The sequence below is a fragment of the Scatophagus argus genome, chromosome 9 (assembly GCF_020382885.2).
Source record: "Scatophagus argus isolate fScaArg1 chromosome 9, fScaArg1.pri, whole genome shotgun sequence".
NCBI lineage: Eukaryota > Metazoa > Chordata > Actinopteri > Scatophagidae > Scatophagus > Scatophagus argus.
The window spans coordinates 25797688-25919583 of record NC_058501.1 but is presented as its reverse complement, the minus strand read 5'-3'; the positions used below and the strand labels follow the sequence as shown (position 1 = coordinate 25919583).

Genomic DNA, 121896 nt, shown 5'->3' with positions numbered 1-121896 from the left:
TCAGCTGGTGCTCGGTGATGTCACTTCCCCTTAATGATGCTTTGCCACTCGGTATGTAACCGCCTGCTAACACACACACAGAGTTGACTATATGGACTGACATCTCCTGTAGGCTTACCTATCTTTACCTAATCCTAACGTCAGCCTAACCTTAAAGAAACTCTTCTAATATTTAATGATTTACATTGTGTGGATGTTGTGTGTGGGTCCTCACAATGTGACTGTGGAAACAGATTTTTGTCCACACACACACAAAATGGCCGCCGTCTCACCACAGACCTTCTTCGTCCGTGTCATCCTGTCGGGTGAGACATCCTAACATGATGCTGTTGGAGGAAGTACTCAGATCCTGTATGGGTGGCCTAGAGGATGGAGAAGCAGGTCGTCGGTTCCATTAGCCAGCCGGTGTGCCCCTGAGCAAGGCACTCAATCCTCAATTTGCTCCCCGGTTGCTTGATGCAGCCCACTGCTGCTGTGTGTTTCACTGCATGTTGCATGTGTGTGTGTTTCAATCAGCGATGGGTCAAATGCAGAAGGGATTAATACAGTAAATACATTTTTTTAATTATTGCCATACCACACTGTAAAATTAGTTAAAAATCATTCAGTGAAAATCTACTTCAGTAAAATTACAATCAGGAAAGTGTACTTAAGGAATTGACAGTAAAAGTACTCAGAGTACTGCAGTACTGGTGTCCTGTCCTGTCTGACCTCAGATCAGCTGGCTGTGTCTCCTGCAGACGTTTCCTGTTGGAGCTCATTTTGACTGCAGCTGATGATTCATCTGCTGACTGTTTTCTCCATGAATCCACTGATTGTTTGCTTTGTCAAACTTATATAATAACTTATATTAACAGTGAGACATGTGGTCCCACTGAGCCAGAGGACAAAGTGACTCCTTCACAGAGTTTGTTCAGTCCAAAGCTAACATGATCACAAACACACTGAGAGGAAAAGCAGCAAAGCTTCACATCCAGCACACGTTTTTACAGGAGAAAACACTGAACACATCATCAATGCAGCTGATCAGACTGACTGTGTACATTCTGAGTCATCCAGGTCATCTTAAGTTGGGGCAATTGGACTTCAGTTTAAAAGCTAAGATGTTTCAGCTCTCGTCCAAAAGGCTTCAGTTCCTGATGACTGGACTTCAGCTGTGCTGTGAGGACCGTTTAATACATGAATGAAACACCAGATGTTATCAACTCTGTATTTCTAAGGTAACCAAAGCTGTCTGGCAGCTGATGGTCCTTCAGGATGCTCAGGAGAAGCTTCAAAGCAGGAAGTTGTTGACACTGGACAGCAGGAAGAACCGCCTCCCGACCGTGAGACAAACATCACAGTAATACTGCAGTATTACAGACGCTGTAGTACTGGCTGTAGTACAGGCTTCTCACCTGTCTGTCTTTGGACTGACAAAACCGTAGTTGCACCGCAGCACCGAATCTCAAGCTCCACAGACGAGTGGAGTCCGGACTCTGGTCAGTACTGCAGCATCAGAGCACGCAGGGTAACCAGGCACTGAGCAGGGAACAGCTTTTATTAAAACGTGTTGTTAAACGCTGCGAACAAAAGTGGAGCCTCAGTAACACAAACAAGTTCCAACACACAGAGAGGACAGTGAAGTACTCGCGGCTCCATCAGAGCAGGTCAACAGACGACAACAAAAAACAGCAAACCCCTCAGAGTGCTAAAAAAAACCTCAACTTCCTGCTTCAACACACCTGAAACTCCCCTGAGAGACAAAACTAAGGTCACAGCTTCTTTATCATCTTCATAAACCCCCCACCCCCCGACTCAGTCCCACTTCAGGTCCACCTGTCCGGCCATCGACATGTACTCGTCCAGCTGAGCGTCCAGACACCTCCTGGACATGGACATGTAGTCATCCAGTTCTTTGTCCAATCTGCTCTTGGACATGGACATGTAGTCATCCAGCTGTGCGTCCAGCTGCTTCTTGGTTGGTGCGTCAGCTCTACTCAGGCCACGCCTCCTGTAAGCTGTGGCCCCGCCCCTCTGCAGGTGCCCACTGAGCCGTGTTCGCCCTGCAGCACAAACATAAAGCAGGTGAGTCCGACAGGTGCCCGAGTCTGCTTCAGACATGCTGCCCGTCTCCTCCGGTCGCTTCTGAGTCAGCCTGTGCTGACAGACTGACCTGCAGTCACTTTCTGGACGTTTCTCCTCGCCAGGAGGAGGCGCCGGCCGAGCCGACGGCGCAGGTGACCTGGTCCTGCACAGGAAACACACACACAGAAGTACAGGTGTACTGACTCATTCTGCTCCTCACACATCTGAACATCCACCTCCTCTGAGTCCTGTTTGGTGTCACCCACATTTTAATGAAAAACTTGAACAGATATCCAATCACACTGCAGCAGCGGCTGTTTGCAGACTAGCTGGTTTACTGTGATCTACTCACGCCTGCAGGCGAACCCAGCTCTCCATCTGTACTTGTTCCTGAAGCTCCAGAAGCCTCTGGGTCTGGAGGCCGAGAGGCGGCGAGTCGCCCGCTGCCAGCCGAGTCGAGTCCAGACGCTCCTCCTCCTCCTCGGACGCCGCTTCAGCCTCACGGACGAGGACGAGTCACGAGTCTGGACCAAGTCAGAGGGTTAACCAGGTGAGTCTGGCTTCATGCTCAAACAGGGTCTCTGGGATCATCAAAGACCAGTCCAACATGCAGGCAAGATCCTCCAGAGTCCTCGACACCCTGCTGCTCTCCCAGCTCAGCGAAAACACCCAGAAACAACAAACTAATAAAAGGAGTGAGAACTTCTGTTGATTTTACTTATTTCACCCAAACATTTCCTTCCTGTTTCATTTAAATGAGACCAAAAAAAGACCAGAGTCCACCGATCAAGATACTTCAACGCTGACTCAACGCTGACAAGCTTTCACCTCGTCCGGCCTCACACAGCATCGTGCCTACAGCCTGCCCACACCTGGTGACATCCGGCTGCTTCTCATTGGCCTGCAGCTCTGTGGCTCACCTGCACGACAGGCAGCGATGGCGTCTCTCCCTTCACCAACAAGACCACCGGCGGCGAGGGGCGGCACACATTCCTCTGCTGCAGCAGGACGGGGTCAAAGGTCACCATCCTGGACCGGGTCACCTGCTCCAGCAGCACCTGAGAGAAGCTGACAGTAGGACGATACACACACACACACACACACACACACACACCAGTTAAAGGTTCGAACCAGCAGGGTGACGTCATAATGAGATTAGGACACAGTGTTGTTGTAGTCCACACATTATTCAGGGCGGTTCATGGCGAGAAAGAGAAACAGAAAAGAACAGAAAGAAAAAATACCTCATTTCATCAATTCAGGTCCACGAAACAGAAGATAAAATGTTTGATTAATACACATTAGTCCTGATGAAGCTGAGGTGTGTGGCTCACCGCTCATTGAGAGAAAGCGCTGAGGTACTTCTCAGGTAAAACGAGCCTTGTTTGGACGAATCCATCAGCTTCCGGTTGCACCGACGCCTCTCGGAAGACCCAAACCTGTGGTGGCTGGAAACACCGCTGAGCCAAGTCTCGTTCACGCACGGCCTAATTAACAGACAAGCGTTCAAGTTGTAATGACACACTCCCTAACAGCAGAACTTCCTTTCACATGCGCCAAAGCGTCACGTTGATTTCGCGCCTGTCCGCAATATCAGGCTGCAGGTTTGCATCAAAAGTTGATTTTCTTCAGGGCTGCTTCGCGGCTTCAATGGCCACCGTATCTGAGAGACTAACCCGAAGATTCGCGGGCCTTAAACTTTGGTCCATACGTGTTTTCATTTTGCCCATAAGCCATGAATCTTTACGTTTTCGCCGCCATTTTCTCTCGCTTCAGTAACAGCAATGTCAGCTTTTGAGCGAGCGTCGTTAAACGTTTTATCGACGTGATTTCAACGGTGGCCTCGTTAGTGGCGGATTTTAGCCAAATTAACAACTGCTGGCGAGGAAAATCAGTTCACGACATTAACACCGAGGGACGGAGTTCACCTGCACCGCGACGTCTCAGCTGCTGTCGGTGCTGCTAATGAGCTAACTGACGTAACTCCCGTTTGTTTTGCAAAGCCTGGTAGATTTAACATCTTCCGACCACCTGGAATTACTTGCTTTCAGGTGTTTTCAGAGCTGCATCATTACTAACTTTGACACTGACTTCGCAACAGGCACTAACAGACTCCGCAGGTGTTGTCCGTGTCTACCTCCGTCGGTTGCTCACCTGCCTCTTCTGCTAAGTCACATCGGACCGAAACTGGCGAAGTCGGGGAAAAAGAGACTAAAGAGTCTTCAGATCCACTCGGGACCACATCCTGACCAGCTGACACCAGCCGGTCCAGTTTAACTCACCGTAGCTTCACTTTGCAGCTGTCTGTCCTGCAGTGTTAACCCGGTTATTATATTATATTATATTATATTATATTATATTATATATATTATATTATATTATATTATATTATACAAGATAGGTTTATTTGTCACACACACAATCATACACGGTACAATCTGCAGTGACATAAATTCCTTATGTCCCTGCTAACAAAAAATAGGTAAGTAAAATTTAAATATTGTAAAATAGAAAGCTTATAAAAATAATAAAATTAAAATGTGAACATGTGCAGTATTTACATGTAGTGTAGGTGGGAGTGGGATTGTCCAGATTAACGCTCACTGTTGAGCAGACGGATGGCCTGGAGGAAGAAGCTTCTCCTCATCCTCTCAGTGTTGGTTCTCAGGCAGCAGAACCGACGGCCTGATGGCAGCAGGGAGAAGAGTGAGTGTCCGGGGTGATGGGGCTGCCTGAGGATCTTCTCGGCTCTCGACCTGCATCGTTTGGTGTAAATGTCCTGCAGGTCGGGTAGAGTTGTTCTGATCGTCCTCTCAGCTGAGCGGACTTCCGTCCTGAGGGCCGAGAGGTCCTGCTTTGTGCAGCTGCCCATCCATGTGGTGATGCTCCCACTCAAGATGCTCTCAGTGGTGCAGGTGTAACAGTTCCTGAGCACCTTGAGGGGGAGCCTGAAGTCTCTGAGGCGTCACACAACCTGTAGTTGTCACAGACTGTTTGGATCTCCTGCTGAAGTACAGAAATATTGTAATATTTACACAATCAACTCATGCAGGACAGTGACTGAAGTGTGTGTCTTTGTATTATAACCTGCAAATCACCCACCGACACCCACCGTGCGTCTGTACTGATAATGGACTCCACACGAAGTCCCCGAGCGGGACCACCAGGTGGCGCCACAGTCCGTCCTGTCAGTCACCTGGTTAAACGGGACAACCACACCCACGCGCGCGTGTGGAGCAGAGTAGCGATTGGCTCTCATACTCGACAGAAGTCACGCGCACAAACAAACTTTGGGGCAGGAGTCAAGAAAGCAGCGGGACGTGCACTTCCGGCCATAACCTCCAGAATAAAAGCCTAACTTCTATCGAGTTCAGAAAGCTAAATGCGAGGCTGATTGAGTAGCCGGATGTTTAGGGACATTAGCTCACATTAGCTCACGAGCTGATTCAAACGTCCAGTGTCGTGGAATCTTCTGCCCCCTGAATTTATGAAGCGACTTTTATTTTTATAAAGTGGAGTTTGTCGAGTGAGCGGTCTGACTTCCTGTTATGTCTGGTCAGCATGACACCCGCCTCCCCGCTGACGCTTAGTGAGTGTGCAGACAGACTCGGTCTGGATCAGACGGCGGACACACCGACCGACAGACGGTCTCACCGTCACAGGCAGCGGATCACAGCCGAGCCAAGAGAGCCGAGTCCCGGTGAGTGGAACGGAGCCACCCCGCCGAGGGTTCAGTCCGCGCGGCTGCTTTTCTGTCTGACAACTGTTGATGTCTGCCTGCCTGCCTGCCTGCCTGTCTGTCTGACTGTCTGTCTGTCTGCGTGATGTTTCTGGCTGACGTGTCTGACAATCAGCTGTACTGGAAATTACATCATTAATAATTAAATCAGTCAACAGAAAATGAACCAGTTTGATGACATCACTGACAGCTAAATGTGGCCGTCTGACGTCATTGTGTTGTCACTGTAATAACGTAATGAGGAGAAGCAGAGCCTGTCAGTCTGTGGAGGGTGTGAACTGAACAGGGATCAGATGAGTAAGACGTCATGCAACACAGTGAAAGTGTCAGCAGGTCTGAGAGCAGAACAGATGCAGCTCAGACATCCTGCATTACTCTGATGTACTCCAGTACTGTAGTACTGTACTGTAGTTTGTTCTCAGCTGTCTGGTAAAACAGTTCTGAGATGGAATCAAACTAAACTGAGTGATCAATCCCAGTGTCCCTGGAGTCCATGTGGATTCAGAACTGGCACAGAACCCGGTTCAGCTGCACATGTCTTGTCTTTTAGCTGATTTAAAGCGCATCAGTCAGGTTTCTGGATGGGACCTCCGGTGAGCTTCTGCAGAGCTGATGAACCAGCCGGCGGACATCAGCGGCGTCCGAGCAGAAACACACAGCAGCTTTGAGCTCACGGGCTGGTTTTCACCCCGTCAAACAGAAAGTTTGTTCCTGTTGATAAAAATGACATCAGCTGATATCTTATTAGAAAATATCAGAGATGGCCTCAGAAACTGAAACTCTCCTGCACGCAGTCAAAACAACAGCGGCCGCAGCCAGCCGTGATTTTCTTGATGAACAGATTCCTCATTTGGTCTCCAGAATGTCAGAACTTTAGAAAGACCCGTGTCAGCAGGGTGACGTCAGCGCACACTGGGCGTCTGTCGGCCCAGCACGGGATCAGCTGACTAATCTTTGAAGTCCTGCCCTCCAGGTGACCATGTCGGTGCTCGGCCCGCCCCCCAGCAGCGCCGACGCCTGCCTCAGTATCGTCCACAGCCTGATGTGCCACCGACAGGGAGCAGAGAACGAGGGCTTCGCCAAACGGGCCATCGAGAGTCTGGTGAAGAAGCTGAAGGAGAAGAAGGACGAGTTGGACTCGCTCATCACCGCAGTCACCACCAACGGCGTCCAGCCCAGCAAGTGTGTGACCATCCAGAGGACGCTGGACGGACGGCTGCAGGTAGAGACAAACTTTAAGATCTGCACGATGGAGCTGAAAATATCAGAAATTCTTCTCAGAAAAGTTGAAACGTGTGTTAAGAGTGTTTGTTGTCTACACTGTAAAAAGCGGATAAAAGCAGACTCGTGTGTCATGTCATGTGACCTAGAGCTGAAAATCAGCTGTGTGTGGAGCGATGAGGAGGGCGTAACCTTCGTCACATTCACGCACGAGGCGAACGAACCCTTTGACCTCTCACGCGCCTCGTCACGGCGAGGCCGGCCTACGTCTTATCGGAGAGTTTGTAGACCCGTCGTGTTTCAGGAAAAGTTGACTGGAACAATAAAAAACATTATTTATCGGGTATCTAAAATTTAAAAAAATAATGTTTTCATTCAAACTGAGGTTATTTATGTCCCTGTGTTTGATTACGTTCATCCCAAAATTTCATTCATTTCTGGTTTTCATTTTCGTTCCTCAAACCGTTTCTAATCCTTGTGTGGTCCACATCAGGTCTGGTATTCAGGTGTTCCTGTTGTGTTTTCTGGCTGTGCAGAGCAGAACGGAGTGTGTGTCAGAGCAGCAGACTGGGTGTGGTTACCGACTGTCACACAGTAATTATCAGACCAGAGGATGTAAACATGGATCACACTTCAGACTGCTCTTCACATGAGCCACGTTCAGCTCAGATCAAATTCAAATCAAATCAGGAACCAGCAGAAATGCCTCTAGAAACTTTTCAAGGACTGAACAAACACCTCTAAGGCCATCAGTTCCTGTTCAGCAGCCACTGCATTGTCCTCAGATACACCTAGAACCTAGAACCTTTAGAACCTCCTCAAATCCATCAAATTCCAGAAATTCCGCAGGAATATCTGACATTTTCTCAAGAACCCACAGAACCTTATGAAACCCTCTCAGCAGCCCTCTGGACCTGCTCAGGATCCTATGGAGGTTTCCCTCTTCTGGAGCGCCGAATGAACTATGAAACCTTAAAGCTCTTCAGTACCTCGCTGGATTATCTGTTATTCTGTTATCTGTTACACCCTCCTAACTGAATGAAACTTCCCAGCAACCCCCGCACACCCCAGGAACCTCCTTAGAGATTTTTGGAGTTCTTGTAAGAGTCCGAAAACCCACTTAAAAACCTTACAGCCTCTCTGAGCATCCTCGCGACCTTCTAAAGTAATCTTGGAACCTCCTCTACTGCCTCTAGAACCTGGTCAGGTTCATCTGGCACATTTTGAAGAACCCATGAATGACTGGATCTTCAGTTACCCTGTAAAACTTCTTTATAACCATTTGAAACATTCTCAGCGATCGCTGGACACCCCAAGAACCTCTTTATGTACTCGTTGGTGCTCCGTATGAATAATCTGAACCTGCCCAGAAAAGCACAAACTTATTAAGGACATTCAAAGCCCTCTAGTGAATCCTTAAAACTTAAGAATCTATGGACCCACCTCAAGAACTAATTATGTCTTTAATGAATCTATTTTACCTCCAAAAGATTCCTTGGAACCCCTTGAAAAACATCTGCAGGTTTCATATCCAACAAATGAAACTGCCTTATACCCCTCAAACCTTCCTGGGTCTCTCTGCAGCATTTTCAAGAACCTTTAAATAACTTATGTTATTTTTCTGTCTTCTATGGAAGCTCCTCAGAACATCCTGAAGACACTCTCCAAGTCTTTAAGTGGATTGAAGGAACCACTAAAAGCTTCTACTACCTTCTGAAGAACCTGAGGGATCCAAAGAGTGACACACAGAAAAAACTGATAGAACAGCAGAACAGCAGACAGGGAGCAGACTGAAGACTGTGTGTGTGTGTGTGTGTGTGTGTGTGTGTGTGTGTGTGTGTGTGGGAGGGGGGGGGGGAGGAGGAAGGGCAGGCTGGCTTGTTTTGTCTGAAACACAGGAAAGGGGCTGGGTTAAGTTAAGCCAGACTGTGTGTGTGTGTGTGTGTGTGTGTGTGTGCGCGCCCGTGCATGTGCGTATGTGTGCGTGTGTGTGCGTGTGTGTGCGTGTGTGTGTGCAGACAGACGGGAATGTGTACTTGTCTAGAGTTTGTGCTTGGATCTCATACCGCAGAGTTTCTACACTGTAAAACAAGAACACCAGTGGAGTGTGTCAATGGCTCCTGATATCTGCTGACTTTGTGAGGAGCTCAAGTGTTTTTCCTCTTCCTGACTGGTGTTAACACAGACTCTGTGTCTCCTCCAGGACTCTGAGCCACATCTGCTCTTTGTGAATCCTTCAGTCTGAACACAAAGTCCTTCCTCGGTCCTCATGAGCTCTGAACTCGTCTCAAGCTGCTGTTTACTGCTTTAAAACCTAACAAACATGCAGCTCTGTCCAATCAGGAGCAGCCGTCTGTGAAACAGGAGGTGTAGCATCACAAGCAGTTGACTGTGTATAAAGATGGCTGACACTAGAGCTCCCCCTGGTGGCTGGCTGCAGTACAGTCTGTAAACCCCTCCCACTCCATGTTAGCAGATGGGATGCAGACTCTGGTTCCAAGTGACGGCACCAGAACAAAATGGCAACACTCCTCTCAGGGATGGTTTGGTTTTGGTTTTGTACAGTGGGAGGAAGTGGAGAGAACTGATGAGTCCCACGCTGATCCAGGATCAGACAGTGAATGTCTGATCAGTGTGTGTGTGTGTGTGTGTGTGTGTATTGTGTCTGCACAGTCTTATCCCTGCCCTTCACCTGTGCACACAGAACACACTCTGCCCTGATAGGCTGTGTGTGTGTGTATGAGTGTTTGAGCGTTTGAGTGTGTGATTGTGTGAGTGTGTATGAGTGTGTGTGTGTGTGTGCTGCACTGTAAAAACTTCAGACTGCTGAAACAGGTGTGAAAGCGACCCAGTGAGATGACAGGGTTCCACCTGTGGATGATGCAGATTAACTGGTTTGTTGAACTTGAGTCCAAAGCTAAACGGGCTTCAGTCTCAGACCAGCCTGTGTGGGCTCGAACCCTGAGGCTCAGTCTCAGGCTTCAGGCTCTCAGGGATGGTTTGGTCTGAAATGTAACCAGCAGGTGTTTCATGTGTTTTGGCGGCACGAGCGTCTTTACAGGTTGCTTACGTAGGTCGCCTCGTGTTGTTTCACACGACTTGAATCTTTTTTTACAGTGTGTTGAGGTCTGGCTGTCTCTCTCACACACACACGCACACATTCGTGAGGTCAGACATGATGTCATGGTCGTGGTTTGGCATGACGGGTCTACTCCACATCACCTGGTACACACACACACTCACTCACTCACACACACACACTCAGTGTTGCTGTGGTGACCTCCTGCTCACCATGGCTCAGTGTGTTCCCACTGTTTATTTAAATTTCCATGAAGGGTCTTTCTGTCTGTCTGCTGATCTTACGCTCACCTGTCTGTCTGTCTGCCGGCAGGTGGCAGGTAGGAAAGGTTTCCCTCATGTGATCTACGCCCGCCTGTGGCGTTGGCCTGACCTCCATAAAAACGAGCTGAAACACGTGAAGTTCTGTCAGTTTGCCTTCGACCTGAAGTACGACAGCGTGTGTGTGAACCCCTACCACTACGAGAGGGTGGCGTCCCCCGCCGCCACAGGTAAACACACACCGCCGCGTGTCCATCAGTGTGAGGGTCCAGAGGATCCGCCCTTCTGTAACAACAGCGTCGCATCACCATGACGACCTCGCAGTGCTGTAATAACCTGCAGGTCAACACAACACAGGAAGCTTTTCATGTTGTTATTTATGTTAATATTTTAATGTTTTGTGTATGTTGATTTTTTAGATGATTCTGTACTACACTAATACTGTACTATAGTACACTGTGTTAAGTTAGTAAAATATTGATCGACCACAGTATGTTTTTATTATTCTGTCGTGTTATGGTCCCAGTGTGCCGCTTAGCTCGTCATACTGAGTTTGATCGTAAAGGTTTGTGTGGCGCCTCTCACAGTCCTCGTCCTGCCCCGTCTTCCTTCAGGTCCTCAGTCTCTGATAAAGGAGGAGTTCATGCAGGACTGCCTGCAGATCGACCTGCCCCCCCACACTGACCCCTACAACCAGCCCCGCCCCGTCAGCATGTATCCCAGCATGCCCCTCTCTCCTCCAGGTCAGTCAGTCCATCAGATGTATTTATGTCACATTTCGATCGGACTCTGAGTCTTAACGTCCTGCTGTGACCCGCAGGCAGCAGCTCCATGACGGCGGCAGCTCTGACGGCCGCCGCCGCCGCCGCCGTCAGCCGCGGTCGTGGCGGTGGAGGTGTCGGGTGTGTCGGAGGGGGCGGCGAGGGCACCGGCCTTCTTCAGATCGCACCACCTCAAAACCACGGGGATCACGCCTCCCCGCCCCACCCAAACCCCCCTCACACCCCCACCTCCCCAACCCAGCAAAGTCCAGAGTACAGCAGCGCCCCCAGCACAGGTACTGTACCTGTAGGGCTGCACACACCTGTACTTCAGTGAATGTGTGCTCAAATCAGGATCAAGAGTACCAGTAGTACAATTGGTACCCAAAGGAGTAGTTGCAATAGTAGTAGAAGGAGTATGGCTGTAGTAGTAATAATAGCATTTGCAGTAATAGTACAGTTAGTAGTAGTGGTAGTGGTAGTATCAGTAGTAATGTCAGAAATAATTTCAGTAGTAGTAAAAGCAGAAGTAGTAGGACTTTTGGACAAACACTGACCCGTGTCCTCTGTGTCTCCGCAGCCACCTGGACAGGTAATAGCCCTGTCCTCTACAACCCCGTGGGACCTCATCAGAGTGGGCGGAGCCACCAGCAGCCTCCGTTACATCATCACCACGCCCCCAACACTCACTTCTGTATGACATCACATGAAACAATCAAGATGAAGTACTGCTGTAGTAATACTTGACTGTAGTACTGTGCAGGTGTACATCACACTGAGTAACTGTTTGTTCCTGCAGGGTCACAGCATCACAGTAGTACTCCGTATCCACAGCCAGTGTCCAACCACCCAGGTACCAAACCTGTGCAGAAACATTATCGCTTCCTGCAAATGTCCTCACTCTTAAAAAATGTCCTCCCCTCTGTCCTTCTGTCTGTCTCTGTCCCCCTGTCCCTCAGGTCCAGAGTTCTGGTGTTCCATCTCATACTTTGAGTTGGACGTTCAGGTTGGGGAGATGTTTAAGGTCCAGTCCAACTGTCCTCTGGTGACAGTGGACGGTTATGTGGATCCTTCGGGAGGGGACCGTTTCTGTTTGGGACAGCTCAGTAACGTCCACCGCACCGCCGCCAGTCACCGTGCCAGGTACCCAGAGAGACCAGTGACAGGACCGGTGGCGGCAGGAGGAAATGTTACCTACTCTGCCTGTCTCCTCCCTTTGTCTGCTTCCTTAATTTTCCTTCTTTCTTCTTCTGCGTGTTATTTTCCGGCAGGCTCCACATTGGTAGGGGGGTCCAGCTGGAGTGCCGAGGGGAGGGAGACGTTTGGATGCGTTGCCTTAGCGACCACTCGGTGTTCGTCCAAAGTTTCTACCTGGACCGTGAGGCGGGTCGAGCGCCAGGAGACGGAGTCCACAAGATCTACCCGGGAGCTTATATCAAGGTGTGTGGATTTGCAGGGGACACTCTGATGTGCGTCTCTGTTGGACTCACAGACAGACAGCTCTGTGCCACTTGGTTTCTCTGTAACATCCTGACCGGAAATAAACCACATCAGCACTCGACTTTATCAGATGAGTTTGTTTGTGCGTTCGCCTCATCGGGACCGAACCCGAGACGCTGTGGTGATGTGGTACGTACCTTACCCATGTGGCTGTGTCTCACCTGTGTGTCTCTGTCCAGGTGTTTGACCTGAGGCAGTGCCACAGGCAGATGCAGCAGCAGGCTGCAGCAGCTCAGGCAGCAGTCGTGACTCAGGCGGCAGCGGTTGTCGGTGCGATTCCCGGGCCGAACAGCGTGGGGGGAATTGCTCCCGCTGTCAGTGAGTATCACCTGTCTCTCTCTCTGTGGGTACCTGTCTGTCTGCTCAGGGTCAAAGCGACGGTTACAATGAAGCTGGCTGCATTCAGTGAGCAGAGCGCCACCCAGTGGCCATCATTGATTTATCCCTGATAGAAAGTCGTGGAGGGGGGATGTGATTCAGTCATGTGATGGAGGAAAGCTTTTCTAATGAAAATGTTAAATAACTTAAAGATTTTTATTAAAAGGTTTTACTGCTACAGACTCAGTCACCTCTTAAATGACTACTCAAAATGTTTTGTGAATATTATTGTTCTTTTCATCTTATTTTATTTCTTTACATTTTACTTTTTAATTGTTTATTCGCCTCTTGAAATGTTTTAATTCTGCTTCAATCACGTAAAGCATTTTGTGACTTTGTTCTGAATGGGTTGTATAAATAAAGATGCTTATTATTGCTTTTCCGTGATTACAATGTGCTGTGGTTTCTGTCTTCTGCGCAGTAGTGCCCCCCAGTGGTGGCGGACAGCAAAGCACTGCTGGAAGACATGTTGGAATGTGACCCATGTGTCAGTCCGCTGACTGAAGTTGTGACTTCCTGTCTTCCTTCAGGTGTGTGTTCGGCTGCAGGTCTCGGTGTGGACGACCTGCGCAGGTTGTGTATCGTGCGTCTGAGCTTCGTTAAAGGTTGGGGGTGTGATTACCCGCGTCAGAGCATCAAGGACACCCCCTGCTGGCTGGAGGTTCACCTGCACCGAGCGCTGCAGCTGCTTGACCAGGTGCTGCACACTCTGCCGCCGAGAGAAAACACACTCTGACACAGTGCAGCGTGTGTGTGTGTGTTTGTTTTTTTCTGTAGGCTGCAGGAGGGTTTCAGGTCACAGGACAGCCAATCACAGCAGAAGATTCATTTGCAGCTGAAAACACCTTCAGAAGAGGTCAGCTGCTGCTCCGTCCACCCCCGTCCTCCTCCACACGGGTGAAAATAAACACACCGCAGCTCATTTGGTGGTTCAGAACGGCTTCAGACAATCAGCCAATCACAGCATCCCTCAGATGAGTTTCCAGCACACAGTATCACACAGCAAAGGGTCAGTTCATTAACACCTCATTTTCTCTCCTCCCTTTAATTGCGTCTGTTCTTGTAAACTCCTTTCTGTGTAACGTCTTGTATTTATTTATATCAATTTTTTTCCTTCTTCTGTGCTTTTGAACCAACATTTTTGCTAAACACACGATACAAACTGATAGATAATGTTGTATTTGCATCTATACCAAAAAGATCGGAGTCCCGTATTGTAATACACTGTATTTACTGTTGTTGAATTCAGATGTCTTTTTTGACAAAAACAAAAACATTACCAACAATGTTCCCATGTTTTGAGATTGCCCTTACTTTCCCGAACCTTTGAAAAATGTCGAGTTTCTAACTTTCTGAGCGAGCATCCACAATGTCTGGCAAATTCTTCAAGTTCTTCACGTCTGAGTTCCTCAGGAGTCGATTCTGAGTCCCATCTTATTCATCGATGTCTCTTACTTTAATGTATTCACAGAACCTGGAGAAAAACCTGCTACATACGTAGGTTTGAGATAAGATGCTTTAGTAGTTTGGGTGAACTGATCCTTTAACAACTGGACTATTTAACCTGCCAAAAATCAGCTGTTGTATTTTCCACAGAATGATCATCATTCTGTTTGGTCCACAGTGTTTGTTTTGTCCCTTTAACACAACACTGACACTGATTATTTATTTTTATTGATTATCTGCCAAAGATTTAGTTTCTGTTTCTTGAAAACGTCATATCCTGTTTACTCTGTGGTTCGGATTATTTATTCTGTCATCATTTTTTTCACATCTTTATATTTTGAAGACCTTTACACTGAAATGGTCTATAACTGCAACATCTGCTCTTTATTCAAAAGTAAAATTTTGAGATAAAATAAAACTCACCTTCTTCTGTGTCTTTATTTCCTTTAAGTTCCATCAGCACCTATTAGTGCTTTGCTGTTCAGTACATGTCAGTCATGTAATAACTGACAATATCTGAGTGATTATGAAATTAACCTGAAACCCCGACCTTCCTGTAATGATAGATAGATAGATAGATAGATAGATAGATAGATAGATATACTTTATTGATCCCAGGCTGGGAAATTGCAGTGCAGCAGCAGCAATACACACAACAAGCTAAACAAAATGTTAACAATAGCAAAATAAAAAGTGGCATATATAAAATATATATACAAGGCAATATAGAAAGTATATATACAACAGTAAACAGTGCAATGTAGTGCAAAATAAAGTAGAGGTAGAGTGTAAGGTGCCAGTAGAATGTAAACGAGGACTGACATTAAATCTTTAGACTGCAAAAGTGTGCAGTGTAGTGCAGTATTCATGATTCTTTTGTGAATGTGTAAATGATGAAATTTATGAGGGATTTTGAAAGTGGTTATAGTCCGTAGAGAATTGTACACGTTTTGTAACGTTTTGGCTGCTGTTTTAACTCCACTCCACTAGGGGGAAGCAGTGAGCGAGAAACTGTCAAACTCCACGCTCAAGGTGTTTCCTCACCTGTCTGACACGTCAGTCAGAAAGAAACTAAACACACACTCAGAGGTAATATACTACTGTACTATATACACCATAATACTAATACCATATACATATTACAACTATCACTAATACTACACATACTACTGTAGAAGTTATACTGTTACTTTATGTACTACGGCTGCTGTAGTGATTATTACTACAACTATTGCCTACAGTACTATTACTACTACATTCGGTACAATCAGTGCTTTATTGTATTTCAGACACAAAAATAAATGAATGCGATTAAAAACAAAGATAATTTCAAAACAAGACATTGTCATAGTTTCATGACAAGTGAGCAAACATCTCTCTTGTGAAGCTCGAGTGATGTGTTTGAAAAACTCTAGAAGAAGCTAGCAAGTGGAACTCGAGTTTTCATGTAGGGTTGCAGTTTAGGATTATTTTCATGGCTGAATGTGCTGGTTGTCTTCCTGATGAATGGATTAATTGTTTTGTTTTTAAAAAGTCAGAAACAATGAAAACTGACTGTAGCACACAGAAGCACCTGAACACATCCTGACATCAAATGTTAGTGATAACAGATGTTTTCAGCGTCTTTGAGTTGGTTAATTATGAAACTTTGTTTTTTATAAATTAAGTTAGAAGTAGCAACTGAAAGGAAGTACTGTTTCTGTAAAGACCAGAGTATTGAGGCAGTGAAATGTCATACGAAACATACAAACATCTCAAGTGTCTGACAGTATCAAAAAATTCAGTTCCATATCAGTTTGATTTCAAATGAAGTGTGCATGTTGCACAGTAACGATAACGTAGGCTGACTGCGTTGTTTTTGTTGCGGGGGGGTTGCCTTTATGAGTGAAAAACGAAGTAAACTTGAAGGTGCCAGTAAAACATGGCGCTAATGAGGACAAAGAGTGGGTGTATGTAAAGTTTAAATGTTTCATTCTCGGCTTGTCATTGGTTACAATGAAGCAACGCCTTTGCAATTCCAACCAATCGTCGAGATGAGTATTGCATAATAAGAAGCTGGGGATGAGAGTCAGTGAGGGGTTAATCTTTGGACCAATAGGAGACCGGTATCTATAAAGTATGAATATTCATCACCAGTGGGCGTGGTCTCTCCGTGGAGGTCGGGCGTGAGCGAACATGGAGGCTTAGTTATTGCTTGGTTCTCGCTGGTGAAGGAAGCCCACAGTGAGATCGTGTTTCACTGAGCCGTATATTATTTTCAGTTTTCCTTTGTTAGAGTTTGTTTTTGCCCCTCTGTTCGGGCCGCATCATGGAGATGAAGATGAAAATTATCCTGGAGCTGAGGAACAGAAATCCAGCAGAGGTGGGTAACGTTGACTACAACAGCGCGGACTTTAATTTATTTCCAGGAGAAATTGGTCAAGGATGTAGAGTCGGGCGAAGTGACGATGCTGAAAACATTCGACCAGAGCGGACGTCGCGTTTTCTCCGTTTAATGTGTTCAGTGTTCTCTTCCGACATTTTGACTCGGATAACAACTTCACTGCAGCTCCAACATGGAGGAAATCCGCCGCGTGCAGGCTCTCTCTCGAGCTCCGAGTCTTCGCCCGCCGTTGGGGACTCCCCGGAGCTAGCTCCTGCTAGCATACACGCTAACGAGCTAATTAGGCGAGCGCCCAGCTCTCATGCTGGACCGGTGGTCAGGATTATCTAGGTGAGGGTCGACGCTAGTACTCGGTAGATACGTTAAAGAAAAATACACCTGGCGTCGGTTACATTTGTTTATACCCCTCGCTCCGACGCGCGACCGAGTAGGCTACCATTTTAACCTTCGCTGTTAAATAGTTGGTTATCCACGATACTAGCAATCTGATGGCGCGTCGAACCGGGCTCTGTTCTTAAGTCCTCAAAATATAAGTTTATTTCGTTATAGTCGGCCCCGCTTCGATTTAAATATCTTTCACTGTTCTTCGGGTACTGCTGGTCATTTCGGCCCACACTCAGCACAACAACAGTCGTTTGTGAATTTTAAACTCTTAAAAGTTTAAGAGTGTGTCACTCTGCTGTTCCCGCCCACTCCGGTGTGTTTTGGTTGTGTATGTGACGGCGGTCAGCCCTACAGCACGCATCAGAGTCGAAACAGCGCTGTGCCCGTTTGGTGCCAGGCGCTTTTATCTGAATAAAACGTGACGCTGCTGATCAAAGCCAGATGGGTTCCTGAAGATGAGAGCAACGCTGTATCCACACATGGGAATTCACGATTCTGCGATAGCAGTTTGGTTGTCGAGACGGTACTAAACCGAACTTTTGGTTGCCCCTCTCTCCACTGCATACAACCAGTTTTAAATTATTTTATTCTGTTACTTCGTCATTAACTTTTAGAGGCTTTGGCGTCCTGAGCGACAGAAAATGGGAATATTTTCAGTGAAAACGGTAGCACCACACTAGCAGCTGTCTGTGCGTGCGTCGCCGTCACTCCTCCACTCCGACGGTTGATCAGAGAGTGTTTGTTAGGTGAGATGATTCACTCCACAACACTGCGCGTACGAGCGGCTGTCGGACAGCGACATGAATGTATGTTTTTCTCTGTCCAGAAAAGGCGAAGAATTAGCAGTAATATTGTCCAAAATATTCTCCAGTTTGCGTTTTAATCGAGTTCAGGTCTCGTGTCTTTAAAAGGGAACGACACCTCTCCTCTCATTGTACAAAAGCAGTTTTCTCAAACCTGTCTGTCTGCTGCAGGCATGTCAAACTGGTCCACAGGAGGGCCGGTGTGGCTGCAGGTTTCCAGGTCTGATGAAAGTACTTCTTGTTTTGATGTAGACCGGCTCAAGTGCAGGCCGGATGGAGGATAATCACTGCAAACTTTAAATTGTACCAATGTGATGTGTAAGACCCGTCTCATAACCTTTTAGCAGTGTGGTAATGACTATCAGTGCTACAATACTTAAATCACAGTATACTGCATTAAAGTATTTGTCCTGTTACACGTACAGGTGGTTAGAATACAAGGAACGCATCAGTATAATGTAGTTCACTAACTCTGATACCAGTAATACCCAGTAAGGTCTGAACATGGGTACCTCATACTACCTACTGACAGTTTTTCCAAATTATCGACAAGCGTGTTGTCTCTGGGGACATCTAAACATGTCTCTGACTGTGGGTGTTTGGGGTCACACGGTCTCCTGTGGGTGTGGTCAGGTGGTGGAGCTGGTGGTGGATAACTGTTGCTCCAGTGATGGCGAGGTTGAAGGTCTGACAGACGAGTACACGGAGCTGGAGATCCTCAGCATGGTGAACGCCGGCCTCACATCGCTCTCCAAGCTTCCTTCTCTGCCCAAACTCCGCAAGGTCAGCCCGCACCCTCCCTGTTCCCACAATGCAATGCTTCTCTCTCAGTTTGTCTCTCTGTCTGATGTTGGTGCATGCGTTGGTGTGTTCCAGCTGGAGGTGAGTGATAACACCATCTCGGGAGGTTTGGACACATTGGCAGAGAAATGTCCCAGCCTGACGTACCTGAACCTGAGTGGGAACAAGATCAAGGAGCTGAGCACCATCAAGGCCCTGGTGAGTTCACGTCCCCTCGTTGCTTTCAGCTCACGCTCTAAAACTCATCAGCTACACATAAGTGTTTAGACCGACTTACGGCGATCAGCCGCGACATTAGAACCTTCCGCCTAATGTTGGGTAGCTTATCAATCTCAGTAACAGATGCTGTTTTTTCTAAACTAGAATGTGACTGTGAAGACGTTTCAGTGATGTCAGTGTGTAGTTTGTGTCCGGTGGCAGCCAAGTCTGAACTTAAAACCACTGAGGGGTGACGTGGTGTTGAGATCTCTGACTCTCTCCTCTCATCTGCACTGCAGCAGAACCTGAAGAACCTGAAGAGTCTGGACCTGTACAGCTATGAAGTGTCCACACTGGAGGACTACAGAGAGAGCGTCTTCGAGCTGCTGCCTCAGCTCACGTATCTGGACGGGTACGACCAGGAGGACAACGAGGTGCCCGACTCAGAGGCAGACAATGGTGAGACGTGACCCCCTAACCAGACTTGTCCTAACGTTGTCGTGTCCCAACTTTGTTCAAGGATTCAAGGAGCTTTATTGTCATTTTCACACATGTAGACACATGAGGTGGAACGAAATTAGTTTCCCTGGTGCAGGTATAAACCCAGTGACCTAACAAAATACCTAATGGTATAAATATAAAACAACACTATATATATAAAAAAACCCAATCAGAATAGAAGATATATGTGTGTGTGTGTGTGTGTGTTGAGACGTGAATTTAGACTGAAGAGGATTGTTGGGTGCTTTTGGGCTAACAGGAAACTCTTGAAAGTGAAATGTGAGTTTTGTCCTTGTGTTTGTCCTCAACATCAGAAAATGGGAATAAAAGTGCTTCTTTTGACTGTTGGGGTTCAAACTGAAACAGTTCTGGTTAGTTGTTGAGACTAAACACACACGCTAGAATAAAAGTGTCTGAAGTCGAGCGGTTGGCTGACATTTTTTCTCAGACGACGACGATGATGATGAAGCCGGCCCACCTGGTGATGATGAGGACAATGACGATGAGGATGATGAGGAGGGCTCTGAAGGGGATGGGGATGAGGATGAGGTTGGCCTGTCGTACCTGATGAAGGAAGGAATCCAGGTGAGCGTGCAGCAGGTGACAAGCGTGAGATGCAAAGCGGCTGTCGGCAGTTTGTGTTGATGTGGTGGCTCTTGCTTTCAGGACGAAGAAGACGATGGAGACTATGTTGAAGAGGAGGAGGAAGAGGAAGAGGAGGAGGAGGAAGAGGAAGATGGAGGTTTGTCTTTAGTTTTAAACATTGTTGAGAAACGGTCACTCAGTAGACTTTTATTTTGAAAAGTGTGAGCAGAAACTGTAAAAATAAGTGTTGGAGTTTCAAGGAAACACGGGTGAAGTAAAAAGTGAGGACACTGAGACAATAAAGTCACTGTATTTTATTCATGTTCTCTGTCCCAAACTCGCTTTGAGATGATTAAAAGATTTTACGTTTACTGTTTCTACTTTGTTTTTCTCAAACAAGTTTTATTCTGAAAATCTCTGACTTGATCCTCTTGTGGGCATCGAGGAAGAGGAGTTTGATTTGAAGTGTTGTGTTTTGTCAGATGTGGACGCTGCAGGTGTTCGGGGGGAGAAGAGGAAGAGAGATGCAGAGGATGAAGGTGATGATGACGACGACGATGAATAGTCACCATCACACGCAGTAACACCTGACAGAACCCACCCCACCCCCGCCAGTGACCTCTGACCCCGCCGGCTGGCCGGACGTCACCTCAGAGCTGCAGACAGACAGGAAACGCGACGCAGATCAGGTCCAGGATCAGTTCGCCCCAACACACCCAGAAAAAAATATGCAGTCATATCATCACGGTTATGTGACTGATGATGTCATCGTAAACCTTCGAGCATGTGATCAGATCACAGACGTGAAGTGTTCTGATTGGACAGCTGGGAAAGACAGCCTGAAAACTTCATTTACACCCAAGTAACTGAGTACATTTACTCCAGTGCTGTACAGAGTACACTTGTAGGTGCTTTTACTGCAGTATTTCCATCTAATAGAACAGAAGAAAACATCCCTCAGATCAGTGTGTTTGTGTGCCGTTACCATAGCAACATGCTGTATAGTGAATGGCAGCATACTCTGTCAGGGTCACGTGATGCGTTCAGGTACAGGACTGAACGTAGGATGCCTGCGTTTTAGCACAACACACAGTGACTGCGTGTGAGGCGTTCATGTCTCTCCACACACAGCAGGAAAACGGGCTCTCTTGCTTTGCGTCCCTTCTTAGCTACATGTTATGCTACATGCTCATGTTGCCGATGCGGCGTTTGGTTTGCTGACAGCTAACGGAGCAGCTACGCTAGCGTTAGACCGAGAATATCTGCTTTGTTCACGCTGTGATGACTGCATTTATGTGGAAAACCAAATTTTTACTGAAACCTCTGTTATGTTTTTTACTGTTTGGAGTGTGTGTGTGTGTGTGTGTGTGTCCTGGGGGTCTGCGGCTCTCGGTGTCGGTCCGGCTCGCTCTGGTCTCTGGATCTGCTCTGGTCTGTGTAAATAGAAGTGAACCGGTCTCTGTAGGTTTTTGTCGTGTCGTCCTGTTTGAGTTTGGAGACGTGAAGCCGGAGTGGATTCTCTTCCTCTGACTTGATTTTATTTTTTTATTCCCGCCTTGTGATCGTGTCGCTGTAACCGGAGTGTTTTTCAATAAAACCAGCTGAATTCTCAGTGTTTGTTCTTTCGCTCAGCGTGTGGTGCTTAACGTTCAGCAGAACCTCAGGCGTCTCATTGCACATGACTGCGTGACTAACTGTCTTCTGTTGATTCTGTAGTCTGTGAAACGTCAGCACGCTACACGTTTCATTTATAATCGCAATAAATCTGATTGGGTAGGTTCGGTGAGACTTCATCGTCACAAACTGAAGATTTTAAACAACAGAAGTGAAGTGAAACTGCACACCTCAGCTGACAAATGAAGAACTCAGTTTGACTTGAGTTTTTTCCTGTGAAGAAATGCATGATTGAGAAACAGCTGTTCAGTTAAATGGTTCCTGTGTTCACCACATGGAGACGCTGCACACCCACTCATCAACACAACAGGCTTGTGTGTGTGTGTGTGAGAAACTTTTTCTTCTCCTTATATGGGTGTACAGAAACATGAGGGGTGGAGCTTAATGCATTGATTGACTGTCAATCCATCTACAGGCCTACAGATTTAAGTGGCTTGAAGCTGCAGTCTGATGTGGTTCATCAGATGTTGATGACACAACAGATAAACATGCAGGCCGCTGGGTAAACAAATTCATTAGAAACTCTGACTGTTTACATGTTTTCATTCATAGTTTTAGAACATTTTGGGGTTTTTTGTAAGCGTTTGGTCTCACAGATCCTAAACTGATTTTGCTTTTTATTTCTTAGTAGTTACAGAATTAGTTTGGTTTCAGCTGTCTTTCATGGCAATGAGCAAGTGCAGTTCTGTACCTGCTGACTCAGCTGACAGGTGAGCGCAGACAGGAAGTGTCAGGAAATCAAATCGATTAAAGAGGACTTTGGTTGAAATGAATTACAGCCACTTTGGGATGTGTGAATGTTTATAAGGTTCGGAGAGGCTAATGAAAGACAAGGTGAAGTGTAGGATCCATTGTGTTTGCACTAAAAGTGAGGATGTCCCCACCTGTCCCAGCTTGTCCTGTGTGTCTCAGCTGTGTGTTTGTGTGGAATATTTCAGTAGTTTTGCTCTGATTTGTTTGGATGAGCAGAGACTCCACCTGACAAGCAAATGAGCTGAAGAGAAACACTGACTCTCTGATTCTCTGCTGAGTCATTCAGGTGTTGAAACTCCGCCCACTCCACGTGCACACCTCAGATAGCTGACACCCTGAGGTCAAAGTTCAGGCACAGGCATTGATAACAAATCAGCTGACAGCTGTGTTTAAACATTAAACACAAATGAGACGTGCCAACAGCCTCTGAGCACCAAATGTGGATTCATCCGCTGCTGAAAATAGTCCCCAACAGAGATTCAGATGGTATTGTGCAGTGCGCCAACTGTTTTCACTATCAATTAATCTATAAAATGTAACACAATTGTGAAAAAATGTCATCAGTTTCCCAGAGCTGAAAGTGATGTCTTCATGTCTGTTTTTGTCCAACCAGCAGCCCAAAACCAAAGAGTCTCCTTTCGCTGACAGAAATGACAAGGAAAAGCAGGAAATCTTGACATCTGAAAAAGTGGAACCAACAGATGTTTGACACTTGATTTAAAAATGAATGAATTCGTTTTCTTTCAGCTGCAGTTCCGCTATTGAGAGACTGACTCTCTGAGCCCAAAGCGTGTCAGGCATGTTGAATGTGCTCAACACGGCTTCCTCGTTCTGCTCGGCGCGCAAACATCTTTGTGAAGTGTGAAGCGGTCCTGTATTACCAAGACGTTTCCCGCCTCAGACATCTGACCAATAGGCAGGCTGAATGCTGGCCTTTTATCTATGTGAAAAGACACCAGTGAGACACAAATGAAAAGGTCCAAACGCGCTGCTGGTTTCAGGCTCAGCATCAGTATGGAAGCCCATATGGGACAAAATGTCTGGCAGACTGATCCTATGACTGACACATCTACGCACAGGTGAGTTTGCAGGTGTGAACTGGGGGTGTTGTCATTTTTCTTTTCTGAGGGCAACCACTTGCCTAGCGGCACGCACATTGTCAGTGGTCTAATCAAACAGTTTGATGACACAGCAGCGCTGGTCTGAGTTCAGTTTGCAGGCTTTATTTTAGCACATGATCTGAGCAGCAGCACCAACAGCTTACGTCACTACTGGACTACACCTCCCATCATCCCCTCTGGGTTTAAGGCTACAGCAGCTGCTCTGTGACAGAAAACAGAAACAACAGGGAAGATCAAACAACAAAAACAGAAAGATGTATTCATTAGCTGAAGAAAATTAAAAGAACCCACCATTCTGGCCAAATGTCTGGTGAACTGAACTGATCTGAGACCAGATCTGGTTTTGACAAGAGAACTGGTGGAACCGTTTAGTGACGTCTTCGTCTCTTCCCCTCTGCGAGTCACCGATTCGGATGATCTCCTGTCTGTTGCTGTTTGCTAAATGTGAAGCTACAACCAGCAGCTCTTTAGCTTAGCTCAGCACGAAGACTGTCCAAACAAAACAACCTCGATGTGATTTTCACCAAACTGTTTTCTACGTTTTAATTTGCATTACACTGAAAAATAAAACATGTTAATCAGTGATATTTAGAGGATCAGGAGAACCGTTTCTCCTCTTTCCACTCTTTATGCTACGCTAAGGTACCTGCATCCAAACACTTAGCTTAGCTACTGTAGGCTCTGTACTGAACACACTAACTTAAGGCTGAACAGTCCTTCCTTATAAAATTTTAAATATTTCGAGTTCTGCATTGTGTACCATCATGTTTACTAGCTAGCAGGTGGTTTTCAAGGCCTTTATGCTGTGTGATGTATAAAATGAAAACAGCTCCATGGGGTACTTTAACTTTTAAAATATAGCAGAACCAAGAGGACATTTACTTTATTAGAGACAACACAATGAAAAGAATGTTATTTCTCTTTACAGAAATACTTATGAAACCTCCTTCAGTTTACAGACTTCATACATCATTTTCTGGCCAAAATGTTTGTATATTCCTTTGTGTGACTTTATTACAAGTTTTAAATTTAAACTTTCAGGGTGCTGTTGTTGAATCTGTGGTTAAGGTTGAGGTTTTTCGTACCTTCACCTTGTCTTTGGCGGGATATCCTTCAGGATTTTATTGCTCCATCACAATGACAACAGAAACCAGGCAGATTTAACAAAAGTACAAAAGTTTGAATCTTGTTTAAAAAAATAAACTTTTCTCAGTAAAACTCTGATTGATTGTTTTTAACTGCACATGTGGTCAAGTCTCATATTTGAGTGCAAACGCTCCATTCCTGTCGGGTTAACACCTTGTCACCTGCTGAGCAGCGTGAAGGTATTGGTTTTCCAGCCTTTTTTAGATTAAATGTATGCATGACGAAAGCTTTGAACATCTCATTCCCATGGAAATTATTTAATCAATTTACTGGAATCAGTAAATCAACTGATAATTCAGAAAGACAATGAGGTAAAACAAATGGCTGGTGGATTGTGGTTTCCATGGGAATGCGGTCTAAGTGGGCGTGGTTTCATGTAAAGCGGGTTGTAATACCTGGACGTGACACGCTCACACATTTGTGTGTTGTATTACCTGGCTCATTTCATCCAGTTTTACACAAAGTCTTACACAAACTTTGTCTCTTTTTATTTTAGATGAGTGTAAAATGCTGCATGATTGTTCCTCTCAACAGAATCAGGACCTTTTGGGAAGACAAATATGGATGAAGAAAACAGCTCCTGCTCAAACAAACTATGTGTTGGCGAGTATTCATTTTGACTTTAAAGTTAAAATTCTGAGATACCGTGTGAAAATGTAATCGCAAAAATAACGTTAGCTCAGTGCATGTTCACTGACTTTTCTTAAGAGTCAGTAGCTACTGCTTAGCAGCTATACAGCAGGGTTTACTGTAGCTGGGATGCTACATTAACATTAGCTAGCTAACATTAGGTACTTCATTAGGAAAATACTCGGCTGATAAACTGATATAAAATTAAGTGAAAATAAACATTAGCTGCAGCCATAAACAGTTAAGCATTAGCTCAGTGCATAATCTTAGCTAGCTATATGCTGCATATTGACAGCTAATTAATGTGACCTTTGGGTGCTGGGAGTGACTGAAAAAGCTTCCCAAGAGCAGCTATGCATTTGTCCATAATGAATGTGCTAAAATGAGTTTACTTTATAGTGTTAGCATAACTTTCTCTTTGTGTTGAAAACTGCACAGGCAGTCAGATTTGTTTTCTCTTCATTTTTGTTTAAGTTTTTAATACTTCTGTTAATTATAGTTCCACTTTGACCTCTTCTTCAGTTTTTACCTCAGTTTTTCCTTCTCTGTTAACTCTGTTAGCTGCTCCTGATCTGTAGAGAAGAACAAGCAAACACTCTTGAGATCTGGTGTTGCTGGGTCAACTGTGTTTCAGTTTTTTAGGCTTTTGGGGTTGGATTCTCACAGACAATCAGCCCAGTTCTTGTGAAACATTTCTACCTGAGATTTCAGCTGAGACGGGAGGCTGTTGGTTCATCGTCGCTTCTAAAAGCCTCCAGTGTTTCTCAGAAAACATTCACATTCTGAAGAAGAGCCTGAGGTGAACTGGCTGCAGACAATCTGGAGAATGGAAGCTGCTGCTGCTGGTTCACACGGCGTGCATAGTATGAGCCTGGATTACCCAGATGAGTGGTTTTAAGGTCTCAGTGCCAACATCACGAATGTCTACACAAACTAGTTTTCTCAGGCACAACCTGGCCTTAATAGCCTCCTTGTAAAAAGTGACAGAAGAACTTGTCTTGAGAATGGAAACCAGATTCTACAGCCATGATAGCACTGCGGTGCTTTGAAGGGATAACACTAGCATACTAACTTGCTAACAGTGACAATGCTAACATATAATTCTTTCTGTTACCATGTTCATCATCTTAGTTGAGCATGTTGGCATGCCAACATTAGCTAATTAGCTGACACAAAGTGCGACTGAAGCTGAGTCCAATATTTTGACTTGTGACCGAAGTATTGGACACATAAAAATGTTGACCTGATGATGGCGCTACATGAAAATTCAGAGGATCACCAGGGTTACTACAGTTCACCTTCACACAATGTTCAGCCTGCATTTGTACCTTCAACGGTCTCATGTTCATGTCCAGTGCCCAGCTGTGTAAATCTAGTTTTAGATTTCTGTAAAGATGTAACGGCTCATCTCCCACATGTTGTCACATGAATATTCATAAAGCGAAATATAAAGGATCCAAGTGATGCACATGAAATGACAGACAAGATCAAGTTCCCACTTTTTCCCACTTTTTCCCACTTTTTCCTCATCTCTGAACACTCGCCTTGGCACATTTTCATTCACTTTGATGGGATGTTTTCTTCAAAGGTACCTCATGCTTTATCCCCTAATTTTGTAGGTGAGTGCATTTGTTGCAGCTGAAAAGACACTTGAATTTTCAAAACCTGGTAAAAGAAAAAGAAAAAAAGGAGACTTCCAAGGCTGTGACTTCAGGTACATTTATGCTACACTGATTTTGGAGGAAGATATTTTGTGAAGACGCTTTGTGCACCAGCACTGAGCTGTATCAGTCAGCAGGATGGTCCTGCTTCCTCCCCACAGCTGGAAACCTAAACCTGAATTTTTCCAAATAATTTAAAAGGGGTTCATCCAGTTCTCAGCAGCCTTCTCTGGAATCCAACAAGCCGAAGCAGATGCCGCATCCACCTTTGTGACTTTGCTTGTGCTGGACCCATCTGAACCAGGGTACCAAAACGATTCAGTACCACGTGGTTCACATCGGGCTCTTGCCGTCTGCATTTAGTGTGGTGCTGTTAGAGGGGGTGAAAGGGGAGGAGTAATCCAATTGTTGGTACAATGCCCTCAGCTCCTTCACCTCCTCCAGCACCTCCCGGGCCTGATTCCAAGCCACTGCTGCCTCCTTCAGAAGCTTCTCAGCTTCAGCCCGTGTTCCTTCAGTTGACTCCTTCCCCTTGGTCTTCCCCCGCTCCCTGGCATCCCTCTCAGCCTCCCCCCTCACCTCTGTCAGCAGCTGCTCTGTCTTCTCCAGCTTCTGGCTTATCAGTTGCTGCAGCTGGCTGACAGGCGCAGCGCTGTTGGTGAGCCTGGAAGTCGGTGAATGGGGCATCGCCGTCTTGTCCTTAGCAGCTTTAGTCTCTGAGTGCGTCAGGATCTCGTCCATGGAGGCACAGCGGTTTTTCTCTGCCGGCATTAGACGTTTTCCAGGCTGGGGGGTTCGGGCAGGGCCCGTCTTCTCCCATACCACTGCCACCTCACGTGGAAGACTCTGGGATTTCCCAGAGGCCTCACTGGTCCTGGCAGAGAGAGCACTGTCAGTTTTGGACCTGGGACAGTCCGGGCTGACGTGGCTCAGGGTTTTGTCCAAGTTGACTTTGAAGGTGTCACAGCCCTCAGCTCCCTGCGGAGATGGAATGTCCTCTTCCTGGATCAGATCCAGAGTCAGCATCCCGTCTGAAGAGGAGGTGGAGGCCTGGACTCAAAAGAGGAGGCCAGTCAGTCCACTGATACAACTAACAAAAAACTCAGATGTCTGAGCAGTAAAACGGACTGATTTCTGAAACTATCTGAATGTAATTTTTGCCCCATAAATGGTCCAACTCAAGGTCTGCTTACTCGCTTGCTCTGTAGCTTTTGCCTATATCACACAAGCTTCATCATGTTCAAAGTTTCCATCATTTGGAGCAACTCTAACTTCACATCCAGGTTGGTATAAACGGACTAGTAGGACAAATCCCATCTGATGAGGATCATTCAGTCCAGAACTACCCGACAAGCAAGTAAGTGAACCTTGGGTTAAGATTATTTTCAGTTTGAGTTACTAATACTTTGAACCTGAATTCAGAATATTAACAGTTAAATGTCTCGCAGTGGCATTACAATTTATCAGTTGTAAAAGCGTGGTTGCAGACAAAAATTATTTAAATGTTAAAGCTGTTAATTTGTAAGACATCCTGCAACCTTTGTAGATCAGTTATCCTAACTGGTCATTTTGTACGTTTAAATAACTGGTAAATTGTATTTTTCTTGTATCAGCAAAATGCCTTTGCAAAGATCTCAAATTAAACTTGGACATTTTGCGAGAGGGGAGTAAAGTGGTGATGAAGGACGGTCAGACTGACCACAGCCAGCAGGTGACCTCTGGTCGGCAGCCGTCGGTTATGAGGAATCTTCGCGCGATCTCGAGTCGGGTGAGACAGCTGAGAGTCTTCTACTGTCACCTGGAAACATGAACCACAACGACAGGTAAGATCACACACACTATGCTGTATCTGCCTGCACATCCACGAAAACACTGCAAACAGGGGCTGCTAACGGCTAATTCAGCAGACTTCAAATGGTGCCGACTCCAGTCACTTCATCTTCTGTCTCTTTCCAGAAAACACTGATAATGAGATAATCTTTATTTACAAAGAGTAGAAGAGTGGGGAAGCAGCAGTGACGTAAAGACTCCCTCCTCCTCTACAAAGCCCGTCAGACGAATCTCTCTGTGTTTTGCACTCTAACAGAGTTATGAAATCTGTTGTCTGTGAATTCCCGCTGCCACACCAGTAGCCAAATGTTTTAGTTAAGGCTGGTTTTCCAGAGCAGAAGGGGAAGTGTGGTGCAGCCTGTGAGTAATTACACAAACATGTCGATGGAGTTTGTGCAATTCCTCTAACTGCCATCAGGGGGAGACAGAAGTTCTGTACAGCAGGTTTAAATATTGTGCTTCTGCCCGTTGGTCTGTAGTTACTTCAGAGATGTTTTAGTGATCTGTACACACACAAACCCACCAGCAGAGTCTCAGTCAACTTATGAATAATTCTAAAAATAAATGTAATGTTTTACCACAAACATACATTGGAGTCAGACAACATTAAATTAATAAATAAAGGTTCCTTTATTTAAATAAATAAAGGAATTCTGATAATTTCAGAATTCATATCAAGACTTTTCCAGGACTTCCTGGATGAAAAACACCACATCATCAATATGACATGAATGTGGCTCTGGTTCATGAGAGGCTGTCAGCCTGGAACACATATGGGAGAAAGAGTATTGATCAGAGTATCGATCAGAGTATTGACTGGTGGAAAAGATGAAGGTTGTTGACCGAACAGTAACCAGCTGCTTTTGTCTTCTAAAACCAGATGTCTTCATTGCCACCGAAATCCAGTGATGTGGTCTACGCGTGCAGACAGCTAGTTCAGCACACATTATTTGATCAACTGTAAACAAATACACAAAGCTCACAGCAACTCCCCAGCAAGCCTCTACCGTTTACACCCTCCAAAACCTCAGAATCATGGGAACTGTAGTCCTGAAACGTACTGCATCGTAAGCTCCAAAGCAGAAGGAAAAGCAGCATTTTCAGGTTTTCACCAAATGTAACACATCACCTTTTTTTAATTCAAGCACTGCAGGTAAGAATGAAAGCATGTCGTATTTACTGTATGTGGTTCTGTGCAGAGGCAGGTTTTATGAATGAACTGATGCTTTATCTACATTCTGCCACCAGGTAAATGTATGAAGTATAATGTAAAGAGACAGTACTGGGTTCAGTGGTATGTTTAAAGCTTCATGTGATTTTTCAAACAGAACTCACCCATTTTGACAAAGAGAAATTAAAGGTTGGATAAATGGAGTGAAATAAAAAGGCAATTAGGACACTTTAGGACTTCAAATTTAAATGTGAGAGTGCTTCATGAGTTTTAAAGGCCAGTATCAATCAAAATGACTTTAAAACATTCTAAGACTTTTTAAAAGCCTGTAAATAGCTTGAATATAAGAAGAGTTTATCTGCGAACCTCATCCAGGATTCTGTTTTTAGCTCGCGTGATGGCAGCATTCAGGACGTTGATCCAGGACTCTTTGTCCTCTGGACTGACAGCCAGGAAAACCAGGTTAGGGACCTGCAACACACAAAAACTCTCGTTCACATGTGGTGTTGGTGTCTGTCTAATTCCTGGTGTACTGTTGTGTTATGTGTTGCTACTAACAGAATGGATTTTCTTTCTGATCTTCTCTCTTATTGATCTTCTATCAGTTGAATGTGTTGTTTGATGTGAACTCAACGTTTGATTGTGTCTTTGTCATTAGCAATGTTCCAGCTTGTGGTGAGCTTGATTATTTTGTTATTATATTGTTTTTAGAAGTCAGGGTTTTTTTAGCATGTCTTCAACCGTTGGCTCGATTTGACCTGATTGACTGATTGTGTTTCAGCATTTACTTGCTTTTCTTGTTAGCTTGTTTTTTAATCTTGCCCTTGTTTTAATCTGTTATTATATTCGTTCTTTGTAGTTAGTTAGTATAACTTGTTTTTAGGTCAGTTAGCATTCTGTTGGAGTTTGACCATATAGTATATGTTATTGAAGAAATATTTGAAGTTTCATGTCTGTCAGAAGAAAAACATTTGATCATTCTCTTGTCATTGTAACAGTGCAGTTTGCCTCTTTAAGTTTGTCATCAACTTGGATTTTTCTTTGTGGTTAGCTTGTCATGTTTTGGCTAGTTTTTAGATTGAGTCTTTGCTAGCTTGTTCTAGTTTGTCAGCTATTAGTGACTTTTAACTTGGTCTTAACTGGTTTATTATTAATTCTGGTATTATTGTGGTTCCCATTAGACTGTACAGTTTTGGGGAAGCTCTGAAGGAGATTCTGATTTTGAGTCTGATTCAGGTCTTTTTCACGTCAGAAAGAAAACAGACTGAACAAAATGGAGTGAAATTGCTGACGACACATTTTAGGACATACCATAAACACACACACACACACACACACTTTGCTGTTCACTGAAGCCTCAGTGGGAGACACATCACCAGATGGCTAAGTGTGTGTGTGTGTAATACAAGCTACCACCTGTCTGCAGGACACCTGATCCCCTCCCCAAGGCATTCTGGGTATTTGTGGGGTGGCCTACAGATATGTGCTGAATGTGTGTGTGTTGCTGTCGAGGAAAGTGGTATTAAGCAGAAGCTCCACCTGTTTACAGTCAGTCAGCTGTGGGCTGAGTTTTTATTCACATTTCATAAATAAATCAGATAAACACACTGATTTAATTGCGTGTTTAGAGTGTTTCCTGTTTGAGCTGTAAAAGTGTATAAAAACAACTCAAAAACAATAAATGGCGTGCATATATCATGTGACCTGAAGCCAAAAACATTAGCTGTTTGTGGAGCAATGAGCAGGCTGTAACCTTCCTCACATTCAGACATAACACAGAAACATCTGATTTCCACTGTGTTCTTCATTGTTTGGCCTCTTCTTCTGCTGTGGTTCAATGACTGGAGAGTTAGCGCCACCTGCTGTTTGTCTCCATCAACCAGTGGACTCACATTCACACACGTGGATGAAAGGTTTTGGTTGATTTTAGTTTGATTTAAGTCGTTTGTTTTGGAAAAATAAGTTTTAAATGGTTTTATCAATTGCGATTTGAAATGTTGTAAATGTAATAGGCAGAGAGCTACCACAAGACAAATATGAGACAAGAGGGCAGTTATAACTGTCCATTCAGAAATATGCTCAGGTGTACAGACAGACAGGTGTACCGTGTTCCCCGGCGTGCTGCAGCGCTGCAGTCTGAACTTGCTGTGGTTCTTTTTGCTGCGACTCTTATTCTTCCTGATCTCCTCACAGCGCTCATAGTCTGAAAGGTCCAACACTTCATCAGCTCGTCCCAGCTCCTTCACCTGCAGGGCACACAGGTCTCACAGATAACTCAGGTAACACAGGTAAGACAGGTCAAATCCATCCATCCATTTTCTATACCGCTTATCCGTCAGGGTCACGGGGGAGCTGGAGCCTATCCCAGCTGACTACGGGCGAGAGGCGGGGTTCACCCTGGACTGGTCGCCAGTCAATCACAGGGCCAACACACAAAGACAGACAACCACACACTCTCACACTCACACCTAGGGGGCAGTGTAGAGCAGCCACCTGATGTGCATGTTTTTGGTATTGTGGGAGGAAGCCGGAGAACCCGGAGAAAACCCACGCAGGCACAGGGAGAACATGCAAACTCCACATAGAAGGGCCCAGACCGGGATTCAAACCTGGAACCCTCTTGCTATGAGGCGACAGTGCTAACCACTGCACCACCGTGCCGTAAGACAGGTCCAATACCACAGGTTAAAGGGTCTGAGCTCTTTCTAGTTGTTTATCAAAATTAAAAGGGATACAGCCAACCAGAGGTGCTTGTTGTGTCTTTTGAGCACTGAACTTTGGACAGAGCCAGCCTATGTTAAGCTAAGCTAACACCTCCTAACTCCAGCTCCAAAAAAGAGTCTTCAACTGCTTTAACATGAAGTCCCTCTCTCCTGCTGCAGGCTTTCTTTTTAACTACCAAAACAAAATGCAAATGCAGTCAAATCCAGCAGAAAAAGACTCGTTTACAGGCATGGAAACTTTCTTCAACAGAATTAAACAAAACACAACCTTAAGCAAGATACAACAAGACACAGTCAGCTTTACCACACGGTGCTTTGAGACATTAAAATATATTAGTAGTACAACATGAAAAAGTCATTATTGATGGATTTTGTCACATCTTACTTTTATTGGATGGAACTGCAGTTCCCATTATGTTTTTGGGGATATAAACAGGAAGCAATGTTAAATTTTAACCCTGTTTCTCTATTTGCTTACATTGAGTCAAACAGTCTCCTTCAAAGTGTGCTGAATTAACTGCTAGCAGCTCCTGCTAGCAGCTCCTGCTAGCAGCTGCTGTTATGCTGCATTTGATTTGTACTTATAAGCCATTTTCCGAGTTGTTTGCAACTTCCGAAGCTGGAAGTGACAAATCGAACGGCATTCCAACTCGGTTGAGTTCACAAACCAACATGGCCGCCAGAGCGTCGACTGTGAATAAAAGCTGTGGTTTTGCGTGTCTTTAGTGTGTTTTTGTGTGCGGTTCAGTAAGTCTTAAACACAACACTGTCTCACTGCTGCCTGCGGACACACAGCTGTGCTACCACGTCAGCTGCTGCTGCTCCATGTTGCTATAGCAACGATGGCCGAGTGACGGTACAAACCAACTGTCTTGTGTTGCGGCAAATAAAACGCATCCAACTCGGCTTTTAACGGATGTGATGTCACTGCGAGTCCGGAGTCACGACTCACGAGTACAAATCGAATGCAGGGTTAGCAGCTAATGTTAGGATTTTAAGATGACCATCACTGTGATACTGAAAAACTGAGAAATGTGATGATTCTCAGGCAGGTTCTGGTGTACACAATGACAGAGTAAACAGGTAGAAAATGAAATACTACTGAGTACTCTGACAAAGTAAAATGATCTGAGTCTTGTTTTGAGTGAAAAAAGAATGCTAAGTGACCAAGACACTGATATTAATATGTTGTAGTTCAGAGTTTATGTCAAAAACATCTCTAAACACAGAAATGAGACCGAAGCAAAGCCGGTTGTTCCTCGTCCTGAAGTCAGTAATCCAAATGCTTCATCCATCGATGACCACCAAGTCCAGGCTGAAGGTCAGCCGTGTCAGCTGCGATCCTAACAGCTAACAAGTCCTCGTTCGGGCTCAGCAATTAAAAGAAGGGTAAGAAACTGAAGTCCTGACTCTTCAACTGAGTGACCGAGTACATAAAAACACTCTGCTATGATTAATATTTTGCATTTACATCCCTCTGAAAGACAGAGGAACGTGGACGGATTCAGCTCCGGCTGGCAGCTGGCTCACTGGACATCGCAGGGTTCAAAGGTTACACAGCAACTGGCTTTCAGATGTGTGACGGACGCTGGGCAGACACGAGTCAGTCTCGTCCAGGTCAGGCATTTCAACTTTAATTTCAGCCTTTCGTACCTGATGTCAGCATTTTAACAGTAACGCAGAGTGAAAAAGACTGAGAGTTCAACAGCCAATGACAGCTTCGTTGTAATATTCAATTCATGACCTTTATTCAGCTCTAGATTCACTGTGAAATGTCTGCTCAGATTCATCAAGTGCCGTCACAAAACCCGAAATCATCCTCCTTTCTCCACTTTCAGGCGGAGCTGGTGTTAAACTGCACGTTTTGGTTTCATGAGGTTTGTAGTTTGTGTTGTGTCAGGTGTGTAACCTGCACACGGTCTCACACCTTGTGCCTCATTTATTCTCTCCTGATTGGATATTACTGTTGCATTACGACTGCTTTTAAGAAACCAGAGCTTTCTGTGTGGTGAATGCAAACACATTCAACTCAAACAGGAAGGAGTTGCTGTTACACACACACACACACACACACACACACACACGCGGCAGGTGTTAGCATGGCTCTGTGGTATCTGCAGGTTAACTTCAGTTCATTAATATCCAGGGAAACGCCATCCATTATTAACCAACTTTAAACTGATACTTCCTGGGAGAGAGGCCACACCCTGTGTGTGTGTGTGTGTGTGTGTGTGTGTGTGTGTGTGTGTGTGTGTGTTACAGAACAAGCTAAAACCTTATGTGTTCCAGGTTGTTGGTAGCTGGTTGCTAATGCATGTATCACCTCTTGGTCTTTTCTCACTGTGTGTGTTGCTACCTGTTTAGCTAACTGGTGAGTGTGTAGCAGATGACTGCTAGCAGGAGTTCGCTACACAGACATACAGCTGCTGCTGTCACCCATTGGTTTGTGAATTTGTGAATTGTCATTTTGAAGTCTTGAGTTTGGCATTTTGGCTGTCGCCTTTTTTTTTTAGAGTCAGAAGTGACCATATTTGGACAACAGGATGCAGCTGGAGAGGAGATAGCAGGAGATGTCAGCTAAAGCTAGCACTAGCCAGCTTTGTTAGCAGAGTGCATCTGTAATCCAATTTAAATGTTATATTAACTGGGATGCTAAGTTTGGCATGTAAAAAAAAATCATGCTTAAAACAAAATGTAGTCGGCAGAATGAAAATGAACAGCCGTTTATGTCATGAAGGACTCATGTCCACTTCCTCCCACTGTACACAAGTGAAGCCAAATGTCTTGGTGATGTCATTTGGAGCCAAAGTCTGTGCCGTAGTGATTGGGAGGTGGAGCCGCTGTACCGAGTTATTGTTGATAAGAGGCACAGAGAGCAGCTTCAGTGTCTTCAGAAAACCAAAGAGGTTCCCTTTACTGTGACATGAAACAGGAAATGGGCACATAGAAGAAGCTCAATGCAACAAATATTTTGAATTTTGTTTGAAAATGACTGAAACAGGTGTGATTTAAAATATGAAGCTGCTGTTTGGTTGGGTTTCTCTCTGTGTAAACTGGTCAGACGTCAGTGACTGCAATTCATTATGTAAGCAGCTCACCGGATATTGATTATTGATCATCTGACTGATGATGCAGGCAGAGTGACATCAGCTTGAAGACATAATACAGCCTGAAGGGAGGCCTGACCTCACACACACACACACACACACACACACACACACAGCATTCAGACATTGGTTTTAACCCTCAGTATGTCTCAAACCCTGACGTGTTTCTACAGAATCACAAATGTCAGCTTATGTATAGTTTGATTCTGTTCAGTTTTTAAGTCAAAGTCAAATGTACTGGTTGACTCACAATACACACACACACACACACACACATATATATATATCTATATATATATCTATATATATATACGTATAGAGAGAGAGAGATACTGTTTTATAGCCAGTTAGTCCAAGGCAGTTCATGTATTAAAGAAAAACAGCTTCTTATTCATGAATATTTTCTGTTTGTCTGTTTCACATCACAGTAAACTTTAGGATCGCAGGCGTCACCTCAGACTCTCACTGTTTTCACTTTCTATAAGCTGAATGGAATGGAATCATAAAGTAGATGATCAATAATCAATAATTACATGAAAACAAACTATGGGCCCTCAGAGGAAGTTTTATTGTGTTAAATCTAAAGCAGATGTGTGTGTGTGTGTGTGTGTGTGGTTTCTCTGGTGTCACACAGGGTTTCTATTCCTGGTTGGACAGGAAATCGAGCTGCTGACAGGAGGAGCTTCACATGAGGCAAAGTTCCACCACAGAAGCAGAACAGAGTCTGAACCTCAGCCCACACAGATGACACGGGAGGAAGAAGACAACCTAATTTGGTCGTGAGACACTTTTCACGGAGCTTCAGTGAATCATGTGACAGCTGACGCCTGATTGGTGAGACGACACTCAGAGAGAGGAACTGAGAAACGTCCATAAAAAGCTCTGAACTCTTTGTTTTCCTGCAGATCAGATGATGCGGATGCAGATAACTCATATGTCCTCGTTACAGAGTGGAACATGAATGCACCACAAAGACTCAAACAGCCTGCTGACTGATGACGTGAACCCACTTCTGCAAATACGAGTCAAAAATTATCACAGTCAAAAACAGAAAGTACTAAGAGGAAAAACAAGTTCATCAAAAAAGAAATGAAATGGACATGAAAACAACTAAATATTAATTCAATCGACCTGACAGAGAAAAGAAGAATTTTAAGAAAATTCAATTCTAAATAAGAAAACTCAGTTCCTAATAAGAAGAATCTCCACAGGAACGATAAATCAGGTGAACACTTGGCAAATCAAATGAAACCAAGTGAAGAAAACACAACATTCTGTCTCAAACTCACACGTTCAGCCGATGAATAAGTAAAACCGGTGATCCCAGCATGAAGTTCAAGCCGCATGATTGACAGGACCCTTAACAGGATATCATTTCTGAACATCATGTTCTGTGTGTGGTGAAGAAAGTTAAGGTTCTATGAGGACGTTCTGCCCTGCGTGTGGTGCAGCAGTGAAACCGGAGCTGAGCGAGAACCAGAGGTCCGCAGCTCACACTGAAACTCGACTCCAGCAGAAAGTTGAGGAGGAACTTTCTGTTTCCATCCAGAATGCAGACAACAACTGGACACTGACAACACAAGCATTACTGCACAGAGTACTCACAAATACTTTGAGGTACTGATGCCGCTACTAACACTTATTCTTGTTATTGATTGATTGTTTCTTAAATGAATTGACTCCTTCAGTCCAACGCAGACATCTGGTTTAGAATGAGAGGAAAACATCTGAAGAAACTCAAACCAGAACCACATGACCAACTGACTAACCGTCATCAGTTCAGGTGTTCCCCGCCGTGTCAGATTAGTGTGAAAAAGCACCGGCCCTTTAAATTTGTGATGACATCACAGAAACGCACCTGCCGACAGGTGCTGTTAAAGTCAGGCATCCTTCTGTGCTGCTGATCGGTGATGAATCTCCGATCAGTCAGTCGGCAGAGTGGCAGGTGTCAGTCACCTGTAGGCCCCACCCCCTCTGACTCACCTCTTTCTCACAGATGAACAGCTGATCTCCCCTCAGAACCACGAACCGGTTCTTCCAGATCTCTCTGAAGATTCCTTTCCCACAGAACTTCCGGATCCAGCCGACCTTATCGGGCTGAACGTGCTGCGGCACCGAGTCCTGCAGGCCCTGAGCACAGACAGGAAACAGGAAGCTGTCAGAGGAGCAGCGTCTCATTTCAGACTGTTGAGCTTCTTCTTCTGACACTTTAGTTTTCACTTTTCTCCTAAAAAGCTGCTGATCTTCTCCCATCTTGCGTTCAGTGAAAACACGTAAAATCGTATTTGCATACACGAAGGTTTCAGAGTTTCCCTCCTTTAATTTATAGATTTGACGCAGATTCTGAAAGCTCTGGACAGAATCCAGATTGTGATGAATGGAATCGTTCTCATCTTTCAGATTGTGATACTGGACCAAAATCCTTCCATTTTCAGACATGTTTCTGTGTGATCTAACATGTGCCACATGCGATTCATTTACACATAAGCGCTAAGAATCAGCAGACCTGGTTCAGGTGGGCCGAGTCTGATCGGACACCACGTTCACGTCGACGCTCCTGCTGTGAGAGCCACGAGGACGAGGAATGAAAGGCCGTGGCTCCTCATTCACACTGGGACGACGCAGGCTTTTGTCATTCAGATTCGGTCACATTCCTGCAGCCTCGGCGGCTCCCAAACACGCGTTCATGCAGCCGCTCCTCATACATACAAATACTGCACAGATACTGCCCGGCCGTACATCGCCAGGACGCTGCAGATCAGGTTATGAACTGACTGATTCATGAGTGATGTGTTTAAACTCAAAGCCAGTTTGATTCACTTAAACACGTGAGCACAGCTGGATGCAGGAAGGCCTGAGATGAACTGAGCCAAACACCACTGAGCTGCACACTGCACTCCGTGATCAGCAGTATTGTGAGGAGTAGCAGTAGCAGTAGTAGTAGTAGCAGCAGTAGTAGTAGTAGTAGTAGTAGCAGCAGTAGTAGTAGTAGTAGTAGCAGTAGTAGTAGTAGTAGTAGTAGTAGTAGTAGTAGTAGTAGTAGTAGTAGTAGCAGCAGTAGTAGTAGTAGTAGTAGTAGCAGTAGTGTGTCAGACTGTGACCTCAGGACTTGATTCATTTAGTTTTTATTTGTTAAATATGAAATACTGAATGGTTTATTCTTACGGTTTGCATTTTCTGCCAGTTGCTGGGATCTTTAAAGTGTACCCCAAAAATATTATTACTGCTATATTTAGCATTCGTGTACACAGGCTAATACTGCTGTGAATACTTCAATATGATATTCATTAATTAATTATAAGTTTTATTAAATTCAGTTTTTTAGATGTTAGTTTCATCTTTGTGTCGTAAATGTAATGATGTAATTTTCTTTATTTTAAATTTCACATTTATCTCAAGACCGGCGACCAGTCCAGGGTGAACCCCGCCTCTCGCCGTAGTCAGCTGGGACAGGCTGCAGCTCCCCGCGACCCTGACGGAAGAGCGGTGTAGAAGATGGATGGATGGATGGACGTTTGTCTCAAATAAAGCACATTTAAAGCTCTGTGACTGCACAGAGAAAACACCAGAGAAACCGACGAATCCTCACCTCCAAATATTAATACGGAACCCGCACAAATAGCCGGTGTGTGGTCTCCTGTTAAGAGTCAAACCGGAAGTGATGGACTTATTAACCGTTCCTCGAAGTTATTGATCTGTCGTCTTTTTGATTTCATCTTTTCCATCTACAAAACTGTTTTTACATTTACAACAATCACGCCCTTATTCTGAAAACCGGAAGTCGAATGTTAAGCCAGCTAGCGGCTGTTATTTCCTTCAAAATAAAGGCTTAAAACTAATCCTGGAGGCTTTTGTTCTCGGGCTCTTGTTTAACGGCACAAACCGGGCCTTGACGAGCCGCCAGCCGCCGCTGTCGGTTCCGTTAACACTCACGCGTTTCCCGGAGTTGTTCTTCTTCATGCTGGTGGCTGTCAGGCTGCCGGCGGCGGACGAATACCGGGACTCCCCCTCTTGCACGGTAACTCCGTTATTTGTCCACAGTGAGCGGCAGACCGGCGGGAGAGGAAGACCGAGGCGAGTTAAAACCAGTTAAAGTCCGGTCAGGGGGGAGCGGAGCCTCCGCCTCAGCTCCGCCGCTCCTCAGCTGTTAGTCCGCGGTGTGACTCTGCTCGTCGCCCCGCTGCTCTGTGCTGCTGGCGCCGGGCTCCGCTGCGCTCTGACTGGACAGCAGCCGCGCTGTGAGTCGGTGTCCAGTTTCCCCTCCTCCTCCTCCTCGGGACTCCCCGCTGGCTCAGCGGCTCCTCGGCAGCCCCACAGCGCCCCCCACAGACTCAGAGCGGCCTGACTGACATGCTGGTGTCTCATGTCGTTTCTTCTGTTGGGCGGCAGCACTCACTCTGTCAAAGTGCTTTTAAGTAAAAACACAAAAGTATTAGCATTAAAAATTCTCAGCACCAGCAGTAAAAGTATTTTTACTGTAGAGTCTTTAAGTATATGTTACTGATAATACTTTCAGTTGCGTACTGTTTGAATTCAGGGCTTTGACTTGTAGTTTCACAGTGTGGCATTAGTACTTTTACTGAAGTACTTCTTGACTATCCTTACTCAAGTTTGAGTATCAGACCGTAACTGAGCACACACTGTGTGTGTGTGTGTGTGTGTGTGTGTGTGTGTGTGTGTGTGTGTGTGTGTGTGTGTGTGGACGCATATCCCTGTAGTTTGTGCGGACAAAAATCTGTTTCCACCGTCACATGACTTTTTAGTCGTGTGGACCAAAGTCCACACAACGTAAGTCATTCGGGTGAAGAGCTGCTTTAAGGTTAGGTTAAGGTTAGGATTAGGTTCAGGTGAGTAATGTTTATTGTTATGGTGATGTGGTGGTTAAACCTCCAGGAAATGAATGGAAGTCTATGTAATGTCCCCAGAAGTGATGGAAACACCAGTGTGTGTGTGTGTGTGTGTGTGATGGGGGGGTTGGGTCTGTGGCTCACAACTCATATCAGTGTAATCCAGTTCACAGTGATCTGGATGTTGGCAGATGTTTACAGGCTAACCTGATCTGGAGTCAGTTTCACTCAGAGCAGAGATCACTAAACTGGGTCAGGCTGAGAGATGGAGGCTGATCTGCAGATGTTTCCTAAAGGCACAACACACCCAAAAACACACAACAACACCGACCGCTGCAGGAGCAGAGGAACCCGTTCACATTTAAATCTGATCCTGGTTCGTTTCAAACACGCAACACAAAATGTCCACGTTGTCCACATTAAGTTTACGTCATAAACATTCATTCACTGCATCCTTCTGACTTTTCTGATATATTTTTTTTATTTCTTCACATTTTCACAGCAGTAGTTGCTCAAGTACAGTATTTAAGTACAGTTTTATGGTACTTTTACATTACTTTGCTTGTTTTGCTCTCAGTCAGAATAATGTACCCAACAGTTATTATTAGAGTCATTAAAATGAACTCTGTCTTTACCAGCTGCAGTGCATCAGTACAGTAATATTATATACTGTATATGATTCTAAAAAGGGTTATTCTGCATAAAAATTCTGCTTTTACCTTCACTACTTTGAATTTGGAGGATTTAGTGACATCTAGTGGTGAAGTTGCAGGTTGCAACCAACTGAACACTCCTCGTGAACGACGTGTTGTGTTTGTTCTGTCTGTTCTAGGCCACTGCAGAAACATGGTGGCACAACATGGCGGACCCGCCAGGCGACCTGCTCCTTCTATACAAAAGGCTCATTCTAAGGTAATGATGACAGTCCTTAGCTTCAGGTGATTATACACTAAAAAACATCATGACGGCACCTTTAAGTACAGTATATGTTGATGCTTATACCTCTGGAGCTTTACATTTTCAAAAGTATGACTCTCACTTTTTCTAGCTGCTGGTATTAATATTTTTACTGAAGCTAAAAATCTGAGTACTGCAGTATGTGAAGACAGAAACTAGCAGTAATACCGGTAATAACCGGTGGATCGCTGGTTCGATTCCCCGTCCCGGTGTCCATGGCTGAGGTACCCTTGAGCAAGGTACCTAACCCCCACTGCTCCCCGGGCGCTGCACGCGGTCGCCCACTGCCCCGGGTTTGCTGTGTGTGTGTACACGTCACTTGGGTGGGTTAAATGCAGAGAACAAATTTCGTTGGAGTGAGTTCCCTCCAATGACAAAATATGTCACTTTCATCTTTCATCATCACTTTCAGTGTGAATGAGGGTAGTGAAGAGTTAGTGCTAATAAACATAACAGTAAATGTGTGCAGTAACAATCGGGTCGTTAAAGTGAAGGACGGTCGTCATGGTGACAGACAGGTTTTGGCAGATGCAGTAGTGAAACTTCACTGATGTGTCCTGCGTAGTGTACCATTTAATCTTCAAATCACAAACGTCACTTGTCTTTTTGACCCAAATAAGCTAAAATAAGCAACATGGTGAATATCATCATTATGGGTGTCAGTCTTCATTTAACAGCACCTGAGAGGTGGACTCCGTACTGAGGACGTGCTAAGAAAAAACTTCTTCAACATCTTTAGTTGACGTTGGTGTGCCTCTGCTGCCACCTGCTGATCCATCAGCTCAAGTGAAACAAGGAACACATCTGTATCAACATGAGTCCCCATGAGCATCTGGACCTGGAACAGTTTCCAAACCTTCTCACAGTGCAGATTAAAACTATTCCAGTCTAAGAAAACTGCAGCTTGAAGAACTCTGTGATCCTCTTACAGTTTTAAACTCTCAGACACAAGGAGGGTTAGACCAGACTCCTGTTTGACAAGAAGACTTGACCAATAAGTGATATATGAATATGATGGATCAAAACACGTAACATGCAACAGTCATAGTAAGGTGTTCCTGTTAACCTGTCTCATGCAGTCCTCTCCTCTGCCTTCCTTGACTGAAGTAACATTTTCAGTGCAGGACTCTTGTACTTTTACGGTGTGGTATTACTTCTTTCACTGAAGTAAATATCCTCCAGCAGCTCACACAGACGTCATTAAAGTGACTCTGGTTCTGATTCCAACACATGACAGTCAGTTGCACAAAAAACTTGATGGTCTGATTTCTCCTCAGCAGAAGGACTTAAGGATGTTCCACAGAGTGGATTAATGTGGACATTTAATGTGAAGTTAAATCCACCAAAATGAGGAGAAAATCTTACATATGTGAACATTCAAGAAGTAGACTTAAGGATGTTTGGTGAAACAACTTTTATTTTAACTTTTTTAACTTTAAAGGTAAATCTAAATTAAGGTGTTGTTGTGCAACTGACACTGGAACAGTTCCAGAATGAAAGTTGGTGTAATGTCCCTTTAAGTGACAAAAACAACAAACAGCTGCAGAAGAACAGCAGACAAACACACACACACACACCTGCTTATCTTCTCATATTTGCCCTGTTGTTATCATGAAGACAGAACCTTCCTGTGTTCCCACATTTAGAAAATCAAAAATTAAGGAGAACATCATAGACCAAATGATGTACCTGTCACTGACAGTCAGGAAACAAGACACTTCATGTGAAACATCAGATCTTTTATTCAGAAAAGTACAATCATGTCACAAACTGCTGTCTCTAAAACATCTAAAACATTTTGAATTTTGAAAGACGCTTGACATGGGTCAAACGTGTTTTAAAAGCTACTAAATCTCCTGCGGAAACAAAACATCCAACTTTATTTTAACTTTTGTCTGTCATTAATAAAACAACACAAACAGGGTTCTTCATATTCATAAAGCTGAAGACCAACATAAAGTAACACGTTACCGAAAAATCAAGGAGGCTTCAATGAGATATTTAAAGAACAACATTAAAGGTACCCGATGCTGTATGAAGGGAACGTTATGGAAACATTACGACAACTTACAGGGAACAACAAGGGAGCATGCTGATGTTGGAACGCTGCTTTAGATGAAACTGTCGTCAAACTAAAAAGACAGTCTGTCCAGCCTTTATTTAACCTGAGACATCACTGCAGGTCAAAGGTCAAAAGTCAAATTCTGTCCAATCAGGCACCTGGTTGATACGAGTGTGTCTCTCTAGGCTCTATTTTTCACAAGTTTCTATTTTAATTGAACTTTAAATTAATAATAATAAAACAATCAATTTACCTCCACAGAAAAGTTTTGGTTCCCTGTTTTAATGCAAAATAAATTAAATGAGAAATACAAATTCTCTAAAATATGCTCAAATTTCCACAATTTATGTCATGAGAATGACTTAATTATGACCTACAAAGTGACGATAAAACACCAACCAACACAAAAAGAGTGAGTTTCTCACTGATGCTGATGTCATTCTTTTCATTTTCTGACCTGATGGGGCCACTACAGCCACGATAATTCACTTCCTGTTTCCCTGCTGTGCATGGACATCAGGGCTGTGGTCACAGGTCAGCACGTTTCCTTTAATCCGACCAATCGGGCGCTCTCCTCCCACAGCCTCCTCGCCGCCATGTCATCCTGCCCCTCGGGAGCTGCTTCCTTCTCTGCGCAGTCACTAAAACACACCAATAAACTGGCTTTTGTGACTTATGAGGACATCTCGCCGATTCACATGAACTCTCTGGAGACTCAAACTAACCCCAAACAAAAACCCCCACACTTTCCAAACTGTTCCAAACAACAACATGTTTTAGCAAACTCTGTCGACTTCAGTGGAATCGCAGTGATGTCACTGGATTGAGAAAGAAGTGAATCCGTAATCATCCAACGTCATCTAAAGTGTAGGAATCAGTTCATTAAAGTGCCTGTCAGTCTGCAAACTGCCCCATAACAGATTTTACACACACTTAAGAGACATACAGCAAATTGAGCTTTAAATAAACTCTGGTAACTTATTTTCAGTAAGACTTTGTAATTGAAAAGGTTTTTCTGTTGGGGACCTGCTGTGTGAATTTCCCTTCAGGGGTAAATAAAGGAATTTCTGATTCTGATTCTGATTCTGAATCTGAATCTGAAATCCCCCTAACGTGGCAATACATGAAAAACACAGAGTAGAATTAAAAGTAGTAGAGGCAAAAAGAATTTAAATGTAAAGGATGCGAGTTAATAAGAACAGAAACAGAACAAACAGAAGACTCACTAAAGCAGGAAGTTAGGAAAGTCCGAGTGCTGATGTCATCACATGATAAACTTTTAGAAAAGCATAAAACGTAAACCGTAGCCCCAGAAAATCTGTGTCAAATATGAAAAGCTGAGCTATTGGCACAAAATACACAGAAGGGGGAGATTAGCATGGACCTGAGTGAAGTCTCTAATTCAGATGTGAGGACATGAAGAACCCCCACCTGAAGTATCGACCGGATCGTCCCTCCAGGCCCGGCGTCACGGCACAGTACACGGTGGTCTGGCTGCCCTGAGTGGGAGTCTTCATCAGCAGCAGGGACGGGAGGCTCAGCAGTATCCCCAGCAGGGGGACCCAGCTCTGAACGTGACGACCCAGTTCGGTCCGGATCACACCGGGGTGGAGACAGAACGACGACACCCCAGAGCCTGAGGGGGACACTGAGTTCAGTATCAGGAGGCCTTCACAGCAACCTCAGCCATCTGAACAGCCAATCACATGCAAACTCTGGTGTTTCTGGTGTGGTTCTGGTGTTGAGTGCTGCAGGGACCTTTGAGGCGTCGAGCGAGTTCTCTGGAGAACAGGACGTTGGCTAGTTTGCTCTGCCTGTAGCTCTCCAGCGGACTGTACGGCCTCCTGCTGAAGAACAGGTCGTCAAAGTCGATACGACCTGAAGAAGGACAGAAACACAAAAACTGAAACACCAACGACGTCACACACATCACCGAGACACGTCAGAGATCGTACCCCCCCGGTGGGCGATGGACGACACAGTGACCACGCGGCTGGGGGTGGAGCTCCTCAGCTTTGGCAGCAACAGATTGGTTAGCAGGAAGTGACCTAGATGATTGACAGCCAGCTGAGTCTCAAAACCGTCCTCTGTCAGCCATCTGGGACACATCATGACTCCTGCAGTCAGACAGGTGGAGCAAGAAAGACAGGTAAAGTCAGACAGACAGACAGGGGCACTGACAGACGGGTGAGTACACAGACAAGTAAAGTCAGACAGACAGACAGGTGAACTCACCTGCATTGTTGATAAGGATGTCCAGTCTGTCCTCGCTTTCCAGGAAGTCTTTAGCGAATTGTCTGACAGAATAAAGGGAGGCCAGGTCCAGGTGTCTGATCACTACGTTACCGTTTCCTGTCGACCGGCGGATCTCCTCTGCCGCCTGCTCCGCCCGGGTCAGGTCCCTGCACGCCATCACCACTCGGGCCCCTGAAATGAGTTGATCGTGGGGACCTTTTGGTGAGTATTAATCCTTGTAATCGGCTCAGATGGTCTCAGCCTCTGAGAGCCTTACCGACCGTTACTGTGACCTCTGACCTCTGATGATGTCGTCATGCTGTCGGAGTGTGTGGCGTGTGTGCGTGTATTGCTATCTTTGTGTGGACAAATGTGTGCTTTAAACCAGTGTTGTGAGGACATTTCTGCTCTGTGCAGACAAACTTCGAACACAATGTTTTAGTTTGAAATATTCTCTGTGAGGGACTCCTGTATAATAATGTACTGCACACAAACTGCCAATATGCAGTCACAGTATGCAGTACAAGATGGCGGCGCGCAGCAGCGCAGCGGCTTCTCACGCTCCCGGGTTTAAGCCCCTTTTTTTGCTCACACACGACTGCTCAGCGCAACATCCGAGCTGCCTGATCGTGAAGTTTGTGGATGATGCAGCTGTGGTTGGACGCTGCCAACAGCAACATTTGCACAGAACTCTGCACTACTCATCTCATGTGCACAATACTGCAGTACTGCTGTAAATATTGTCGCTCCCTGTTCACTGCTTATATATCTTTTATTCTGGTTGTTTTTATATTTATGGCATTATTATTTTGTAGGTTTTTGGGCTTATACCGGAACCAGGGAAAGTAACGAGCTGTTTGTACCGCTTCCATCATAAAGGCAGTACAGGAACATTAAAACCAGCACCAACAGACTCAGGGACAGCTTCTTCCCCAGAGCTGTTAAAGCAGTAACCCCCTACAGTGAAACGCTCACGTCCCACCCCCATACAGGACGTCACACATACACCCTCCCCCGTCTATCTGCATACACACACACAGCATACCATAGACTGGCACTAAGTGCACTTTATTTACCTTGTATTTTATATTTTTCTTAAGTGTGCTTTTAAGCCGAGAATCTGCACAAAATGTGGTTATGCTTGCATAATGACAATAAAGACTCTTGATTCTTGATTCATAATATACAGGGGTTGCCCTCTGAAAAGCCAAACAAGTATGGACACCTCATCAGTCAGTGCTCTTTGTTCAGGGTGATTACATCCAGATTTAGTGGATTTAATGAGTCAAAGTTTTTATTTTGGCTCATGTCCCATCTGCTATCTCTTATTCTGGTTGTTTTTATATTTATATAGTTTTGTTTTTATATTTATAGCATTAGTATTGTAGGTTTTGGGCTTATACTGGGACCAGGGAAATTAATTTCATTCCACCTCATGTTTCTACATGTGTGAAATGACAATAAAGCTCCTTGAATCCTAACATGGAGGGTGGGGGTTTATCAGCCATACTACAGCCAGCCGCCAGGGGGGCACTCTCATGTCAGCCATCTTTATTTCCAGTCATCATCAGTTTAGATTCAGTGTGTCTGAAACGCCCATGAATCCACTTGAGAGAGACGGAGAGACGGAGAGACGGAGACAGACAGAACCTGCCTGATAATCGTTCTGTTTTGAAGTTCCCTTCAGTATCACAGTAATCCAGTGAGGGTTCACAGCTGCACTGCTAGAAGGAGCTGCTGACGGGAGCTAACGGCTAACAGCCATTACTGAAGAATCACTTTATTGACAGTATATTTATTTTTACACACACACACTGAATTCATCTTCTGCATTTGACCCATCCTTAGCTGAACACATAACATATTGGGGGGTTAAGTGCCTTGCTCAAGGGCACATCAGCCGGCTAATGGAGGGGGGGAGCATTTTATCGCATTAATCACTCCACCACACCCAAATTTTTCCTGCCCGTCCGGTGGGGGACGGGCACAGGTTCTCCAGCCTCTAGGCCACAGCTGCCCCTAAACTGAAACACACAACCCGAGTCTCTCTCTCTCACACACACACACACTCACACACACAGTCTGACCTCTGCATGCCAGCTCTCTGCTGGTCTCTTTGCCGATGCCTGTGTTCGCTCCAGTGATCAGGACTGTCTTTCCATCCAGACGAACAGCACAGCGACACACTCCACCTGCAATCCACCTCCTCAACACCGCCACACCTGCACACACACACACACACACACACACACACACGCACACTGCAGGATTAAAAAGAATCCAAGCAGGAGTGCCTGTGGTTCTCCTGCAGGAGGAAAGTACAGCCATACGTCCAATTTTTTTTAATGTCGTTACCTTGAGATCTCAAATTCATCTCAAGAGAACAAACATTGGAATTAATAAGCTAAGCTGATTATTTTGTTATCTCGAGGTGTCAGCATGAAAGACATAATTGACCCCTGGTTGTTCTCGGCTTCCAAAGACGGAAATCATTTTAAAGAAGTTTTATAAAAACCCTTCAGCATGTGTGGGTGTCAGACGATGACACCCGACTGCTTCAGTTTGTTCTGTTTTTCTAATTCTGACAAAAGACTTTAACATGAACACTGCAGATATCTGAATATTATCATGAATCTATACATATATATATATATATATATAACAAATGTAATCATCTGGGTGGGAAAAGAGTTCAGTGAGTGAAAGTGAGATCAGGCTGTAAAGAGTCGAGTCAGCAGGAAACAGGAATGTTTAGTCAATCCTCTGATAATCAGCTGATTTAACACACAGTGTGTATGTGTGTGAGTTTTTACATTCCTGACAGGCTGAAACGCTTTCTTCTGATTTTATCTGTGCTCATTTCCTTCAGTCCCTGGTGGTGCTGCTGTCCTGGACTTCATTATGACAGACGTGAGACGTGTTTCCCGTGTCGGCAGCTCAGCAGCACAATCATTACTGTCAGTATTACTGTAAAGGTGCACTTTGTAGCAGGGCTGTTGGATTGGATGGCATCTGATTTTATGGGTGTGCTTAATAAAGTGAGTGTGTCATGAACACACACACACACACACACACATGCAGATACGCGTGTGCTCACTGGGTTTTATCCACTCATGAATTTAATTGTAAAGGCTGCAAATTATCTTCCACAAATGAATCAAAGAAAGTTTTGCACGAGTTTTCAAGAACTTTGTTCACTACAGACAAGAAGTTAAATCTCACAGAACAGCGCGACTCCCAGCAGAGCTCCACACCTCAGCAGGCCCCCGCGGCTCTCCTCTCCGGGCCCCGGCTCCATCTCTGGGTCCGAGCCACCCCCTCCGCCGGGCCACGGTAGCACCAGGAATCCTCCCGGAGCTGCAGCCCTCATCCCTGCAGGTCAGAGCAGACTGAGGGGAGACGGAGCCTGGCGCAGGGGGAGGGGACAGATTAACTCAGATTAGAGCAGATTATCCACCTCACAGAGCTGCTCCAGGATCAGTTAGAGAACACATGGACAGGAAGGATCACTGTCCAACAAGGACAACAGGTCTTCATTCTGTCATCTTCACGGGATCCAAGAAAAACACGTTTACATTCAGAATAGAGTCGATTATCATTAGCATCAGTATAAGTATTATTTTTACATATGGATGCAATATTTATATGTCAGGGTGTAATAATGGATTGTAACAGTTAATTTAAGATGTAGAAAATGGGATTCAGCTGTATGTTGTTTCAGATCTGATTAGCTGGAACTGAGTGACACTCAACATGTTCTCCAGCTCTTTATTCTGTGTTCGCGTGTTGCAGACAGGACTGGCTTTGTTGGCTCTCGGGGAAGAGAAGGAACTCAATTCAGATGAAAAATTGATTGTTATTTTACCTAAAATGGGAGTATCATGTCTGTGCCTGCAAGTGAGTTTAGTAGTCACAGTAAACTGATATTCCAGGCCTGTGGAAATAAGGCACCTTGTGATGTGCTGTTCAGGTGATGTATGTTACTCCTCATCGCTGCTGTGTGCCACCGTTTTCTCATTTCTGAGTTTAATTATTCTATTGAGCTTTACAGTAGTTAAATCATTAGCATTTAATGAAAAATAACACAGAAAAATATAAATAACTAGTGTCTTTTGTCCTGTAATTATGTTGAGTTTTTGGACCTCTGCTCCTGACGTCCCTATCTAGCCCCGCCCCTCTGTAAAACAACAAAAGCAAAATGGCGTCCGTCCCGGTCAGTGTGGTGTTATTTTGGCGTCCCTCGCCCCTCTTGTTGATTTGTTGCTGTGTTTGTGAATTTGGCTGCTATTGTTGTCGCCGTCCGCCCGGTTTACCAGAGCTGTTTAACCCCCCCCACCAGCCTGAAAACCCGCAGCGCTCTCGCAGCTGGAGGGACTTGAGTTCCTGCAGAAACATTCACACCGGCCAATGAGAGAGCGCGCTGTCTGAGAGGGAAATGACGTACGACCGCTGTGGGCCAATCTGTGGCTCTCACACCTACAGTAGGAGGAAGACCCGCCTCCCGCGCGCCTGAAGAAGAACCGTACGAACCCGTCCGTGCCCTGCTGTCTCACTCCGCTGCTCCAGAAGCAGGTAAGTCTAGTACGACTCGGTCCGGTCCGGTTCGCGTTAACGTGCAGAGCCGTTCCGCTGGTCTGCCAAGCACGTTTAGGAAGCGCTTGGTCTAACTGCTGCCGGCGGGGCGGTGCAGACAGGCAGTTATCCAAACGCACCGCGGCGTACGGTGCGTGCGGCTGGGGGCTGAAGTGGGTTTTCAGCCCTGTTCCGTGTTCACAGTGGCTCGGGTTCAGCGTTGACTGGTTAAACTGGAGCCTGTAATGTTTATTTACCTGCTCGGACTGAAAGTTTCCTCCTCCGGGAAAAGAAACATAAAAGCTCAGAGAGGCAGTGCTGGGGACGGAGCGCCCCCTGTGGCCGCGGCGTGACATTACACGCCGGACTTTATGCTGCCACTCACTGGTGCGTTTCTTTAAACAAGTTTATTTAAAACGACAACCAATAACAGGTCCGACTGAGAAGAGAGACAACATAAAGGTTCGTCCAATTCTGTCAGATAGTAATAATACATTACAGCAGTTATGACTTTTATGATGTCAGCAGCTCACAATAATGACATAGCCTTTTAAACCGTATCACATTGTGAAGACTTTTGGTTGGCTGAAGTAGATTTTAGAACAGAAATGTTTGTTAAAGCTCTGAGTGTTTCAGTGTTTTCTCGATTCTTTCTTCACTTCCTGTTTGTGACTGCTGTGTGACTTTGATATTTGTTGTGTTTGATAAAACAAACCGTGGAAATGAGCACCTTTAAAGCGACCAGCACTGAGCAAAGGAAACCTGCAGCTCAGGTTTCCAAGTTTAAGAATACATTCTCAAAAGCTTACACATTTTTAGACTTTTTTATGATGATGGAGGTCAGAGGTCACCCACATTGTTGCGACACTGACAGTTCTTATGGTTTCCATAGCAACATGGATACAGAGTTGTTTATGGAGTGTGAGGAGGAGGAACTGGAGCCATGGCAACAGGTGGATGATAGCGTGGAGGAAGATGAGATGGACTTCATCGACAGCTACTGTGAACCAGGTTAGGACCACACACACACACACACACACACACACACACACAGAGCATCCTGTGGAATAATCTGTCTTTCTGTCTAGTGGAGGATTCTTTGTCACCTCTTCCAGCCTCTGAGACTCCACCCCCCCAGACTGTCCCATCCAACACACCTGCTGGAACAGGTATGTGTGTGTGTGTTGTTTTTCTGTATTTGAAGGTCACAGAGCTCAGTTACAATCAGGAGAGCTGAGGGACCTTCATCATGTCACTTTGACTGTTTAATTTTAAACACCAGAATCAAAATGCTTCATCTGATTGCAGTCTTTGTTCTCCTTTTCTCTCAGCTTCTTCTCCTTTACAGATTGTCTCCTCCTCCGAGATTCCTCGTCCTCCTCCGCCCACCACCTCCTCCTCTGTCTCCTGCCTCCCTGCCCCCTCCACACCTGCTGCTGCAGCCCCGCCCCTGATGACTCGGGCACCGCCCCTCATCCTGACACAGACAGCAGGTGGAACGTTCCTCCTCCCAGCAGCCCCCGGGGCAGGCAGCACCCCGCCCATCCTCCTTACCACACAGGTATAGAAAACAAACACACCATCAGCTGTTTGTTTGCTCTGCTCACATCTGTCAACAGTGTCAAGCAGTTTTTTCCTCCAATGTGTTTGTAGTTCTTTGACATATTCGAGCAGCGCAGAAAACAAACTTTGATCAAAACCTGCTGATTGGTCGGCTCCGCTCACAGCCATCAGACTGTATGTGTAAATGGGGGTTTTGTACTGGCGCTGTCAGCCGGCCAGACAGACAGGCGGCTGGATGGACACACTCAGACAGACGGAATAACGCAGTGATCAGTGCAGGCTGTCACTTGTGCCGCAGAGCTGAGATGTGACGCTGCTGATGGTGGAGTTAGCGTGGCGGTAGGGCTGCTAACTTCGATGTCACTGTGAGGTCGTGTGTGTGCTCTGCAGGGTTTCCCGGTGCAGACAGTGATGAACCACGGCACTCCTCTACTGCTGAACCTGCAGCCCGGTCAGACGGTCCAGCCCCTCACTCTCATCCAGTGTAGGACACCTGAACTCTGTCAGACATTGATCAGTAAGAAAAACCTTCTGATTGTTGATCGGAGCTCATCACTGCTCTGTTCTGTCCCCACAGCCCCGTCACTGGGTCAGTTGGTACGACCGAGTGTGGGTGTATCACCTGTCCTCCCTCAGGGCCAGGCGGTCCAGACCAGACCAGTCTCTGCCCCCACAAGAGGCCCCGCCCAGCCCGGCTCCACCTTCACCGCCATGCAGCTGCCTGCCACGCTGACTATCCGCACTAGCACACCAGGACCTGGTGAGTCACGCCGAACACGGAATCAGAATTGGATTGATAAATACATACATATATCAATATGTATATTGACTGATTGATCTGCTTTATTTTGTTTTTCTCCAGGTAACTTTCAGATGACCCAGATGGGCGGGGCCAACTCCCTGAAGCTGGCAGGTTCGCCCGCCCTTCCTTCTGGCTCAGCCAATGGAGTTACCAGAATCACTTCGTTCAGCAGCATCAGAGTCGATACTGGTTCCAGTGCTGATTCTGGTTCCTAACATCACCTCTTTTCTTAAAATGTTTTACTTGATTTGTTTTTACATATGTGGTCACTGACCTAGTACAGAGTGGGACATTAACTCTTACAGTGTGACCACATTGTGTTACCATGGTTACCAACCTCACAGTTTCTGTGTGTGTCACATGGTCTGGCAGCTCCTGGCCCCACCTCCTCTGTTGGCCTGACCCCAAACGTGACCTCAGTGCCAACGCCCGACCCCCCCAGGGTGGTGATGAGTGTGGAGGAGTTCTACTACGGGACGTTCGAAGGCGACCTGAGTCTGAGGAAACCGCAGCCTCTGGGAATCAAAACCTCCACCTTCACCTGCCAAATCTGCACGCACCTTGCCGAAAACAATCTGAGGTGGGATCAGCACACACCTGAGCACCTGAACACACCTCACCTGTCCAGTTGTGCATGCAGTGGTCTGTATGTTTGTGTGTGTGCAGGTTGATGCAGCACATGCTCCAGCACTCGGAGCTGATGGGTGGAGGCGGAGGAGGTGATGAGAGGAAGTGCTGCAAGTTCTGTTACCGCCAGTTCTCGTCTCCAGCTCAGCTGCAGAGCCACCAGGAGCAGGTGCATGGCCCCGTCCTCTCCTCCTGTAAGACCTGGTTACACACCTGGACAAATTCCAAAAAAAAATGGATGCCCCTGGGCTTCATGTAGCACTTACCAGTATTTGAACATGAAACTGAAGGACTTACCTGTCTCTCTCAGGTATGTGTCGTATATGTGAGTGGGCTTTTGAGAACGAGCCGGCGTTCTTGAACCACATGAAGTCCAACCACAAACCAGGAGAGATGCCTTACGTCTGCCAGGTGAGTCGGACCTCTGACCACTGACCTCTCTCCGTGTTGGTCCTCGGGCTTCGTTAACTCAGCTGTGATCTACAGGTGTGTTCATATCGCTCGTCTTTCTACTCGGATGTCCTCCAGCACTTTGCCAGCTTCCACAGAGACTCTCGCTTCCTGCTGTGTGTCTTCTGCCTGAAGGTGACCAGAAACCCTGCGAGCTACCAGCAGCACCTTCTGCGACACCAGGTGACCACAAACGCCTCTCTTACCTGTGTACGGGTGACAGTTGAGTCCAAGGGACTGAACTTAAGTAGTTGTTTATTCTTGTAATCTCTGAAACCTGCCATTTCTCCGTCCTGTCTGTCTGTTTGTCTCAGATCAACCAGGCCTTCCACTGTAACAGGTGTCGTCTTCAGTTTGTCTTCCTCAAAGACAAGATGCAGCATAAACTGGAGAACCATCGCAGCTTCCGCCGGCCTGCTCAGCTCGAAGGCCTGCCGCCAGGGTCAAAGGTCAGCTCACTTCCCGCCCTTCAGCTCGGGCCTTCACAGGGATCGCTCTGACTCAACGTTTTCATCTGAGCATGGGCAGCTCGGTTATTATTGATCCTCGTGTCTCCAGGTGACTATCAGGACCTATGGGAAGGTGAGGCCACAGGTGACCTCAGCAGGGACTCGGTTGCTCCAGAACCCCTCCTCCCTCATCCAGCCCATCAACATCAAGACTGAGCCGCAGAAGCCTCCGAACCAGAGGAGCCCCGTGCTCTCCAAATCACCTCGATCGCCAACGAAGAGACCGGTCAGCCGCAGGGTGCATGTCCACAGGTTAGACTGGTGACTCAGCTGTTAGCTCGTGCTAACATGCTAACATGCTAAACTGAGATAGTGAACCTGGCAAACATTCGACGTGACTGCAGTCTGTCAGACTGACGCCATCAGTCGCTCTCGACTTGTTGTGTCCGAGTTGACATCCTGACGCCTGAATCTTCCTTGACATCAAGTATTTGTTGTGCTTTTTTCCTGCAGGAGTTCCTCGTGCGACGGAGAGCGGTTGGTGTGTTTGGAGTGTGGAACCGACGCCTCCGACTTCTCGGCTCACTACCCGACTCACGTCCACTGTCTGCTGTGTCCCTACAGCAGCTGCTGCTCCAGAGCCTACGCTGCACATATGATCCAGTAAGAACTCAACAGATACTCACTGAGGCTGTGGTTGTTTGTTTATTGTTGTTTGTTGATTATTGTTTGTGGGTTGTTGTTTTCAGCCACCACGTGCTGCGGCCCAAAGACAAAGTGGTTCCTCTGCACAGGCTGCCTCCTCCATGGTGAGACTTTGGTTTGTCTTCTCGCTCTCTGTGACTAAAGAAGAATGATGAAATACATTTACTCTGTTTGTGCTTGAGGAATTTGAGGTACTTGTACTTCAGTCTTCATGATACTTTCTGCTCCACCTCAGAGGGAAGTATTTTTCCTTTGCTCCAGATGAAGATCTTTACACAGAAACACATGCAGGCTTTATAAAATCTGACCTTTTTTTTCTAAATTAAACAGTTTATACAGCACAGCTGAAGCCATCTATACATTAATTGAATGCTGATCAAGTATATTGATTATGTTTTCTCCTGTGAAGATTTGCTGCTTTTCTTCTAAGTGATTTGAATCCTCACCTCATTCATGCATTCCTGCATTATTGTCCATCACGGTCATGAACAGATGTTAGATGGAGATAAAGTGCGTGTGCTGCAGTGACAGTGTGTGACCAGTAGGTGTCGCTCTTTGTCACTTAAACTCCTCACCCTGAGATCTGAATGTTTCTCTTAGAGCTCTGCTGGCTCTGCTGTGTTCGCCCTCTCCGTCGAGCTGCTCATTGTGAATCGATGAGCAGACTGTTTCCATACAGCAACACTTTCAAAGCTCTAATTGTGTTGTTTATTGTTGTATATCCTTTTTATTAACGGGCCATGTTTCGGCCCTCAGCGTCTTCCTGCTGCAGTGCTCCCACTGCGACTTCAGCTCTCAGGCTGCAGATCAGATTGCTGATCACCTGCTGATGAACCCAGAGCACCACAGCGCCACCTGTCGCACCAGGAGTAAGGCTTCACACACACACAGAGTCACGTTATTATTTTTATACACACGGGGGGAAAAATACAGGTGATGTTTAAATGATTAAGTGGTCCTCTTCACTTCCATTTCAGAACACAACAAGATGAAGATAGCACAAATAAATGTCTATCTAGTTACTTCATTCTTTCCTGGAAAAATTTAAGACATTCATATCACGAATTTACAGACATATGAAGTACAGTGTTCACCTTTAATCAGGTGTAATTGTTAGCTGTGCTGGGTTTGTTCCTCCATGAACTCACTCTCATTTGGCTTTATTTGAGATGGGTCCATATTTTAAATTTGGCAAGAAACATGCCGTCCGTTTCCTGCACATGCACATGAATCAGGTGTGTGCAAACAGGCTACTAACAGCAAACTAACTTTGACCCAACGTGATAGAAGAAGAAGAAGAAGAAGAAGAAGAATCAACTTTATTGGCAGTATATATATTTTTACATACACACACTGAATTCGTCTTCTGCATTTGACCCATCCTTAGTTGAACACACACATGCAACACCCGGCAAATTACATGCAGTGAAACACACACAGGAGCAGTGGGCAGCATCAGGCGCCCGGGGAGCATATTGGGGGGGTTAAGTGCCTTGCTCAAGGGCACATCAGCCGGCTAATAGAGGGGGGGAGTATTTTTCGCATTAATCACTCCACCACACCCAAATTTTTCCTGCCCGTCCAGTGGGGGAATCGAACCGGTGACCCTCCGATCACAAGCCGCTTCTCCAACCTCTAGGCCACGGCTGCCCCCCATTTAGCATTTAGCTATGTTGCTCATAACTCTGGGATACACGACTGGTTATTATGAGGGTCCTGGGCTAAATAGATGTTCAATTCTGGATTTTTATCATCAGATTTCCAAAGTTCATAATTCAACTAGTCGCTAAGACAGGTCAAGCTTAAAATTTGACCAGTCTTAGCGACTCAGTTTAACTTTAACTGATGCCCCTCTCCTGTGACAGGATGTGATCTTGGTTTCAGAACAGTCACCCAGATAAAAGACCGGTATAAAAGAAAAACAGCCGAGAAACAAGCTGTAAAACCAGATAAGATGTCAGTGAACCAGCACTGAACCTTGTTCAGTTTCCTGAAGTTCAGTCACGTCTCACTTCTCGGTTCCAGCTGTTCTTTCTGCTCAGCAGTTGAATTAAAACCCAGCTGCACTGTGTGGGTCTGGAGGTTTTTACAGATCTGGCAGAGTCCAGTTTCTGGCAGCATCCGCAGCCAAAGTAAATAAAACTGACCTGAATGAAGGGTCAGAGTCTCCACTCTTTCCTGATGGCATGAAGCCCAAGAAATAAAGCAGATAAAGTGCAGAATGTGTTTGCATGTCAGGATGTCTTCCAACATGCCAATGGAAAAAGTACGCCATGTAAAGTTCATTATCCTCTAAAATTACAGCCTGATTTACTTCATCGGTGACTTGAAGGAGAAATATGACGAACTTGCCTCCGTAGTCTTCTAAGATGGCTCTGAACAGTCTGTAACTGGTTAAACCGGTTACAGAAACCAGTAGCACTAACTTGGCCCAGCTATAACATGTTTACTTCATTAAAACAGGTTGCAGTTCACACACTTCCAATGTGGAGATCAGTGGCTGCTAAATAATTTAATCACCAGGTTTAATGGTTGTGTAGCTGATAACCAGCTGAACAGCTGCGAGTTAACGGTGAAAGTCTCAGCCCCCCCACCTTTGTGGCGATATCGTTGCCTGTTATTGATTCAGACTGAGCAGGTTATGAGAATTATGGGTCAGCAGGTAACACTTGTCAACATTGTGAAGGGTTATGATAGAATTTTTGTTGATGCTGCTGAGATGCAGTAACAAGTAACTGAAAAAAAAAAAAAAGGGTGCCTCGGCCACCGGTCAGGGGGTGGAGGCAGCTCCACCACCAGCTCCACACAGCTGTGGGTATGCACTCAGTGTTCCGGATCTGGCTCTTTTCATATGTTAAGATTTTTTAAGAACACTGGTTGATTATGTTCAATATTGATGTTTTTACAATTAATAGCAGTATATCACTTAAATTAACTTGTCCCTTCTTTTCAGCCTACGTTGAACCCGATATCCCGTTCTGCCACTGCTCAGATGAGAAGGAACTAGTCCAGAACAAGGACTTGCCTGATCCGTCCTGGAGGTCAGCACACTGTTGGAAACCTCCGGCAGAGAGCAGCAGCCCCAAGTCCACCATCATTCCATTCATGCAGAGCAGTGGGCCTCGTCACCACCTTTCCAAGAACAGTGACGCCATCGACTTCTTCAACCTGCTCTTTCCCGCAGCGCTCACTGAACTGATCACCAGCGAGACCAACGCCCACGCCAAGACCTGCCAGTTCCTGGGCTCTGGTTACCCAGACTGGGTCCCCGTCACCACCCATGAGATCAAAGGTTTTATTGGCCTGGTCATTCTGATGGGGATCCAGAACCTTCCCGACCTGTCGCACTATTGGTCCTGGAGTCATTATGACAACAGTTACACCTTCTATCGTGCTATGAGCTTCAAACGCTTTAAGCAGATTGCTGACAACATCCGCATGGGCAGCTTCACGACAGACGAGTATCGTGGCACCAGCAAATCCAGTGACTCGCTGCACATCTTCAGGCGGATGCTGGACATCCTGAGCAAGGCGATGTGGAACACCTACCAACCAAACTGCAGCCTGGCCATCGACAGGGCGCTGCTGCCTTGTCTAGAGGAGGAGAGCTGCCACACCAAGGGGAACCCAAAAACACAGCCTCAGGTGTGGCTGCTTTGTGACTCCAAGTCTGGCTACTGCCACCGCTTATTCATCCAGGTGGGGGAGAAGGTGGGCCAGGAACAAGGCTTCACTGTAGTGCCAGAGCTGGTGAAGGGTCTGGAGGACAAACACCACCATCTTTACCTGGCTAATGCACTTACATCTGTTCCACTCATGCAGAAGCTTCTGGACCAGGGCATCTATGCCTCTAGCTCCTTTCCTCCACCCAGCCCTATCCTTCCCAAAGGACTGTGGGAGGAGGGCCAGCTGGAGAAACCCGGGGACTTCCTGCAGAGGCAGTTTGGCCCTCTGCTAGCCACCCGTTGGAGGGACACTAAGGAGATGGGCTGCCTTTCAACTAATGCAGCTCCAGGTGAACAGGACACCGTTTGGAGGAGGTCTCAGACCAAAGTTGGTGAACTGGACCCAATTGACCGCCCCATGGCCTTCCACCTGCTGCAGGAGAACATGCGAGGAGTCGACATTTGCAAGCAACTACTGGCCTGCAACCCACTGGGAGGAATACCCCAGGACCGGCACTGGCGCAACCTCTTTTGGTTTCTGGTTAACCTGAGCATAGTCAACGCCTTCATTGTGCTGCGGGAGAGCCGCAAAGAGAGCCCACCGGCCTGGGTGCAAGACGGCCTTTTTACTCAGGTTAACTTCCGCAAGCGTTTAGGCAACCAGCTCGCCAAGTGCGCTCAGAAATACTTTGAGACCATGGAGATTGCCAGCTCCCGCGGGATGAGGACGGCGACGGTGGAAGAACCAATTAAACAGAGACACAGGATGGCAAAGATCAGCTGCATCTCCAAGAGGTGTAAAAACTGTAACCTGAAAAACATGCGCCATGAGAGTGTATACGGCTGCACCATCTGTCAGGTCAACCTTTGTAAAGAGCCGAGTTGCTTCTGGGAATATCACGGCCTTTCAGCTCAAAACAAAGGTCAGTATTTTAAAACTCAATTTAAAAAGGTTGTGATCAATTCTGACACCAAGAATTTTGATTTATTATTTTTACAATTTGAAGCTGAATGGGCACCACAGTGTTGCCGATTTGATTCCAGCTGGTGGCTTTTGTTGCATGTCGTACCCCTCTTCCTCCTCCATTTGTCTGTCTGCCTCAGATAATAAAGGTTAATTAAGAAAACTCTTTCATTTAAAAAAATAACCTGCACAATTCAAATGCATGTTTGATGTTTTAACAGGATCGGCCAAAGTTGGATTTCTGAAGGACAGAATAAGGTAAACATTTCATTGTTTATATATTTCTCTAATAAAGTAGATTTACTGTTATTTTGGAACCATGTATACCTGTTTTTAGGTTTAAGTATTAAAGGTTTGTCTTTAATGTCTTCTGAACCAAACGAGATGAGTTGAGCAGTTGAATGAAGTCTGTTGTGTGTTTTGTCTTCATGTGACAAATGTAATTTAGTTTGTCTTTTATTAGAAGCTTTTGCTGTGGATTTGATCCCTCTTATCGATGACATTGCCAAACATACATTTCCTTCTCTGCACTGCAGTGGAGCCGTGGAAGTTAAGGAGGAGAAGGACAACATGGATGGGGCGATGGCCCCTCTGGAGGAGATGGACTTTTCTGATGACGAGCGGCTGGAGGACCTGGAGTACAATGATGAAGAGGCTGAAGATGTTAAGGAAGAATTTCTCAAAGAAGAAGAAAAATCTCCAGTGTCTCACCTGCCGTCAAACACGAACGGCCACACCCAGCCAGCAGCCGTGTCATCTGCCTCTAAAGAGCGTGATGATTTCCTGACGGCTCGTCAGCTAAGGATTGCCCTCTTTGCTCTGTGTGACGGACTCCAACAAGCCTCAAGGGTCTTTTCAACCAGGGTGCAACTCATCAGATCCTGGCTAAAGGAGGCCAGGAAGCTTTTGAAGCAAACTGAACAGGAACAGAAGGTCCAATGTGATGGCAAGGACCGTATGGTGGCCTGGGTGCTGTCCATGCGTGAGCAGCAGCTTCCAATTACCGAGAGCAACCTTTTCCACAAAGCCTCCACACTGAAGAAGAAGGGTGCTTTCAGCGACTCCTTCCGCATCTCCTACGACTGGGCAGTGAGCTTCATGATGCAGAATCGGCTGGGCATAAGGAACATTGGCAGGGAAGCCACGCTGGCTCGCAGCCTTCCACTTTCTCTGGAGGCCAAGATCAAGTCCTTCAGGGAATTTACCCAGAAGATCATCCAGGTCAACAAGCTCTCTGAGAGCTCTGTGGCTGCAATGGATGAGCTGTGTCTTTTTGTGGATTTGAGGTTAGTTCAGGACAGGTCTCGCTGCTCAGAGGCCCTGGAACTGACTGGATCTTTACCTCTGGTCACTGTGTACCTGACGGTGCTTGCTGAGGGTGTCATGCTGCCATCCCTGGTGCTCACAAACAGGCAGCTGGCTGCGAAAGCCCTGCCAGAGTTCATCCTTCTGGAGGCTGGGCCGGAGAGTCTGTCAGTAGAAGAAGCCTTGGATCTTTGGACTAACAAGGTTTGGCTACGGCACGGTCCATTGCAGCATAATAAATCACTGTTGGTCTTGGACCGACACCGGGAACACTTGGGAGAGTCATTCCTGTCTTCCATCAGTGGAACAAGTACTCTCCCAGCGGTTATTCCTGGAGGCTGCTCCTTCCATCTTCAGCCCCTGGAGGTTTGCCTGAAGCCAGTTCTGCAGCGCTTCCTGCTTTCACGCTGGGCAAAATTCACTGCTGGAAACCCAAAGGAGTTGGAGGAGACGTCACCCCACCGGCTTCAAGCAAATGTTGCTCAGCTGCTGGTTGATTGGGTGGTCGAGGCCCTTTCACACATGAACAAACTCCCACACCTTTGGAAGAAGTCATTCGGCCTGACAGGCCTTTTGCTGGGTCACAAAGAGGAAGACAAGATGACAAGTCAGGAACCAGGCGAGATCCAGCTGGGCCTCATCAAGACCCTGACAGAGACCCTGCTGGGGGCTGAAGCTTTGGAGGCCAGTTCTCCTGAACTGCTTGAGCTGGAAGATGAAGATGACACATTGGAAGGACAAGAAGAAGAAAAGGGGATTAACAAGGACCATGAAGAGACAAAGAAAGAGACAAGGGAGGGCAGGAAGGAGATGGAAGACATAGAAGAGAAAGGAAAGGACACAATCAAAAGTGTGGAAGACAGGGAGAAGACAGAACGGGACAGCAAGGAGATAGAGGAGGACAAGAAAGAAGAAATTAAGAAGTTAGAGGAGGACAGTGAGGAGGAAGGAAAGGAGACAGAGGAGGATAGGAAGGAGGGGAACAAGGAGAGACGAGAGACCAGGATAGTGATAGGAGAGGAAGTTGGCGATGAGTGGAAGATAACAGTAAAGAGCAAGACTGAAGATGTGGAGGCTGACAGAGATGAGGACGACAGAATGGGCAAAAGCTGAGCTGACGAAGAGGCGGTTAAAGGCCTGCAGACCGTAAACACCTGTCTGAGGTGTCCCCGACAGGTGTCTGAAGGCACTGGCTTACTGGAACGGTCAGACGGTGTCGTCCCTGAAACTCTCTGGCAGTACAGACAGTGAAGTCTGAAGCTGTAAGCAACTAGCATAGCCGAGTGTGAAAGGCTGCAGCGCGATGACCAGTCCTGCTTCAACCATAAACATCTGCACCTTCCCCAGTGTGGACTTTAAGCTCCAGAGTCTGTGCAGTTTGTGTTGGAATACAGATCCAAATAAACATTAACATGATCTGTCCCAGACTGACAGAAGGAGCTCAGTGATCTGCTGCTGTGAGAAAACTGAACTGCTTTTGCATTTTGCAGTGAGAAGTTGGAGGATTTTCCATTGCGTTCGGTGGATACTGCAGCACCTAGTGGACCACAGAGGAACTGCAGTTCATCACACTGAAAATGTGTTGGTTGCTGCTTGTTTGGGACTTGATCAAAAAACCAGCTGGGCTGAGTTGTGCTTGATACAACCATGAACTCACCACGTTGTAGAGACTGAGTATGTGACTGAGCTCTGGAGATGGTGCAGTCAACAAGTTAACTTGTTTTTAGATTAAAGTGTGTACCAAAGGTCAGACTTTGGCGTAATTGTGTTTCTGTCAGCAGTGTTTGATTGTTGCAGATGAAATCTGGACACAGTCTGACTCAAAAACCCTGTCTGACGTCATCATGTTATTTTGTTGAACACATTCAGTTTGCTGCAAGAAAAAACAAAATCTGGCTCTGGAAAACCATGTAATTGAAATTTTTTTTAGTGATTAATTTTTGTGATTAACAGCGATTAATAAATTTGGCCGACAATGTTTCAGCTCTGTGTTGAATCTGAGGCAGCTTCCTGTCTGTATGATGACTGAGACGAGCTCTGGGAGGGGATTGGCTGGTCCGGAGCACGTGGAAATAATTTTTTTACTAAAATGAGTTAAAACTGTTTTGAGGACTCGGACGCGGAGGCGGTGATGTGACCAGAAGCCGGATGCCGAAGAGATTTCCTGTGTTCATGTGAGCTGCACAGATGAATAGTTGTTTTTTATTTGTAGCCATCAGATTAAAGATGTTGGATTTCAACATGTCTGATCACGTCTCCCACAGAACATGTTGTCTTGGTGCTGATGTACAGAAGACTTTGGATGCTGTAAATAAAACACAAAACATTTTCACGACTGGATTCTTTAGTTTGTGGTTTTATTACGTTTATTATTTGTCAGGATTGTCATACGGCGAGAAGAGACGTCAGCTGCTGTCAGAAACAAATACAAGCTTTAAATGCCAGAGACACTAAACTGATCATAGACTTCCAGGTGGGTGCTTCTCAGGGGCCAGGACCCAGAGGGGCCAGGACCCAGAGGGGCCAGGACCCAGAGGGGCCAGGACCCAGAGGGGCCAGGGGCAATCCAACATTAAACACAGAAGCAAACATTAAAAGAAAGAGTTCTGCAGAGAAGATTAAACAGTAAAAGTTTAATGGAAAACGTGAGGCTGAAATGAGAGCAGCTTGTATCAGAGTCAAACAATCATTAACAAAAAACAGGACTTAGTGCCATGTCACAGCTCAACTCAACACACACACACACCGACAGCAAAGAGCTTAAAGTGTAGTGAAACACTTGTGGTCAAAACAAGTAACTGCTAAAAATATTCAGAATCACACTAAGAATCTGTATGATTCTTTACAATATTATGATCCTTTTGTGTGCACAATAAAGCAGCGTCTGGGCTTTAAAGGGTTAAAATGTGGCTCGTTGAACTGGTGTGTAAGCCCCAACCCCCGATTGGCTGTGCCCTGATGTGAAGTTCCACCCTCCCAGTCTGGTTCATGCTGGACTTGTCTCAGAGGTGTCACAGAGTCCAGAGTCTCTGACGGCAGGACCTGCAGAACTTGCTCAGACATGGGTGAGCTCGTCTCTTTCCTCACTTTATTCTTCCCTCCACACCTGTCACACCTGTCACTCACTCACTCTGCACATTCTGCTTGTCTCAGGAGCTTAAATTCCATGTTTTTCTCATGAAGTCTGGTGGGAGCAGCAGGTCTGTGTTGATGACCTTTGCTCTGTTTCCTGAAAAGATCTTTTCTGCTGCTGGTGCTGCACTTCAGCTCAGGAGGGAAAACCAAAGGTGCAGTCTGTGAACTTTAACAGGCAGAATTTAAACTCTGATGCATCTGCTAGTTTGTCACATCCTGCTTGAACTTTCCTTTTCTGCTGTGGAAACTTCTGCTTTCCAGGTCAGTAAGGTTCGAAGGTGGAGTATTAGCGAGTATTTCATGCCACCTATAAGGAAAAAAAATCAGAATTTCCATGTAAGAAAAGCTCCAGGTTTTACCAGGAGTGCATGTTGATGGTTCAGTCATTGATTATTGGGATTGTTCATATTGTCTCCAGGTGCTTGTTGGCTGTGGGCACATTAACAGCAGGATCAGACGTGTTGGGACACGTCAGGCTCTAATCTACAGCTGTCTTAAATGTCATTATAATCAGACTTCAGGTTGTTTTCAGGAAACATGTTGGAATGTGACAACCTTGTTTCAGAGCTTTCAGAGTGACTTTGATCTTTGATTTGATTTGAATGTTGACATTTAACTGAAGTCGACTCGGCTCGTGAATTTCCTGGACTCATCTGTCTGTCTGTCTGTCGACTTACGTTTCAGTTCAGGTCAGGTCCCTTATCGATTCTACATCAGAAACTTTATTCACATTCTTTATTCACTTTTCAAAGCAAAGTTTGAAGCTGCTTTACAAAATAAAATAAATATTAAAACCAGGAGAAGAAAAAGCACAATAAGATAAAACATTGAAAAGGACTCATGAAAATGAAAAGATTCGGAGCTGTGATGTCAGCGTTGTCAGATTTTCCCTGGTTTGGTTCTGTGCTTGGTGGTGCAGTGCTGCAGTGGTTCGCTCTGTCACCTCACAGCCAGAGGGTTCCAGGGTCGAGTCCTGGTCTGAATCCTTCTCTGTGGAGTCTGCATGTTCTCCTGCGTGGGTTTTCTCCGGGTTCTCCGGCTTCCTCCCACATCAGGTTAACTGGCTGCTCTGCTTTGCCCTGAGAGGTGTGTGTGTGTGTGTGTGTTGTTGTTGTTGTTGTTGTTGTGTCTTTCTGTACTTTAATTCCAGCATGCAGTAACATCAGACTCGGTCCCAGTCGGGGGGCCCGGGGTCCCACCAGGACTGTCCTTTCAGCAAAGTATTTTGTTTTTAAAACAAGTCAGACTATAAGAGAACATTTGTAGAGACAAAGAGAAGTTTAAGAGGCGGCTACAGCTCATTTTTCACTATTCACACTTTTCATAATCTCATATGTCCAACTTTGGAGGGTTCTTAAATGCAGCTTCAAATGGTTTTCAAAATAAAAGTTGATTGCAGCTCTGTTCAAAAAAATGTAAATTGTTTCTGACTTGTTTTATTTTCAGTCTGCAAACAGATGAAGTAAAGACAGGAATGTGACGTGTTGAAAACGGGTCTGTCTCTTTAAATGGCAGTCATTCAGAATGTGTGTGTGTGTGTGTTATATAACACTGCTCAGTCAGTTACATCAGTCTCACAGCCTCAGTCAGGACTCTTCCAGTCCTGCTTCAGGACTAAGTCAGCATTGCTAACTTAGCATTTAGCTCAGAGCTGCTCACGTCTGCAGATTTCTTTTAATTTTGGATATTAGAAATGCTTCACGCTTCATGTTGTGCTGTTGCTGCGGAGAGTTTTGTTTTCATGACGCTGCGTCAGCAGTTTAATTGAGTGTACTGAGAGACCTCTATACTCAGGTGATCTCATCTGATGATCGAAATCACTTATCAAACTCTCCTGCTGGGTATAAAACCAACACTCCCGTGGCGCTCTGAAGACCTGTTTCCCAGAATGCATCAGTCTGACCTTTGTGACCTTTCCTGTAGTAACAGCAGTGTTGCGGTGGTAACATGACGTGTCACATGTTGTATTTTCAGGATGTGGACTCGGATACCACAAACCACAGAACATCGTGAAGGGTTTGTCTACCTGTGTGTGTATATGTAGAATGTGTGTGTGTGTGTTCTTGGTCGGGAGGGAAGCGCCCAGAAGCTCCTCACCCTGACTCTAAGGCTGAGGCCAGAGACGCTCCAGGGGAAACTCGTATCAGCTGCTTCAATCCCCCATCTCATTCTGCTGGTCTCCACCCACAGCTCTCGACCACAGGAGAGGGTGGAAGCATAAATCGACTGGCAAATCGAGAGCTTTGCCTTCTGGCTCGGCTCTTCGCCACAACAGTGTGGTATAACAGTTTTCCCCCTCTGGGCCCTTGAAGCCAACTGAAAGTCCTTCATTGCCTCCCAAACTCCTCCCTTACGAAGGTTTCACCTCCCGTGACCTCTGAAGCCACAGCCCTTTTGGTCCACTAGTTTGCCGAGTCTCACTTTTCATGTAGCAGCATCATCAGGTCTGTTTTCTGAGCAAATAACCTGCAGAACTGATGACATGCATGTTAGCCTGCTGGTATTAGCATTTAGCTCAGAGCATCGCTGTGCTGCTCACGTCTGCAGATTTCTTTTAGTTTGGGATATTAGAAATGCTTCACGCTTCATGTTGTGCTGTTTTCATGACGCTGTGTCAGCAGTTTAATTACAGGTGTGTGTACTGAGAGATCCCTCTGTACTCAGGTGATCTCATCTGATGGTCAAAATCACTTATCAAACTCTCCTGCTGGGTATAAAACCAACACTCCTGTGGCGCTCTGAAGACCTGTTTGCCATTGGACTGACAAATAAAAGGTGAACTGTGGACAGAGAGGGAGAGCTGCTGTCCCAGTTCGTATGATTTTCAGATTTGTTGTGGGTGTTTTATATTATTAAAACCAAGAAAAGTCTTGGTGGAACATCGAGAGTTTGGGGAACACCTGTAACGCTGCATGATTAAACGCTGTGATCCGTGATCGCAGTGTTGGACTCATCTTTCTTGTGTTGTGTTTCCTCAGCCAACTGTTCAGGATGTGGACCAGGCTACCGCAGCCCACTGGATGCCATGAAGGGTGAGGCCGGCCTCATTTCCATGTTTTGTTACAAACGGATCAGTTTTCCACAGCTTTGGTTGTTAAAGAACAGAAGAACAGTTTAACATTCAGAGAGACAGACAAGAAAACATGAGTACAGTTACCATAGAGCTGCAGCCGGCAGGTGCTTAGCTTAGCTTAGCTTAGCATAAGGACTAGAAACAAGGGGAAACGACTAGCCTGGTTCTGTCCAAAGCCAACAACACGAGCAGCTCGAAAGCTCACTGATTAGAAAGCTGAACGGTCTGCTCTTCACCTGTTGTTCTTGTTGAAGGTCCTCGGGAGGAGATCGTTTACCTGCCCTGCATCTACCGCAACACCGGCACCCTCAAACCTGACTACCTCGCCACTGTCGACGTCAACCCGAAATCCTCCACCTACTGCCAGGTGCACCGAGTCATCCGATGCCCTCTAGACATCCTCCTGCTCCACACTCCTGTCTTTGCAGCTTTAGTCGAGCCTGGTGATGTAGCACCAGTGCACTTCTTCCCTTTGTCCCCTCACCAGCTCCTGCTGGATCAGTTTCACACTCAGATGTCTTGATGTCATCTTCTCTTCTTCCTCGTTCAGGTTTTGTTTTTTCTGTCGCTAACCTGTAGGATGTGTTTTAGTGTCGTCTGTAACCCGTTGTGACCTTTGGCCTCTGCTCTTGTAGGTCATCCATCGTCTGCCGATGCCGAACCTCCGTGATGAGTTGCATCACTCCGGCTGGAACGCCTGCAGCAGCTGCTTTGGCGACGCCTCCAAGAAAAGGAACCGTCTGATTCTACCAGCACTCATCTCCTCCAGAATCTACGTGGTCGATGTCGGGACAAATCCCAGAGCGCCACAGCTCCATAAGGTCTGAACAGCACATCATCACTTACTAATGATCTGCCATGGAGGCCAGACGCAGCTCAGCCAATCAGGAATAGAGTTTTAAAGGCTGTGAACATGATGATGGATGTCTGCCTAACATCTTACAGGCTTATTGAACTGATGTGAACCAGCCCCTGAATTCTGAGAAATAATTCCTTCAGGTGTTTTGTTAGAGACAGCAGCTCAGCTGAAGCTGAACTATGAGTGAGAAAGTGAAAGCAAAGCAGGGCCTGCAGTGACGAGGGGGAGGACAGTTCGTCCTGAGGTCAGACCGGATGAGAAACATTTTCACAGCTGTTCTTTAAAGAACTTAAAATGCCTGAAAGACAGTGGTTTTGTTAGTGATGTGGGAAATGAAGAATGCTGCTATGTTGGTTCAGTAAGTCCAACAAATCCTCAGAGTGCAAACATGCATGACAATCTGCTGAGTCACTGGTAATCAATAAACAGTCGGGTCTCTTCAGGGAATCTGGAAAACCACTGAGGAGGAGAGGCAGGTCTGGGGGGTTTCTGGTTGTGTCCTGTTGTGCAAATTGTGATCAGCTGAGTGTGAAGTACAGGAAGTGAGTCATTGCCTCCCACTTTGATGTCCTGGTCTTCTGCAGAATTGGGAGAAGTGGGATCAACAGGCAGGTCTGTACCATGTCAGCAGTAACTTGGATGCTGTTTTGGAATATCATCGCACAGAGAAAGCTGATACTGGAGAGCTGAAGGTGAAGCTCTAGTCCTCAGCTGAGATCTCTGGGTAGTGGCCAAATCAGTGAGAAGATGGATCCAACCAGCTGAAATGAGTTCCCTGTGCTGGGTGTCTGAGCTCAGCCTAAGAGACAGGGTGAGAAGCTCAGATATCCATCCTTCTGGACAACTCCTTGTGGACATATTCTGGACAGGAAATGTGGGTTTCAGTCATTAATAAACTGGAGCAATAATAGATCCCGTCAGGCCTGGCAACACATCTGGGTCCTCCAGGAAGAGGAGAAGGACACCTGGGCTACTTACTCTGCTTCCACTTTGACTCAGCTGTCCTTCAGTGCTTCCAGTAAGAGTCCAGTCAGCACAGCAGTTAAGACCTGGAGACTTACTGGGATCAGGACCTAAGGGCTTAGATCTAAGACCTAAGATCTTACTGGAATATGATCCTACAACACTAAAATACTTAGTAGAGTCTTACTGGCGCTGATCCCATTGAGACTCCAGGAAAGGGTTCTAGGCCTTGACCTCAGTAGAACTCGATTCAGTAATGCAATGACTAAGGTGCCAGTCCCACTAAAACTCCAGACTCAAGCTAAGACTCAAGCTTTTGTTATGAAAAGTGTAATCAAACAAGTCTTTGTGTCTTCAGATAGTTGAGCCCATCGATCTGTACTGGAAGTGTGGCCTGGCGAACCCTCACACCTCCCACTGCCTGGGCAATGGACAGATCATGATCAGCTGTCTGGGAGACCCGTCTGGCAATGGCAAAGGTAAGACAGCCAGCAGACTGGATTATAAATCCTCTGACACACCTGCTCACATAGATGGAAAACTCCGCACCCCGCACCCCGCACACCCCAAAGCAAAGGAATGTCAGAGGAACAGTCTGATGTAAAGTCCTCTTATCATCCAGCATGCCCACTTTCAATGAAAATCGTCAGTTTCAGCCTTAAACCTGCTGTCATCACCTCAGGTGGTTTTGTCCTGCTGGACGGACAGACGTTCGAGGTGGTCGGTAACTGGGAGCACCCAGGTGAAGCGGCGCCCTTTGGATACGACTTCTGGTACCAACCTCGACACAATGTGATGATCAGCACTGAATGGGGTGCACCCAAAGCTCTGGCTGATGGTTTTAATCCAGTCCATGTCAAAGAAGGTGAGTCAGGAGGAAACATTTCAGTCTCTTTTGTTAGTCTCTGTATTGTTGTAGCAGACCCTCTCTGTCTCAGATTCTGATCCCAGTAAGACCTAAGTCAGCCCCACAGAACTCTTGATCCCAGTAGAGCTCTGGCATGGGGTACTAGTTTATGATTCCACTAAGATTTTAGTCAGTATTGCAGGTTCTTACTTCTTACTACTTCAATACTTCTTAGTTTGTATTTCACTAAGACTCAGTGGTACTGCAGGGTTTTACAACTCAGTAAGTGTCTGGTCAGTAACCTCAGTAACTCTTGTTGGCCCTTGCTGTCCTGATAAGACTTAAGTTGATACCACAGCAAGTTCCATTTCCATGATAATTCTCTTTTTCTGTGCCAAGACAAGGCAAGACAACTTTATTTATATAGCCAATTTTTACAAGCAGTTTGTCTCAAAGGGCTTTACATAACATCACAGCAACATCCTCAGCCCTTCGACCCTCACATCGACTGAGGAAAAACTCCCAGAAGAACCTTTAACAGGAAAACACTGGGAGAAAGCTCAGGGTGAGCAGCAGAGGAGGGATCCCTCACCCAGGACGGGCAGGAAAGCAGTTAACAACATGGAATGTTCAGTCAGGGGAGAGCTGATGGAGGCTGATGGAGGCAGCTCCTGGTGGGCAGGCTGGGTCGTGAACAGGGAAAGCAGGAGCAGCAGGTTGGTTGATGAGCAGGGACGGCAGGCAGGGTAGAAGCACAGGGAAGGAGGTGGTGCAGGTGAAGGTTGGTGCTGGTGGATGGAGCTCTGGAATAACCTGTGAAGACACAGAGAGAGTGTGAGACAGCAAGGCCAGACTACACACTATAACAGATAAAGAGAGGAGGGGAGAGGAGGTGGCTCCTTGTATCCTGATGAGTCCCCCAGCAGTCTAAGCCTATGGCAGCATAGCTATAAAATGGTTCAGTTTCCTGAGCAGCCCTAACTATCAGCTCTATCATAGAGGAATGTTTTTAGCCTGGACTTAAAAGTGGAGAGAGTGTTTGCCTCTCTGACCCATGGAGAGACTTGGTTCCACAGTATTGGAGCCCGGTAGCTGAAAGCTCTACCTCCCAGTCTGTTTTTAGAGGTACTGGATGCAGAAGTGATGAATGCATGGACCAACTTCTCAGCATCACTCTGAGAAAGGATGTTCCTTATTTTAACTATGCTACGATGGTGAAAGAAGGCAGTCCTAGTGATATGTTTTATATGGGAATTGAAGGACAGGTCCTGGTCTAAAATGATTCCAAGGTTCCTCACCGCTGTAATAGAGTTAAAGGTGATGCCATCCAGGGTGGCGGCCCGGCTAGAGAAAGAGTCCCTGAGAGGTTTAGGTCCAAAATCAATAACTTCTGTTTTTTCTGAATTCAGTAATAACAAGTTGGAGGACATAGATAGATTAGTCCAAACCAATCCAAATTGGTAAGGTGGCTTCTGTCATCTGGTTTTATAGATAAGTATAGCTGAGTATCGTCAGCGTAACAATGAAAATTGATGGAGTGCTTTTGGATAATATTCCCTAATGGAACCCTGAGGTACACCATAAGTAACTTTACTATACTTGGAGCAATTATGATTAATGTTAACAAACTAATACCTGTCAGATATGACTTGAACCATCGAAGGGCGAATCCTTTAATCCCAATTTCATGGTCCAGTCTCTGGAGAAGAATGTTGTGATCAGTGGTATCGAATGCAGCACTGAGATCCAGAAGTACAAGTATGGAGACAAGACCTCTATTGGATCTTAGGAGAGGGTCATTACAAACTTTAATCAGTGCTGTTTCAGTACTATGGTGTTCTCTAAATCTGGATTGGAAAGCTTCAAAAAGGTCATTGGAGTGGAGATGTTGATGTAGCTGCTCTTGGACCACCTTCTCCAGGATCTTGGAGATGTATGGAACTGCCACAGAGTCCTGGGCTCTGCTGCCAGTGAGATTTTGCCTTATAGAATATCTAGTCTAAATGTGATACAGGAAAGTAAAAGTCATGCGACAGGTAGTTCTACACATGCCATAAAGCTGCCTGTTGCATCTCTGGACAAAAATCATCAGCTAATATGAGTTTGTTGTTGTCTGTGAGCCAGGTCACTATGGGAGCTCCCTTCATGTTTGGGACTGGACCACCCACAGGAAGCTGCAGACCATTGATTTGGGTGAGGAGGGTGCTATTCCTCTGGAGGTCCGATTCCTCCATGACCCCAGCGCCACTGAAGGCTACGTGGGATGTGCTCTGGGAGGAACGATCTTCAGATTCTACAAAACACCCGTCAGTATCACAGGGCTCAGGATCCCAGTTAGTTACCCCTCCAGAGAGCAATAAATCTAAATTATCCCTGACTGGTTTCAGTCGGGGGGGTTCACTACAGGTGCAACACAGAGAAGACCGTCGACCTTGAGACAAGGAGCAGATTACGATCATACCTTTGTGTGTGTTTTCAGAAAGGCGACTGGGCTGCAGAGAAGGTGATCAATGTTCCCAATAAGAAGGTGGAGGGATGGGCTCTGCCGGAGATGCCTGGTGAGTCTGTCTTGTTGTGGAAGTTACTTGTCTGCCTGTAGTGAGTCAAAAAACCAAACAAGACTGGAAGGGTAGCACGCACCAAAATGTTTGATCTCTTCAGAGAGGAGGCAGCACGCAGAACCACACGGCAGTCAGCAGTTCAGGCTTGTGCCCCGCTGACCGAAGCCTTCACCCCATTTTATTCTTTGTGATATGTCTCTGGTCCTTTGTTTGGAGCTTCACAAACATTCCTCTATAGATGAAAGAACAGTCGGACTACAATAAAAGGCAGGTAGTGACCCATTTCAGGAATTTAGGCCTCGGTGTGATCTGCTGTGGTGACCAAGATATCATCCTGCCATCTTCTTTATACCCAGGAAGTTATTTACAGTGAGACTATAACAGTAGGGTTCACCAGCTGATCATCACTGTAACAGTAAAGTATAACGTTATCTCATCGTTACTACAAAGCATGCAGAAATTCCATCACAATCTGTATGTTCTCTGGTCTGTCTGACTCGTTCTCATCTCTCTGTGCAGGTCTGATCACAGACATCCTGATCTCATTGGATGATCGTTTTCTTTACTTCAGTAACTGGCTGCACGGTGACATCAGACAGTATGACATCACAGACAGGAGGAAGCCACGATTGGTTGGTCAGGTATGAGTGTTGAGACACCTGTTGAGTGCTGAACAGGTGAAAGCTCAGCATGAGGCAGCTAACCTGTCTGACTGTTCCAGGTGTTTCTGGGAGGAAGTATCATCAGTGACGGTCCAGTCAAAGTTCTGGAAGACCCTGAGAACCAGCCGCAGCCCCACCCACGCATCATCCAGGTGCACAGACAGGAAGCAGTGAGACAGGAGAGGACAGACCTGTCTGTTGATAATCCTGTCTTCTGTTCTCTGCAGGACTTACTGATGGATCTTTCTGATTGATTGTTAATCTGTCTCACAGGGGAAGCGTCTCCCTGCGAGTCCTCAGATGTTACAACTGAGTTTGGACGGTCGGAGACTTTATGTGTCGACGTCTCTGTACAGCGCCTGGGACAAACAGTTCTACCCCGACGTGGTCAGGTCTGTACGGCTGAACTACTGCTGTTGCCTCTTTCAGCTTGTGCATTCATTGGAAATATCTGAGAAATGTATTACTGAAGGACAAAAAGTAAACCGTTTCCACATGTCTTAATGTCTGGAGTTCTTCTAAATGACTTCAGAGGCTGGAAGAACACTGTTGTCTGAAACACGTTTGCATTCTGCAAGACCCAGAAATAAAAGGTCACAGGACTGCGCGAGAGTAATCCAGTCCACTGAATATTCTGTGTCTGTGCAGAGAGGGCTCGGTCATGATGCAGATCGATGTGGACTCTGTTAACGGAGGTCTCTCGCTCAACGAAAACTTCCTGGTGGATTTCGGGAAAGAACCCGACGGTCCGGTTCTCGCCCATGAGATCAGATACCCCGGGGGAGACTGTACGTCTGACATCTGGCTGTAAAACATCCAGACTCACAGGCTTTCGCTCCAGAACTTCATCTTTTCATGTAGTGATTTCATGCTTAGACTTTCAGCAACGTAACACAACATTAATATCAGATCAGTGATCACACCTTTCAGTGCGAAGTACTTTACAGAGTTCATAATGTGTCACAAATGGAAAAACAAGAAAATATGTGAACAAAACATGTAGACAAGTTGATTTGAGCTGTCAGATTTGATTTGTGAACTGAGGCTTCACTGAAGGATACTTTGGTTTAAAAAGTTAAAAGGGTTAAAAGTCCCGCATCCAAAATGTTTCATGAGGAAAGGTAGAAAAGTATCACATCAGAATATATTTAAAGTACCAAAAGTAAAAGTTCTGATTATGCAAAGCGCTGCATTTCATTGGATGATCATTTTTGATGCGTTAATTTGTTCAGGACTTTAATGTAACCCTTAACCACGGCTGTAATGCAGTAAAAAGTACTAGCTTTGCTTCCAAGTGTAGTGGAGTACAAGGTGAAGTAGCATAACATCTAAATACTCAAGTAAAGTACCAGAAGGTTGTACCTCAGTGCAGTACTTGAGTAAATGTTCACGCTTTAGTCTTCAGGTAACAACCAACCAATCAGCTGTCAGCCTGGCAAGCAGGTGCTCCCTGTTCTCTGCCTTTTCAAACCCATCTGTCTGCCCGTCTCCTGCAGCGCCACCTGCTGGCCGTACTATAAACGCTTGAAATAAAGTTCCATTTGATCAGTCGTTTGTCTCTTACTTTCACCTGCAGATTCTAATTGATAATATTTCATGTGAAGTTCATGTTCATGCCAAGTTCAGTTATTTGCTTTAAATGGGGTTTAAATAAAAACATAAACTTTATTTTTTGTAAACCTCAAATTATTTGTTCCCTTCTCAACATCAGCTACAGTTTTTAATTTGAAGAAGAACAGAAATATCATATATATTTATAAATATGGGTTTTTATTGATCATTAACTTGTAGTCAGAATTTTAAAGTCAGAGTGAAGCTAAATGTACTTAAATAGATGTCCCATCTGTCACAGTAAGTTTTATTCACCGATCACATGGGCTGTAAAGACAGAACAGAATAAAACTTGGAACTTGGCAATTATTAGTGATGTGTTAAAAAAGACTCACACGTGTTTTTAGTCCTCAGTCAGAAAAGCCAGAAGATCTCAGTCTTCTCACACTGATCCTCAGAGGCCCCCGACACACGAAACAGACAAAAAACTGTTAAAAATGTTAAAGAAGTGACGCTAAAAATCCATACATAACATTCATTACAATTTCCACCATAGAAGTGCATGAGAGAAAAAAAAACAGTATTTCCTCATAAATATGCATTACATTACACTTCATTTAGCAGACACTTTTATCCAAAGCGACTTGCAGAATGAATAATAACAAGTTTCAGCAAAATAGAATTAGACTAAAGCAATAAGAGCTAAAACATAATGAGAAGCGCTTACGTAGGAGAGCAGGAGAACATGAGAGAGTGAAGGCTGTTGGAGGGTCAGGGATGTTAGGAGAGAAGGTACAGGTGAGTTTTCAGGTGCTTTTTAAAGGAAGAGGGGGGCGCCGCTGCTCGCACTGTGGCTGGTAGGCTGTTCCACCAGCGTGGAACGTTGTGGGAGAAAAGTCTGGCTTGGGAGCACCTTGTGTGAAGGGAGTAGAGTATACATATGCACGTATGTATAACGGAACAAACACACTCTAGTATATACTATATGCTATAAATACATTAAACAGAGGTGAGGAGATACAGAAATATAATAAAACAATATATTCAATTCAAAACTCTATTTGTCCTCAGGGGGCAATTTGAAGGCACACAGAGGAGTTACAAATCAAGAAAATAAAAACGTATGAATATATTGAATATATATTCAAAAAGTGAATATATGAGTAATATAGTGTTAATACATGATTAAATACATAATATTATCAAATGTAAACGATACTGTACTGTAAACTCCGGATAAAGACAAGTACACACTGTCCCTGACAGTAAATTTGACTATAATCCAGCAGGTGGCGAAACTGTACCGGAAACAACAAGAAAACAGTAGAAGAAGAAAGAGAATGCGCCCTCTGCTGGTTATTAGCTGTTGTTGACATGGAGATTAGAGAGTATGTATCAATGGAGGAGACAAACTGGAAATAAAACATCATTTCACACCCACTAAACGCTGACCAGGTAAGACTAATTCACCTGTAAACAAACTGACACGCCACTCCACCTGAAGAACATATGAGCTGACTGTGATGAGCTAACGTTAGCTTAGAGCACCGCTTTGAAAACAGCTGAGCTGAGTTAGCAACAGTTGGCCTGATATCTGCCCGGCTAACACTAATGCTAGCACCAGTCGAGCCGGGATGTTTCTGCTAAATGCTGAAACAACCCGGCTAACAGTGTGGAGCGAGCGGTGGTTTCTGTTGGCTCGTAAGTACTTCGCCTCCGAGTGCTCAGTTTAGTCGGTAAGCTAACCAGTTACAGGACGATTAGCTGGTTAACAGTAACTAAACTGAACAAGTTCGTCCACAGTCCGCTTACAGTCTGTTTATAACGGAACTTTGAACTGTGAGTGTGAGCCAACACTACGGCTGCTTCTTATTAGCTTCATAATTTAGCTCGAAGTAAACAGCTAATGAAATGTGTGTGCTCGTGGAAGGTTTATCTTCCATGTCTCCCCCCTCCAGTCGGAGTTAGCTCTCTGCTAAGTTAAGCTAACATCAGCTGACTCTTGGAACATCAGCTAACAGGAAGATTTAGCAAACTGCAGGAACGTTTTCTTTGAATGTGTTTGAACTGAGGTTTGAGCGTTAGCTTACAGCTTTAATATAACACAGAATGTTTATATTTCGATGAAAGTTTAATCCTACAGCTCTGCAGTAAATCCCGAAGGTTCTCACGTTCACTAAGTTGCTCAAAGTGACTCAACATGAAGCTGAAACTGAGTATGATGCTGCAGTGGGTTTGTCCAGGGGGACAAACAAACCGCCCATAACCATCAGTCAGATGGTTGTTTACTAAAGGACAGATCCACATTTTATTAAGTCTAAAGGTAACTGACTCAGTGATCAGTTTCAGCTTAATGTTGAGTCATTTTGAACACCTTCAGAAACGCTCTGATCAGATTCTCTCCATTTTCTCCGTCACAGAAAACTGAATGTCTATGGGTTTTCTGCTGGTTCAGCTGTCACACACAACGTTTTTCACATTCACAGAAATTATTGCCCGTTTCACTGATAAAGCAATAGTTCAGTGCGTTTCTGAATCAGTGTGTCAGAAGAGTGAACTTCATCTGCGTTGAATTTGTGTTTGATATCAGAGGATCACAGGCAGTGTGTGAATCACTTTCCTCCCCTGAGAGTCGTCTGTAATCTGCTCAGTGGGATTACAGCCTGTCTGACTGGACTGGGATCAGCGTGACACACACACACACACACACACACACACACACACACACACACACACACACACACACAGAGCTGCTGTGTGTGCGCAGGGTTTGCGCCCGTTCGTTTGGCTCACAGACATGACGTTCGTCTCTCTCGGTCCTGTTTGTCCTGCTCCGTGCTGTACGTAACCGTTGTTTTCATTACTGATTAATGTCTCCGTGTGCTGATTGATCACTTTGTCTGATATAATTTCCCACAGTCCAAAGTGATGTCCTCACGTGCTTTGATCTGTCCAACCAGCCGTTTACTTCGCACCTGAGCGGCTGCATCAGATGTTTTCCTTTTTCACTGATTCTCCAAAAAGCTGCTGATTAATCAGCTAATCAAAGAATCATTGTGCTCAGATGTTCACTCCTTGTCTCCTCCTACCTCTGCTGTGACCTTTGATCTTTCTCTGTTTTTAGTGGAGGAGGGCGGAGCCTCCCAGCAGCCAAGATGGAGGACACAGAGGCAGAGCTTTCCCCCACCCCCTCTGATAAGAACAGCCGCTCCCCCTCGCTCTCCATCTCCTCCTCCCCCTCCCTCTCCCTCCCCTCCACCCCCTCGTCCTCCTGTGGCCCCCCCCTGGCTGTCACCCCTCCTCTGGGTATCATCAGTGAGGGTCTGGGGGAGCTCAGCCTGGTGATCGACGCCGAGGTGGCTCACCGGGCGTGTCAGGAAGTGTTGCAGAAGGTGAAGCTGAAGCAGGAGCCTGATGTCACCAGCCTGCAGAACGGGGAGGGGCCAGACCCAGACCCCCCCGCTCCCACCGCCGCTTTGAACCCCTCTGTAAAACCTTTGAAGATCCGTGAGGAGGACAACGTGGAGAGCCCAGGCCCCAGCTCGGTAAAGAGTGCGCGGTGGCGGCAGAGACACAATCCTTCCAAACAGTCATGGCTGCTCCGTCTGTTTGAGTCCAAGCTGTTTGATGTTTCCATGGCGATCTCCTACCTGCACAAGTCGAAGGAGCCCGGCGTCCAGGCGTACATCGGAAACCGGCTCTTCAGCTTCCTCCACGAGGAGGTGGACTTCTACCTGCCACAGCTGCTCAACATGTACATCCACATGGACGAGGATGTCGGGGATGCCATCAAGCCATACGTGGTGGGTGTGATCTTGAAGGGGCGGGGCTTAACAACACGTTATCAAACCTTTGTTCAGTTTTGAATCTGAATTTTGTCAGATGACTCAGCTTTGTTCTCAGTGGATCTTGATCTGGGTGATTAGGTGTATAAAGTAAAGGTAACCATGGCAACAGCGGACGGCGCGTCGTACCGTAAGGTGCACCCTGTCGCGCTGTGCAGTCAGTCGACTCGCGTGTTCTAGTGATGTTGTAGTGAAGTCGGCCCTTTTGCAGCAACTGACCAATCACGACTGACCTCATTTATTTGATTTTTAGTGGCTGCTCCTGGGTTTCAAGGTTCAGCTTCATTATCATGAACCAACACAGTCACGGCCTCCACAGCACTCACACAGCTCACAGACATAAACCTCTCACATAGAACGGAACAAAGTGCAGAAAGACTGAAAAATGAAAATTCTATTTACGGTTAAACTTTTCTGCTTGTTAAGCCTGTGGCAAACTGAAGCATCCTGGAAGTTTGATGACAGCTGTGACCAAGTTAAAAGGAGGAGTCGTTACTTTAAAGTGTGAATCTCAGCGCTGGGCTCAGCGTGTCTCTAATCCCTGTGTGTTGTCTGGCAGGTTCACCGCTGCAGACAGAGCATCTCCTTCAGCCTGCAGTGTGCGTGGCTGCTGGGAGCTTACTCCTCTGACATGCACATCTCCACCCAGCGCCACTCTCGAGGAACCAAACTGAGGAAACTCATCCTGTCTGACGAACTCAAACCTGCCGGGCCTCGAGCTCGCAGGGACCCTCTGACTCTGACGCCTTTCTGTGCCGTGACGTCTCCCGCCGCCGGGCCCGGGCCCCTGGGGGGAGAGCACGGCCTCTCGCCCTCCAAACGCACACATCAGCGCTCCAAATCCGACGCCACCGTCAGCATCAGCCTGAGCAGCAACCTGAAGAGAACAGCCAGCAACCCAAAGGTGGAGAGCAGCCAGGACGAGGTAACACTGAATGGTTTGGCCTGTAAAGTCTGCAGTTTACTGCAGATGACTTGCAGGAGCCTCCTCGGTTATTTTTCATAATGCAGAGTGTCCAAAGCTATTTGAACTGCTGGTCCATCAGAGGGACAAACTACTGTACGTGTCCTTAACAGTCTGATAAAACAGCTCAAGGACGATAAAGTTTTGACCACCATATCTAAGATAATTTTACGGATCAATCAGAGTCTTTTAACCTAACAAGCGAAAGAGGCTGATTGTGACCCCTTGTCCTCTAAACGGTCTGACCTCTGACCTCCTCAGGACAGCAGCTCCAGTGTGGAGAGTCTGGAGTCTGAGACTGGTCCCGTAAGTTCACCAGCGTCGTGTTGGGGTTCTCCTGCAGGGTGCATTGTGGGAAATGAAGTCTGTGATGGGCGACTGTGGGTTCTGGCTCTGGTTCTGTGAGGTGAAGTCTGAGACGTTCAGCTCCGACGGAAATGAAGGAGCTGAACGTCTTTGGACTTGACCGTCTATTCCAGTAATTCCCTTTCAGCTGTTGTGGTGTTGTGGGTGAACCAATCAGGACACAATCTGGTCTCCGTGCTGTGATGATCCCGTCGTCGTGTTTCCTCCCACTGACTGACTGACTCGGTATCAGTGTGGTCGCTGATCTCTGGCGGCTGACCGCTGTGCATTAGCATGTTGGTCATGTGACCTGAAGAGCATCAGGGTCATAAAACCCAGCAAACGTTTCCGCACGACTGCAGGAAGCAAAAACCCTTCAAAAAGTTGAAATAGAAAAGATGACACTCAGATTCAGACGTCCATAACCTTTGAAATGTTTGCGGCGTATTGAAATGCTGTCTGTGTTTAATGACCCTGATCAGACGTGTCTCTTCCTGTTGTTCTTTGCACCTCCTTCAGGAAGGAGGGGACGTTCTGTCCTCTGCTCCTCCATCATTACGTGTTATCACAGGAGCAGGTGATGTTTGATTTACATTTGAGGAGAAACTGGATTTCTTGATTGAATCAGGTGATTAAAAGTGCAGCCGATCAGAGGAGCTCGCTAGCTGAGTAGGAGTGCAGGTAAACACCTTCATCTGTTGTCTCCGGCTGGTCCACAGGCTGGTCCACAGGCTGGTCCACAGGCTGATGCTCAGCCTGTCCACAGGCTGGTCCACAGGCTGATGCTCAGCCTGTCCACAGGCTGGTGCTCAGCAGTGACAGGAAGTGTTTTCACTTTGACTACACGTGGAGGTGAACCCTTCACGTGTCTCTGAGGCTTCAACCACAGACACTCTGATAACTGTCTTTCTGTCTGTCTGTCTTTCTGTCTGTCTGTCTGTCTGTCTGTCTGTCTGACTGACTGTCTGTCTTTCTGTCTTGCAGCCGGTGCGTCTGGCTCCTCAGAGGGAGTTCATAAAATCCCTGATGGGGATTGGGAAGCGTTTGGCCACGCTGCCCACCAAAGAGCAGAAGACCCAGCGGCTGATCTCAGAACTGTCACTGCTCAACCACAAACTGCCGGCTCGAGTGTGGCTGCCGACCGCCGCCTTCGACCACCACGTGGTCCGAGTGCCACATACGCAGGCCGTGGTGTTAAACTCCAAAGACAAGGTGAACATTGCGTGTCACACACATGACAGCAGGTTTATACTGAACAAACGCCTTGTGTGCAGATGTGTTCTGTAGCCCACATCATTCTGTCACGAGGTCTGTCTCCCAAGAAGAAACCCCAGGTTTCAACAAGTTCCACCCGGTTGGTTAGTGAGAGCAGAATGGGGCTCGAAAGGGCACGTGGTCTCGCAGTGCATTGTGGGCCGCGGTCACCATTTTTACGGACAAAAGTTTTTTGTTTACATCCCTTTGCGTTAGATACGGTGCTGCGAGAGAGAGAGAGAGACACACCATGAAAAAATGGACCGTACAAAAGAGCAGTGTTTGTCGTTATATGAGCAGGTAGCAGGTGAGGAGGTTTTCCTGTGCCTGACATATCAATGACATGTTAACGATAAACAGAAATAAGCAGAGGAAGATTAGCAGCCGTTCATTTTATGTTCAAAAAACACCACCAACACCAGTGTGAAATGCCGTGAACACACCAACATGTGTCCGATGATTGTGCTGAAAGTGAAGTGTGGTCGTCTCACGGCTGCTCTCCAGGCCGTTCGGCGTCTCCTCGTTAGCTCACAGATTTGACGTCCTTGGGTTTGCGTGCACGTAGGAAATGAGAAAAATCTCAGCCCATCGTTTGTTTTTACAGAAGCGATCACGTGAACGACGCGGCACGTTTGCACCACGTTTTAACTTGTTTAAATAAAACAACAGGACACAAGAGCAGCGTCACGCATGCGGCCGCTGTAAACACGCTTTTCAGTTGCCCGTAAAGCCCACAATGCGTTGCGGTTTCCCACTTTCGAGCCCTATAAGGTGGGCTTCAGGTGTTCTTCTTACCTGATGATCACATGTTGGAGCTTGACGCTGACGACGGCCTCATTTGGACCCTCTTTACGTGATGCAGGATGTGACGGGTCTTTTCTTGTGTTGTTGGCTTCTTCATCGTGAATCCACACACAGTTGTGACATGATGACCTCAGTCGGTCACGTGACCTCTGTTGACCTGTGTGACCCTTCAGGCGCCATACCTGATCTACGTGGAGGTTCTGGAGTGTGAGAACTTTGAGACATCCAGCGTTCCGATCCGGATCCCAGAGAACCGGATCAGGAGCACTCGTTCTGTGGAGAACCTGCCCGACTGTGGCATGACAGCAGAGCAGAGAGCCGGCAGCTTCTCCACGGTCCCCAACTACGACAACGACGACGAGGCCTGGTCTGTGGACGACATCGGAGAGCTGCAGGTGGAGGTAAGACGCTGCTCGTACAGGAAGTGATGTCGGCATGCTCACAGGAGGTTCGTGAATTCAGACAGCAAAGAGGCAGGTTATGACGGAGAAGCTGATTTAACTTTATTATTTCTAAAATAATCCTAATAATGTGATTGATACACACAGCAGCTTTCGGTAACAAACGTTGTGATTTACACTCACTGGCCACTTTATTAGGTACACCTTGCTAGTACTGGGTTGGACCCCCTTTTGCCTTCAGAACTGCCTTAATCCTTCGTGGCATAGATTCAACAAGGTACTGGAAACATTCCTCAGAGAGTTTGCTCCATATTGACATGATAGCATCACACAGTTGCTGCAGATTTGTCGGCTGTACATCCGTGATGCGAATCTCCGGTTCCACCACATCCCAAAGGTGCTCTATTGGATTGAGATCTGGTGACTGTGGAGGCCATTTGAGTACAGTGAACTCATCGTCATGTTCAAGAAAGCAGTCTGAGATGATTCTAGCTTTATGACATGGTGTGTTATCCTGCTGGAAGTAGCCTTCAGAAGATGGGTACACCGTGGTCATAAAGGGAGGGACATGGTCAGAAACAATACTCAGGTAGGCTGTGGCGTTGCATCGTTGGTACTAAGGGGCCCAAAGAGTGCCAAGAAAATATCCCCCGCCCCATTACACCACCACACCAGCCTGAACCGTTGATACAAGGCAGGATGGATCCGTGCTTTCATGTTGTTGACGCCAAATTGTGACCCTACCATCCGAATGTCACAGCAGAAATCGAGACTCATCAGACCAGGCAACGTTTTTCCAGTCTTCTATTGTCCAATTTTGGTGAGTCTGTGCGAATTGTAGCCTCAGTTTCCTGTTCTTAGCTGACAGGAGTGGCACCTGGTGTGGTCTTCTGCTGCTGTAGCCCATCTACCTCAAGGTTCGACGTGTTGTGCGTTCAGAGATGCTCCTCTACATACCTTGGTTGTAACGAGAGGTTATTTGAGTTACTGTTGCCTTCCTATCAGCTCGAACCAGTCTGGCCATTCTCCTCTGACCTCTGGCATCAACAAGGCATTTTCGCCCACAGAACTGCCGCTCACTGGATATTTTCTCTTTTTCGGACCATTCTCTGAAAACCCTAGAGATGGCTGTGCGTGAAAATCCCAGTAGATCAGCAGTTTCTGAAATACAGCCCGTCTGGCACCAACAACCGTGCCACGTTCAAAGTCACTTAAATCACCTTTCCTCCCCATTCTGATGCTCGGTTTGAACTGCAGCAGATCGTCTTGACCATGTCTACATGCCTAAATGCATTGAGTTGCTGCCATGTGATTGGCTGATTAGAAATTTGCGTTAACGAGCAGTTGGACAGGTGTGCCTAATAAAGTGGCCAGTGAGTGTACATTTAACAAATGTTTCATGAAAAAGTGAACTGCACCTTTAAGTTCTGCCAGAAGCCTCCCAGCAAAAATCCAACAGGATGGCCTGAGGACATGGAGGACGTGGAGGGTGAGGAGGGCAGACTGACGGAGACAAAGAGCTAACAGTCTGTCTGTCTGTCTGTGTGTCCTGCAGCTCCCAGAGATCCACACCAACAGCTGTGATAACATCAGCCAGTTCTCAGTGGACAGCATCACCAGTCTGGAGAGCAAAGAGCCAGTGTTCATCGCTGCAGGAGACATCAGGTGTGTGTTCATGCAGCACAGGATCCACATACAGAGGTTCTGACAGTCTTCCACAGACACACTTCCTGTTGCTATGTGACCACCAGAGTACCTGAGCTCAGGCACATCTCTGACTGATCCTGGATCAGATTACCAAACACACCAGGAGACACCATGCAGCAGGTTAGCTGACAGTAATGTGTGTCCTCTGCGTGTCTCAGGCGGCGGCTGTCAGAGCAGCTGGCTCAGGCTCCCACCACATTCAAACGGGACCCTGAGGACCCGTCGGCTGTGGCCCTGAAGGAGCCCTGGGAGGAGAAGGTCCGGTATGTGACGCTCACGTTAGCTTTGACTCAGTTATGTTTGTGGCTGGAGTTTGTGTTTCTGGCTGTGACGTTTGGGCCTCGTCTGATTCGCTGCAGGAGGATCAGAGAAGGTTCGCCTTACGGTCACCTCCCAAACTGGAGGCTGCTGTCTGTTATTGTGAAATGTGGAGACGACCTGAGACAGGAGCTGCTCGCCTTCCAGGTGCTGCAGCAGCTGAAGGTAACGCCGTGAGGTCACATGATCAGAACTCACCGCCTTCTGTCTCTCCTGTCAGCTCTTCTTCTTCTTTCTTCTTTCTTTTCTTCCTCTCTTCTACTTCTTCTTCTTCTTCTTCTTCTTTCCTTTTTTCTCAGTCGACTGAATTCAAAATGAAACTGGATTTTAATGTTAAGTCAGTAGGGAACAGTACCGATGCCATCAAAGACATGCAGGATAAGTTGTAACTTTGACCGCTTCGTCCTGGTGCTGGGCCTGCAGTCGATCTGGGAGCAGGAGCGGGTCCCTCTCTGGATAAAGCCCTACAAGATCCTGGTGCTGTCGTCGGACAGCGGGATGATTGAGCCCGTGGTGAACGCCGTATCCCTCCACCAGGTGAAGAAACAGAGCCAGCTGTCTCTGCTCGACTACTTCCTGCAGGAACACGGCGCTCCGACCACCGAGGGCTTCCTGTCCGCTCAGAGGAACTTCGTCCAGAGCTGCGCCGGATACAGTCTCATCTGTTACCTGCTGCAGGTCAAAGACAGGTGAGTTGATGACATCGCATCTGTCATCGCACCCGGTCCCTCACAGCTGTTTTTCTGACCTCAGCCTCTGCTGTCCCCTCAGGCACAACGGGAACATCCTGTTGGACTCTGAAGGTCACATCATCCACATCGACTTCGGCTTCATCCTGTCCAGCTCTCCCAAGAACCTCGGCTTCGAAACGTCCGCCTTCAAACTCACCGCAGAATTTGTGGACGTGAGTTCATCAGGCTGAAGGCTTTCGTGTTTGACTTGTAGCAGGTTTTCATCAGATTCCTTTACGAGGTTCTGTCAGTCACTGAGGAAGTTCTGCTGGCACGCAGGGGAGACTCAGGAGGTCCTACTCCTGTAGGGCGTCTAAGGGAGACAGAAGGTTCAGGGAATCTTTGAGGTTTAACATGAGCACCCTGAACATTAAATCATCTAAATAAGGTTCCAGTGTTCTTCAGGAGGTTCTGGGGACCACTGAGGAGGTTCTTGCCCTCAGTGATTACTGATAGTCCGTCTGTCACTCCGTTTGTCTGTCTGTCTGTCTGTCAGGTGATGGGCGGTCCGGACGGCGACATGTTTAACTACTACAAGATGTTGATGCTTCAGGGTCTGATAGCAGCCAGGAAACACATGGACAGAGTCCTGCAGATCGTGGAGATCATGCAGCAAGGTAACCGCACACACACACACACACACACACACACGCACGCACACAGGATGTCCCACTCTGTACTGACCGCCCCCCCTCCCTGCCAGGCTCCCAGCTGCCGTGCTTCCACGGCTCGAGCACCATGCGGGGCCTGAAGGAGCGTTTCCACATGAGCCTGACGGAGGAGCAGCTGCAGCTGCTCGTGGATCAGCTGGTGGATGGATCAATGAGGTCACTGACCACCAAACTGTATGACGGCTTCCAGTACCTCACCAACGGCATCATGTGACGTGTGTGTGTGTGTGTGTGTGTGTGAGCAGCAGTGAACAAATGCACAGACTGAAGAGGGTGATGATCCTCCTGCTTTTAGAAGTGGACTGCAGAGACGAGCCGCTCTGCTCCTCCTCCTCCTCATTCCTCTTTCTTCTTTTTATCGTCTTGTCTTTCACCTGAATCTTTATGTGTTTTATCGTTTGTCTCGTCTGATTTCAGCTCTGTTTCCTCTCTTGTCCTCTTTTTCTTTTTCCATATTTGGGCACATGTCCCTGATTGACTGCTGGACTCTTAGCCAATCAGAGAGCAGCCCAGGTTTAGTTTGAAATGTGAACACCGAACAGGTGGAGTGTTTTTACAGGTAGGAGGAGGAAACAGGCAGACTGAAGCGGACTCCTTAAAGGACCATGCTGATGTTTTTTCATGTTTTAACTGACTGTAAAGCAGTTTGTCCTGCGACCCATTAAAACAAACGTGTTGACCTGCAGAGCCTCGTCACCGCTTCGCGTCTGCTGGATCAGACGATTGTTTTGTTGGTTCACAGCTTTGAAAGGCGTTGATATTTGGGGTTTAAACACTTTTTAGAGAAGCCATCAGCTCATAGTATGTTTGTGAAGTGAAGCTGAACAGTAAAGGAAAGAAAAATGTTTCGATTCGCCCTGAGATCAGACGTCGCGCCGGGATTCTCCACCCGACGGAGGTCAAAGGATGACTGAACAGTAAATTAAGAATGAAAGTTTCCTGGAATACAAAAGACAGAAAGCCTTTCATTCAACACAAATCGTTTTTCAACACGTCTTCTGCGACCAGCGTGGAGACGCTTCATGTCGGGAAGTAACTTTTACAGACAAGCTAAAGCGCTAGAAGATCTGCTTGAGGCCGTGCGAACGAGATAAAACCTCCTCGTGGGTTTTATTCCTGACAGTTTGGAAGAAGTTGGGAAACATTCAGATCTCAATGTGAGTTTGACTTGTTCTCAACAGCAAAGTCTCTCATTTTCATTTTCTGGCTGCAAAGGAAACAAAGTGTGTTGATCAAATGAGCCTGCAGGAAGAAGAGCTGAGTCGATCAGACGTCGCCAATCAGGTGTCGTTTTACACCTGAAGATGATAGAAAGTTTCTGCTCTGAAGAGAAACTTAATAATCAACCAAAGTCCTTCGGCAGCCGAGTTAACGAGAGACTGACTTCAGAAGGTCACAGGAAGCAGGCGTGTCACACTCCAACTCCCATCATGCACTCTGAGGTCCTCAGCAGGGAAGTGTTCAGCACCAACACGATCAGCATGAGGAACAAGAACAATGAAGTCCAAAACAACAAAATGTTCCACTAAAACTCAACATGTTCTCAATCTCAAGCCAATAAATAAAATGTTCTGAAAATCTGATTATGTTTTCAGTTTGGCAAAACCAGTCAGAGCAGAAATCGATCGGTTGTTATTAATGAAGTTCTTGTTTGTCAGACGTGTTCAGAACAGAAATGTTGAAGTGTCATGAAACAGACTGCAATCTGTGCAGCAGCAGTTTTACAGACTTTTTAATACCTTCAATAATGTTTGATGTCAAACATAAATTCAGTAAAAATAAAAGACAGTGAACGCCTGAATTAAATATCTTTTACAAGCAACAAGTAAAATACAAATGATGAAAGTCTTTCAGTGTAAATCTTGTGGTTCCAACACAATAAAAACTGCTGACAGACAACAAAATTCCAGCTGGTCTGTCAGGACCACATTACCCAGAGTTCCACAGGAGTAGGAGGAGGCGGGGCTTCACCTGCCCACACCTGCACAGAGTTGAGAAAGTGAGGAGTGAAGGAAGAAAAGCAGACAGAAAACAAAGTGAGAAGAAAATGCTCAGATCAACAGAATCTGCCTGATTCACTGAGCTGAAGCCAACTGATCAGGACTGATCTGATCCGCATTCAGGCTGAGGTCACCTGGATCCTGGATCCACCTGAGACTCACTGAAGACTTCTTAACTTTAACTGAAGCAGGAAGTGAGAGCGGGAGGAGCCGACAGACAGCAGACATGGTGAGTCCACTTGCTTTAATCACCTACAACAGCAAAAGAGCAGAACACTGAAGTCCTGGTCCTGGTCCTGGTCCTGGTCTGGGTCCTAAACAAGTCATGTGAAAAGTAACATTTACACTTTAATTGTGATATGTATTTAAAAGAGCAAAATACATTCAAAAAAATATTAATAAATTCACAAAAGTAAAACTGCAGTCATTTAAACTGAAGTTTGAGTCCAACTTTTTCCCTGCTGTTGTCATGGTAACCCCAATTCAAACTGTGACCCCCGGGGGGCCCTCAAATACATCATGAGTACAGGAAGCCAGGAGGGACAAATCTCACATTGACTTAATCCAAATGTTTATTTCTAAACTCCATTTCTTCTTCTGTTGTTATTGCTGTAGTGAACAACCTTCACAGTTCTGAACGCTGCAGACTCGTTTCCGCTTCCTGTCAGCGAGTTGATTCTCTTCCTGCTGGATGTTTGGGTTGTGAGGCGAATCAGAGAGAAGATGAGTTTATCAAACAGCTCGATTCGATCACGTTTACATTCTGTGTGTCTTCAGTGTGTCCTCCTGAAGACACACACACACACGCGTCGACATGTTGGGGCGGCGTCGCTCTTCAACATGATCCCACATGACAAAAGGAATTCTGGGCATTCAGGAGCTCAGAGCGGACGACCTGTGGAGACACAATCCGACCAATCGGCATGTCTCACATTTTACTTTACTGTTACTGCTAAAAGTACATCAGCATCGGCATCGAATGCAGTGAAAAACTGCAGCAGCAGCTGAAATCTAAATAAACGAGCGAAGTACAAGTATTCAATTTTATTTATTTAGCACCTTTCACAATCAAAATTGTCTCTAGGTGCTTCACAGTGAACCAGAGCCTGAACCCCCGAGCAAGCAGACAGTGACAAGGGAAAAACTCCCCTTTAACAGGAAGAAACCCTGAGCAGGACCCGACTCACAAGGGAGAACCATCCTGCTGATAGTCGGCCGGGTGAAGGAGGAGAAGAAGAGGTAGACAGGACAGAGAGGATGAAAGAGAGAGAGAGAGAGAGAAACATGCAGTAAACATCATACATTACAAAGGACAAACATGACAGGTTGTTGTAACTGGAATTCTGAAGACTGTGTATTGTATGTATTTGTTTTTTAGCTGATATGTTGTTTAAGTTAGTTCTAATATCACTACATAGAAGAACAACAGGCAGATGTTGACAGTAGACACTGGGTTTGTCACTGGGTTTGTCAGAGGATGCAGTTCAACATGTAGATCTGGATGGAGAGAAACCTGCAGAAAGATACAGAGAGAGAAAGAAAGGGAGGGAGAGACACAAAACTACGAGGACAACTGGACACACACTTAGTGACAGAAAATAATGAATTATATGTTGATCTGATGAGGGGAGAGGAAGAAGAGGAGAGGAGGTGGGGGAGTAGAGATGGTGGTGGTGTTGAGGAGGAGGTGGGGGAGTAGAGAGGGTGGTGGTGTTGAGGAGGAGGTGGGGGAGTAGAGATGGTGGTGGTGTTGGGGAGGTGGGGGAACTGCTCGGTGGATCATGTTTGTGTCCCCCAGCAGCATAGGCCTATAGCAGCTTAGCTATGATAGAGATTAAAGGTTAACAGTTAGTCACACCTGTTCTACCTGTGGCTGTCTGTCAAGAAGCGACTGTCACTATGGCTACCAGCCCTACACAGATACACACAATAAGAATAAGAATAATGAATAAGTACAAGTACCTCATACTCACCACAGTACCACAGACGGTCATGTCTGCTTCACACAGCATCACCCTCATCCTCCTGCAGAGCAGAAGAGCTTTCACATTTTAAAATCATTTTGCTTTGTGTGTGATTATGTGGAAACATCTGGAAAACTTCACTCCAGATGTTCAAACCATAATCAGTCCAGAGGCAGCGGTGGCTTTGGCGGGGCTGACGCGGTCCCAGTCGGTCCCAGCAGGACCGGATGTGTGAAGTGAGACAGGAGACACTTTCACTTGATGTCCCCCGAAACCAGTTAAAACTTTCTGTTGACTTCCAGATGGAATTATTGCAGACCTGTTGTTAATCACATCACTTCTCATCTAGAGGAGTAATCACAAACACACGTTTGATTCGTTCTTCCTGGGCGAAGTTATCCTCTGTAACAAAATGCTCTTATTGTGAAATAAAGGTGACGGAGCTGGTCATGTGACTGGCTAAGGTGTCACTATAGTTACAGTATTTCCATCCCTACTGACACCGTGATGAAGTGATGAGCTCAGTCCTCACCCTCTCTGTCTGTATGCCCCGCCCCTCAGGGTAGTAAGGAGCGCTACCATTGGCAGGCTCAGAATGTGAAGGTGAGCGGCGTGGACGACATGGTGCTGCTGTCCAAAATCAACGAGGACGCCATCACGGAAAACCTGAAGAAGAGATACATGGACGACTACATCTTTGTATCCTTGTGCCATGCTGGAAGAGAAGATGTCAGAGATTATACAGAGAAAAATTAGTAGTACTGACAGGGTAGAAGTACTCTGTTACAGGTAAAAGTCCTGTATTTCACAATTTTACTTCAATAAAAGCACAAAAGTCTTATGGATCAAAATATTAGCCTGTGAAAAGCAAATTATTTAATTAAGTGCAGAGTTCTTCAGGTCGAACTGAGCTCACAGCCAAAGTGATGCTGCAGTGACTTCCTGTTTCACAGACGGCTGCTCCTGATTGGACAGAGCTGCATGTTTGTTAGGTTTTAAAGCAGTAAACAGCAGCTTGAGACGAGTTCAGAGCTCATGAGGACCGAGGAAGGACTTTGTGTTCAGACTGAAGGATTCACAAAGAGCAGATGTGGCTCAGAGTCCTGGTCCCGGAGGCCCTGACTCAGGTCCTCAGGTCGTAGCTCTGATCCTTGACTCTCCCTGTTAGACCTACATCGGTCCTGTTCTGATCTCTGTGAATCCATTCAAACAGCTTCCCTATTTCACCGACAAAGAAGTGGAGCTCTACCAGGGAGCGGTGAGACAACACACACACTCACACACTCACACACACACTCACACACACTCTCACACACACTCACACACACTCTCACACACTCTCACACACTCTCACACACTTTATTCCCCTCCCCTCCAGGCTCAGTATGAGAACCCCCCCCACATCTACGCTCTGGCTGACAACATGTACAGAAACATGATGATTGACAACGAGAACCAGTGTGTCATCATCAGGTGGGTGTGGCCTGATGAGAATCACCTGAAGACGTGAACTTTTCCCTTAATGTGAGAGCGAAGCAGCAGCACTTTAGAAGGAAACTGATAGTCTTTCCTGTTTCCTGTCTGTCAGCGGTGAGAGTGGAGCTGGAAAAACTGTCGCCGCCAAATACATCATGAGCTACGTGTCCAAAGTGTCCGGCGGAGGAGACAAAGTCCAGGTCAGTACGTGGGGGACTGCTCACAGCACGGCACCGGCACAGATAACTGGCCTCTGGCCGACCCACATTAAATCGTGCTAATACGGACGCTAAAGTCCGTACATTTAGATCGGTGTGTGCGTGCTCTTAGAAATGCTGTTGCCGTGGTTACTGATGAGGCTGTGTGTGTATGTGTGTTTAGCATGTGAAAGACATCATCCTGCAGTCCAATCCCCTGCTGGAGGCCTTCGGTAACGCCAAGACCGTCCGCAACAACAACTCCAGCAGATTTGTGAGTATAAGTACATTCAGACACATTAAACGGAGTACTACATACACAGTAATAACACAGGTACACACTGTGCTTCTCCTCCTGTCAGGGTAAATACTTTGAGATCCAGTTCAGCCGAGGAGGAGCTCCTGATGGAGGAAAAATCTCCAACTTCCTGTTGGAAAAAAGTAGAGTAGTTTCACAGAATCCTGGAGAGAGAAACTTCCACATCTACTACCAGGTACAAAGATATGTTCTGTGACCGGTACTGCAATGTGTACTACCAGCAGGTTTCAGGTACTATGCCTGCAATCTCAGGACCCTCTGCTATCGTCTGACGATGATAGCCTATGTGTGCCAAACAGTCTGCCAGCTAGTTACCAGCTTCACAAAGCTAACAACCGTAACACTAGCTGATCAGGTGGGTTGCTAGCCTTGGCGTGCTAGCTTCCAGTCTGGTTGATTGAATAGTCGTCTTGTCATTTCCATTGATCAGCTTGCTACTCGTTGTTACTCGAAGCAGGCGTGTCCTTAATTATACATCATTTGAAAGATGCAAAATGGTTTTTGTCCCAAGCTGCAAACAGGTTTATTTCTGCTGTAAAGTTGGGGTCTTATGGGGAGTGACTCGACTTTGGAGCCAGCCTCGAGTGGCCATTTGGGGAACTGCAGTTTTTGACATTTCCACGTAGGCTTCATTTTTCAGCTCTGGAGGTTTCTGTTTGATTGAATAAAACAAGGAAATGTTTTTTATAATGACCTCTCTGTGAACTTTGACCTCTGTCCTCAGCTGTTGGAGGGGGCAAGTACGGAGCAGAGGGAGAACCTTGGGGTCACGACCCCCGACTATTATTTCTACCTCAACCAATCCGGAACCTACACCGTGGAAGACGTCAATGACAAGAAGGAGTTCTCTGATACTATGGTCTGTAACTGTCTGTCTGTAACTGCCTGCCAGTTAAAGTATCTGTTAAAGTGTTTGTCTGTCTCTCTGCCTGTCTGTCTCTCAGGGGGCAATGTCAGTCGTGGGTCTGTCTTTGGAGGATCAGGATTCAGTTCTTCAACTCGTTGCAGGAATTCTTCATCTGGGAAACATCAGCTTCAGAGAGGAAAATAACTATGCTGTGGTTGAAAGCCAGGACTGTAAGATACTACACAATCCAACACCATACAACGTATAAGCAGTAGTAATGAGGGGACAGGTAGTGTAATAATATATTGCCCCCTGGTGGCTGGCTGCAGTACAGCTCATAAGCTCCTCCCCCTCCATGTTAGCGGATGGGACATGAGCCAAACTAAAAGCTCAAAGTACACGTGAGATAAATTTGTCTCAAAGATGGTTTCTGTCATTTTAGGCAGTTCTGGTCACGCTGATGTTTTAAGTGTTTGTTTTTCTGAGCAGTTTGGTTTTAATTACTTGTTTGATGCTACCAAAAGGGGCTCAAACGTCATGATTGACAGCTAAGTGCTGCTCCTGATTGGCTCGGGCGGGTGTTGGTAGCACAGCTCCACCTCCAGACTCTGGCTCCAAAGGACGTCTGCCATCTTTATTTATGTCAGTGGTTCAGATTGAGATATCTGAACCACTACTGGATGGATCATAATGAAATGTGGTTCAGACATTCACGTCACCCTCATGTAAACAGTTTATGTTGTAATTATTCCTCCTCTTAACTGTGAAGTGAACTTGTTTATGGTCAAACTGTCTGTATCTGTCAGTCCTGGCTTTCCCGGCCTTCCTGTTGGGGATCTCTCAGGAGGGTCTCTGCAGTAAACTGACCAGCAGGATTATGGACAGTAAGTGGGGCGGGAAGACCGAGTCCATCTCCGTCACCCTGAACACTGAGCAGGCCTGCTTCTCCAGAGACGCCCTGTCCAAGGCTCTGTACACGCGACTCTTTGACTTCCTCGTCGACGTCAGTCTACATCAACACCCCACACGCAGCATCATTTGATTTCACAGTTTACTTTACTTTTTATTGATGCTTCGATCTGCGTGTGTGTGTCACAGTGTATTAATAAAGCCATGCAGAAGGACCAGGAGGAGCTCAACATCGGTGTCCTCGACATCTACGGCTTTGAGATCTTCCAGGTTTAAAAACCATCTGTTGTTCAATTGAATTTATGAGTTATGTACTGTTTAACAGTTTGATAATGAACCGATTGATTGATTGCCTCAACGAATCTGATTATTTGTTGAATAACTTCTGTTTCTTCTTTTTCAGAGAAACGGCTTTGAACAGTTTTGCATTAACTTTGTCAACGAGAAGCTGCAGCAAATTTTCATTGAGCTCACACTGAAGGCAGAACAGGTACTACATCATGACATCATCAGTTTGTCTTCATTTCAACCTGTGAATCCATCAGTTATCAGACATGCCGTCTGTTTCACTGCATCATCAGTTGCAAAGGAGGATTCATCAGGATGGAAATATTTCATAGTGTTGAACGGGAGCTAAATCCACCCTTCTGTCTCTGCAGGAGGAATATGTTCAGGAGGGCATCAAATGGACGCCCATCGAGTATTTCAACAACAAGGTGGTCTGTGACCTCATTGAGTCCAAACTGGTGAGTTAGCCAATCAGTGAACAAAACTGAGATTTGATTTAAAAAGACGTCAACACGCATTTATTTCACCCAACAACAATCTCTGACCAAAATGAGAAAACTCAACTTATAAATCTACATAGTGTGTGTGTGTGTGTTTGTGTGTATCATGGTAAATGAAGCATTGTATGAGCCCTAATGAATGCTTCTGGAACAAATCAGTTTCAGTTACAAATGTCAGTTTCATTGAAAACTGGCTTCAAATACAGACAGGCAGAAAGACAAGCATTGCAGCAACGTAATCATGCTGTGTTGAACACTGTCGATTGTCCATCTGAAGTGTTACTCCTCTTGCGTGTTAATATCTCAGCCAAACTGTGGGGTGTAGTAACGTACAAGTGCCACAAGATGGCAGCAGCAGCCACACCTGAAACACCATAATGGGAAACATGTACACATGTCACTGAACTTTCCATAACACCTTGACAGGAAATGAAAGGAGCCTGTCGACTGCATAATGCAGAGTCCGGACTTTGTGAATTTCCCCAGTGAAGGACTAACAGAGGCCTATCTGATCTTTTAACAGAGCAAACGGCAGCTGGTCAGAAGCTTTACACTAAAATATGACCAAATACTTTCATCAGACAGAAGGAGTTAGAAATAAAGACCTACAAAATAATAACATATAAGAAACATATAAATACAGCTCTGTTTGTCTATAAACATGACTCCATCGCCCTCTGCTGTCTCTTGTCATTTCCCAGAATCCTCCTGGGCTCATGAGCATCCTGGATGACGTGTGTGCCACAATGCATGCTAAAGGTGAAGGAGCAGATCAGACGCTGTTGCAGAAACTTCAGGGACAGATTGGATCGCACGAACACTTCAGCAGCTGGAACCGCGGATTCATCATCCACCACTACGCTGGGAAGGTACACCTGTACACCTAAGTACCTGTCAACATGCACACCTGTCTCTCCATCCACTACTAAACTCCACCTGTCTGTCTGTCCAGGTGTCATATGATGTCGGTGGTTTTTGTGAAAGGAACAGGGACGTGTTGTTTCATGACATCATTGAGCTCATGCAGAGCAGTGAGTTGTAAGTATTGTGTGTGTGTGTGTGTGTGTGTGATGACCTCACAATGACCCCACAATGACCCCTGTCTGTGGTGTGTTTGTGGTCAGCCTGTTCATCAGAGCACTGTTCCCAGAGAACCTGGAGGCTGAGAAGAGAGGGCGTCCGAGCACCGCCAGCAGTAAGATCAAGGTGAGAGAGACCTGACCTCAGAATCAGGATCGGGATCTGACACACTACAGTAAACATAACAGGATGCAATGATGTGGTCTTAAGGTTCCCGCAGGACCCAAAGATGATATGTTGTGATTTATAAGGATGTTGGATGCAGGACAATTTAATATTTGAAATCACTGAAAATGTCAAATCTTTTACTGTGTTAGCCAGAGCACCACTGACTGTCACCACTGTCACATACCACAATGTTTACGACCCGAGGAAGTCTGAAACACCCATCTGAATTCCGGCTGCTTTTGAAAGCAACTTGTCCAATAGAGTAATTTGAATGATTTACACACAGCAGTAAGGTTTAACAGGTAAAATGGCAACATGAAAAGCTGTCTGTCCCTGCCATTTAGAAACAAGCTAACAGTCTGGTCCAGACTCTGATGAAGTGCACCCCCCACTACATCCGCTGCATCAAACCCAATGAGACCAAACGTCCACGGGACTGGGAGGAGAACCGGGTCAAACACCAGGTGGAGTACCTGGGCCTCCGAGAGAACATCAGAGTCCGCCGGGCTGGATACGCCTACAGACGGGTCTTCAACAAGTTCCTGCAGAGGTCAGAGGTCAAACTAGGTAACATCATATAAAATATTGTGCTTCGAACATGCTAACAGACAGGTGCTTGCTGCAGGTATGCCATCCTGACAAGGGAAACCTGGCCTCATTGGAGGGGTGAGGAGCGCCAGGGAGTTCTGCATCTCCTCAGCTCTGTCAACATGGACCAGGATCAGTTCCAGCTGGGCAAAACCAAAGTCTTCATCAAAGCTCCAGAGTCGGTACGAAACACAGATTCAGGAAGTAGTTTGACTCACTGTAAACTTTGAAAAGTAAAGTTTCCTGATAGCAGAAACTGTTATTGTTCCTTGTCAGGAACAATGAGCTTCAGAGCTCTTTAACCATAACTCCAGGAAAGCTTCCTGATCGTTTAACCAGTCTGTCAGGTTCTCTTCTCGACTTTCGGTACAAATGTTTCAGTTCTTTTCCCTACGCTTTTGGTATGTGGCATGAGTCTAAATACCACAGAACCTCGGTGCTCATTGTCTTGGAAACAAACTGGCCTAGTGCTGTGACATCACTGCTGTGCCATTAGTCCAATGTATTCACATTTCTGATGTCATCCCTGGAGCACTGCCTCTGATACAGTGGGGTTCTGGGTATTGTTATTCCCAGAAGCCCTTAGTCCACTCAGCCAGTCAGGGTCCGTCTCCATCTTGTCTTTATGTTTTATTGTGTCGTGTTTTCCTCTCTGCAGCTCTTTTTGTTGGAGGAGATGAGAGAGAGGAAGTATAATGGTTATGCCCGGGTCATTCAGAAGGCGTGGCGTAAACACATTGCTGTCCGCAAGTATGTCAAGATGAGGGAGGAAGGTAAGGCTGCCATGAAGGAAATGCCATGTTTAGTTTGCATCTTCAACATGATGTCTTCCTCTTTACTAAGAGCTTTATGTTTCCAGCTTCTGACGTCCTGCTGAACAAGAAGGAGCGCCGTAGAAACAGCATCAACAGGAACTTTGTGGGCGACTACATCGGGACAGACAACCATCCTGAGATCAGGCAGTTTGTTGGTCGCCGAGAGAGGATCGACTTTGCTGACGTTGTGGTGAAATTTGATCGGAGGTTCAAGGTAAAGAAACTACAGTCCCACAGCAGATCTGACCGCTGATCTGACCGCTTGTCCCATTTCAGTCGCCATTATCTTCCCTCCTCCAGGATGGAGGGCTGCTAGAACCCGTCTCTAGGATATCAGGTTGATGGAGAGGAAGATCAGCACATACCTACACTGGTGGCTGCATTTCTTTTCTAGCTTCAGTAGCTTAGGAGGAACTTATTGTAGCTTTCACCCATGGTATCCCCTTGAAATAAAACAGGCTCTGCAGTATCAGGCCTCCACTGACCCCAGATCAGCTGCAGTCATAGTTTGACCAGAGAAGAAGTGGAGAGCCCAAAAGGCAGTGAAAACTGACAAATCTTGGTTGGTGGGTAGCAATGAGGCTTAGGCATGTGGTGAGTAGACCTAGGCATGAGAGTGGAAGCTTTAACGGTCTGACATCTGACAGGCAGAATCGATTGAGGTGTTGGGATGAGGCACCATCATGTCTGAAGTTACTGCTCTGCTGTCAGTTTCTGATAAGGGTTTACATGACATGTTATTTAGCACAATCCCACGTAGCTGTCGGATTGGAAGACTGCCTCAAGCCGAGAGACAATTGAAACAAGGAGAAGCTTTCTTCTGTTGTGGATCCGTCTTTACTGCTGCTCAAAGCCAAGTCTGGGGATCACTTCCTTTGAGCCCCAAATCACGTTTCACCCATTATAACTCAATGTAACTTTAACACTGAATCTGTTTCTGTTGTTATGCAGACAGTGAAGCGCGACCTCATCCTAACCCCGAAGTTCCTATACCTGATTGGTCGGGAGAAGGTGAAGCAGGGTCCAGATAAAGGTCAGATCCGAGAGGTTCTCAAGAGGAAGATTGAGCTCAACAAAGTCCAGTCTGTTTCTTTAAGGTACACCACTAAAAACCAGACCAGAACCAGCACCACAAACAGAGTCACAACTAGAATAAGGACCATAACTATAGTCAGGACCAAGTACAAGATTAGAACTACTACCAGACCTTAAACAAGGATGAAAACCAGAGTCACATCTGTAATTAGAGCTAGATCCAGGACTGGAACTAAAAGAGTCCAGAACTAGAACCATGGACAGAACTGGAACTAAAACTAGAACTAGTATCTGGATCATAACCTAGAAACAGAATGACAACCAGGGACAGAGTTGGAACTGGATCTAGAAATAGGATCAGAACCAGAAGCGAAGACAGGACAAGTACTTATATTTGGGTTAGAACTAAAATTAAATTCAAGAATTTCCCTCCACGGATTAATAAAGGAATTCTGATTCTGATTCTGATTCTGATAAAATCAGGGGCAGAACTAGAATTGGAACTATGAAGAAGTAAAACTAAAACCAGGATCAGGAGCACAGATAGAACTAGACACTGGACCAGAACTTGTCTCATTTGAACCAGAATCAGAACCAAAACTGGAATTAGAACTACAATGACCAAGGAAGATAAAGGAGTGAAAAACACGTTACGTGTTTGTTCCATCTTGTCTTTCCATATCTGTATGATCACCTCTTTGTCTGTCTGACTTTCTGTCTCTCCCTCTACCCGTCTGTCTTTCTGTCAGCACTCTGCAGGATGACCTTTTTATCATACACGAGGAGGAGTACGACAGCGTTCTTCAGAGTGTCTTTAAAACAGAGTTCCTCAGTCTGCTGGTCAAACGTTATCAGGAGAAAACTCAGAAGAAACTGCCGCTCAAATTCAACAACCTGTCCGTACCGTGATTCTGTTTTTTACTTTTAAAAAATTGTCATTGTCATTGTCAAAGTCATTCTTTACACTAGTGCCTCGACTTAATGTTTGCATGTGTATTTAACTGTTGTTGACTGAATCAGTGTAAGTACTCCGAATATTTTCGTCCACAAAAACCCATCATCGTCCATTTCTGTCTACCAGTCTGGAGTTTAAGGTGAAGAAGGGCGGCTGGGGTCCGTTCAGCTCTTCAGGGTCCAGACAGATCCAGTTCCAGGTGGGTCAGGGGGATGAGGCCACCCTGAAACCCAGTGGGAAAGTCCTACAGGTCTCCATTGGACCGGGTCTGCCCAAAAACGCCAGTAAGTTTTGACTGGACTCACTGCAAATTAATTCTATTGTAGCTTCCTGTGTGTTCCTTTTCACTTCCTGTGTGTTTGATTTGTAGGACCAACAAGGAAGGACAACCGCAAGAGTCGTTACATGGGCAACCGGGCTCCACCCACCAGCCAGTACAACTCGGGTAACAAAAGAAAAAATCCTTCAGGTGTCAGAACTTCACTGTCTGAGCGAGTTTTGGTTTGTAATTGTTCTTTTTCTTTAGCTCCTCACACCAGAGGGAACAGAGTTCCCAGAGGAGGCTCCTCCTCCTCCAGAGGCTCCCTGCTGAGGCAGCAGTCCAGCATGGACCAGCCCACTCTGCCCAGATTCCAGAGCCACCATCGCCATGACAGCCGCCCCCCCCAGAATTCTGACATGGGCTTCATGGATGTCCCTGACCAGGGTGCTGCAGGGTGAGACCACAGAGAATTTCTAATCCATCTGAGAACTCCCACTCATAACTTCAGGTTATGTAGGAGGCGCTCGTCAGGTGGTCCAAAATGAATGGGGGCTTATGGAGCTGTGGACAATTATTTTGGCCATTTAGCTCCATTCAGTCCGGTTCATTGAGGACGACCTTGCAAGTGCCCTCATGGTGAATTGCAGCCAATCTCAGGCTGTCCGTAGAAAGGCTATGGAGACCTCCAGGAACAACCCAGTACAGTAATATGACCATCACAACCAACTACAGTAATGTAATGTAAGGTCACAAGTACAACTAGTGTCACTGGTGTAACCAGCACACCTGGTAACAGTCATATATACAGTTATATGTATTACCAGTGTCTTGAGTACCAGTTTAACGTCAACGTCATGGAACTAGAACAACCAGTACCTACAACCCCGATTCCAAACTCAGAAAAGTTGGGACGCTGTGTAAATAGAGATTCAAAACAGAATGCAATCATTCAACTGAATACAATGAATAGACTGACTGGCGGTCAGTGACTTGCTACAGAGCACGTCAGCAAGAGACCCAGCTGTTCTGGAACTGGAACCAGCATCTCTGCAGTCACATCAAGGCCTAAAAAATGTTTTACTTTTGGTAACTTTTGGTTCTGCAAACTTGTTTCTGGTTCACTGCAAATGAACTAAACTGTGCTGTAATCCCTGTGGGATGCCTGCAGGCTGCAGCGGCGGCGGTCGAAGGAGGTGAAGCCTCCTCCCGGAGCAGGTCGACCCAAACCAGCTCCAAAACCGAAGCCCCGGTCTCCGCAGTGCAGAGCTCTGTATGCTTACGACGCCCAGGACACTGATGAGCTCAGCTTCAACGCGGATGATGTCATCGAGATACTCACTGAAGGTATGAGCAATGCTGCTACTGTTAATGTTACTACTGTTGATACGGCTAATGCAACCGCTTACTCTTAGTCGCAGTTCCACTTGTACTACTTCTACTACTGTTACACATAATAAAACTACTACTACTTTAATACTACTGATAAAATAAAAAATAAAATAACTCTAAAACTTCTTGCACTACTGCTTCTAATACCACTGATACTACTTCTACAATTAGTACAAATTTATTTTTATTATTACTGTTACTTCTACTGCTTCTAACATTACAGTTATTACTTCTACTACATTTAGTACTACTGTTACTCCAACTTCTTCTAGTGCTACTGCTGTTACTTTTAAAGCTAGCACAATACTTTTACTTTTAGCACTACTGTCACTGCTAGTACTAGGTAGTACTATACTGTGTGTTTTTGCTGTTGTCACTGAATTGATGGGCCAGCAGCTGCCCACCTTTTGGTTTCCTCGTTGTGATGTTACTCCATCCAAACTGAGCGGCAGCTTGTAGTTAGCTAACATGGGCCATTGCGCAGCATTACTTCGCAGACAAACACTTAGCATTTCATTAGCTAACGACTACTATAACGATTATTATAGTAGCTAGCTTAGGCTAACGTTCTCCACTCTGTCCATTATGTCAGTGTTAAGTTCTGGAACAGAATCAGCTGATATGAGATGTGCGAATCAGTCCAAACTGACCAATTACAGCTCTGGTTGTGTCCATGTAGTCCTGACATGTACTTACCGAGTCAGCCTTTGTCTCTGTGCTTTCTGCAGATCCATCTGGTTGGTGGTTCGGTCGGTTGCGTGGCAGAGAGGGAATGTTTCCTGGAAACTATGTGGAGAAGATCTAGATGTCCTACCCGAGGGGTCAGAGGTCATTGAGGACAGTGACTTCTGACCCATGCAGCAGCTGGGGTCATGGGAGCTTTCAACACATTACTGATAGCTGAATATGATGAGCTTATCCATAAACCAACACAAGTATGTTTCAGTTGGAGTGACGCCAGCTGCCAGTCCACCATAGCTGCAAAGGTCAAAGGTCAGAGTCTGGTGCTCCCACCTGCTGACTCTTGGACTGAAGGCGTCTGTGTCCCAATAACGCTGTGTAGAGTCAGGTTCAATGTCCCCGTATGTCTGACGGTTTGAAGCAGCAGCTCTGTCCATGGACACATGGTAACACTATCAGCCCTACGCATATTGGCCACAATATGAAGTGTTAACCGAAACAAACCACATAATGATGAGTCTGAAAAGTGCTGAACTGTCTGCAGCTTTAGATAAGAAATCACACGATGAACGGGAACTAAATTTCACACTGGATCTTTAAAATACACAACTAATGAATCTTTTATTCTTCTGAACATGTAAAAGGTGACTGAACATCAGTGCTGAAAAATTTACAGGTTTTAACTCAATACAATATGAATACAAATGAATTGAAAAATAAATTTATATAATAATTTTTACAATTAAATAATTTTCTGTAACTATCTGTTTTCTGCTCCTTCACAACAGATGATTTTTCCAGAGAACCAACACTGTTCATATCATATATGTGTTTTATCTTCAGGTGTCTATGAATTGAACACTAATGTTATTTTAGCTCAGAAGATCATCCAGCTCACCCTGGAACACAATAAACTGACATGTCAGTATAGATCTATCTGGGTTACCTGAGTGACCCGAACGAGGTGAGAAAAACAAAGAAAATCAGTTCTGTTTTCGTAAACTGTTAAACTGAATATTTTCAGTTTTGTTGGTTGGACAAAGCAAGTCACCAGATTTATGCTTCTTCGTCCACAGGCTCCTCCAGAAACAGACACTCGATTTTCGTAAACTTAGCAGGTTCGACAGAGACTCGGTGAATAAGGAAACGCATCAGGCTTATGTTCCGTAAAGGGGGGGAGTCGGAGACAAACTCGGGGTTTCTGGGATAAAACCTGCTCCGGACCAGGTTATGTTCACAGACTAAGTTACCGCGGTAACAGACTTTTTTACGGCGCTCACGCTGTACCCTGAAGGCATCCTGACCTTTCACCCACCACAGTACCGTCACACAGTCCGGACAGTCATGCGTTCGTTAACAGCGTGTGACTGACAGGCCGTTGCTCAGTCAGCCGGCTTTCACCGTTTACCGGATCCGTTAACCGCTTCGAGGAGCGGCAAGCTAGCTAGCGGTCAGTTAGCAGCTAATAGAAGATGGACGAGTTTCTGTCGAGCTGTCGCCGAGCCGTGCAGGCACAGGTAACACACACACACACACACACACACACACACACACACACACAGGCTGTGTTTGTTCAGCTCCCGTTAGCCCGACGGACCGTGTTAGCATGTTAGCTCAGACAATGTTACAGCGAAACGCTTATTGATTGATGTACAATTATAACTAACTGCACGACTTCCGGTTAGTTAGGCTTTCCAAAATAGAAACAAAAATAAAACAAAACAACAACATAACGAAAGCAAATTTCCGGTCAGTCAACAACGTAATAAAGTATTTCCGAGCTTAAATGAATCAAATGCGAAATGGAATACATTTATAATAAAACGATATAATTTAATGTACATGTGTACAGTGTGTGATCGTTTATTAGGTTTTTTCACTAACATTTCTGACCGCTATGACATTTTTGGACAAATCTGGAAATTCAGACAAACGCAAAACAAAGCATAATTTGCACAAGCTGAGCACAGAAATTATTATGACGTTGTCTGGCAAGTCAACAAAAAAAGCAAAGAAGATGTGTGTACTACACATCACATCTTCAACGTCTCAAATGACTATTTAATTTAATTATTATATCCTGTAAGATCCCAGAGGAACTGTTAGACGGAGAAACAGTGGAGAACTGACCTTCTGAAAACACCTTTCACAGGAAACCGTTTTGAAGAGACAGCTCGGGAACCACGAGACAAATCTTTCGACTGTGATGATTTTCTCTTTCGTGTCAGTCAACAGTACAACTCATTAATTAAACAACTAAGGGCAATTCTTCGTAAAGGTTCAAAATTACTTGATTCACACTTTATAAAAGAGATTTAGAGACAAATGCGTCTTTTGTGCTGAAGACAAAGCCTCAACTTTGTCATGTATTTGGTTTTAAGATTTGTTTTATGTCATTTAATCCGTTTAGTTTTGTGTGACCGAAACCCCGTTGAGCTTCTGTTTCTCAGTACTCGACTTCTCATGTCGCTTATGTGTTTTATCACAAATGTTCTGACAAAGAAAATGTCCTCCAGCTGAACACGGATCAGGCTGGTTCAGGCTTCCATGTTGTCCTGGGGAATGAAGCCTGTGACGTGGACTCCATGGTGTGTGCTCTGACCTATGCCTACTTCCTGTCCAAGGTGAGACTCTGACCAATCAGTGCCGGTGTCCGTCCACAGAGCTGCTGCTAAGTGAGTCTCTCTCTGTCCGTCAGACTGCACAGAGTGAGATGCTCGCGCTCCCCGTGCTGAACATCCGTCAGTCAGACTTGGTGCTGCGTTCAGACAACGTCTTCCTGCTGCGACAGATTGGTTTGTCTCCAGATCTTCTGCTGTTCAGAGACCAGATGGACCTGCGAGCGCTGCAGCGAGCTGGACGCCTGCAGCTGACGCTGGTTGACCACAACGTCCTGCCCAGGTACCCACAAACACCTGACAGGTAGCCTCGGCATGCTGCCTCGGTGGTCACAAACAAGCTGACACAAAATGCTCTTCTGGTGGCCATAATTTCCGTTCAGGTACCCAACAGACAGGTGGCTGACCCGTGAGCTAGTGAGAAGGTTCTGTTTGGGTCACTGAGCAGGTCGTTACCTCTAGTGGCCACATTGTCCTGAACACCTCCCAGACAACATGGCCACAGCCTGGCTCCTCTGCTGGGCCTCAGGCAGGTGTGAACACACCTGTCTCACTGGCATGTGTCTGTCCTGCAGTTCAGACAGCGGCCTGGAGGGGGCGGTGGTGCAAGTGATTGACCATCACCTGTTGGAGAGGGAGCCCTCGCCGTCCTGCTCTGTTACCGTGGAAATGGTGGGATCCTGTGCTACCTTGGTAACAGAACGCATCATCCAGAAAGCTCCAGAAATCCTGGACCTGCAGGTTGCTCAGCTGCTTTACGGTAAACACCTGGACACACCTGAACACATGCTCTGTGGTTTCAAGATGATCAGCGTGTCCTGTTACTTACTGTGTGTACTGCGTGTGTACTGCGTGTAGGTGCCGTGGTGCTGGACTGTGTCAACATGGCTCCCTCAGCAGGTAAAGTGACTCCTAAAGACGCTCAGTTTGCTGCAGCGTTGGAGACTCGATTCCCCGCTCTGCCACCGAGAGACGCTCTTTTCCAGAATCTGAACGACGCCAAGTTTGATGTCTCAGGTCAGTCGCAGAAAACCGTGTTTTCGAGTATGTTCTGCAGTACGTAGAAGCAGAGCCGGCCCTGCCCTTACAAAAGAAATCGAATAGCTTTGTTTTTACCATCGTCTTTCATTTAGGAGTCACCCAACATGTCACCCAATTTACATGCTTAACAAATTACAAAAGAATACAAAAAAATCTGAAATACAGTATAAATACCCTTACCACAAAATAAATAATATTATCTATCTATATATTATCAGAATCAGAATTCCTTTATTTGTCCCTGAGGGGAAATTCTTTAATTATGTAATATGTACCGTAATTATGTAATATATGTAGTTAATTATATATATACAATTAATTGTAATTAATAAAATTAATTGGACATTGCATTACATTTGAATCTATGTTAGCTTTTTCTTTTTAAGAGTAAATAGTAATAACTAGTTTTAATATAATTACGTTGAAGGTGAATTTTTTCCAGTTTTTGTGGCGCCCCCTGGAGGCCACGGCGCCCTTAGCATTTGCCTGTATGGCCTGATGGACCAGCCGGCCGGCTCTGCGTGGAAGCACTGTTGAGCCAAACAGACCGAACTCTCTGCCACAATGTGTCATTTTAGCTTCACACTGAATTAAAACATTATGAAAAACTAACGTATCCACAGTCTGGGAGGAAATGACTGAAGTATCTTCTATGTACTTCAGTATTTGCAGTATGAACTAAATCATCTTAAGGTATTAATTGCAGTGTTTTGTTCTCAGGTCTGAACACTGAGCAGATGTTGTTAAAGGACATGAAGTCTGTTTCAGGAAGTTTGAATCTCGCCATCTCAGTTCTGTACATCAACCTGGAGGTCAGTACTGCACCCTGTACTGCACCCGTACCACGTTAAGCTGTACCTCAGACTACCACACAGCACAGAACAAACGATCCACATGTCGCCTACAGCACGGCCTTCATCAGCCTCCTGACAGCTCGGTCGGCTCGGTGTTGGGTGGTGTTCACTGAGCTGCGGAGGCTTCAGCCTGTTGGTGGTCTGTAGGCTCAGAGCGACAGCAGAGACTTTAATCTGTCATGTCCCAGCAGGATTTCAACACGGCTGAATCCTGCGAACGTCACGAGGCCTGCAGCTCTCGCCGTTTTCGTTATCGATTAATCTGTCGATTACTTACAATTTATTGTTTAGTCTACAATATAAAACAACAGTTAAAACCTCTCATCTCAGTTTCCCAGAGCACAACTTGCCATCTTCAGTGCAAAACTCAGACTTCAGTTACTGTCAGAAATAATAGAGAAAAGCAGCAAATCCTGATGTTTAAGAAGCTGCAAGCAGCAGCTCTTTTACTGTTTTCTTGAGAAATGAAAAAGGCTGTGTGTGTGTGTGTGTCTATCTCAGGACTTCCTGCACAGGGCGGAGCTGGGGGCGGAGCTCTCAGGTTTCTGTCTGAAGTTTGGATTCGATCTGCTGCTGCTGATGACCATCTCCTTCACTGAGAGCAAAGAGCCAATCAGAGAGCTCGCTGTGTTCAGCCACAGCACAACCTGCAGGGAGGAGGTACACAGTGCAGATACGCAGTACTGCAAATACAATGCATATTACTTATATAGTATAATAGTACACTCACAGTACTTTTTGAGTACTTCTTCGGTCAGGTATCAATCAATATTTGTTGCGATGAAAGCTCAGATGTCCTGCCTCTCCCCCAGGTGAGCCTCTATCTGGAACAGGCCCGTAACCCCGCCCTCAACCTCTGTCCAATCAGCAGCCCCCATCCTCACATCACAGCCTATCAACAAGGTAAGCTGCACCTCCTCTCAAGTAAGTGCAGCAGCAAAGTTGTCTTTCCTGTCAGACCAACACGGTTGGTCAGGTCACTGAACGCATCGCAGAGAATGTTTCAAGACATTTAAAAGAGACAACCAGTCACATTCGTACTTACCGGCCAATGATGGGGTTGTGATGTGGTCATGTGACAGAGCTGATGTAAACATTTCTCCTCTTGAAGGAAACTCTCTGGCGTCTCGTAAGAAGCTCCTCCCCATCGTCAAGGACTTTCTGAAGGAGAGGGATGCTGATGGTTGCCTGGGAGACGGTCGCCTGGGAGATGAGGAGGAGGAGGAGTCTCGGGTTCCTCCGACGCCGATGAACAGTCTGGTGGAGGGCTGTCCTCTAGACGATGGCCTGCCAAGCATCAGCCCTCAGGACCTGGAGGACAAGTTCAACAAGATGGCCGACCGAGGAGGGAAGTGACCCCTGACCTCGGACCTGTCGGTCATCAGGACAGCTGTCTGCCAGGCAGGGAGGACGCATCACACGTGAGGATGGGAATGATGAAGGTACCACAGACACAAAGAGGGCCGTTTGTACTGACACTGACTCCAACACAGTTTTATTATCAGAAGCAACGTCTGAAAACGTCTGGCCGAGCAGCAAGCCAAGGCCAGTCTTTCAAAATAAAATGTTAAACACGGATTTCCTCTCTGACACGCCTGAACCCGTTTACCTTCCCGCTGGTGATGTCACCACGGACAGGAGAACGAGACAATCAAAAGATTCCCAGTGTTACAAGTCTGGAATAACATCAGCACAGAGGAGTGTTTAAATAAAGTTTAGAGAATGTGAAAGTACATTTGTTTGTCTCTTCACAGAAAAACGTGATTCTTTTGTTTAATTTAATCACCTTTCTTGTGTCGTCATCATCACTTCAAAATCTCAGTCAGTGAAAGAGTTGATTTCGATCAGTCACACTGCAGGGAGTCTGGTCTCCGGGTCGGTTATGATCTGAATCTGCAGTCAGGACCAACTTCACACCAAGCTCGCTTCACGTTTTCGAGCAAACCAAACGGTGACGTGTTTGCTGTCTGCAGGTTCGGACAAAAATGAGAGCAGAGGGCTGAACTACAAAGAGAGAAGAGTTTTCACGCTCCTCCTTCAACCTGTTAAATCACCAGAGTCGCTGGTGCTGCACACCTGGCCTCGTCTGGAGGAAGTCATGTTCAGACTTTCAGATTAAAATCAGATTAACTTTTTCCCTGACCATATTCTCATCTGAGGGCACCTGCTGAGCTGCTGGTTCTTACTGTCACTGGATGATGCAGCTTGTGTTGGTTTGTTGCCAAGGTAACATGCTGTCATATGACACCTGCATGTGATGTCACTTCTTGTGTCACTTCAGCCGGTCTGAGCGAGTCAGACTCGCTGCTCTGAAACTCGACACTTCCTGTTGATGTTTCACAATAAGTATTTTAAGGAAGAGAAGGTGGACCACTGAAGGGATTTTATTGTGAAACGGACGGGAAGTAATGTGTTTGCAGCAACAGGAAATAAAAGGGGAACCTATGAGTGTGCTTTCTGTGATAGCATCAGAAATTAGTTTTTATTTTTAGGGGATTTCAGCTCATCTGTCGTCTGAGGTGCTGCAGCAGCCTGCTGACCTTTGACCCCAAACACCATCATTCACTTCCTGTTTTGTTTTTTTATTAGCTTGTTGTTTTTCTTTCTAAAGGTGCATTACAACCTTTCAAGTCACATTACAGCCATCTGCTGCTGACGATTTGTTATTTTCACATTCTGAAATCTGTTTCTAGCAGCTAGCAGTTCAGAGACTCATTAAGAAAACTGTCAAAAAACAAAATACACTAAATAATACAATAATTATTACTAATGATATTTAGAAATAAATAAATGTGTTCAGTTCTTCAGGTTGAGAGCTGTTGCTTGTAGCATCGTTGTTAATGAATTCGATATCCTTTCAGTCACACTGAAGATAAAATTTTTGACTTTTTATTCAGAATTATTCTCATTATACTGAGGACCATCAGTCAAAGTCTAAAAAATGTAAAATTGAGATTTGAAAAAAATTAAAACCATTGTGACTATTTAAGTCAGAAGTATACAGACGTTTTCTTTTACTTTGATTTCTCAAGGACTTTTTTACATCCTTATTCGAAGATGCTAATTAATTTATTTGACCTTTTTCTGCAAATGAAGCACTTTCTCTAGAGAAGGACTTTCTTGTTTTTCAGAGGCCGCCGTAGAGACGAGGTGTGTTCAGTTGGTTGCAAACTGCACCCTCACCACTAGATGTCACTTTGTGTAACACACTCAGCCTTTAAGGTTTCGATTTTTGTCATTTCTAACATTTAATCTGTTTTTGTTGGTGAACTTTTAACAAAACAAAGTTTTGATGTTAAAGTTTCAGCTCGTCATGTGCAGGGGTGGGCAGTAGGACCCTGAGGACAGCCCACACTTCCTCCTGCTTTAAATAGCCTGAGCAGCTGATTGGTTAATATTAATAAAGTCAGACTAAAGCTGACCTGCCGCTTCACCTGTCTGAATACAGTAGTTGAGTGTCAGCCAATCAGACAGCGGCTCTTCTGTGAAATGTGGTTGAACCTGTTGGGCAGAGGGAGGGAGGGAGGGAGGGTGGGTGAGTCGCATTGAGTCAGAGTGGGAACACCCACAGAGAAAGAGAGGAAGACACTCGAAGACGTCCAGCAGCTCACACATGCTGGTCAGAACGCGCTGTGACATCACACTGACATCATGAGCTTCCCTGCCAGCCACACAGACAGGTACGCAGAGGACAGGTACGTTTTTTGGTTTAAACTCAAATACACACAGATCGGCTTCACAACGTGTGTGTGTGTGTTACTGTGTGTGTGTGTGCTGGTTTCCTGTTCCAGCAGAAAGAGGAAGTTTAGTTAAAGTTGGTGGCTTTAGTGCTGGTGTTCGTTCTTCCAGACTGTCTGTGAAGGGGTCGCTGTGGCACGTTCGCTGTTTCCAGTCAGCAGGAAGTGATGTCTGCTGACTTCCTGTCTCCTATGACTCCTCAGGTGTCTCCTGGTTTGGTTCAGTTCAGTCCAGGATCAGAACCACGCCTGTAAACTGGTCCAGTTTTTTCTCATCAGAAGATTGTATTTTCTGTTTTCTCAGAAGAAACTTTTCTGTTTGAACTGAACCTGAGTTCAGGTTCTCTGATGGGGAGCTGCTGGCTGTTACCATGACAACACAACAGACGGTGTGTTCAGATTTATTTATCGTGATAATGGTACTTTGTGTTCGACCCGAGGTAAAACTATGAAATCCATGTAACCACCTCATGAATCCTGGAGTCCCTGATGGACCCACCTGGATTATCCTTAAACTCCCCAGGAAATGCCTCAAGCTCTCTAGAACAGCCCGCAGCACTCTTTTGGCCTTCTCATCCACTCCTAGAATGTCCTGGAGAACCTTGGAACCAAGCAACCATGAAGCCTATTCAAGGACCAGTGAAACCTCCGCGAGAACCTCTCATATGACATTTCTGGGAGTTCTGCAAGCACTTATCAGACCGCTTAAGAACCCTGGAATCTCCATGGTCACTTGTAGGACATCGTCACACCGCCTCTCCAACCCCTTCTGAAAACTTGTCAGAACCTGCAAACAAAGTTTTAAGCTCTTAAAGCAACCCAAGAACCTCAGAACCCACTCCTAGAGCCTTTAAAGTACTGTGGAATCATCTCAAGAAGTTTGGAACAGCTTCAAGCCCCTCTGGACCCTCCTCACGAAGCCTGGAATCCAGACAGACGCTGAAGAGGTTAGGTAGGGACACCTGCTGGAGTGCAGAGAGAACACAGAACCCTGCTGAGACTTCTTGCTTTTCCCAGAGGACCACAAAGGCAGCACAGTGGAACACCCCCCCCCCCCCCCCCGAGGACGTCCCACTTTCTGTTCCATACTTGATCTCCTTTACCTGTGACCTGAGCACACAGGTACTCAGGTGTGGTTACCTGGGTGGGTATGTCAGATAAACCGTCTCGGCTTTCTACAGTAACAACAAACAGAGGAACAATAGAGCTCTGCCCCTCCTCACCTGCGCAGGTGCGTTTCTGTTAACGTTTAGAGTCAGAGCAGTCAGGCAGGTTCTTTCAGTCCACTCAGATTCAGAAGAGCTGCTTGCTGGATCATCTGCATGCTGAACTGAAGAGTGTTACCTGGCAACAGGTGATAGGTGAGAGTTTCTTGGATGTTTTTTGTTGAACAGGAAAAGCAGGAAGAAACTTAAAATGGCAGAAAAATGAACGGAGCCTGGTTCCAGAGAGAGAGCTCTTGATGCAGTGCAGGAATGTGTGTGTGTGTGGTATCCATGGTGTTGTGGGGACACTCACCAGTTTCTCCAGTCTCGAAAGGACCCAGCGGACCTCACAGGTTTATGAACACACTGAAGTCCAACTGAACCTGCAGCCAGTGTCCTCACAGGTGTAGTAATGCCTGTGTGTTGCTGGCTGAGTTCAGGTGTTGATTCAGCAGTTGTTCCTGTTTCTGCCTGCTGACTGAGTATCTGATTCCCTTTCGGTTTAACGTCGTGGCGGACAGAAACCAAGAACATTCACTCCAAATAACTTCACCTTTTGTCCTTCTTCGTTGATGTTGTTCTTTGACTGTGAGTCAGGCTGTGTTGGCTGCCAGTCAGAGATCAAACTCCTGATCCTGAACTGTGCCGGAGGTCAGGATGAAGATCAGATATCGGTGGCTTTACTTTGACACACCTGTTTGTTCGGCTTGTCTTGCTCTGAAGAATCCGAGCAGCCTGTTTGTCTGATGTCTTTGATTTGTTTATTTCAGGCTGAAAGCTGCCATTAAACATGACGTGATGTTTATGTTAATGTGCTGCAGCTGCTGTTAAAGTGTTGATTTTTGTTTGGTTTGTTTTGTCGCTGCAGGGCTGCTGTTGGGGCCCCGGGGCCCCCCAACATCCAGGACATGGAGCTGAGGGAGGAGTGGCAGGACGACGGCTTCCCCAGGTCTCGCTCCACCTGTTTGTTGTTCTTATCTCACGTTCTGTAGCTGAAGGTTAAAACACTTTGCTCTCTGAGTTTCTCCTCAGACTTCTGCTGGTTCAGATCTCAGTGTTCCTCAGCTGATCTCCCATCACATTTTTCCAGAGCCCAAAGTGATGCCTTCAGGTTGCATCTTTTGTGTGTCTCTGGGACTTTATTTCTTTGGACGAACCAGCAAATCTGTGGAATAACTTTCGAAAACAAACCTGCTGTCTCTTATATTTTGTGTTTGGTTAAGGCCTCTCCCAGAGGATTGTGGGAATCCAGAAGAGGCGGAGAGCCCGTCAGACGGCGAGCGGCGACCAGGTGACCCTGAAAACTTCCAGTTTTTTTGTTCCAAATTAATTTGCTTCCTGTAAAGCAAAAAAATAATAATATAATAATACATTATAAAAGGTTTTAATGTTTGTGAATGAAGAGCTTCAGAGTCTTTTCAGTTCTTAACTGATGCATTCTGGGATTTTTCTGTAGTGCCAAAACTAAGAAAATGATTAGCTCTCAAATAAAAGGAAGGGATGAGGAAGCCTCTCAGTGACCTTTGACCCTAACTCTGTCCTCTGCCTGTCTTGCCCCACCCCTTGTCCCGTCAGCCCCGCCCACCAGCCTAGCCCTATCAGGAACTGTTGGTGGGGGGGCTAAGAAGCGTCTCGTAGCCCCGTCTCTCAGTCTCACTCTGAGCCGCAGAGACTCTCAAGACCCGAGTAACGACGGCTTGGCCGCGCTGTCGGCGACGCCGGACGAGACGCCGTCACTCGACATCAACTTGGAGGCCCTGGAGACGCCATCAGGCAGCGAGACAGGAACTCTGCCAGACAGCATGCATGAGCTGGAGTGGGAGGGTGAGACGGGCTGACGGAGAGAGAGACAGTCTTTGTGTTGGTTTTGTGGTCAACAGGCTGTACAGCGCTAACATGACCTCTGACCTTTGACCTCTCTCTGACAGATGACCTCCCCCGAACGGCGAGGGGAGCGTCTGGAGTTACAGCCAGGAGTCCAATGGAGCAGTTAGAGGGTCTGATTGAGCTGGACCAGGTGGACAGCAGGGGGCGCCGCTGGAGGAAGTTCCGTATCTCTGGGCATGAATATCACGTCAACATGAGCGTCCTGGAGCCGTACCTGCAGGTCCTGTCGCATGGAGGTCAGACATCACATATGAATTCTCAGAACTGACATGTCTGTGACACGTGTGTGACACGTCTGTGACACGTGTGTGACACGAGGTGGGGCCCCGTTCATTCTTGTGGCAGCTGCTCAGTGGATCTTGAAGCTGAAGAAGTTCCCAGGTTTGAAATGATCCATGATGCTGGCCCATTGGGTGTGAGGAAGCTTCAGCTTTTGGTTTAGCCCTGTGCCGACTTGAAAGAGGACTTTCCAAAGGTCGTCGGACTGAAGGGATCTCGTTCTGATGCTGCAACGAGTCTTTTCATGGCTTGTGTGACACTGAAAAAAGTGTATCTACCGTTACACAGCAGCGTCCTTCACACTGTAAGCTTATGGGAAAGTCACATGTGTGTCACATGGTGTAATCACACCATTTGTCCACTAACCGTAACCATGGTAACCCGTGCAGACGATGAACTGATTTATATTTAATATATCACGCCTAAGGAATGAAATCTGATAGTAACACACACTGAAGGACTTCTGAGGTTACACCGGACGTTACACTGGTCGGCGTCCATGTCTGTCGTGTTGTTTCTGTTGTTGATGTTTACGTCAGCTTGCTGTCCAGTACCTGCAGACAGTAATATTTCCCCAGAAATAGCTCACATTCAGCAGACTGCTGGCTTCATAGTTCATAGTTCCACAGATGTTCTAATGTTGGAATGAGGAATTTCAGACGCACCCTGTAACTTTCCTGATTGGTCGTCAGGTTACTATGGAGATGAGATGAATGCCATCATCCTGTTCAGCTCCTGCTACCTGCCAGAGAACACGGTGGAGGACTACGAGTACGTCATGGACAATTTGTTCAGGTGAGCTCAGTTTAATGTGATTTCAGTGACGTCAGTGAACATTTCACTGAAAGTAAAATAAACTAAATTATCCACATATCTCAGCGCTGGAAGGAGTTGAAAGTATCAGAACAGTATGGACAGTTCTCCTGCCTTCTTATTCTGCCTGATGGTTAAACAGTGTGTGTGTGCGTGCAGGTACATTGTTGGAACGTTGGACCTGATGGTCTCAGAGAATTACCTGCTGGTCTACCTGTGTGCCATGGCTCCCAGAAACAAACTGCCGGCCATCAAATGGCTCCACCAGTGCTACACCTCCATCGACAGGAGGTGTGATGGCTTCGCCCACAGAGTTTGCTTCCTGAATCTGACGTTCTGCTAGTTTCTTTGAATATTCTGTAAATGTCAGACGAAAGTAAACTTGACACACGTGTGCGTTTTCTGTCTGTCCAGGCTGAAGAAGGACCTGAAGGGGCTGCTGGTTGTCCATCCTGCCTGGTACATCAAAGCTCTCATCACTGTGGTCAAACCCTTCATCAGGTCTGCAAAACACACACCCACACATATCTGTTTAGCTGCGTAACCATAGCAACAGTCCTGATGCTCCAGGTTGCTGTGGGTAGCCATAGCAACCGCTCAGCTTTAACCACCACTGCTGAAACCTGCAACAACCTGCTAACCACCTAAATAGTGAATAAAAAATGAACATCTGTGCAGCTGCTCACCGTGTCCATGTGTTAACATATTAGCAACAAGCTACCTGTATGTTAGCTACCTTGAAAAGGGGGAGCTACTGTGTTAGCGACCAGCTAACAACAACAGATTGGTGGAACACACAGAAACATGTCTTCCTAAAGATTGTGTGGTACGACTCTGTTGTCCACAGTGAGAAGTTCAGCAGGAAGATTCGGTTCGTCCACAGTCTACAGGAGCTTTCTCAGTTCATCCCCACAGACAGGCTGCAGATCCCAGATGCCATACGCCAGTAAGATCCCTGATTCTGCGGGTTCTAGTCTCACTCTGCTGTAGTTCTGCTGTCTGATGTCTTCTGTAAACTGCCAATGTTAAGCGAGTGCCTGACCCTGTTAAACCTGTCTCTTGCGTTCCTGCAGCTTTGATGACAACTTGAACCGATGACCATGACGGACTCAGCAGACTGGATGGATCCTAAAGGTCAAAGGCCCTCAGGAGCTGGAGGAACCTGATGACCTTTGACCTTCATGTACAGAGAATAGTTTATTTATACTGTATTTGAATCGGGGAGGGTAAGTTAAACGTTTAGTTTTAGTTTTCCTGCGACTTCAGACTCATCTCACTTGGATTTTAGTTTTATTACTGTGAGAACTTCCAGAACAAAACTCCTGTTGCTTTTGGGGCTCCTGTCCCTGCTGGGACACGTGTTTGACTATGCCAAACCAACCCTGATCAGCTGTAAACCCCTCAAAACATCTCCCTTCTTCCTCATGTCACATTCAGCTGTTTTATGTGCTAAATTTGGTTGAATTGTTGCTGCTAATTCCAGCACTGCCGCAAACATATGCCTGGTCTATTTGTTGTCGGTGGAGACTCCATCCGTCACCAGGGCAGGTAGATGAAGCTGTGAGTGTGTGACAGGTGGGAGGAAACCCCACATTTTGTGAAAGTGATCTGAGGTCTGAAGCTGCTGTAGGAAACCATCACATGCCTATAAATGAATGTGCTAATGTTCAGGACTTCAGGCGGCGATCCTGAACACTGGACAAACTGCAGGTCTGTTGAAAATGACTCTTGTAAATAAGGTCACTTGGTGGTATTTTCCTTTAAAATTCTGACATTTGGGTTTATTGTTCGCCATCATCTCAGATGTCTTGAGCTTGTATTTTCAAACAGAATTTGAGGGTTTTCTCATTCAATTCAATGGTCAACAGCAAGTGAACACAAGGACACGAACAGCACACTGAACAAGTGTTTTACCTTTTTCACTAACTGAACCTGTAATAAAACAGTCAAACCTTCTTAACAACATTCCACCTGTTTGTTCTTCACACCTTCAGTATTTGCCTAAACAACCTGATCCTGAACGTGAAATGACCGAACGTTTGTTTGAAAACCACTAAAATCACAGAGTAGCTCTAACGTTACGTATTCGTTATTGTGATATTTCATATCACGATTATTGAGCCTGAAACATGACATATTTCATTGTACACACAAGATAAAAATATCTTTCAGGACTTTGGAGAGTTCATGTGAATTTAAGGCATGGCTAAACAGTGTTGATGTCCACCTTTAGAAAACATAACTATGTTCAACTTCAGACTGTAGGAAATCCAGCAGCCAATCAGGTGTAACAGCAGATGTTTCCAGGTAAGTTTCTCTTCTAGAAAGTGAAGTGTCTGTGTGTAAAACCAGGCAGAATGAGGCCAGTCACTGCAGATAAAATGAAATTGAAATTGAATCCAGATTAAAACTGTTGACTGAACTGAGCTCATCTGTCCAGCAGGGGGCAGTCTGTTCCCACCAACACTTTGCTCACTTTCATTCAGGTGCTTAAACTTTAAATATAAATGTTAAAAATTATCTTACTTTTTTATTCTGTTCTCATGTCTGAGGGTATCGTGTGTATTTTGAACATTTAGCCTGACAGATCTGGGATCTTTGGACACTTTAAGATCTTGAGAATTTCTCTAGATTTAAACAAAATTAAGTGATTAATATCTATACTAACAGATAATGTGATTTTGTTCACATTGAGTTGTCTTGATGTAGAAAATAACTGCATGTTATTTTTGATATCCCATTTAATTCATTGTTTTATTCCTGCTTGCATTCTGTCCATTTGAGGCTCAGTGTTCTCATTGTAATCTGTGTTTGACTGTCGCTAGCAGTTTTTATCTGCTGTTGCTAGTTAGCTAATTCAGCTGTATAGACTCATAATCAGCTCATAATCAGCTTGATGGCTAAAGCTAGCTGGTCCCTGGCCATGACATCATGCTGACAGACACTTGTTAGTCTCTATGGTTATTTACTAGGCCCTTAGTTGTAGGCAGTTAGCTAGTTAGCAGGACGTCAAGTCAAGAGGTTTTTATTGTCATTGTTTACAGTGACAGTGAAATGAGACAGCGTTCCTTCTGGGACCAGGTGCTACAAATTAAATACACATGTAATACAAAGCAACGCAAGACTACACATAATGCACAAGACTATACACAGTGCACAAGGACTGTGCAGACTGTACACACAGCACAGAGACTATACACTGCACAGAGGCTACACATACAAACAACAAGGAGCAGCGCAGACCAGGACTCGGTCCTGCTATGGAGTGTTTGAGACGGCCATGAAGTGCTGGTAGGGACAGTATTGTACACAGGGTGAACAGTATGAAGTGCAGGTAGAAGAGCTGCTGGAAGCATTACAAGGTAAGGATGAGAGACCCAGGTGATCTTTTCGGCTGTTCTCACTACCGGCTGCAGGTCCTCATGATCTTCTGTTGTGCAGTTACCATGGCAGGTAGTGATGCAGCTGCGCAGGAAGCTCTCAGTGGTCCCCCTGTAGAATGTGGTGAGCTTTGAAGATGAGCTTTCCTCCGCTTCCTCGGGCTTTCTTAATAGTGGAGCTGGTGTCGAGGGACCAGATGAAGTTGTCCTCCAGGTGGACACCAAGGAACTTGGTGCTCTTGACGATCTCCATGGTGGAGCCTGTTCAGCAAAGAGCGGTCCCTCTGTGCTCTTCTGAAGTCCACAACCATATCTTTGGTTTTGTCGACGTTCAGGGACAAGTTGTTGACTTTGCACCGGTCCCTTAGAGGTTGCGCCTCGTCCCCGTAGGCTGACTTGTTGTTCTTGCTGATGAGACCCACCACGGTCGTGTCTTTGGCGAACTTGATGATGTGATTTGTGCTGTGCATTGCCTCACAGTCCCGAGTCAGCAGTGCGAGCAGCAGAGGGCTGAGCACACATCCTTGTGGGGCTCCTGCGCTCAGTGTGGCGGGGCTGGAGATGTTGCCGCTGATCCGGACTTTCTGAGGTCTCTCAGTTAGAAAGTCCAGGATCCAGTTGCGGAGGGGGGTGTTCAGGCCGAGCAGGCTCAGCTTTTCAACCGGGTGCTGAGGTGTGATGGTGTTGAATGCTGAACTGAAGTCTGTTCGCATTAGCATTAGCAGCTTACATTCATGCAGGTAAACACGCTGCTTAATGAGTTCTTTACACGATCACTATTTTCTGAATTTGGAAATGAATCATCTCTTCCTGTAACAGAACTGAACTGTATCGTGTGAACCAGCTGTACTCGGCATGTAAACCCGCTGTGAGCTTATAATGCAATAATGCAAGCAGTGGTGAAGTATGGTAAATAGCTTGTGTTTTTTATATTTCCCCTTACTTTTGTATATTTTTTAGTTTTTATTTACCTGTATCTTTATTTGGCCTCCCTTGGTGTTGCTGTGACAATGCAAATTTCTCCACTAAAGGATTATGTTATCTCACATGCAGGAAATTAGACAGGAAAGGACCAGGACTTTAAAATACACTGTTACTGACATATTTGTCATGTAAAATGTACTTGAACAGTAACAAATTGCAGTTTAACGCTGTAGACTCCAGTGCACATCAGTGCAAAGTGCTGGTAGATGTCTTCATTTGCTGCACATTATTAATATCAGCCCAGCAGTCGTTCCTGCAGCGTATTGTTGTTGTTGGAGCTGCAGCTGTACAGTAAATCTGTTTCTATTCTCACTCTGATGACTCTACTGTTTACTCAGTCTGGAGCTACAGGCCCCGCCCCCCCTCGCGACACGAGCTGCCCACGCGTCCTCTCTGCGCTCTGATTGGCTCCGTCCTCCAGGGGCTCCTGTGTCCACACTGAGCGCACATGCAGACCGGTGAGAGGTAACGGGACACCGGGACACCCCGTCCGAACCCCGGCGGTATAAAACTGACCGCAAACTGTTTACTGACACCGAAACACCGACTCGTTTGTGTACCGGATGAAACGTTTTGTTTCATGTAAACTTATTGTGTGAGATTTTTCTTTATTTTTGTTGGGTGTTTGTTCTGATTTTTGAAATTTAATTCGTATTTTATTTCATGATATATTTTCTCCATCATCACTGCTCACTGCAGCCTAATTCATCCGCACCAGAACCGGCACCAGCCGCATCATGGTTCTGTCCGTGGTGAACAAACTCAAAGTCTTCCAGCTGGTCTTCTCGGATCCTGGCAAGACCTTCTACAGCAGTGGGGACAAAGTGTCCGCCTTCGTGCAGCTGGAGGCGGCTCAGCCGTGCACGGTGACCGCCCTCAGGGTCTCCGCCGCCGGCTGCGCACACGTGGACCACCGCAGCGGGAAGAACCGCAAGAACCGCAGCCAGGAGGTGGAGTACCTGAAGTATGAGGAGGAGCTGAGACTGGACGAGGTGCTCACTAAAGGTGACAGCAGAGACGCTTCTGATAAGGTCTCAGAGGCTGCGGCCTGTGCAACAATCCACATACATGATTACATATGTGTGCATGTTGTTAACATCTCCCTCACGTGGTTTTGCCCGTCATTCAGTTCCACAAGTCTGCTTGTCCGAGTCAAGAGTCTGACTGACATTTAGTTTGAGAAAAGCTTCAAACGTGCTGATATTCAGTGGGAAGCTGTTGGACTCAGCTTGGTGGAAGGTCGGCAGCGCTGACAGTTAACATATGTTATCTGTGATGTTTCCTGTCACGCACACGCACACACACACACACACACACGTCACACTTCCTGGCCAAACGTCAGGTTTTTGTATCGACACATAAACGTGATGTAGCGACCTTATCGTGTGGCTGTTGATCAGAGGAGGCTGATGGGTCGACTCGGGAGCTGAACCTCGCACCTGCTGTCGCTGCCTTGCTCATGAACGCTCTCTGCCCTCAGACTCAGACGACTGCTTCCTGCTGCAGCCTGGTAAAACCTACGGTTTCCGGTTCGGCTTCGAGCTGCCTGCAGCAGGGTGAGCCCATCTGACCACGACCGACTGTAGGCCACCTCGCAGCAGCTGGTGCTGACGTGTGTTCCCGTCTGCTTTCAGGCGTCTGGTGTCGTCCTACAGAGGAAAGTTCGGTTACGTCCGTTACTACGTGCGGGCGGTGCTGGACAGGCCTTCCCAGCATGCTTTGCAGTGTGAGACGGAGTTTGAGGTGGAGGAGCCGCTGGATGTCAACCAACCTGACCTGCTGGTATGAAAACACATGAACACGTCAACATTTTAACTTTCAGGATCCTGCTGACCTTTTTTGGTTTTACATCATCGGTTTTCAGATTTGAGTCATCGGGTTCACTTCGGTAATTTGACAGAATAACCCGAGGGGGTAATTACACAAGAGTTTAGTTAAATCAAAGAAAACTCAAACTAAACACTCGACACGGCTGTCTGTCACGATGTGGGCAGCTGGAGAGATCAAACCTCACTGATCACCTCCGCTCGGCTCCGTCGGCTCCGTCGGCCAACAGGAGGAACCAAATCTGACAGCCGAGTTTGTGTAAATACCTTCAAACCGACACGTGTTAATGTTTTACATGATAATGTGGATTTTCTCTAGTTTGAAATGTCTGTAAGATGATTATTCGAGACGATGAGGTAAGAAGTGCAAACTGTGACAGATTCTGTCCTCCGTCAGGCTCCGGCTGCCGCCACCAGACAGAAGAAGGTCACCTGTATGTTCATCCCTGACGGTCAGGTGTCCATCAGTGCTCAGATCGACAGGAAGGGATTCTGTGAGGGAGAAGAAATCAACATCAACGCCAAGTTTGAGAACACGTGCTCACGTATCGTAGTGCCGAAGGCCGCCATCATCGCCAAACACTCGTACATGGCAGATGGCCACACCAAGGTGACACGCTCGCGAGGATCATCGGGTTTCTGTCCGTTAATGGGACCGGATGTCTTTGTGGTACCAACAGACCTCTGTGTTTCGTTGTGTTCAGGTACTGCGTCAGAAACTGTCAGCGGTCCGAGGAAACCACATCATCTCCGGGATGTGCGACATGTGGCAGGGAAAGACCATCAGAGTCCCCAAACTGAAGCCGTCCCTGCTCGGCTGTGACATCATCAAGGTGGACTACGCCCTCATGGTGAGTCCTGGTTGATAACATCAGCGTAGATCAGTGCCAGAGGGCCTCAAATTACTTTAAAGGGGACCTGGAGACAGTCTGACCTGATCTGAGGTGGACCAAAGGGCATCCACTCAGATCCACTCAGACCTGCAGAAATACACCAGCAGACCTGGTCTGACTCAGGTCTCAGCTCAGGTCGAGCTGCTGCGGTGCAGGTGTGCTGGTCACAGTAAGGCCTGAAACACACACACCCCAAGCTATGTAAGCTCGCGTTAACCTGTCTGTCAGTCTGCGCGTTGCAGCTAGAGGGCGCTACATAGTGAAACGAGAGAAAACGGAGCCCTTCTGTTCGGGTTCACTGCAGCTCAGAACAACGCACAGCTAGGAAGTCAGACAGGCTCCGTCTGAACACGCCAGCATCATGGATGCATTCAGGAGGACGGCGTGTTCGGGCTCACGTGTGAACCTTTGTCACCTCGTCATGGAATCGCTCTGATTGGCTCTAAAATGGCGTTTGTTACCTGCAGCAGCTCATGACAGCACACGTACGTTCACCAGACGTAACACAGGTTCAAAAATATAAAGAGAAAAAGAGGCTAAACGAGCGATTAAAGAGCCGTGTTGAGACAAGAGTGGACGACATGATGTCTCTGGTTTGTAAGAGATGAGACATGAAGCTTCATCTCCTTCCTCCAGATCTACCTGCACATCCCCGGCAGCGAGAAGCTGACCCTGGAGCTGCCTCTGATCATCGGCACGATCCCCTTCAGCGGCGTGGGCAGCAGGACCAGCAGCATGAGCAGTCAGGCCGGGTCCCTGAGCAGCTGGTCCTCCTTCCCGTCAGCCCCGCCCAGCTACAGTAACATTCACAGAAACCTGAGAGTGGACGGCCCCCGCACGCCGCTGCTCCACGACTATGATGGCGTGGAGAACGAGGACGAAGAGGGCGGGCTCTTCATGAGAGCACCTGAACTGTACTACCCCCCTCCCCCTGCGTACAGCGAGGTGAGACCATTGGGCCAGAGCTTCTGTCCACATTTAGGACAAGGTCCTGAAGGTCCTGAAGGATGTGACAGTTTTGTCATTTAATCTTCTTCTTCTGTTGTCTTAAGGTGGATCAGGGCGCCATGAACCCTCCTCAGGTTGTTCA

At 46.1% G+C, this 121896-nt stretch overlaps 11 protein-coding genes and 3 long non-coding RNA genes across 31 annotated transcripts in view; 10 read left to right on the top strand and 4 right to left on the bottom strand.

Annotated features, from left to right (window-relative positions):
• Positions 1 to 1522: 1522 nt before the first annotated feature.
• LOC124065341 lies at positions 1523 to 4370 on the bottom strand. The gene is made up of 6 exons (XM_046400633.1): positions 4350 to 4370; positions 3402 to 3554; positions 2988 to 3135; positions 2420 to 2591; positions 2156 to 2230; positions 1523 to 2045 (listed from the first exon to the last, which is right to left on the bottom strand). Exons 2-6 carry the CDS (start codon positions 3464 to 3466, stop codon positions 1798 to 1800), a joined length of 708 nt encoding a protein of 235 aa, XP_046256589.1. The 5' UTR covers positions 3467 to 3554; positions 4350 to 4370; the 3' UTR covers positions 1523 to 1797.
• Positions 4371 to 5627: 1257 nt separating this feature from the next.
• LOC124065340 (acidic leucine-rich nuclear phosphoprotein 32 family member E-like) lies at positions 5628 to 21718 on the top strand. 2 transcript variants are annotated; one of them, XM_046400632.1, is made up of 17 exons: positions 5628 to 5767; positions 6780 to 7028; positions 10419 to 10596; positions 10981 to 11109; positions 11187 to 11423; positions 11708 to 11821; positions 11927 to 11980; positions 12087 to 12270; positions 12399 to 12567; positions 12807 to 12945; positions 13536 to 13702; positions 18655 to 18804; positions 18898 to 19020; positions 19320 to 19479; positions 19970 to 20106; positions 20188 to 20263; positions 20589 to 21718. In XM_046400632.1, the coding sequence occupies exons 2-17, from the start codon at positions 6786 to 6788 to the stop codon at positions 20669 to 20671; spliced, it is 2343 nt and encodes a 780-aa protein (XP_046256588.1). In that variant the 5' UTR covers positions 5628 to 5767; positions 6780 to 6785; the 3' UTR covers positions 20672 to 21718. The 2 variants fall into 2 exon arrangements, with proteins under 2 accessions (XP_046256588.1, XP_046256587.1); XM_046400631.1 differs by lacking the exons at positions 5628 to 5767; positions 6780 to 7028; positions 10419 to 10596; ... (6 more) ...; positions 12807 to 12945; positions 13536 to 13702 and adding an exon at positions 16587 to 16813.
• Positions 21719 to 24521: 2803 nt separating this feature from the next.
• Positions 24522 to 40186, bottom strand: plekho1b (pleckstrin homology domain containing, family O member 1b). Of its 2 annotated transcripts, XM_046400628.1 has the most exons (6): positions 39856 to 40186; positions 37906 to 38052; positions 32198 to 32338; positions 30459 to 30563; positions 28791 to 28889; positions 24522 to 28141 (listed from the first exon to the last, which is right to left on the bottom strand). In XM_046400628.1, the coding sequence occupies exons 1-6, from the start codon at positions 39880 to 39882 to the stop codon at positions 27425 to 27427; spliced, it is 1236 nt and encodes a 411-aa protein (XP_046256584.1). In that variant the 5' UTR covers positions 39883 to 40186; the 3' UTR covers positions 24522 to 27424. The 2 variants fall into 2 exon arrangements, with proteins under 2 accessions (XP_046256584.1, XP_046256585.1); XM_046400629.1 differs by lacking the exon at positions 32198 to 32338.
• Positions 28136 to 30128, top strand: LOC124065343. Its single transcript, XR_006844390.1, has 3 exons — positions 28136 to 28448; positions 28705 to 28914; positions 29802 to 30128. It is a non-coding gene; the product is annotated as an uncharacterized LOC124065343 (long non-coding RNA).
• On the top strand, positions 32246 to 39380 carry LOC124065342. Of its 3 annotated transcripts, none has more exons than XR_006844388.1 (4): positions 32246 to 32380; positions 34045 to 34204; positions 36557 to 37539; positions 39322 to 39380. It is a non-coding gene; the product is annotated as an uncharacterized LOC124065342 (long non-coding RNA). The 3 variants fall into 3 exon arrangements; XR_006844389.1 differs by lacking the exon at positions 39322 to 39380 and adding an exon at positions 38670 to 38680 and having other exon boundaries at positions 36557 to 37441; XR_006844387.1 differs by lacking the exon at positions 39322 to 39380 and having other exon boundaries at positions 36557 to 37909.
• A 3258-nt stretch (positions 40187 to 43444) lies between the features above and the next one.
• On the bottom strand, positions 43445 to 50997 carry si:dkey-23o4.6 (retinol dehydrogenase 13). Of its 6 annotated transcripts, XR_006844248.1 has the most exons (9): positions 50853 to 50997; positions 49246 to 49429; positions 48111 to 48245; positions 46024 to 46215; positions 45744 to 45905; positions 45547 to 45666; positions 45220 to 45424; positions 44246 to 44429; positions 43445 to 44064 (listed from the first exon to the last, which is right to left on the bottom strand). XR_006844248.1 is itself a non-coding variant. In XM_046398652.1 (8 exons), exons 2-8 carry the CDS (start codon positions 49391 to 49393, stop codon positions 44324 to 44326), a joined length of 1068 nt encoding a protein of 355 aa, XP_046254608.1. In that variant the 5' UTR covers positions 49394 to 49429; positions 50853 to 50997; the 3' UTR covers positions 43445 to 44323. The 6 variants fall into 6 exon arrangements, 5 of the variants coding, with proteins under 5 accessions (XP_046254608.1, XP_046254609.1, XP_046254611.1 ...); XM_046398652.1 differs by having other exon boundaries at positions 43445 to 44429; XM_046398653.1 differs by lacking the exon at positions 50853 to 50997 and adding an exon at positions 50500 to 50841 and having other exon boundaries at positions 43445 to 44429.
• Positions 50461 to 63465, top strand: pogzb (pogo transposable element derived with ZNF domain b). 3 transcript variants are annotated; one of them, XM_046398651.1, is made up of 19 exons: positions 50461 to 50595; positions 51488 to 51606; positions 51684 to 51764; positions 51927 to 52156; positions 52549 to 52642; positions 52736 to 52918; positions 53021 to 53071; positions 53333 to 53540; positions 53627 to 53781; positions 53898 to 53998; positions 54074 to 54220; positions 54352 to 54486; positions 54596 to 54798; positions 55000 to 55149; positions 55236 to 55295; positions 55948 to 56060; positions 58145 to 59779; positions 60042 to 60078; positions 60357 to 63465. In XM_046398651.1, the coding sequence occupies exons 2-19, from the start codon at positions 51492 to 51494 to the stop codon at positions 62236 to 62238; spliced, it is 5580 nt and encodes a 1859-aa protein (XP_046254607.1). In that variant the 5' UTR covers positions 50461 to 50595; positions 51488 to 51491; the 3' UTR covers positions 62239 to 63465. The 3 variants fall into 3 exon arrangements, with proteins under 3 accessions (XP_046254607.1, XP_046254605.1, XP_046254606.1); XM_046398649.1 differs by having other exon boundaries at positions 53021 to 53167; XM_046398650.1 differs by lacking the exon at positions 51684 to 51764 and having other exon boundaries at positions 53021 to 53167.
• Positions 63466 to 64085: 620 nt separating this feature from the next.
• Positions 64086 to 74777, top strand: selenbp1 (selenium binding protein 1). The gene is made up of 12 exons (XM_046398641.1): positions 64086 to 64190; positions 67239 to 67292; positions 67588 to 67700; positions 67969 to 68154; positions 69514 to 69634; positions 69838 to 70020; positions 72127 to 72308; positions 72482 to 72560; positions 73083 to 73204; positions 73285 to 73377; positions 73499 to 73617; positions 73874 to 74777. Exons 1-12 carry the CDS (start codon positions 64187 to 64189, stop codon positions 74034 to 74036), a joined length of 1419 nt encoding a protein of 472 aa, XP_046254597.1. The 5' UTR covers positions 64086 to 64186; the 3' UTR covers positions 74037 to 74777.
• Positions 74778 to 76073: 1296 nt separating this feature from the next.
• pi4kb (phosphatidylinositol 4-kinase, catalytic, beta) lies at positions 76074 to 86501 on the top strand. 4 transcript variants are annotated; one of them, XM_046398637.1, is made up of 13 exons: positions 76074 to 76231; positions 77901 to 78579; positions 79181 to 79546; positions 79847 to 79891; positions 80915 to 81142; positions 82162 to 82389; positions 83945 to 84054; positions 84255 to 84359; positions 84456 to 84579; positions 84838 to 85103; positions 85186 to 85318; positions 85642 to 85762; positions 85849 to 86501. In XM_046398637.1, the coding sequence occupies exons 2-13, from the start codon at positions 77932 to 77934 to the stop codon at positions 86028 to 86030; spliced, it is 2556 nt and encodes an 851-aa protein (XP_046254593.1). In that variant the 5' UTR covers positions 76074 to 76231; positions 77901 to 77931; the 3' UTR covers positions 86031 to 86501. The 4 variants fall into 4 exon arrangements, with proteins under 4 accessions (XP_046254593.1, XP_046254595.1, XP_046254596.1 ...); XM_046398638.1 differs by lacking the exon at positions 76074 to 76231 and adding an exon at positions 76352 to 76477; XM_046398639.1 differs by lacking the exon at positions 79847 to 79891.
• A 1294-nt stretch (positions 86502 to 87795) lies between these two features.
• Positions 87796 to 101932, top strand: myo1eb (myosin IEb). Its single transcript, XM_046398636.1, has 27 exons — positions 87796 to 88045; positions 90342 to 90479; positions 90949 to 91038; positions 91159 to 91253; positions 91369 to 91456; positions 91638 to 91727; positions 91816 to 91947; positions 92497 to 92631; positions 92717 to 92849; positions 93426 to 93622; positions 93718 to 93798; positions 93932 to 94018; positions 94188 to 94274; positions 95018 to 95185; positions 95269 to 95354; positions 95441 to 95522; positions 95909 to 96114; positions 96190 to 96334; positions 96811 to 96925; positions 97012 to 97181; positions 97919 to 98064; positions 98752 to 98898; positions 99084 to 99241; positions 99328 to 99402; positions 99484 to 99673; positions 100388 to 100563; positions 101337 to 101932. The coding sequence occupies exons 1-27, from the start codon at positions 88043 to 88045 to the stop codon at positions 101411 to 101413; spliced, it is 3297 nt and encodes a 1098-aa protein (XP_046254592.1). The 5' UTR covers positions 87796 to 88042; the 3' UTR covers positions 101414 to 101932.
• LOC124064311 lies at positions 94314 to 101429 on the bottom strand. The gene is made up of 2 exons (XR_006844247.1): positions 101305 to 101429; positions 94314 to 94680 (listed from the first exon to the last, which is right to left on the bottom strand). It is a non-coding gene; the product is annotated as an uncharacterized LOC124064311 (long non-coding RNA).
• Positions 101933 to 102589: 657 nt separating the features above from the next.
• Positions 102590 to 108791, top strand: prune (prune exopolyphosphatase). The gene is made up of 9 exons (XM_046398642.1): positions 102590 to 102806; positions 103806 to 103913; positions 103988 to 104190; positions 104483 to 104667; positions 104766 to 104924; positions 105669 to 105760; positions 106304 to 106462; positions 106615 to 106705; positions 106914 to 108791. Exons 1-9 carry the CDS (start codon positions 102762 to 102764, stop codon positions 107156 to 107158), a joined length of 1287 nt encoding a protein of 428 aa, XP_046254598.1. The 5' UTR covers positions 102590 to 102761; the 3' UTR covers positions 107159 to 108791.
• Positions 108792 to 109336: 545 nt separating this feature from the next.
• bnipl (BCL2 interacting protein like) lies at positions 109337 to 115688 on the top strand. 4 transcript variants are annotated; one of them, XM_046398648.1, is made up of 11 exons: positions 109360 to 109497; positions 109744 to 109928; positions 111613 to 111693; positions 111968 to 112035; positions 112320 to 112568; positions 112673 to 112867; positions 113603 to 113705; positions 113883 to 114014; positions 114138 to 114224; positions 114571 to 114669; positions 114797 to 115688. In XM_046398648.1, the coding sequence occupies exons 3-11, from the start codon at positions 111653 to 111655 to the stop codon at positions 114819 to 114821; spliced, it is 999 nt and encodes a 332-aa protein (XP_046254604.1). In that variant the 5' UTR covers positions 109360 to 109497; positions 109744 to 109928; positions 111613 to 111652; the 3' UTR covers positions 114822 to 115688. The 4 variants fall into 4 exon arrangements, with proteins under 4 accessions (XP_046254601.1, XP_046254600.1, XP_046254604.1 ...); XM_046398645.1 differs by lacking the exon at positions 109744 to 109928 and having other exon boundaries at positions 109337 to 109482; XM_046398644.1 differs by lacking the exon at positions 109744 to 109928 and having other exon boundaries at positions 109343 to 109497.
• Positions 115689 to 118643: 2955 nt separating this feature from the next.
• Positions 118644 to 121896, top strand: part of LOC124064309 (thioredoxin-interacting protein-like) — a 3461-nt gene continuing 208 nt past the window's right edge. Inside the window, exons 1-7 of the mRNA XM_046398643.1 lie at positions 118644 to 119092; positions 119568 to 119643; positions 119722 to 119869; positions 120311 to 120523; positions 120618 to 120764; positions 121443 to 121751; positions 121859 to 121896. The exon at positions 121859 to 121896 is cut by the window's right edge and continues 208 nt beyond it. Coding sequence (XP_046254599.1) covers positions 118825 to 119092; positions 119568 to 119643; positions 119722 to 119869; positions 120311 to 120523; positions 120618 to 120764; positions 121443 to 121751; positions 121859 to 121896 — 1199 coding nt within the window. The 5' untranslated portion in view covers positions 118644 to 118824. The remainder of the gene's footprint in view (positions 119093 to 119567; positions 119644 to 119721; positions 119870 to 120310; positions 120524 to 120617; positions 120765 to 121442; positions 121752 to 121858) is intronic.

What these genes read in the sequence shown, in the direction of transcription:
- LOC124065341 (XM_046400633.1), bottom strand. Translation starts at nt 3,466, where the DNA reads ATGGATTCGTCCAAACAAGGCTCGTTTTACCTGAGAAGTACCTCAGCG. An exon ending in GCGCTTTCTCTCAATGAGCG is followed by an intron (nt 3,136 to 3,401) that starts GTGAGCCACACA and finishes TCCTACTGTCAG; the next exon opens with CTTCTCTCAGGTGCTGCTGG. An exon ending in CGTCCAGAAAGTGACTGCAG is followed by an intron (nt 2,046 to 2,155) that starts GTCAGTCTGTCA and finishes TTTGTGCTGCAG; the next exon opens with GGCGAACACGGCTCAGTGGG.
- LOC124065340 (XM_046400632.1), top strand. Translation starts at nt 6,786, where the DNA reads ATGTCGGTGCTCGGCCCGCCCCCCAGCAGCGCCGACGCCTGCCTCAGT. An exon ending in ACCCGGGAGCTTATATCAAG is followed by an intron (nt 12,568 to 12,806) that starts GTGTGTGGATTT and finishes GTCTCTGTCCAG; the next exon opens with GTGTTTGACCTGAGGCAGTG. An exon ending in CGACTCAGAGGCAGACAATG is followed by an intron (nt 19,480 to 19,969) that starts GTGAGACGTGAC and finishes ATTTTTTCTCAG; the next exon opens with ACGACGACGATGATGATGAA.
- plekho1b (XM_046400628.1), bottom strand. Translation starts at nt 39,882, where the DNA reads ATGAAGAAGAACAACTCCGGGAAACGC. An exon ending in AAAACAGAATCCTGGATGAG is followed by an intron (nt 28,890 to 30,458) that starts GTTCGCAGATAA and finishes TCATGTTTCCAG; the next exon opens with GTGACAGTAGAAGACTCTCA. An exon ending in GAGGTCACCTGCTGGCTGTG is followed by an intron (nt 28,142 to 28,790) that starts GTCAGTCTGACC and finishes TTTTGAGTCCAG; the next exon opens with GCCTCCACCTCCTCTTCAGA.
- si:dkey-23o4.6 (XM_046398652.1), bottom strand. Translation starts at nt 49,393, where the DNA reads ATGAGGGCTGCAGCTCCGGGAGGATTCCTGGTGCTACCGTGGCCCGGC. An exon ending in GCTGGGAGTCGCGCTGTTCT is followed by an intron (nt 48,246 to 49,245) that starts GTGAGATTTAAC and finishes GTGTGTGTGCAG; the next exon opens with GTGTGGCGGTGTTGAGGAGG. An exon ending in CAGAGAGCTGGCATGCAGAG is followed by an intron (nt 46,216 to 48,110) that starts GTCAGACTGTGT and finishes AACTCATTTCAG; the next exon opens with GGGCCCGAGTGGTGATGGCG.
- pogzb (XM_046398649.1), top strand. Translation starts at nt 51,492, where the DNA reads ATGGATACAGAGTTGTTTATGGAGTGTGAGGAGGAGGAACTGGAGCCA. An exon ending in CAACACACCTGCTGGAACAG is followed by an intron (nt 51,765 to 51,926) that starts GTATGTGTGTGT and finishes CTTTTCTCTCAG; the next exon opens with CTTCTTCTCCTTTACAGATT. An exon ending in TGGTTCCAGTGCTGATTCTG is followed by an intron (nt 53,168 to 53,332) that starts GTTCCTAACATC and finishes ATGGTCTGGCAG; the next exon opens with CTCCTGGCCCCACCTCCTCT.
- selenbp1 (XM_046398641.1), top strand. An exon ending in AATCCTCCACCTACTGCCAG is followed by an intron (nt 67,701 to 67,968) that starts GTGCACCGAGTC and finishes CTGCTCTTGTAG; the next exon opens with GTCATCCATCGTCTGCCGAT. An exon ending in TTCTACCCCGACGTGGTCAG is followed by an intron (nt 73,618 to 73,873) that starts GTCTGTACGGCT and finishes GTGTCTGTGCAG; the next exon opens with AGAGGGCTCGGTCATGATGC.
- pi4kb (XM_046398637.1), top strand. Translation starts at nt 77,932, where the DNA reads ATGGAGGACACAGAGGCAGAGCTTTCCCCCACCCCCTCTGATAAGAAC. An exon ending in TGGAGAGCAGCCAGGACGAG is followed by an intron (nt 79,547 to 79,846) that starts GTAACACTGAAT and finishes TGACCTCCTCAG; the next exon opens with GACAGCAGCTCCAGTGTGGA. An exon ending in TGGAGTCTGAGACTGGTCCC is followed by an intron (nt 79,892 to 80,914) that starts GTAAGTTCACCA and finishes TCTGTCTTGCAG; the next exon opens with CCGGTGCGTCTGGCTCCTCA.
- myo1eb (XM_046398636.1), top strand. An exon ending in ACGGCTTTGAGATCTTCCAG is followed by an intron (nt 93,799 to 93,931) that starts GTTTAAAAACCA and finishes CTTCTTTTTCAG; the next exon opens with AGAAACGGCTTTGAACAGTT. An exon ending in GGGTCTGCCCAAAAACGCCA is followed by an intron (nt 99,242 to 99,327) that starts GTAAGTTTTGAC and finishes TTTGATTTGTAG; the next exon opens with GACCAACAAGGAAGGACAAC.
- prune (XM_046398642.1), top strand. Translation starts at nt 102,762, where the DNA reads ATGGACGAGTTTCTGTCGAGCTGTCGCCGAGCCGTGCAGGCACAG. An exon ending in GCACAACCTGCAGGGAGGAG is followed by an intron (nt 106,463 to 106,614) that starts GTACACAGTGCA and finishes CCTCTCCCCCAG; the next exon opens with GTGAGCCTCTATCTGGAACA. An exon ending in CATCACAGCCTATCAACAAG is followed by an intron (nt 106,706 to 106,913) that starts GTAAGCTGCACC and finishes CTCCTCTTGAAG; the next exon opens with GAAACTCTCTGGCGTCTCGT.
- bnipl (XM_046398644.1), top strand. Translation starts at nt 109,454, where the DNA reads ATGAGCTTCCCTGCCAGCCACACAGACAGGTACGCAGAGGACAG. An exon ending in CAGGACGACGGCTTCCCCAG is followed by an intron (nt 111,694 to 111,967) that starts GTCTCGCTCCAC and finishes TGTTTGGTTAAG; the next exon opens with GCCTCTCCCAGAGGATTGTG. An exon ending in TACACCTCCATCGACAGGAG is followed by an intron (nt 114,015 to 114,137) that starts GTGTGATGGCTT and finishes CTGTCTGTCCAG; the next exon opens with GCTGAAGAAGGACCTGAAGG.